The 114,554-nt window shown below is 44.1% G+C and overlaps 2 protein-coding genes across 4 annotated transcripts; both read left to right on the top strand.

The window, feature by feature from the left end:
• The first annotated feature begins 25,345 nt into the window (after positions 1-25,345).
• LOC117367487 (vicilin-like seed storage protein At2g18540) lies at positions 25,346-44,394 on the top strand. The gene is made up of 4 exons (XM_033960059.1): positions 25,346-25,921; positions 32,925-33,189; positions 38,939-39,171; positions 42,335-44,394. Exons 1-4 carry the CDS (start codon positions 25,885-25,887, stop codon positions 42,643-42,645), a joined length of 846 nt encoding a protein of 281 aa, XP_033815950.1. The 5' UTR covers positions 25,346-25,884; the 3' UTR covers positions 42,646-44,394.
• Positions 44,395-50,591: 6,197 nt separating this feature from the next.
• PRPSAP1 (phosphoribosyl pyrophosphate synthetase associated protein 1) lies at positions 50,592-114,249 on the top strand. Of its 3 annotated transcripts, none has more exons than XM_033960531.1 (11): positions 50,592-50,746; positions 51,536-51,647; positions 69,216-69,268; positions 77,210-77,276; positions 84,251-84,423; positions 85,440-85,555; positions 91,655-91,710; positions 98,714-98,859; positions 108,995-109,065; positions 110,052-110,198; positions 113,512-114,247. In XM_033960531.1, the coding sequence occupies exons 2-11, from the start codon at positions 51,565-51,567 to the stop codon at positions 113,668-113,670; spliced, it is 1,071 nt and encodes a 356-aa protein (XP_033816422.1). In that variant the 5' UTR covers positions 50,592-50,746; positions 51,536-51,564; the 3' UTR covers positions 113,671-114,247. The 3 variants fall into 3 exon arrangements, with proteins under 3 accessions (XP_033816422.1, XP_033816421.1, XP_033816424.1); XM_033960530.1 differs by having other exon boundaries at positions 50,657-50,746; positions 51,450-51,647; positions 113,512-114,249; XM_033960533.1 differs by lacking the exon at positions 50,592-50,746 and adding an exon at positions 60,139-60,364 and having other exon boundaries at positions 51,552-51,647.
• Positions 114,250-114,554: the final 305 nt, after the last annotated feature.

The raw sequence follows: 114,554 nt of genomic DNA, 5'->3' as shown, positions 1-114,554 counted from the left end.
CTTGTTCTTTATCAGCAATGTCCTTCACTCTCAGCCTACAAGAATTGCAAGTTTCAGGGCAGGATCAAAATACCACAAAAGGCACAGTTTCAAGGTTTTATTAAAATTTGATTTGATTGCTTATCCAATTTCTAAGCGAGTTTACAATATAAAAAGAAAAGAACGGAGCATGAAAACAAAAATGCAATTAACAATACCATTAACACATACAGAAAGAAAACAGTTACAAAGAAACATCAACTAATATTAAAAGGGGACAAATGAGACAGACAGACGGGAGACAAAAGGAAATAGGGTTAAAAATACAATTTGGATAGGAACGAAAGCCAAATAAGGAAAAAAAACATATGCGCAAGCGCGGGCAAAGAAAAAGCAGATACTTAGCTCATGCCTGATCCCCGAATCTCTCAAATTGCATACACAGGACCAGCAATGGACTAAGCAGGCATCTTCAGCAAAGGACCCGGCAGGGAACTTCCTTGTTTCACCGAAGTTGTGTCAAGGGTCTTGCTTTGCCTCCTTGAGCTGAAGTCACTGCTAACTGATAAAGGGTGTGGAAAACTTTTCATATGCTGAAAGATTAGAGAGACTGGGGCTCTTCTTCCTGGAGAAATGGAGGCTTAGAGGGAACATGATAGAGACTTACAAGATCATGAAGGGCATAGAGAAAGTGGAGAGGGACAGATCGCACAAATCACAGCCAGGTTTCCAAGAAGTCTGCAATAGAGTCTGCAATAGATTCAGGCAGCCCCACTAACCTCAGATTGCCGTGGCGGGAACGATTTTCAAGATCGCCCATCTTATTCTTGAGGCTACGGAGTTGTTTATGGAGGTCCTGATTTGGGGTGGTAAGGTGCTGCACACTGTCTTCCATGTCGGAGACTCGCTGACAACAAGCTGAGAACTCTCCTTTGAGTGATTCAAGTCTGCCGTCCATAATATCCAACTTGTCTGTAATTGTCTGCAAATTTTTATCCAGGGAGACCTGAATTGCGCTGGTCACTTCCGTGACAAACTTTGATGTCCAAGTCGCGCATACCGAGGGTTCTGCCGCGTCTGCCACCACCATCATGAGGTCTCCGTGTTTTGGGCACTCCTTCTCTTTGCGCAAGGCCCTCGCAGAAATACTAACAAAACCAAGCTCCTCACCAAAGGCAGCAGGCTATCAAAAAGTTCCCCACGGGCGATTTCCAGAGAAATTTGATGCCGAAAATAGCAAAATCGTGCAAAAAGAGTGTGCGGGGTTTAGGAACAGAAAGTGTGCATGTCTACTTGTTAGCACCACATCACGTGACTCCTCTTGTATACAATATTCTAAATGAGATCTCACTAAAGTCTTATACTGGGGCATCAATACCTCCTTTTTCCTACTGGCCATACCTCTCCTTATGCAACCTAGCATCCTTCTAGCTTTCGCCGTCACCTTTTCAACCTGTTTGGCCACTTTTTTTTTTTTATTCTTTATTTTATCAATTTTCCAAATCAAATTTACAAGAAAATACACTTTTTGTTAAAGAAATACAGGAGAATAAAATAAATATATTCTGTCAAAATTATACACAATTAAGATAATTACTTATCCTTCCTTAGACCCCAATATCATAAAGGGAGTTACCACCAATATAATGAGAAGTACATTTCTTATAAAAAAAACAAAAAAAACAAAAGAAAAACTTTAACAAAGTAAAGCTTAGCGCAAGTTTGCTATTGGCCAGAGGAGGGCAACGAAAATGATAGGAGGCTTGCGCCAGAAGACGTATGAGGAGAGACTGGAAGTCCTGAATATGTATACCCTAGAGGAAAGGAGAGACAGAGGAGATATGATTCAGACGTTCAAATACTTGAAGGGTATTAACGTAGAACAAAATCTTTTCCAGAGAAAGGAAAATGGTAAAACCAAAGGACATAATTTGAGGTTGAGGGGTGGTAGATTCAGGGGCAATGTTAGAAAATTCCACTTTAAGGAGAGGGTGGTGGATGCCTGGAATGCGCTCCCGAGAGAGGTGGTGGAGAATAAAACTGTGACTGAGTTCAAAGAAGCGTGGGATGAACACAGAAGATTTAGAATCAGAAAATAAGATTAAATATTGAACTAAGGCCAGTACCAGGTTGGGCAGATTGGATGGACCATTCGGGTCTTTATCTGCAGTCATCTACTATGTTACTATGTTAAGATCATCACATACAATCACACCAAGTCCTGCTCTTCTATCATGCACATAAGTTCTTCACCCCCTAAACTGTACCGTTCCCTCCTCAGGTTTTTGCAGCCCATATGCATTTCTTCGCATTAAATTTTAGCTGCCAAATTTCAGACCCATTCTTCAAGCTTCGCCAGGTCTTTCTTCATGCTATTCACACCATCCGGGATGTCTACTCTATTGCAGATTTTGGTATCATCTGCAAAGAGGCAAATCTGACCCGACAACCCTTCAGCAATATCGTTTATAAAAATGTTTTTAAAAATGTGAATGACCCAATAAAGATCTACACATTGAATAACATCTTGGTTGGTGAAATCTCTGCCTCGGGACTAAGAATATAAGAACATAAGAATTGCCGCCGCTGGGTCAGACCAGTGGTCCATCGTGCCCAGCAGTCTGCTCACGCGGCGGCCCTCACGGTGGCCCTCTGATCTGACTCTTGTGTTTGGATTTTCTTCATTGTCTTAGAGGTTTTGATTTGGTTTCAGACGTATAAGGAAACAGTGCACACTCTTCTAAAATAGAAAAACATAGAAAAAAAAAGCGGCAGAAAAGGGCTATAGCCCACCAAGTCTGCCCATTCCAGGTATCCCCCCCCTGAATTTACTCCCTTAAAGATCCCACGTGAGTATCCCATTTTTTCTTAAAATCCGTCACGCTGCTGGCCTTTATCACCTGGAGTGGGAGTCTGTTCCAGTGATCCACCACTCTTTCAGTGAAGAAGTACTTCCTGGAGTCGCCATGAAACTTCCCTCCCCTGATTTTCAGCGGATGCCCTCTGGTGGTCGAGGGTCCCACTAGCCCGAAGATATCATCTTCTGACTCGATGCATCCCGTGATGTACTTATACGTTTCAATCATATCTCCCCGTTCTCTTCTTTCCTCAAGTGAGTACAGCTGCAATTTCTTTAGTCTTTCTTCATACGTGAGATCCTTGAGCCCCATTACCATCCTGGTGGCCATTCTCTGAACCGACTCGATCCTCAGCACGTCCTTTCGGTAGTGTGGTCTCCAAAACTGAACACAGTACTCTAAGTGAGGCCTCACCAAGGCTCTGTACAACGGCATCATAACTTCAGGTCTCCTGCTGACGAAACTTCTGCGGATACACCCCATCATTTGTCTTGCCCTGGAGGAAGCCTTCTCCACTTGAATGGCAACTTTCATGTCCTCGCTAATGATCACTCCTAGATCGCGTTCCTCCATGGTCCTAACCAAGGTCTCACCATTTAGTACATAAGTTCTACACGGGTTTCTCTTGCCCAGGTGCATTATCTTGCATTTTTTAGCATTGAAGCCTAGCTGCCAAGTGTTTGACCATTGTTCCAGTAGCAGTAGGTCGTGTGTCATATTATCAGGTAATAAGCATCTGCCTACTATGTTGCAAAGTTTGGCGTCGTCGGCGAACAGTGATACCCTTCCTCTAAGTCCTTGCGTCATATCTCTTATGAATAAGTTGAATAGAATCGGGCCCAGGACCGATCCCTGCGGCACTCCACTGATCACGTCCGACGCTTCGGATGGGGTACCGTTTACCACCACCTTCTGAAGTCTGCCGCTCAGCCAATCCCCAACCCATGTAGTTAGAATGTCTCCTAATCCTATCGATTTCAGTTTGTTCAGTAATCTTCGATGAGGGACGCTATCAAATGCTTTACTGAAGTCCAAATATACCACGTCCAGTGACTCTCCGGCGTCCAGTTGTCTAGTAACCCAGTCAAAAAAGCTAATCAGATTAGATTGGCAGGATCTACCCCGGGTGAACCTGTGTTGGTGTGGATCACGGAGATTTTCTTCGTCCAGGATTGTGTCAATATGCTGTTTGATCAGTGTTTCCATGAGTTTACACACTATAGACGTGAGACTCACTGGTCTGTAGTTTGCTGTCTCTGTCCTGCAGCCCTTTTTGTGGAGTGGGATTACGTTGGCGGTTTTCCAGTCCAAGGGGACCCTTCCTGTGCTTAGGGAAAGATTGAAAAGAACAGATAATGGTTCCCTTAACTCCCTGAGCATTCTGGGGTGTAGGTTATCCGGTCCCATGGCTTTGTTTACTTTGAGTCTTGATAGTTCGTTGTAGACACTACTGGGCGTAAATTCGAAATCATGAAACGGGTCTTTCCGGTTATCTCCCGTCTGAAGCTGTGGACCAGCTCCCGGCGCTTCGCGGGTGAACACTGAGCAGAAGTATTGGTTTAGTAATTCTGCCTTCTCAGAGTCTGATTCAGCAAAGTTACCGTCCGATTGCTTCAAGCGTACTATCCCATCTTTGTTTCTTTTCCTGCCCCTGATATAGCTGAAGAGAGATTTATAAATAGTGCATGTTATCAGGAAAAAGCGCACATTCTTCTGAAAGCGTGAACACTTTCAGGAAACAGTACACACTCTCTATGAAGAGTGTGCATTAGATCCCAGTAGCATGCACTCTCTGTGAAAAAGGCACACTTTATTTGACGAGTGCACACTTTTAATGATATTAGTCCTTAAAAAAATTTTAAAAGCAAGCATTTCTACTAATTGCTCCTTACTTTGCTCTATCTCAGGCCCCAAATGCACATCGGACACATCACGTCTAATGCTGAAACCACAGAGGACCCACACAGAATTTCATGGCCTATTAGACCTAAACTACTAGAACCAACTGAAGGCAGTGACAGAATCCGTTTTTAACATTTTTTTAATTAATTTATTCAGGTACTCAAGCATTTTTAACTGTTAGAAAATTATCAGGAAAATAAAGATGAATAGAAACATAGAAATAGACGGCAGATAAGGGCCACGGCCCATCTAGTCTGCCCACCCCAATGACCCTCCCCTACCTTTCTCTGTGAATAGATCCCACGTGTCTATCCCATTTGGCCTTAAAATCAGGCACGCTGCTGGCCTCAATAACCTGAAGTGGAAGACTATTCCAGCGATCAACCACCCTTTCAGTGAAAAAAAAATTTCCTGGTGTCCCCGTGCAGTTTCCCGCCCCTGATTTTCCACGGATGCCCCCTTGTTGCCGCGGGACCCTTGAAAAAGAAGATATCTTCTTCCACCTCGATGCGGCCCGTGAGATACTTGAATGTCTCGATCATGTCACCCCTCTCTCTGCGTTCCTCGAGTGAGTACAGCTGCAACTTATCCAGCCGCTCCTTGCATCGCTCTATGGTATGGCCGCACCTCAAACACTGTGTATAATGCTGGTTGCCATTATCTCAAAAAAGATATGCAGAATTACAGAAAGGTACAGAAAAGGGCTACAAAAATGATAAAAGGGATGGGTCAGCTTCCCTGTGATGAGAGGCTAAAGCGGCTAAGGCTCTTCAGCTTGGAGAAGAGACAGCTCAGGGGTGATATGATAGAGGTCTATAAAATACTGAGTGGAGCGGAAAAAGGAGATGTGAATTGCTTGTTTACTCTTTCCAAAGATACTAGGACTAGGGGGCATGCGATGAAGCTACTAAGTAGTAGATTTAAAATAAAACAGAGAAAATATTTCTTCACACAACGTGCAATTAAACTCTGGAATTCGTTGCTGGAGAATGTGGTGAAATCAGTTAGCTTAGCGGGGTTTATAAAAGGTTTTGATAAATTCCTAAAAAGGTCACTATTGAGATGGCTTGGGGAAATCCACTGCTTATTCTTAAGATAAGCAGCATAAAATCTGTTTTATTACTTGGGATCTAGCTAGGTACTTAGGATGGCAACAGGATACTGAGCTTGATGGACCTTCAGTCTGTCCCAGTATGCTCTCAATCTATCTAATGTACCTGGGGCAATGGGGGGTGGGGGGTGGGGGGGGACTTGCCCAAGATCACATGGAGCAGCATGGGGGTGAATCCACATCAGGGTGCTGAGGCTGTAGCTTTAACCACTGTGCCACATACTCCATTAATCAGAGAAATCTGAGGGCAGAGCTCATATTTCATGCAAGGCTAAGAGGTTTAGTGGAATTGTTTTCTTTTTTTTTTTTTTTGAAATAATGTTTATTAGAAGCAGTTGCAACACAGAGGACACAGATACCCAGCAGTACAATTTCACCAGGTCCAAATAGAGAAAATACAAAGTCCAACAATACAGGGTCTGGTAAACTCAGAATAAGAAGATAAAAATGGCCAAGCTCTGAGCCAGTCAGTCACAATCTGCAAATTTTTAAAGTATTCAAAGAAGAAGAACAGAAGCAACCCATCAGCCATACCAGACACACACCCCCCTCCAACACTCCATACAAAACACAACAGGCACTCCACAACCACACACACCCCCACAACCACCCACTCCCCCACACATCCACCAGCAAGCCCCCCCGGAAGGATGAACGAGATACAGAGAGTAAGAAAGAAAAAGAGAAAAAGAAAAAGAACTGTAGCTTCAAGAACGGGTTTCCAGCTGTGCCCCCAAATCCCCGGGACACAGCGACAAAGCCGTCTTCCATAGCCCCACATAGCAGCGCTGATCAATGCGTCCCCCCCGCGGAGAAAGGTGAATTTCAAATTGTGCTACCTGGGCCATCCGATGGAGCCAATGATTAAAAGAGGCCACCTGATCAGACACCCAATATTGCAAGAGAAGCTTTTTCACCAAAAGGAAGGCTAAATAAAGAAATTTCTGTTGAGGGGTCGAAAAACCAGCTTCCTCCAAAACTCTCAAGTCGCCTAACAAGAGCATGCCATAATCACGTGGGACAGGACGGTGCACTATGCGCTCCAGAAAAGGGATAACCTGCAGCCACAAATCAGTGGACGGGCATTCCAAAAAATGATGGGTCAAAGTCCCAGCAGCACGGCAACACTTGATGCAGACATCCCCCTCCCAAAGGCCCATACGAGCCCCATGCTTCCTGGAGATATATGCCCTATGTAATATCTTAAATTGCATTTCCCGAAGATCGGACGAGCCCCCCATGGTTCTAAGAGGACCAAACAATGCAAGGAACGCGCTCCGATCCCCCAGGAAGCCCAGTTCCCTCCGCCATACAGCGGCCACATCATCAAGGGCGCCCACAGGCAATTGTGCCCGCAACAGCCGACCCCAAGTGGACAGACTGTTCTGTGCCGGCGGAACCAGAAAGAATAAAGCGTCCAAGGGACCACAGAGCCAAGCATCCCCCCACTTCTGAGTTAGTGTAGTATAATAGTGGCGTATCTGAAGGTATACCCAAAAGTGAGTGTGGGGCAGATTCCATCTCTTCTGAAGTTGAGCATAAGAAGGAAATACTACCCCATCTCCTCCATCCCAAACATCCCTTAAGGTCCGACACCCCCGCTCCTCCCACGCCCTAAGGCGAGTAGGACCCATCCCCGGAACAAAAGCAAGGTTACCACATAAAGGCAGAAGTATCGACGCAGCAGGCGTTTTCCGCTGCTGTCGCCTCCACCATCTCCATGCCAACCGAATCGGCTGGAGTAGAGCCATTGTCGAGGAACCCCCTGGAACCGCCGAGGGTGGCAGATGTAGAAGAGCCAAGAAGGAGTGCGGCGCACACCAAGAAGCGAGCCATCCCCCCGGAGCATACCTACAATGGCCAGTCCAACCCTCATGAATGAAACGAAACAGAGCCGCTACATTGTAATGTCGAACATCAGGGAGATTCAGGCCCCCCTGCGATCTATCCAGCATCAATTTAGCATAACTAATACGAGCCCTCTTGCGCCTCCAAATAAAAGTAGAAATAGTGGAACGAAAAAACCGCACATCCCGGGCAGAGAGCCACAAGGGGATAGTCTGTAAGGGGTATAAGATTTTTGGCAGAAGAACCATTTTTGTAAGGGCAACTCTGCCCCACAAGCCCAACGGTAACTCCCTCCAACGTTCACACTGGGCTGCGATGTGCTCAAGAGGTCGACGAACATTGTGCTGATACAGAAGGGTTAAGTCAGGCGTCAAATACACCCCTAGATACCGCAACGGCCCTCTAACCGGCGGAATGGAAAGAGCAGAGTGCCACGCCTCCCTGTGAGTGGAATCCAGAGGCAACAATTCGGACTTGGCACAGTTAACCCGCAAGCCCGAGAAATTACCGAAAGTACGAACCATCCCGAGCGCACGCTCCAGATCATCGAGAGGACGATCAAGATAGAGTAAGATGTCATCTGCGAATAGGTTAATCCGACTCTCCCTGTCACCTATCCGAATTCCCCTAATGGAAGGTTCAGAGCGCAACCGGGCTGCCAAAGGTTCTAGGGCTAGCACAAAAAGCAACGGGGAAAGGGGACACCCCTGCCGAGTGCCTCTACCTAAAGGAAAAGAAGCGGTAAGACCCCCATTCACTAGCAAGCGCGCCTGCGGGCGGAGATATAGACTACGAATCCATTCATGATAGCGGCCGACCAATCCATAGCGTTGCAGAACCCAGAATAAATACTGCCACGAGATGCTGTCAAAGGCCTTTTCCATGTCTAAACCAACTATAGCCGATGTGCTCCCTGTCCCCCGTCTAGAATGGAGTGCCATCAAGGCCCGGAAAAGATTCATAGAGGCATACCTGCCCGGAATAAATCCCACCTGATCTTCATGAATCAACAAAGGAAGGACAGCATTCAGACGGCGGGCCAATATAGCAGCCAGTAATTTGACATCCTGATTAAGCAGAGATATTGGGCGGTAGGATCCCACCTGTGCTGGGTCCTTCCCCGGCTTAGGGAGCAATACTACATGGGCCATATTTCTCAGGCCCAATCCCTGTCCCGAATGCATTGCATTATAAGCTGCCCCCAACGCTGGAGGAATTAAGTCCGCCACAATCTTATAGAATTCGGGCCCAAACCCATCAGGACCCGGCGCTTTCGTGAGTTTCAACGCTTTGATACCCAACTGAATTTCCTCCCCCGCAACCGGCGCGTTCAGAAGCTCAAGTTGGGCATCGGTCACTTGAGGCAAAGCTAAATCCCGAAAAAATTCCGTTCGGTCGTGATCGAGGGAATCGCGATGGGAATAAAGAGTCTCATAGAATTTCACAAATTGGGACTGAATAGCCTCTGCTCCAGTATGACGCCGACCCTCCTGATCTTTAATGGACAAAATGACTTGTTGTTTTCGAGGAGGACGCACGAGATTAGCCAGCAACCGCCCCGCCTTCCCCCCCCAGCGGTGGAGGCGATATCGTTGGAAATAAATATCCCTATGGGCCCGTTGCGTCAGAAGGACCTCCAATTGAGAGCGGACATCTCCCATCCGACTCCTATCAGCCGCCGAGAGCGTAGCGACATGCCGTCGTCGCAAAGTCTTCAACTCCTCAGAGAGCCGCAATAAATCTGCCTCCTGACGTCGCCGAACCCCAGACACATAAGCTATAATGTGCCCCCTAAGTACTGCCTTCGAGGCTTCCCAGAATGTTATCGGGTCAATATCAGGCGTAGCATTATAGCGACAATAGTCCAGCCAGTGTTCCCTGAGATACCGGTGAAACTCCAAATCCTTGTACAAATGGCTCGGGAACCGCCACCCCCGCTGTGGAATATCATTCGTAAGTCGAACCGACAGTATCATCGGGGAATGATCGGATAATGGAACTTCTTCTATAGAAACATGTTCCACCCGCGGGAGGAAAGAGGGCGGCGCCAAAAAGTAGTCCAAGCGTGTATAAACATCATGAGGGTGAGAGTAGAAAGTGTATGTATGCTCAGTGGGATGCATAGTCCGCCACAAATCCAACAAATGCAGCTGATCCATCAGAAAATTTACCCCCTTGGCTCCATGGTCCCTCGGGCACACCCTCGCTGGCTTGCAGTCCATCACGGGATCTGCCGATATGTTAAAATCCCCCCCCAGCAAAGGTTGATATTCCGGGTACTGAGCTACTGTAGCCAACAGCCCAGAGAAGAAGCGGTGACTATAGACATTAGGGGCATAGAGATTACAAAACAGCCATTTCTGACCCCACAGTTCCCCCAACACCAACACATATCTACCCTCTTTGTCCGGGAGAGTTTTGTGGATATGCAGAGGCAATTGTTTATGAAACAGAATTGCCACCCCCCTCTGCCTGGAGTTAAAAGAAGAAGAACACACCTCGCCCACCCATTCCCTCCGCAACTTGGCATGCTCGGCATTAGATAGGTGAGTCTCCTGCAAATATGCTATATCAATATGATTACGCTTAAACCAATTTAGTAATTTCTTTCTCTTCACGGGGGAGTGAATACCATCTACATTATAAGTAGAAAAGCGAAGATTAACCATTATCAAAGGAAGTGCGAGTTGACAAAGTAGGAAGAAATGAGAAAAAAGAAGAGAGAAGGCCTCCCCAGCTAAGAACCCCCCCTCTCTGCAAATAGGGCCCTGTTTGTAGGACAATAGCCCCCAACGTCCTCCAGCCCCGCCTGGAGAACCGGGACCACCAGAAAAAAGCTATAGGTGCAGATCTACCACTCAACTCCCCTCCCCCCCTCCACACGCATACCCATACATCCCACCACTCACCCCCCCCCTCCCCTCCAGACTCATCCCCATTCATACGACCCTGTCCCCCCTCCCCACCCCAGAGAAAGCTCCCCCAGGTCTCCCCCTGAACTTCCACCAAACCCCCAAAAAATAAAACAGCAAAACAAAATCCCCTAAGGGACAGCATAAACAGAAAACAACAGAGGGGTCATGGATCTGGGCAATCCACAATCCGATATTAGCAGTGCAAAACATGTTTCATATAGTATAACACGGTAATAAAACAACAGTATAGAACAATATCATGCTCCCCCCCCTCCCCCAGCACATACAACCCAGCTGGATGATAATACTAGGCATTCTATAGCAAGAACAGGCGAGTGTAAAGAAGGCAGAACCACAGCAGGACCCCTGCCTGTAGCACTCTCCGCTCGAGAAGTGAATGCCAACACCAGCAAGACCTTCATGAGCGCATACTCGAATCTCAGGTACTGCTGAAGCACAAGAGCTGGGAGAAAGGAAGGGGAGAGTCCAGCAGCATCAGGCCAAACAAACAGCCAGGCAGAGAGAAGAGCAAACCACCATGATGGCAGCACGACAGGCACCCCGCAGCTGCATGGACATGCCATCACCCAGTTCAAGAGGCCGGCTCTCTACCACTCTCCCCATCGGGACCGGCAACATTGAGGGCGTCGAGGAATTGCTGTGCCTCCCCTTTGGTCAGCATAGTGTGCACCTTGCCCTCTCTCCAGATCCGCAAGCTGGCAGGGTAAACCAAAGCAAAGCGGACCCCTTTGCGATGTAGGGAAGTGCAGATGGGCGCCATTTCCCGCCTCTGGGATGAAACACGTGCTGAGTAGTCATTGAAGAGTAGCAGCCGGCTTCCTTCATACATCAGAGTGCCAGCTGCCCGATAAGCTTTTAGCAATTGTTCTTTCTCTCGCCAGTTCGCATATTTGGCAATAGCCGCTCTAGGCTTGGAGTTGGACCCCGCAGCCGGTCCCAGCCGATGCACTCGCTCGCACACAAACGTGGCCGCCGATGCCTCCAGGCCGAGATGCTCCGGCAGCCAGGAGTGAAAGAAATTATAGAGGTCATCCGACGACTTCAGCTCCGGGAGCCCCACAACCCTCAGGTTATTTCGCCGATGGCGGTTTTCCAGGTCGTCCACCTTGTCCTGGAGGGCCGACACCTGGGATTGCAGGCCATCAGCTCGCCTCCGTTCCTCAAGGGCCTCATCCTCCCGGTTGGAAACACGCTGCTCCACCGCCCCCAACCTTTGAGCCTGGGCTTCAAACTTTTCGTGGATGCTCTCCACCGCCGACTGTAATTTATTTAGTCGGTCCTCCAAAGCGGTCGTGACCAGGCGAGAGATCTCCTGGGCCCAGTCTCCCACCACTGGCGGTGCAGCCTCGGGAGCCGACGCCATTTTCGGGTCCGGCGTGCAGGGTTTGCTCTTAGCAACTTTAGCCGCTTTAATGGGCATACCGGGGCTCAACCGGATCGGCAAACTCCCCCCGATGTTCCTGGCGGGAGTCCAAGTGCACTGGCCGTAGAAGGGGCGCTAAAGAAGAACGAAGAAATGCAGGTATTTGCTGTTATACAGTAATCGGAGCGCGGAGCCCAGCGGCACACGACCGATCACCACGCTCGCATCACGTGACCCCCCTGAGCGATCTTCCTATGCTCCTGCCCCATGCAGAGCCATCATCCGGAATTGTTTTCTATATTTATACTCTAGGCTTCTTAAACACTGAATATCTGGCGGGGTTCCGCTGTGATTACTTCATTACGGGATGGCCGGGGGGGGGGGGGGGGCGGTTGGTAACAGATCAGTCTCGGATGGAACAACTTTTTGTAGCTTTTTATCGCTCGCTTTATTCGGCGGAGGTGGTGGATCGAGACTCTCGGATCCAAGCATATATAGACCAGTTGTCCTTGCCTCGGCTCTCGGAAGCGGACGGCGAGCTATTAGCCTCCCCTATTACTAGGGAAGAGGTGTTGGGGGTTATAAAACACTTCCCTCTTTGTAAATCTCCGGGACCGGATGGGTTTAGTGGGGAGTTTTATCGCCTTCTTCAGGGATTTGTGGCGGACCCGCTAAGTCGGTATTTTGAGACGGCTGTGGCTATTGGTCATTTTCCTTCTGGTTCTAATCAAGCGATGATTACGGTGTTACCTAAACCGGGCAAGGACCCCCCTGTTGGTGGAATCGTACAGGCCTATTTCGCTTATTAACGTTGATCTCAAGATTCTAGCCCGGGTTCTTGCTAACAGACTGGCCCCGCTCGTTCCTTTTTTGGTGGGGATGGATCAGGTGGGCTTTGTGAAGGGTCGCCAGGCGGGACACAATGTTCGGAAGCTTCTGCTTGCTCTGGCTAATTGCGCCTCTCGGCGCCAGCCCGCATTGGCTATTAGTTTTGACTCAGAAAAGGCCTTTGACAGGGTGGAATGGGCTTTTCTCTTTCCATTTTTGAATCGGTATGGGATGGCTGGGTTCTTTATGGGGGCCCTCCGTGCCCTATATTCCCGCCCCGAGGCTGCGGTACTGGTTAACGGGATTGCATCGCAGGTTTTTTCTTTACGACAGGGTACACGACAGGGATGCCCTTTGTCTCCCCTGCTTTATATCCTATTCTTGGAACCTTTATTACTCTGTATCCGTAACCATCCTGCGCTGGTTGGAGTGGAGGTAGGCACTTCGTCCTTGCGCTGTATGGCCTTCGCAGATGACATCATGGTCCTTTTAACTGATCCAGTTTCCGGCCTCCCGATCTTATTGGACCTGTTTCGGCAGTTTGGGGAGCTTTCGGGTCTCAAACTTAATGTATCTAAGTTGGAGGCGTTGCCGCTTCACCTGAGTGTCTCTCATTTGTGGTCTGACTTTCCACTGAAGGAGGCCGCCCAACAGGTGAAATATTTGGGTGTTTTGATTCTGTCCTCCCTGGACCGCCTCTATGAGCTCAATGTACGGCCCTTGCTTCGGAGCTCTGTTGAGAGCCTACGCCTCTGGGGTGCTTTGCCGGTTTCTCTTGCGGGCCGCATCTTTTTGTATAATATGATGATTGTGCCCCGATGTCTTTATATGCTTCAGACCTTGCCAATTTGGCTCCGACGTAGGGACCTGGAGGCGCTGTATGCTGCTTTGCAGAACTTCTTGTGGAAAGGAAGGAGACCGCAGTTGTCCCTTAGTACATTGATGTTACCGGTGGAGCAGGGGGGCTTTGGATTACTGGATCTCCGAGCGTATAATATAGCGTGTGGTCTGCGGCTGATTCGTGACTGGTGCCTGGAGAGTTCTTCTTTCTTGATGTTTCCGGTGGACCGAGACTTCCTATACCCTCTGTCTGGTCTGTTTCTGTTGCATGCTTCCTCTGCACAGCTGGACTCTGGCACGCGGGAGCATGTTGTATGGTCTTATATGAGACTCCTGTGGAAACAGCTGTGCCGCCATTTGGGTATTAATTATAATATCTCTCCCATGTTGCCCCTTGTGGGGAATTTACAATTTAGTCCGGGCACTGACAATCGGATGTTCCATCTATGGCACGCCCGTGGGATTCGTAGAGTGGGAGACGTTCTCACTGAGGGGGGGACTCTCTTACCACCAGCTGCTTTGGCGTCTTTGTATGGATTGGATCGGATAGATGCTTTTGGCTATTTACAACTTCGCCATTATGTTTCCAGTCTGGGAGGGACTCATCTGCACGTCTCTGTGGCAAAGGCTCTTGGTCAGAGCTTGGCTTTGTGGGAGGATCCGGCTCCGTGTCTTCGCTACTATGTTTGTGAGCTGTCTATTTCCCCGACGTTTGGGAGGGCCGAATGGTTGGCGGGGGCGTGGAGTGCCGACTTGGGTTCCCCTATCTCCTCTCCTTTGATTTCTCACTGCTTTGTTATGTTGCGTTCTCTCTCTGTTAATATGCTCCATAGGGAGCAGGAGTATAAGTTTTTGCACAGAGCGTTTATTTCCCCACAGCGAGCTTCTAGAGCGGGCTTTGCAGAGGATGATGGTTGCCCCAAATGTTCCCTAGCACCTGCCACCTTGGGGCATATGTTTTGGGCTTGCCCTGTGACTCAGACGTTTTGGCAGTGGGTATGGACTTTTCTGCTATCCTTGGTCCCTTCGTTGCCTCTATGTATTCCCTCTTTAGCTCTTTTTTACGGAGGGGACTGTTTGTCTTTAAGGCTCTTCTCTTGGCAAAGCGGGCCATTTTGGTCTTTTTGTGTTTTTTTGCGTGCTCCCTCCTTCTCTTTGTGGCATATGTCTCTTTATGACCTGGCTCTACTAGAGCGGAGGGCGGCGGGGGCGCGTGATGAGCGCCTTTGGACCCGGTTTCAGGATGTCTGGGAGGGGTTCTGGCTTTCTCTTCCCCATCGGGAACGTAGTTTGTTGCTCAATTGTTAGTAGGCTCCTTTCTCTCTTTTTCTTTCTTTCCTTTTCTTATTGCATTACCTCTATTGCTTTCTTTCTTGGTTTCTTTGTTTACTACCCTGAGATCTGAGATACACTACATCGCATGGGTTGGGGGGGTTTGGGGTGGATAGGGAGGTTGTTGGGTTCATGGTTTTTTCCCTGATGTTCTGTTTTGGGTCCCTTTGTTCTCTTTGGGGAGGGGTTTGGGTCCTGGGTGTTCTCATTTGCTAAACACGAAAAATTTAGTATTGAGCATGTCTCTTTTCTCTGCCAGTTCTTATGCTTGGCTTCATGACTATTATTTCTCACCATTATGATGGGGGCGACTGTATTAGACCTGTGGTTGTGTATATTATTTTGTATTGCCTTGTATGTCGTCGACTTGCTCAATAAAGAAATATTATATACAAAAAAATACACTGAATATCTTTAAAGCAAAGCTGAAGATGAATAGTCAGGTCACAAAGATACTGCTCCAGCTTGTTTTCCGATTTCAAAACTCTCTTTCTATCTTGCCCATCTGTGAGAGAAGGGTTCAAGCAGAACTCAGCAGAAACGTAAAATCTGATATTCCTCTATCAGAAGAATCGGTACTGCCAGGGAATGCACCTAAGACATGTTCCCACGGCCACACTGTTCTGTAAGCACCTGCAACCTTGATGAAAGGGAGCTTGTAAAGGCAACATCATAGGTTCATTTACTAATTAAAATAATTGTGATCTGATTCCAGTGCCAGTTGCAGAGGGTACAAAGATTGCACCTTATCAGACATTGCTGTCAAAGGAAAATGAAGAAGGGAATTATTAAGTTATTTTACAACTAGGTCTCATCGCATAAAATGAGACCTGTCCTAAAATAACCCATGCTGCTGACAGTAGAATAACCTGACTTAATGGTAGTCCACGTTGATAACTTTCTCCCTAAGACTGGCCAAAGCAAAACATGCTGCACACAACAAGAGGAGACTGAGAGGGGACATGATCAACACATTCAAAATATTGAAGGGAATTGACTTAGTAGAGAAAGAGAGATTGTTCACCCTCTCCAAGGTGGAGAGAACAAGAGGGCACTCGCTAAAGTTAGAAGGGGATATATTTCGTACAAACGTAAGGAAGTTCTTCTTCACCCAGAGCAGGGGTGTCAAAGTCCCTCCTCGAGGGCCACAATCCAGTCGGGTTTTCAGGATTTCCCCAATGAATTTGCATGAGATCTATTTGCATGCACTGCTTTCATTGTATGCTAACAGATCTCATGGATATTCATTGGGGAAAACTTGAAAACCCGACTGGATTGCGGCCCTCAAGGACAATCAAGAGGCTAGAGAAACTTGAAAAGAGGAGACATGATCGAAACATTCAAGATATTGAAGATGTGCAACCATTTCTCCAGAAGCTGGCTTGTGGAATTTGGTATACGTAACAAACCGTGAATCTCAGGATACTTCATTAGGGGGGGTGGAGGCTAGTAAAGGCTAGAAACTTATCTTGGTTTAGAGCAGGAGTGTCAAAGTCGGTCCTAGAGGGCTGCAATTCAGTTGGGTTTTCAAGATTTCCCCAATGAATATGCATGAGATCTATTTGCATGCACTGTTTTCATTGTATGCTAATAGATCTCATGCATATTCATTGGGGAAATCCTGAAAACCTGGCTGGATTGCAGCCCTCGAGGACCGACTTTGACACCTGTGGTTTAGAATGTAGGCTGGAATCTTATCTTGGCTTAATGAATGTCCAAGCCTGCTGTTTGCTGCAGAAGCACAGAGTGAGGCATGATAGTCAGACACGTAGCAAGTAATGTGAAGACAGTATAAAAAAAGCAAGTGCAAGACTGTTCTCGGAATCCATCTGCGCGCAGAAAAGGGAGAGTTCCGTGATTGACCCGGTCCATCGGCAGCCTGAAAAGGGGGATTTCCAGGCTGTGAGGGGTGGTGTTGCTATGATCATGAAAAGTTGTTCTAAATCATTTGTTTTGTATATTACTGCTATGCAATTTATGTAATGATTAAATTAGTATAATAAGCGTTACCTTAAGTATATCTGTTTTGTTGGGGGGGTCATTGAGGGGGGTCCATCAGGAGGGGTTGGGTACCCTTCTGCCAGCAATCTTTGGGGGCGGGGCCTACCAGCAGGAAGGTTTGATCACTTTCCTTCCGGCAATAGTGGGATTCTGTGGGCAGGAGGGGTTGGGCACCCTCCTACTGTGATTGTTGGTGGTGGGGTGGGGGAGTCTATCATCAGGAAGGGTTGAGCACCTTCCTGCCGGCAATGGTGGGGTTCTGTGGGCAGGAGGGGTTGGGTACCTTCCTACCAGTGATGATGGGGTTCTGTGGGCAGGAGGGGTTGGGCACCCTCCTGCTGCGATCATCGGGGGGAGGGGAGACTGGTGGCCATAGCCACGGCCGCTATACTAATCACGGCAAGGAGATTAAGTATAGCGGCTGTGTCTATTTATCATGTAGGCCAGCATTTTGCTGTCTGTCTGGGGTTTTTTTTTTCCTCTCTCTCTTCTTGGACACTGTCTGTATGTTTTTCTTTGCCTCTCTCTCTGCTTGGCTGCTGGCTGTCTGTCTTTTTTGTCTGTCTCTCTGGCCCTGTCTGTTTGTCTTTCTTTCTCTCTGTCTCTCTCCCTGGCCTCCCGTCTTTCTTTCTGTATGTCTCTCTGTCTTTCTCCCTGGCCCCCTGCCTGTATTTTTCTATTGTGCTATGCCTGACTGTCTTTCCGTGGCCCCCTTATGTCTCCCCCCCCCCAGAGCAAATTGTTGGTTGGGTTTTCGAATCTGGGGATCCTAGGTCATGTATTCCTCCCTCCTGCCCAGGTGTTCTTGCTTAGGTTTTGGGGTGGATTTTTTTTGTTTGGTTTGGTTTTTTTTACACATGGTAAATCCTGCGACAGGTAAAAATACCTCGGCCTGCTTAAGAGATGTAAAAAGCACTCACCTTTAATTTGGGTTGTCATCTCTCTCTAGCACTGCACCTTCTGAAACTTTTTATTATTATTATTAATTGGAGCTGTGGAGGCGGAAGGCCCAATGAGTGAGGCCATATCTGTTGTTGTTGTCAGGGCTCAGTGTCGTCTCTCCTCCCCGCGCCGTTGCCGTGGTGTCTGCAAATCCAGCGAGTTGGCAAAAGCCGGGGACTGGCTCGAGCGCTGTGTTGTGGGGGGGTAGGCAAACGCGGGGACTGAGTTGCGCGCTTTCACACTCAGTAGGATTATGCTGCCCCTGCCACGGCTTGTGTGGTGTCTGAGCTGCAGGTGCAAGGGGCTGGCTTGCGCTACCGGGTCATGCATGGCTGGTGTAGCTCGTGCAGTACAGATCTGCAAGTTCCGCTGAAAGAGACAGCTGCTTTAAGGCTAACAGCTCCCTTAGTGATTTTGAGAATTTTATTTTTTAGTTCAAAGCCGCCATCGCGGCTCCTCTCCTGATCCCTAATTGAGTCGGAAGTCTTCTCTGACACTGGTGCAGTTAAGAGAGGAGCCGCGGCGGCGGCTTTGAGCTAAAAATTAAACTTTGTCGGGTAATTTCAAGTGTTCCGGAGCGAGAGAGAGATGCATGATAAGCACGCATGCACACTCTTGCCAGCCACAGCCCGACAGATCAGGGATCAGGGAACACGCAGTAAGAGTGCGCATGCATGCTTAGCATTTATTATAGTAGATAAGAACATAAGCAATGCCTCTGCTGGATCAGACGAGAGGTCCATTGCGCCCAGCAGTCCACTCACGTGGCGGCCCATCAGGTCCAGGACCTGTATAGTAGTTTTCTATCTATACCCTTCAATCCCCTTTTCCTTCAGAAAATCATCCAATCCCTTCTTGAACCCCAATACCGTACTCTGTCCTATCACACCCTCTGGAAGCGCGTTCCAGGTGTCCACCAACCTTTGGGTGAAGAACTTCCTAGAATTGGTTCTGAATCTGTCCCCTCTTAATTTTTCCAAATGCCCTCTCGTTCTTATAGTTTTCGAAAGTTTGAAGAATCTGTCCCTCTCCACTTTCTCTATGCCCTTCATGATCTTGTAAGTCTCTATCATGTCCCCTCTAAGCCTCCATTTCTCCAGGGAGAAGAGCCCCAGTCTCTATAATCTTTCAGCATATGAAAGGTTTTCCATACCCTTTATCAGTCGTGTCGCTCTCCTCTGCACCCTCTCAAGTATCGCCATATCCTTCTTTATGTACGGCGACCAGTATTGGACGCAGTACTCCAGATGCGGGCGCACCATCGCCTGATACAACTGCAGGATAACATCCTTCGTTCTGGTTGTTATACCTTTCTTGATAATACCTAGCATTCTGTTCGCCTTCTTTGAGGCCGCTGCGCACTGTGCCGATGGTTTCATCGTTTTATTAACCAGTACCCCCAAGTCCTTCTCTAGGCTACTTTCACCCATTACCAGCCCTCCCATTGTATAGCTGTACATCGGGTTTCTGTTTCCTACATGCAAGACTTTACATTTCTCTACATTAAAATTCATCTGCCATTTTTTTGCCCCTCTCCCAGTTTGTTCAGGTCCCTTTGTAGATCTTCACAGTCCTTTCTAGTCCTAACCCCACTAAAGTTTTGTGTCATCTGCGAATTTTATAACCTCACACTTCGTCCCTGTTTCTAGGTCATTGATAAATACATTGAACAACAGCGGTCTGAGTACCGACCCCTGCGGTACACCACTCGTGACCCTTCTCCAGTCTGAGTAGTGTCCCTTCACTCCTACACTTTGCTTCTTACCCGCCAACCAATTTTTGATCCATCTATGTACATCTCCTTCCACCCTATGGTTCTTCAGTTTCCGTAGTAGCCTTATCAAAGGCTGTTTGGACATCCAAATATACGATGTCTATGGGGGCTCCTTCGTCCATTTGTTTGTTAATTCCTTCAAAGAAGTGCAGTAAGTTCGTTAGGCACCATCTTCCCTTGCAGAAGCCATGTTGGCTTGTTTTCATCAGTTTCTTCCTTTCTAGATGCTCGTCGATGCTGTCTTTTATCAGTGCTTCCGCCATCTTCCCCGGAACCAAAGCCAAACTTACCGGTCTGTAGTTCTCCGGGTCACCTCTCGATCCTTTTTTAAAGATGGGCGTAACATTTACTATCATCCAGTCCTCCGGGATCATGCCTGTTTTTAGGGATAGATTATAAACCAGCTGTGGAAGTTCCGCTATTTCCTCCTTTAGTTCTTTCGTACCCTAGGGTGGATTCTGTCCGGGCTCGGAGATTTGTCAGTTTTTAATCTATCTATCTGCTTGAGTACATCTTCGAGGCTTACCTCTATGGATGTTAGTTTTTCTGCTTGATCACCTTTGAAGATTTTTTCAGGTTCCAGCACATTGGATGTGTCCTCTCTTGTAAATACTGATGAAAAGAACATATTTAGTCTATCTGCCACTTCTTTTTCCTCCTTCACCACTCCCTTCCTATCTCCCTCATCCAGCGGTCCCACCTCCTCCCTTGCCAGCTGCTTCCCTTTAACATATCTGAAGAATGAAATTTCGTGCTTCCCTGGCTAGTCTCTCTTCATATTCTCTTTTTGCTCTTCTAACCACTCGGTGATATTCTTTTTGATGCTTCCTGTGCTCTTTCCAGTTTTCCCCGGTTTTGTCCTTTTTCCACATCCAGAATGATTTTTTCTTATCTCCTATTGCTTTCTTCACTTCTTTAGTTATCCACGCCGGGTCTTTTGTTCTGTTCTTTTTGCATCCCTTTCTAAATCTGGGGATATACTGATTTTGAACTTCACTCACCATGTCCTTAAATAAAGACCAGGCATGTTCCAGAGTCTGTGATTTCTTTGAGCTGTTTCTAAGTTTCTTTCTTACCATTACTCTCATCTCTTCGTAGTTTCCTTTCTTGAAGTTAAAAGTTGTCGCTGTGGTTTTCTTCCCCTTTGATATTCCTACTTCAACTTTGAACTTGATCATATTGTGATCGCTGTTTCCCAATGGTTCCACTACTTCCACCTCCTTTGCAGGTCCTCTTAGCTGATTGAGGATAAGGTCCAGAGTGGCATTTCCTCTCATCGATTCTCTGACAAGCTGCTCCATGAAGCAGTCTTGTATAGCCTCCAGGAATCCGGTTTCCCTGGCGCAATTTGAATTTCCAAGACTCTAGTCTATCCCTGGATAGTTGAAGTCTCCCATAACAATGGTGTTACCGTTTTTGCATTCCTGCCTCATTATATTTTTAATGTTTTGATATCATATTGACGTCATATTTACATGATAAGATGTGGTGTTTATTCAAATCCTGTGCAGATTATCTGGTTTATATTCCTGCTTTCATATCAGGCTGCCAGTTGGGACAAAGAATTCAAACAATTCTCTCTTAAGTCTTATGTCTTTCTCATATCTGGAATTTAGAAAGCATTTGAAAACTTATTTATTCTCTAGATTTTTGGGTAATTAAATTCCGTGATGATCGCTCAATTGTAAGTTGATGTAATTGTAAGGATTGTTAGTCAGGCCCCCACAATGTATGGTTGGTGGGGTTATGTTAGAGGCGCCCTTACACACGCCAGGTCCCAGGTTCAGTTCTCTCACAGAAGATTCACCAGGAGTAGAATCCAATAAGAAACACAGCCAGAGGTGGTTGCATAAAGAATATATTATAGAAATAGGCTTACAGAAAAGCAATATTTATAAGCATTACAATTAAGCATTACAATTAAGTAGAGAGCAAAGCAGTTTCCCTGCCTTACAGAGTTCAGAGGCAAAGAGACAGAGAGTCTGAAGTTCTAAGGAGAGCCAGAGAGAGAGAGAGAGAGAGAGAGAGAGAAAGGGGGATGGGGTGATGGTCTAAGTTTCGGGTTCCATAGATAAAGAGGATAGACAGAGAGATAGACAGAGAAAGAGAGATAGATGTGTGTTGCAGAAGGAGGCTTTTATAGCTTGGAAGCTTATTCTAAATATAGAAACTATTGAGCTTCAATAGAAGTTAAACTTCCCCCCTCCTTTGTAGACAGGAGAAAAATAGGCAGTAGTCATATATGTATTTCCAGTATGTCTCTGACAATAGTTTCTGATTAACTTTAGTTATCTGTGCACCTGGACCCATTGTCCTAAGCACCCTCTTAATCAGACATTAACACATTAACACCTTTTAGCTAATCATGATTTAATAGGGCTACTTGAAACCGTCTTCCTGGATGCTTTCTGTGAATAAGCATTCAGGATCTATTTGCATCTACATTCCAGAGTGAGATTGATATAATTTCCCATATGCCTTCGCTGATATTAGTTATGCCAACTGAAAATGCTGATTGCTAGCAATAGCTATGCTGACAGTAATCTTTTGTAAACTCGCATAGAACTGCAAGGTTATGCGGTCTAGAAGCTGATTTTTATGTTATGTACCATCTACCTAACAAATAATTTGGTTCTTTCTAATTGAACAAAGCGCACTCATTTGGACCATAGTTGCAGAAGGTCGCAAAAGGTACCATTAAATGGAGCAATTCTGCATTTGTGTGTGGGTTTCTCTGAAAGAAGCAGGAAAAATAAAATAAATCATTTCGGCCTAACATTTCAATCTGCACAAGCTGTGACTTGCCATCATCTGTGCTCCAAAGCACTGGCCCGTGCCTGGTGAGTAGAGTGTGCTTTCACATCTTTTGTTCACAGCTGTCACTGGTGAAAGGTCATCACACATATTACCCTGGAAAGGTCATGACAGCCACCGTTTAGAAGCCCACACACTAGATATAACAGAGGAGTACGAAGAGGGCAGTAAGGTAGATGCTTGGGTGTGTAGTGAGTGGAATGGCTAGCTGGAAAATAGAGATGAAAGTACCTCTGTGTAAGTCTCATTTGGAATGTTATGTGCAATTTGGCTGTCAAACCTTCAAAAGATATAAACAGGATGCTCCAGAGAGCAGCCATTAAACGGTCAATAGTATCCATCATAAACCAGATAAGGGTCAAATCAAGAATAATTTCCCTAAAGTTTGGCACCTAAATTTTATATGCTGTGTGAATTCTATAAAGGCAATTAAATGCATAATTTGCTAATTTAAGTTGGCATTATGGACCAACCAGGGGTGTACCCATTTTTGGTAGGGTGTCCACCCATTCATCTCTTCCCCCCATTAAAAAATGTTGCCTTTGCTGGCACAGTTGCCCAAGTTCTGCCAGCTGAAGAGCTCCACGGCCTGAATCTTCTCCAGTGCACAGAAATTTGCAACATAGTTTCCATCCACTGACGCCAGCGCTCCTTGCACTTTCTCGGTTCATGCGCATGAACTGAGCACGTGCGAGGAGTGGTGGCGTTGGTGATGAGAAAGCATGGCGCTGACTTCTTCACATTAGGGGAGGTTTAGGCGCAGAGCTCTTTGGCTGGAGGGGCTTGGGCATCTCAACCAGCCATTCAGGGTACTGCCATTTGGGGGGAGGCCTCGAGCACAAAGTGTGTGTGTGTGTGGGGGGGGGGGGGGTCAGACCCCCATGGGCCCTCCTTCCGTGACTATGGCCCAACATTTAGGCATAATCACTTACACTATGTCTATTCCAAGGTGTAAACATGATTCCCAAAAAGCAACTTGCGTGCATCACCAATAGTATTTAATGAAATGTGCACTAGAACAGAATACACATGACCTGGCCATGCCCTTCTCACATGAACTCTCCCTTGCAGTTACACACCCACTTTGTAGAATAGGATCATAACTCACACATGTAATTAGTGCTAGTTAAGGCCAATTATTAATCATTATCACCAACTATAGGTCAATCAAGTTACGTCCATAAGTGGTACTGTTTTATAACTATACATAATAATAATAATAATAATTTATTTTCTTATATACCGCCCCCACCAACGGTTCTGGATGGTTTACAACAAGAATAAAATTGAGCAGTTCAGCGAATAATATACAATTCCACAATGATAATACATCATAAGAAAACAATGTAGTGGCTAATATTCAATTTTAAATCCTAAAATCTAATTTAAAAAAGATGCATTATATAAAAAACAGCTTACATCAAATTCTGCTAAAAACTGGATCAACTCTAGTTAAAATGCAATTTAAAAAAATTTTAAAATTAGAGGTAAAGAGAAAATAATAATTAACACATCGCAATTAAAATCATCATTCTAGTTTATCAAATAGATACTTTTAAATAAAAGTGAAAATAAAATCAATTTCTGGGGGAAATGTAAGTGTAAACTTGGCATGCCACACCTAAGTATGTCCACGCTTTGCCTACCACATGTCCGGTAGTTTATCTGGAACAGTTTATGGTATGGCATAGCATGGGGTATAGTATTACCAGTAGTTAGGCCTGTTTTTATAGTAACTCTCAAGCAACCAGAAACTACATTTATCCGGCATCTATTAATCCCCAAAAGTGCCATTTAACTGAGAGTCTACTCTTTTTTATTAGTGAAAGGGAGGTGGTCACATGGAACACGGAGAAAAGGACAGTGTCCGCATTCTAGAATGCATGGGACAAGCAAAGAGGATCTCTGAGGCAGGGAAAGGGATTATAAAGAAAATGTGGATTTTATTTGCCACAAAATTTGCTTTATCATATTGCAAACCATGCTTTGTACCTGAAATGTTCTAATTGCACATGTAAAAACATGTAGAGGTCAACATTAAGCTGGAGCAGCCAGTGGGTTGTTTTTTTTTTTTTTTTTTGGGGGGGGGTTAATGTCTAGAACTACAGCCAAAATAAATTGAGATATTCTAGTGCTGGCATCCAGATAGTGGCTGGCACAGAGTATCTGGATTCAAGGTGACCACTGATGCCATCCTGATAATGGCAATATTCAGCTCTTCAGAACCAGATGAAGTTCTGACAGCCTTTTTGCAGTCCTAACTTTATCTGGAGAGTTTTCCCATTAGTGGACTGAAATACTGTATCATCAGTACCTGGCTAACTCCAGGGATAGTTCTCGCTCTTCCTGTGGACCGCCCCATCATTATCCAGATAGGTCCAGGGCAGTCTACAATGATGTTTAACTGTATTAGCCTGTCAGAAAGTGCTAAGCCCAGATTATACTGCATTTTAGTACAGGGACCCCTTGGTGTCTCTTTTTACTGGGTTCCCTCCCCACACACACAACATCAAGTTTCATGTCAGTTAAGTTTTGTGCTCTACAGAAATACATTGGTTAATGGTGATGGTGGGAGCTTATAGAATTACCATATTGCTCAAGAAAAAGGAGGACCCATTGAGACATCCGACTTTTACTTCCAATCCTTTCAGTAGAAGTAAAACCCGGATGTCTCAATCCGTCCCCTTTTTTTCTGGAGCCCTTAGGCAACCCTTAAATCTCTGGAACCTTGCAATCCCAACTTGGTCCGTTTTCAAAATCTTTGCCCTTTCACCGGTTTCCCCCTCCTGCCAAGTTTGGAACCTTATTTTGCCCCCAAACAGAGACAGTAGGACAGACATTTCCGGCCCCTTTTGTCTATAATTCTTTCCAACTTCGCTTAGGTTGGAAAGAAAGCAAAAGAACCCATGAATCCTTCCAATCTAGCCAGCTTTCCTCCCCCTCTGCAGATTTTTTTCTTAAAAAGAATTTCACACGGGGACCCGGAACGCTTTCGTCACAACGCCTAGGGACGTCTTTCCCGATCCGTGAGAGCTCGCCTCGCTCCTTTGAAGCCCGTCGTTAGATGAGGTCTACGCGTGCGAGTCGCCGCGGGCCGGTTACACAGCCCCGCATCCTTCCCATCGAAACGTGTGCGTGGCGGCGCTTGACCGCTGCTTCAGCACCTACAGCCCCGCTGCATTCAGCTGCGCGAAAAGGGAGGAGCGGCTTTCTTTTCCAAGGACTACTACTGCCCCCTGGTGCACGTTCACGAGAACTGCTTCCTACATGTCAGCAGCTGAGCAAAAACCTGTACTGGTAAGGGAACGTGTGACCTCGGCATTTCCGGTGCACCAGCCGGGGCCTGAACTGGAAGAATGGAGCCTCCCGTACAAGTGCAGACAACCAGCCATGGTAAGGCAGCTGCAGCAGTGCGGGCCTCTCCCGGCTTGCAAGCACCTTCGCGATGGGCAAAAAAGGGAAGGGGGAGGACTGGTAAATCTGGCAAAGCTTTCCTTCAGACAAGATTCCCTGCATCCTCTTTCAGGGCTCAGACTAAACAGTCTTTCATTGTTTACATTTAGTGATTTTACAAAGCACTCTCTCACTCCCTTCTGCCCTTAGGGATCTTCTTTACAAGGTCAAAAATAACGAGAGCAATTGTTTTAATTATAGGACTGGCTGCTTGGGAGGAACTCCTGGGTTTCAGTGAAATGAAGTTGGTTCTAATATGCCAGGGGGCAGAATGCAATGTTTAATGTGGGTTTCATGTGCTCCCCTGATTTTAGGGGATGGGATTCAGCATACATAGTAAAAATGTAGGAAAGGATAGGTTGATTTCTGAGATGGACATATAGACAATGATGAATCTCAGGACTGCCTACTGACAAACAGAGATTGGACTGGTACTATCTCACTGAGCTTTTAAAAACATATCCTGGACATTCTGATGTCACTTGTTTAAATAAGTCTTATTGGTACACCTGTCTCCTTTGAAATCGGGTGGGGCAGGGCTGAGAACCTTATCTTACCCAACATTGATGTGTAGTAGATTGCAGGGTCTTGGTTGGACTCTAAAATCTTTGCAGGGATTGAGAATACCATAATGGCCAAATTGGCATTTGAGGAATAGGTTTTAATGTGGGGTTTGGTTTTTTTTTTTTTTTTTTTTGGTTTGTAGGGTTTCAGAGTGTCTAGTTTGGAAGGAGATGTGCAGTATTTCCATGCATGTAAAAGTATTGATAGGCACTCTATTGCATATTTAAACTAGAGTCCCGTAGGGTTACCATATGGCTCCAGAAAACAAAAGAGGATGACTTCAGACATCCAGGTTTTACTTCCGGATATCTCAGTCGTCCCTCTTTTTTTCTGGAGTCACATGTATCCCTAACCAGGAGGACATAGTTGGACAATGAAATGTGAAATTCGGAGGATGGTATTCCACTTTTGATCTTCCATTACAAACACCATACAACTGTCATCCTATTTTTCATATCTCTTCTTGGAGAACAGTGACATTTGTAAGTTGCTGTGGAAAGCCCTTCCTGTAGGCCTGCCCTGTTTCTTACAATTTAAAAAAAAAAAAGTTCTGGTTTGGTGGAACAATACAACTCCTTTGGAACTAATTAGTGGCCTAGGAAACTGTTTATCTGCTGCTGGTCTCCCATTTTCCTCTTCTTTGGTTCTCAGACCAAGTAATCATGCATGTAAGAAAATGGGAAGGGTGAGAAACCACAGTCCTCTCTGTTCGTAGTTGTTGTAATGAGATAATTTAAGAAAACATAGCATAGCGGTTCTTCATCCTAACTGTAATAAGTCATCCTGTTATAGAGAAGGGCCACATTTCGGATTTGTAGGTACTTGGAGAACCTCAGAAAAAAATAGTTAATGTCTTATTAAAGAAATGACAATTTTGCTTGAAGTAAAACTCTTTATAGTTTATAAATCTTTCCTTTTGGCTAATAAAACGCTAAGCGCGCATGCGCACTCCTACCTGCGTGTTCCGTGATCCGTATGTCCGTGGCAGGTAGGAGTGCGCATGCATGCCTAGGGTTCTGTTTTCCCGTAACGCAGTTCATCGTCGTCGCCTCCCCCCACCCTGCACACGAACCCCCGTTGACCCTCCAACCCAACCGTCCCACCGCGAGACGACCACAAACCTCCCGCTTCCAGCAGCGTCTGCAGCACTCCAAATACGCTGCCTCGCGGCCCTCCACCGCCCCGATTTCCTCTGCCGCGTCCCTAATGACATCATCAGAGACACAGCAGAGGAAATCAGGGCAGCAGAAGGCTGCGAAGCAGCGCGCCCAGAGTGCTGCAGACGCTGCCGGAGCTGGGAGGCCCGTCAGTCGACTCGCAATGGGAAGGTCAGTGGAGTCGGCTGCACTGCGGCGGTAGTGGCGGGGGCAGGGGGGGGAAGATGGAGTTAGGACTAAAGAGGACTGTGAAGATTTACAAAGGGACCTGAGCAAACTAGGAGAGTGGGCAACAAGATGACAGATGAAGTTTAATGTAGAGAAATGTAAAGTCTTGCATATAGGAAGCAGAAACCCGAAGTACAGCTATACGATGGGAGGGCTGGTAATGGGTGAAAGTACCCTAGAAAAGGACTTAGGGGTAATAGTGGACAGGACAATGAAGCCATCGGCACAGTGCGCAGAGGCCTCTAAGAAGGCAAATAGAATGCTAGGTATTATCAAGAAAGGTATTACAACCAGAACGAAAGAAGTTATCCTGCCGTTGTATCGGGCGATGGTGCGCCCACATCTGGAGTACTGCGTCCAATATTGGTCGCCGTACCTTAAGAAGTATATGGCGATACTCGAGAGGGTCCAGAAAAGAGCGACACGATTGATAAAGGGTATGGAAAACCTTTCATATGCTGAAAGATTAGAGAAACTGGGGCTCTTTTCCCTGGAGAAGCGGAGACTTAGAGGGGACATGATAGAGACTTACAAGATCATGAAGGGCATAGAGAAAGTGGAGAGGGACAGATTCTTCAAACTTTCAAAAACTACAAGAACGAGAGGGCATTCAGAAAAATTAAGAGGGGACGGATTCAGAACCAATGGTAGGAAGTTCTTCACCCAGAGGGTGGTGGACACCTGGAATGCGCTTCCAGAGGGTGTGATAGGACAGAGTACGGTATTGGGGTTCAAGAAGGGATTATATAATTTCCTGAAGGAAAAGGGGATATAAGGGTATAGATAGAGGATTACTATACAGGTCCTGGACCTGATGGGCCGCCGCGTGAGCGGACTGCTGGGCATGATGGACCTCTGGTCTGACCCAGTAGAGGCACTGCTTATGTTCTTATGTTTCTCAAGGATTATACTGCAAAGGGGGGAGGGAGGCAGGCAGGCTGACTTCGGAGGATGGGGGTGAGACAAAGTCTGGAAGGTAGTGAGGGGAACATAGGAAAGAGGCACTGGGGGGCACTAAGGACACAGGACAGAGGCACGGGGGGCACTAAGGATACATGAAGGAGACACTGGGGGCACTAAGGATACAGGAAGGGGGCACTAAGGATACAGGAAGGAGACACTGGGGGGCACTAAGGATACAGGAAGGAGACACTGGGGGCACTAAGGACATGGGAAGGAGGCACTGGGGGCACTAAGGACACAGGACGGAGACAATGGGGCACTAATGCGCCTCTTGTTCAGCAAGAGCCTCAATTACCTGATCATGCAATTTGATATGAACTCTGCCTTTGACCTAGTGGAAAATGCTACAATGCCTGGACGCAATTGTCATTAGGGAAGAGGTGTTGGACTGGTTCCGAAGCTTCCTTATGTCCCGTACCTATCAAGTACGTTTCAATTACGATCTCTCCAATACCTGGAGCAATCCATCTGGCGTACCACAAGGGTCACCACTATCCCTATTGCTTTTCAATGTCTACATATCCTCACTAGGTGCGCAATTGACCCAGCTGGGGATAAAACTATTTAGTTATGCAGATGACTTTACGATCATCATCCCATTTGCAAATTCTCTCTCAGAAGTTACTCCCAAAGCATCAGAAGCACTAAATTTGGTGGAGCAATGGATGTCTGAATTCAAACTGAAACTTAATTCAGAAAAAATAAAATTTTTTGTAGCTTCGCCACACCCGATTAACACCAAAACACCACTATGCATCAATAAACTTAGTTATCCTATTCAGACTACTGTGAAGGTATTGGGTGTAACACTAGACCAGTGCTTAACCATGAAGGACCAGGTAGACTCCTTAATCAGAAAGGGTCTTTTCACTCTCTGGAAACTTCGATCCATTCGAGCATATTTTGATATGTCAGCATTTAGAATTCTGGTACAATCCCTTATGCTGAGTCAACTTGATTACTGTAACATCGCCTATTTAGCAATTTCCCAAAAGAATATGCGATGATTACAACTTATACAAAATGCAACGGATTTTCAGACTGAGGAAATTTGATCACGTGACACCTTACTACCGACAGCTGCATTGGCTACCGATGGAGGCACGCGTAAAGTTTAAGTTCACCTGTTTCTGCTTTAAAGCACTATATGGTCTAGCCCCCAAATACATAACTGACCTTTTTTCCTTCTCAGCCAACAGACATAAGAGAAGCTCACACTTGAACTTCGTTTCCCTCCCCTCCCCCCCCAGTTAGAGGATGTAAACTCAAAAGACACCACCAATACCTTCTCTCACACCAAGCAGCATTATGGGGTAAAGATCTAGAACAATTGCTTACGCCTTCCACTTATGGGGAATTTAGGAAACGCCTAAAAACATATCTGTTCCTGAAGTATCTAGACAGCTGACCCATTCAATTCTTTCTCTTCAATAACGATTCCCTTGAACTGTTAACCACTATCTTTCACCTCTGTTAAGTTCATTCAATTTGTACCATCTTTTAATCTATGCAAACCGCAGAGAACTTCACGGTCCTGCGGTATATTAAAAAAAACTGTTGTTATTATTATTATTATTATTATTAAGGACAGAGGCACTGGGGGCAATAAGGACATAGGAAGGGATACTAAGGACATAGGAAGGGGCACTAAGGACATAGGAAGGGGGCACTGAGGGCACTAAGGAGATAGGAGGCACTGAGGGCACTAAGGACATAGGAAGGAGGCACTGTGGGCACTAAGGACATAGGAAGGCGGAACTGGGGGCACTAAGGACATAGGAAGGAGGCACTGAGGGCACTAAGGACATAGGATGGGACACTATGGACATAGGAAGAGGACCACGGAGAGACAGGCAGGCATGGTGCAACAGAGAAATACAGGCAGGCAGGGGGACAGGGAGACAGAGACAGAAAGAAAGTCAGACAGACAGGGGGCCAGAGAGAGACACAGACAGAAAGAATGACAGACAGCGTCCAAGAAGAGAGAGAGACAAATAAAACCCCAGACAGATATCTACTCTAGCACCCGTTAATGTAACGGGCTTAAACACTAGTTTATAGCTAAAGAGACATATAATCAAGAAACTGTTTTATTTTACTTTTGTGATTGTGATAAACATACCGAGGGTCTCAAAATAGTACCTGGCGGGCCGCATGTGGCCCCCGGGCTGCGAGTTTGAGACCACTGCTGTAGATGTTTCTTTCCTTGGGATTTATTAACCGCATTTTCATGAAGAGATTCACCCAAAGCGGAAATATGTTCCCTCTGTGTCCCGGCAGGCTCACAATTAGAGAATGACACGGGAAGCGATCCCCGCAGGGAGCCGCGGCGTGGCTGCGGTTTGGCTGCGGGTTATGGAGACTCCAAAGCCAAATCGCCGCAGACACGGGGACAAAAGTTTTCACCGCCCGCAAAAACGGTGAAAAGATTTGTCCCCGCAGGCCAATGTACCCCCTTCTAGGAACCGCTATTTACCTGTGTTTCACCGTGTTCGTGACCGGGTGTTTGATGTCTCCGCCATGTTGTCTGTCTCCTCCAACTCTCGATCCAACTTGCACGTTGCCGCATTGACTCCGCCCCCCAATATACTGGCTCCTCATTTGTCAGATCAAAGTAGGGGACCAATCGCTACTGCCGCACATGATATTTAATGGCTTGTAGTGCAGCAGTAGCGATTGTGATTTCGGAGCCGAGCAGAGGATTTGGATTTCGCAGCTTCTTGAAAACCTGAAAACTTCGTCGGTTACAAGCTGAGGTAAGGAAAGGAATGTTTGTGTAAAAAAAAAAAACCAGCTCCGTGCTGAGGTCTGGCTGATATTTAACTAAGTTTTAAAGTTTTAAAGTTTTAAAGAATGTTTCCTTTATACGTAAATAAAGAAAAGTATATAAAATCGTACCCGTTTGAGGCTTTTATGTATGCAGCAGTGACGGTGACGGGGCGGTGAATGGGGTTGCAGTGGCGGTGACGGGGCGGTGAATGGGGTGGCAGTGGCGGTGACGGGGCGGTGAAGGGAATGGCGGTGACGGGGCGGTGCAGAGGATGGTGAGACGGGGACGGGGTGGTGACGGGGACCAATTTTTTCACCGTGTCATTCTCTACTCACAATCTAAGTGTGGTATCTGGGGCAACGGAGGGTTAGGTGACTTGTCCCAGAGTCAAAGGGAGCAGGCTGGGATTGAACTCGCAACCTCGGGGTGCTGAGGCAGCAGCTCTAACCACTGTGCTACTCCTTGGTGCCACCAGGGGCATAGCTATGGCCCCTCTACTCGGAATCAGGCCCTACCCAGTCAGTGGCGAGAGCACAGCCAAAGTCAGAAAACCTAAAATCTGTCAGTAGCCGCACTGCCTGGATGTCCACCTTTGGCCCACCAAAGAATCTGTCCTGGCTATGCCAGCAGATGGGACGTGAGTTGACGGCCTTCCATATCCTTGGACTCGCTTCTGGTGTAAACATAGAAACATAGAAGATGACGGCAGAAAAGGGCTACAGCCCATCAAGTCTGCTTACCCACCCCCTGCCTATGCCCTAATGACCCAATTTCCTTATCTTGACCCTCGTAGGGATCCCATTTATTCTTAAAGTCTGGCACGCTGTCTGCCTCGATCACCTGCACTGGAAGCTTGTTCCAATGATCAACCACTCTCTCTGTGAAGAAATACTTTCTGGTGTCTGCAGCAGCCACTCTCTCCTCCTCTCCCTATTGGCTAAGGCTCTTAACATTTGCATCTCCTCTTCCTATAGGCTAAGGCTCTTTACACCTGCATTGTGATGTCATAGAACTTTCTGATTATAGAAACATGATGGCAGATAAAGGCCAAATGACCCATCATAGAAACATAGAAGATGACGGCAGAAAAGGGCTACAGCCCATCAAGTCTGCCCACTCTGCTTACCCACCCCCTGCCTATGCCCTAATGACCCAATTTCCTTATCTTGACCCTCGTAGGGATCCCACATGGGTATCCCATTTATTCTTAAAGTCTGGCACGCTGTCTGCCTCGATCATCTGTGTGTTGTTTTCTCTTTAGGCTTGGGAACGTATTGCACGCCGGGGTCTACACGGAAGAGGCAAGTACGATTCTCAGCCCGTCATGACATAATGCTGCTGAGGGAAGTAATTCATCAGAACCCCTTTGCCCTGAAAGAATCGGGCCGCGTCTGGGCCAAAATCGGGGAAGAACTAACCGCCGCACTGCAAGGCGAATACTTTGAAGTGGATGGTCGGAGGTGCCGAGAGAGGACTGCGCTTCTCCTGGACTACTATAAGAGGCAAAACTTTGCAGGGCTCAGAAGGTGAGTGCAGGGCTAATCCCAATTTCTTTATATACCATTTATAGCCTAAGGGATTTACATTCAGGCACTCAGGCATTTTTTTTCCCCTATCTGTCCTGGTGGGCTCAACACTCTATCTAAAGCAGAGTTTCTAAACTAAACTAAACTAAACTAAATCTTAGGTTTGTATACCGCGCCATCTCCACAAGCGTAGAGCTCGGCACGGTTTACAGGGTTAGGTTGAAAAGGAGCTACAATGAAGGGTTATAGGAAAGGAGCTAGGAAGATAAAGAACCAAAGAGCGGGAAGTGTTAGATTTTTGAAAAGAGCCAAGTTTTCAGGTGTTTGCGGAAGGATTGGAGGGAACTTGAAACTCTGAGCAGGGATGTGAGGTTATTCCAGAGTTCTGTGGTTCTAAAGGGGAGGGATGTTCCTAATTTTCCTACGTGGGATATACCTTTTGTAGAGGGGAATGATAGTTTCAGTTTTTGGGAGGATCTAGTGGAATTAGGGTTAGAGGAATTCCAGAAGAGTGGGATAACGGGAGGGAGGATGCCATGTAGGATCTTGAATTAGGGAACAAGTGAATATATCCCCTAGGTGTTTGGAGTATTGAATTGTTGGTTTCCTTGAGGTTGTGTGATTGTGGAGTGGTTCACTTAGTAATTAGGATTAAGTGGCTTGCCCAGGGTCACAAGGAGCAGCATGGGATTTGAACCCACACTCTCAGGGTGCTGAGGCTGTAGCTCGAACCAGTACGGCACACACTCCCCAATTCTTGGGGGCGTGCCAATTACTCTTCTGTCACTATGATTCAGAGCTCATTGAACCTTATACATTATGGCATTTGTAATGTTCCAAGAATATAGAATCTGTTGTTTGCTCTCCATAGAATATAGACCATATCTATGTGTCCCAGAAGCCTGAAGCAGACAGCCAGAACTAAAGAACTGAGCTTAGTATTTTTGGAGCCGGGAGACATATAATTAAATTAGGGCTGCATTTCGATTAACATTTTTAATCGTAAAAAAAAAAAAGTAATAATAATTAATCAATCGTGATTAATCGCATGTTTTAAAATTTTAATCTTGCAATTAATCACATGATTAAAGATGGGACATAGCCAGCTGTCCATTGGTTGAGGGCACAGGAGTATATTTGGAGGCTGTGCATTTCTTCCCTTCCTCCCCACATTAGGTATCATAACTTTGCTGGATGGGATACTAATGCCCCGCCAATCAAAGAAATCCACTGCCAAAGCTGCCTCCTTCCTCCTTGTGTTGCCTCAAGAGCGAGGAAGCCAGTGAGGTGCCTTCATCCGCCAATGCCGGCACTCCCTGAGCATACTCAATTCACGTAAGAATAGCCTGACTAGATCAGATCAAATGGCCCATCTAGCACAGTATCCTTTCTTCATGGTGGCCAAACCAGGTCATCAGTATCTGGCAAAAACCACAAATAGTGGCAACATTTCACGCTATCCATCCAGGGCAAGCAGTGACTTCCCCCATGTCTGTCTCAATAGTGAACTAAGGACTTTTCCTCCAGGAACTTATACAAATCTTTTTTAAAACCAGCTACATTAACTGCTTTTACCACATCCTCTGGTAATGCGTTCCAGAGCTTAACTATTCTCCGAGTGAAAAAATGTTTCCTCCTATTGGTTTGAAAAGTATCTCCCTCTAGCTTCGTTGAGTGTCCCCCTAGTCTTTGTCATTTTTGACGGAGTAAAAAAATCAGTCCACTTGTATCCATTCTACACCACTCAGGATTTTGCAGACTTCACAAGCTGCAGAGCCCTAATATCTTTAGTCTTACTTTATCTGAGAGGAGGTCCATCCCCTTTATCATCTTGGTTGCTCTTCTTTGAACCTTTTCTAGTTCTGCTATATCTTTTTCAAGATAAGGCGACCAGAACTGAACGCAATACTCAAGCTGAGGTTGCACCACAGAGCGATACAAAGGTACATAAGAACATAAGAATTGCCGCTGCCGGGTCAGACCAGTGGTCCGTCGTGCCCAACAATCTGCTTACATGGCGGCCCTTAGGTCAAAGACCAGCACCCTAACTGAGACTAGCCTTACCTGCGTAAGTTCTGGTTCAGCAGGAACTTGTCTAACTTTGTCTTGAATCCCTGGAGGGTGTTTTCCCCTATAACAGCCTCTGGAAGAGCGTTCCAGATTTCTACCACTCTCTGGGTGAAGAAGAACTTCCTTATATTTGTACAGAATCTATCCCCTTTTAACTTTAGAGAGTGCCCTCTCATTCTCGTCACCTTGGAGAGGGTGAACAATCTCTTTTTCTCTACTAAGTCTATTCCCTTCAGTATCTTGAATGTTTCGATCACGTCCCCTCTCAGTCTCCTCTTCTCAAGGGAGAAGAGTCCCAGTTTCTCTGATTTCTCACTGTACGGCAACTCTCTAATCTTTCACTGTACATATTATAACATTCTTAGTCTTGTTAACCATCCATTTTTAAAATAATTCCTACCATCTTGTTTGCTTTTTTGGCTGTGACTGCACATTGAAGAGAATGTTTCAGCATATTACCTGTAATGACATATTACCTATAATGGATCTTTTTCTTGGGCACTGAAGGTGGACCCTAGCATCTGGTAACTACGATTTGGGTTATTCTTCCCAATGTGCATCACTTTGCATTTCTCCACTTTAAATTTCATCTACCATTTGGACACCCAGTCTTCGAATTTTCTAAGGTTTGCCTGTAATTTTCCACAGTCCGCTAAGTATGCTCAGGGCATGCTGGCATTGGTGGTTGAAGGTAGAGAATGACACGGTGAAAAAATTCATCACCGTTCCCATCCCCGCAGATAACCGCGGGAAACCATCTTCATGTCATTCTTTAAGGAGAGAGGAAAGAATCAGAGTATAATTGGGCACAATCACTGACCCGCAAGCTTTGCTTTGAAGAATGCTGGTGTAGAAGGACCGAGGTTGAAATAGACACTAGAAAATGACATGGGATTATTTCCCGCGGTTATCCGTGGGGACGGGAATGGTGATGAATTTTGTCACTGTGTCATTCTCTAGTTGAAGGCACCTTGCTGACATCTTCGCTCTTGAAGCAGTACAAGGAAGAAGGAGGTGCTTTGGCAGAGAAATTCAAATCACCTCAAGCCCCAGCCAATCAGGTTTGAGGAGCCCACACAATATCAAGATAAACCTGTAGATCTCCCAGTACACCCTGAAGAAAGCCACAGAATGATGGCCAAAACGTCGGTTCTACCTATCCAGACATGGCAAGACCCGGACAACTGAAACAATAATGACACCAGCCGTGGAAGCCTAAGAGAACGTACAAGCTAGATGTTTTGAAATGATAGCATGCGACTTAACCCTCAAACTCACACCTTTCATGAGGCACCTTCTTCTACTGATCCTGTAGGCAATCGGCCGGTGCCAGCACCTCTCCTCCTCTCTGCGCGCCTTCCCTTCCGACACCCCCAACTGGCAGCTCAGGGCCCATACATAGGACCTTCGCGCATGCGTGGATATCAACACGATGTTACGCACGTGTGTGATGTCATCACAGCGACGTTCGCGCACTTCTGGATGCCTTGAGCTGCGGCCACTACGTTTAGTGTGCCGCGGCTTGACAACGTTTGTGAGATACTGATGTAAGAGATGATCCCTGAAATCAATTTGAGACAAACAGGACAAATAAGAGATTAGGGAGTAACAGTTACTGTGGGAATGATTAAAACAACATGGGTCCTGAACAGGGCAATAAGAGGTTAAAATTGACCTCAAAGGGATTATGAAGAAAGCGGGGTTGAACGATGAACTTCGAAAAGAGAAGTTGGAACTCCTTAAAAAAATCAATAAACACAAACAGGAAAACTAATCAACATGTGTTTATTAATTTTTTATGGGGTCCATCTCAAGGTATTTTTTGACCCCAGAAGCAGGCATGCAAGGAGAATGAATAAAATTTGATATGTAAGAACTAAAAAAATCCTGTTTTTCTACAACTGGGCCGGCCCTATGGTAATTTAAGATTTTGCAAAAACTTGCTGCAATTCAGAAAACTCCTTAAAACGTACCTCTTTGCACAGGCGTTTTTAATCTAATGCTATTAGTTTGATTTGCAAAATTTGTTTTCTTAAAGGCCAACTCGCCCTCCATCCCTTTCTAGTTAGCTTGGAGGTCACCCATCAGTGAGAATACGCTGCCTGCTTGTCCTTGGATAAAGCACAGTTACTTACCGTAACAGGTGTTATCCAGGACAGCAGGCAGATATTCTCACAACCCACCCACCTCCCCAGGTTGGCTTCTTAGCTGGCTTACCTTAACTGAGGGACCGCATGCCTACGTCGGGCGGGAAGGCACTCGCGCATGCGCGGTGTGGGCTAATCGCAAACTTTCTAAACTTAAAGTTGCGATTCACTTTTGAAATGTCTGTACCGGGGCTCCGTCGGTGACGTCGCCCATCAGTGAGAATATTACATTACATTAGAGACTTTTATTCCGCCTGCACCTTGCAGTTCTAAGCGGATTACAATTGAAAATGGCTGGACATTTCCAGGAAGTTACAAATTTTAAGGAAAGATACATAGAGATGCTAGAATAAGAGATAGGGTTAGATACATAGTGGAGGCTAAGAGGGTAAATTTAAGGAAGGGGGGACATTTGAGGAAACTTGTAGGGAGGGAGGAGATTAGGGTTGGTTATATGGTGGAATATCTGCCTGCTGTCCCTGGATAACACCTGTTATGGTAAGTAACTGTGCTGTTTGCGAACATAATTTGTTCCAGAAACATGCTTGTAATCCAAAGCACTCAAATATATCAAAGCGAATTTCCCTATAAGAAATAATGGAAACTCAGATGATTCATTCCACAACCCAAAAACTTTAATACAAAATACTATTGAGCAGTCACTACACTCCTGCAGCGTCAGAGAAAGAGCAGAAACAAAGGCTCAGTTGTTATGACGTGACGCGCGTATAGACTGCTTACTTGTGATGCACGTATACAGTGCGTACTTGTATTGCAAGACCTCGCAGCATCAGAGAGAGAAGAACCATCAGCTCAGTTGCGATGACGTGACACACATATACATACTCATATTGCAAGACCGTGCTCGTTTAGAACAGTCCGCAGCGTCGGAGAGAGAAGAACCATCGGCTCGGTTGTCATGCGCGTATACTGTACGTACTCGTATTGCAAGACAACGCTAGTTTATCAAGTTAAAATTTAATAAAACGTTTTGCTCGTCTTGCAAAACACTCGCACACAAAGTTACTCGCAATCCAAGGTTTTCCTTTATATGCCCCTTTCTATGATGAATATGGTAAGAGCGTTTTTAAACTTTGCCCCGCCTTTGTCAGTTTTATATTTTGTTTTGTTTTAACTGTATATGATTAAAACTGTGCATGTAAATTTCTGAGCCGCTTTGGTCGAAAGCGGGTTATAAAATGTTTTAAATAAATTTATGCCAAAACACTGTGCCGTGTCAGGTCTTAAATTTCTGTGGACTTACGCAATAAACTTATTGTTTGCCTCTTTCTCCCAGCTCATCTTTTGGAAGTCCATTACTCAACCCCCACGTTCTTCATTGGGTTTTCCTTTTGTTGGACATCTTTGAATTTGACTCAAAAAGATTATGATCAGAAACTGTGGGACACTTTGTAAACCTTCTCAGGTTATTATGTCATGACAGTGTCATATGTCCTTGTGTTGTCGTTTTTTTTTTTAAATTCCTTACTATTGTTGTCTTTGCTGCACCTTGGATGCTTGGCTAACTCAAGATGTGGGACGGAGTCGCTTTATATGGAAAAGGAGGACCTGCTCCATGAAGTCTTAGAACTGGAGTCAGAGAAGCGTTTGATGATGACGACAGAAAATCGGTACAAGGAGCCACAGGAGGAAGCTGTAGCAGTGACTATCACTGAGGAAACCTTGAGGAAGGCCCAAGAAGACAGCCTTGGGCAACAACCTGAAATAGACAACACTGCACCATCCCAGTGCAGACCACATCGAGGTATCTCCTGACTGACCAGAATTGTAACACAACCCTCCCTATCCTAACCTCTACCCAAAACACTCACCACCCTCTATGAAAGAGATTTGCCTCCACCCTAAAAGATCTTAAGTCCCCTCCCCCCACACTATCTCTTCCAACATCCCAGAACAGTTGTCTCAAACATCCAACATTTCAGTCCACATCCAGAAAAAGCCAGATCTTTATTTCTTCAGCTCTTAATTGCATAAGCAACACTGCTTAAAGACAGGACTGACTTTTATGCAGTCCAATTTGATCACTGAACTTAAGTGGTTAAGTGCTGAATATTGGCACTTAATCAGATGATCATATAACACCTGAATCACCTGGAAAAAGCTCAATGGCTGCCAGCAAGTCCCGCGAGAACTGACAGCAGCCAGTCAGGAACCGGTACGGGGCCAGGCTGGATGTCGAAAAGATTGCTCCTGCCCTGCAGCATTGGCCACGAGATTAGAGGAAGCAGCCGTGGAGGTATTTAAGGGGGATTAAAAAACGGCTAGTAACATGGGCCAGCTTATCTAGCAGGTGTAAAACAAAATGCGGCTTTTTCTGCGGCCTGTACACTGGGGCGGCCTATACATGGGGAAATACAGTATATAAAAAGTCCTATGGAAGTAATGTCCTTAGAGGGATTCAGTCAATGACCCAACACATGTATAAAAAGTCCTATGGATGTAATGTCCTTTTCTTGAAAGGATTCAATCAATGACCCAACACAGTCAGTGTTTCGGCCTCCAGGTGGAGGCCTGCCTCAGGGGTGTGTATTAGTTGGTCTGAAAAGAATACACTAAACATGAATAAAAAGATATCATTGAAAGTACATTCTCAAATGGCATCTATAATAATAAAACGCTAAGCGCGCATGCGCACTCTTAATGCCGTGTTGCCTGATCTGTAGTTCCATGGCTGGCAGAGTGCGCATGCGCCCTTACAATGACCCCACGCTCACGGCAGCAGAAACCAAATAGCGGCCTGGGAAGAGAAGCGACCGAACAAAAACACTCCTTTGCCGGCTCCCCACTCACTCGGTACGTTTTTTTGCGGTCTGACCCTCCCATCCCTTCCCGATGTCTGACAGGCTCCCGTAGTCCCTTACTACCCACCCCCCTTCCCTTCCCACGGTCCCGACAAACCTGCCGATTCCAGCAGCGTCTGTAGCACTCTACACAGCTGCTTCGGGGCCTTCTACTGCCCTGATTTGCTCTGCCGCATCTCTGATGATGTCATCAGGGACGTGCCAGAGTAAATCAGGCCAGTAGAAGGACCCGAAGCAGCGTGTGTACAGTGCTACAGACACTGCTGGAATTGGTAGGTTTGTCGGGACCGCGGGAAGGGAAGGGGGGGCGGTAAGGGAATAAGGGAGCAGGCCAGACCGCATGAAGGGAAAGGGGGGGTAGGGGAAATGCTGCTGCTGCACAGGGAAGTGGTGCGGGGGGAGGGAAATGGAGGGGCAAGGAATGCTGCTGCTGTGGCTGCTGATAAAGATTTATGCCAAGATCACAGCAGAGAGACTGAGTGGAACTTTGGGATAGTTATGGACATAATTGTACTTAGAAGAGCTTGGCTAATATAACAAAAGAAGTATGTCTCATACATAGACTTCAAAGTACAGGTTCACAAAGACAGACAGACAAAGGGGGCCAGGGAGAGAGACAGACAGAAAGAAAGACAACGGGAGGGAACAGACATATTCTAGCACCCATTAATGTAATGGGCTAAAATACTAGTTAGATTATAATAACAGAACAGAACAGCAAACAATATCAACCAGGACTCCTTTTGGTACCACGCAATCACAGGTCTAGAGAGTTGCATGGTGACAGAAATTTCACTCAACCTAGGGTTACCATATGTCTCTAGATAAAGGAGGATGGGTTGAGACATCCAGGTTTTACTTCCATTGAAAGCAATGGAAGTAAGTAGGACAGACTGAAACATCTGGGTTTTACTTCCATTTAAAACAATGGAAGTAAAACTCAGATGTCTTACTCTGTCCTCCTTTTTCTGGAGCTATATGGTAAACTTAACCCAACCCCACTGGAATCTAATCCATACCTACCCATCCCTGCTAAGATCCATTCAATCCCCACCCGTCCCCACAATCTCCACCATCCCCACCCATACCTAAAGGAATCAATGCTACTATTTATTGTTCACAGCCCTCTTTTTCCTCCCACCCCAACAGCTTCCCGTGGCTTTTTGAATGACATTCAAGCCTCAGTCTAGAGTTCCAGCTGCCTATCCATACATTCCAAGCCTCATTCGGTTGCCTCTTGCAGTGCATGCCAAGCCTCATTCTGGAGTCACCAGAGATTTTAACTACACTTCTGCAGGAATCCAGTAGCAACTTTTTCCATCCTTGTAGGATTCCCGCAATCCCAATTCCCATGCAGGTTCTGAAGCTGGCCATTATGTGTCACCTTTAAGTAATGGATTCCCAATATAACAACTGGGTAATAATTCAAACAAAATGTCCCAAAAGTGTTCAGAACCAAAAACAAAACAAAAAAAGGAACCAAACATATAAAAACCTTTGAACCAAAAAGGTGCTCAGATCCAATATATGTAAAGAAAATCTCCAAACCGTGGACAAACCCCTGTAGGGACTTTCACAGAGTCTATCGTTGCACCATCCTCAGAAGGTAGAAAGGTGATTTAATATTTGTTCATTACATCATTGTGTCATTTGTAGTGTCCTTGTAAATATCCAATGTTAAAAAAAAACCTGTGTTCTTCTAAATAATAAACTTATGTGCAAAAGGCCACTTAACTTAGGCTGTATTGAGACTTCTTCCTAATCACTCTAAGTTAAGTGGCCTTTTGCACATAAGTTTATTATTTAGAAGAACACAGGGTTTTTTTCTACCTTTAAGTAATGGCCATGAACACTTGGAGATCAAACTGGGGAACTTTCAGAGGCAGTTCATAGCACTGCTATTGAGCCAGCAGACTAGCCCTGCATGAATGATTCTGATGTTCTCCTGATCATGAACCATCTTGCTTTGATATAAGATATTGTATAAATTATTAATATAACATCTACTATATTAGAATAAAACAAGACATCAAGAAATAAGTAATTAAAATGGGTTGTTTATTATGGTAGGAGCTCCATTAAAAAGGTGGCTTTGTTTCCTTGCAGTTCAAGAAACCAAGGAGGAGATAGAGGACCCCGAGGAGGCTCCCGTTCCCAAGAGAACCTGCCAAGGATGCTGCCAGGCTTATCCAGAAATCTTGCTTCTTCTGGAGAGGCGGGCAGAAATGGAGCAGCGGCTGCGGGAGGAGGAACTGGCTGTCCGCCGTGAAGAACTGGAAGTGCAGAAGGAGAAAATTGCCCTGGACCGGGAGCGGATGGAGGCAGAGAGGAGAGAACGGGAGAAGCGGTTTGAGCTGGAAAGCCAGGAGAGGCAGGTGATCTTGGACATCCTGAAGGAGAAGATGATGAAAAAGTGACCTTGCAAAGTAAACTGGACAAAGAAGATGGCATTCTTTAAAAAGATAAAAATGAAAGGGGACAAGGAAAAGAAAAATAACAATAAAGGAAATGCTACAACAAGAAGCAGAAGATGCAGCAAGCATTTCTGAGTGAAAATTATCCCCAGAACTCATACTGTAGTTGAAAACAAGTTGGATGTTACAATCTTTACATATATGTGCTTGGAAAAGGTTGTGTTGAGATTTTGTAAAAACTCCTCATACACATGCATTATTTTTTCATCCCCAACCTTTTAAAAGGAGGCTTGTGTCCCTCTTTCCCCTCTCAAAGACCACTAGGGATGCTGACTGTGCAGGGGTGACAGGAACTTGTACACATTTTACGCAGGAACTGTGCAGTCTGATGCAGAAGGAGAACTGCATTGCATCCTGGTCTCTCAAAACTGCAAACTGAATGTTGCCATCATTGCAGCAAATCATACAGCCAGCTGCCTTGCACCTTTGAAGGGGGGCAGTGCCACGTTGCGGTTAAAGAGATTGCTATTTTTTAAAATTGAGTCTTCAAAGTCAGTGCATTTCATTGAGGCTTGAAGAGCGCTCTCTCGTTTACAGTGCACCTGTCCCAAAATGTCCATCAGAAACACTAAACTGACCCTTTGAATTTCTTGTAGAGCTTCTTGACTACTTTTAGAAGCAGTATGTGAACTCCCCAAAAGTCTTGAGTTTGACATTTCTATTTGAAAGAATGCTCAGTGCACTGAATAAAAAGGTAGTTTGGTAGATGGTGTCAGATGTGGCTTGAAAAAGGGCTTGGACTGGATTGTTTCCTACTTTACTGATAGATCATCTAAGGTCATTTTTATTGGTACATTGTCTGAACCTTTTTCCACCAAACATGGAATACCACAGGGTTCCATTTTGTCACCATTGCTCTTCAATATCTTTATGACGCCCCTTCTGACGGTGGGCCAATCTATTGGCTTTACCACGTTTGCTTACGCCAACGATGTACAATTAATCCATCCAATTGATCTCAACAATACAGAAGATGTAGCATCCATTAACCATAAATTAGGAAAAATTAAATCATGGTTAGACTCAAATAAACTGTCTCTTAACATCAACAAATCGAAACTCATGATTTTTCCTTTTAAAGAAGGAACAACACTTCAGGCCCCCCTGAACCTTGAATCGCTCCCCATCTAAAACTATTAGGAGTTACTTTTGACAGTAAATTTTCTTATCATTTTCACATTAGCACGGTCGTTCAGAAATGCTTCTATCGACTCAGGATGATACATTCCCTTGCAAAGTTACTTGAACCACCCTTCTTGAACACATTGATCCACTCCCTAGTAATTTATTGTATAGACTACTGTAATGCCCTGTATAAGGGCATTACAAAAAAGGAAACTAGACGGCTTCAGATTGTACAAAACACAGCTATTAAGATCATTTGTGGCGCAAAGAAATACGAACACGTTTCACCTCTTCGAACATAGAATCGGTTATAAAATCTTACTTTTAACATTTACAACAAATTTAAACAATCAACCAGAGTTCATTAACAGACTTTTAATTCCTTATAGCACTTTAAAATCTCTTCGTTCAATGTCTCAGAATCTTTTCGTCATACCTTCTTTAAAATAAAACGTTGCGCTCCAATAATTTTGCCGTTATTGCCCCTACTCTCTGGAATTCGCTACCTAACCATTTGCGTAGTGAATCCGATATAAAACAATTTAAAGCAAAACTAAAAACATTCTTGTTACAGGATGCTTTTGGACAACCGTCCTCTTAAGGACAAAAATTAAATCAAAATTATTACTTTTTACCCTAACCTATTGTATTTTCCCTTTTTTGATGCACTTTTCTTTTACGATTGTAGTTCTCCCCCATTTTCCTATTGTTTGAAGTAGGTCTATATGTCTTATCAGTGCTTTATTATGATACTTAGATTTATCCAGTATCCCCAGTTTTAATATATTTTTATGTAAATTTTATATTCTACACCGCTTAGAAACCTGATTAAGCGGTTTAAAAAATCTTTTAATAAATTTGAAACTTGTAGTAGCCTCAAGAGCACGCCTCTCAAAATGTTTAAGTAGCCCAAACAAGGAGCCAACTACCTAGCCACACCACAGGGCTGGCATTAGGGTTGTGCAAACAGGGTAGCTGCCCTGGGCCCACAAGTTATAGGGGAGCCCCAAGCCTGCTTAAATCTGAAGGAGACGTAGCCTGGGGTGGTTTTGAGGTCCTTTTCCGATTTCTGCCCTTGGCCCCAGAATGTTTAACATTGGACCTGCCACTCCAATGCTCTGAACTAATTTACAGCTAGAGTGTCTAACCTAGGGGTGGGCAACTCTGGTCCTTGAGGGCCGGAATCCAGTTGGGTTTTCAGGATTTCCCCAATGGATATACATTGAAAGCAGTGCGTGCAAATAGATCTCATGCATACTCATTGGGGAAATCCTGAAAATCCGACTGGATTCTGGCCCTCGAGGACCAGAGTTGCCCACTCCTGGTTTAACCAGTGGTGTAGCAAGGGTGAGAGGCGAACGGGGTGGTGGCGCTCCCCCCCTCCTTCCCCAATCCCGCCTGCCACACGCACTCCCTTCCCTTCCCCCATACCTTTAGTTGAAGTTGTTGATTGCGGTGGTCAACAACTTGCTCCTCGCGACCCCGTCAGCTCTCCCTGGAAGTGACAGCAGGAGAGCCGAAGGGGACGCGAAGAGTACGTTGTTGACCGCTGCAAACAACCTCAACAAGAGGTACGGGGAAGGGAAGGGGGTTGCATATGTGGAGGGGAGAAATGGGAAGAGGCGGAGGGGGTCGGCGCCCAGGGTGGACAGCCCCCCTCTTACTATGCCACTGTGTGCTACCTCTTTAGCATGCACTAATGCATTCCACTTGTACCTGTTCTACACCACTCAGGATTTTGTAGACTTCAGTCATATCTCCTCTCAGCTGTCTCTTTTCCAAGCTGAAGTGCCCTAACCTCTCTAGTCTTTCCTTATACTAGAGGAGTTCCATCCCCTTTATCATCTTGGTCGCTCTTCTTCTTTTTTTTTTTTATTATTTCTTTATTCGATTTTCAAAAATACAATTCAAGATTAACTTGTACAGAAAGCTGTTAAGTCAAGAAAAAAAAAATCACAATAATACTATAAATTCAAAGATACTTAATTAAACTTAATTCAGCTCAAGTCCACATAGGATCCAAAATGTTATTATGAACGGAGAGAAACAAGAAATTATTATTAAGGAAAATAATGCTAGTCAGCTAGTGAGGACATCTAATTTTCTATACTCCTTCTTTCTTTTCCTTCTCGAGCCGAGAAAGAGATAGGAAGGATGTCAGCTGGTAAGGCTCAAAGAAAACATATTTTTTGAGAATTATATTGTATAACGCATTTACAAGGATATCGTAGGAAAAATGTTGCTCCAAGAGCTATAATTCCCGGTTTTAACATAAGAAACTCTTTTCTTCGCCTTTGTGTGTCCCTAGCTAAGTCTGGAAACATTTGTATTTTAAGTCCCATAAATTATTTCGCTCTATTTTTAAAGAAAAGTCTCAAAATCCAATTTTTGTCCATTGTTAGAGCTAAAGTTGCCACTAATGTTGCAGGAGTAGCCATTTCTCTATCTGATAATTCCAATAATGCCGATACATCCATTGGTCCTTGGCTTTCTTCCTGTTACTGAATTTGATTTTTCTTGGGAAGATAGTACACCTGTGTAAATGGAGGTAATGAACCCTCAGGAACATCTAATATTTCCGTTAGGTATCGTTTTAACATCTCACGCGGAGTGATGGTTGTAATTCGTGGAAAATTAATCAATCTGATATTGTTGGCTCTTGAAAAATTTTCAAATGACTCAATCTTCCTTCTCAAATTTACATTGTCCTTAATGTCTAGATGTCTTGAAGCTGTTTGGAAGATTTTAATTCACTTTTGATAGTATCCAAAGATATATTAGAGTCAGCAATGTCTTGTTTTATTGAGGAAATTTCTTTTTCTTGATCTTTCATTTTCCCCTCCACTTGCACTTGTTGAATATTAGTTGTTTTTACCATATTAGCCACCAAGTCCCACAAGGCATCTAGAGTAACTTCTTGGGGCTTAACTATAGTAGGAAATTGTAAATGAGTAATCAAAAGTTTTTGCTCACCAGTCGACCGCTCTCCTCCACTTCCCTCCGCCAGAGTAGGTCCAGTTTCAGTTGTTACTGCAGCCCCGTCCGTATTCAGGCTCTCCTGCAGAGCTTGTGAGCCTGAAACGGCTTCCTCAACACTGCTCCGCGCAGCCTCCGGGGGAGAGCCCATCCCGACTTCCGGTAGGCTCTCGACCCCTGGGGAGCTGGTTGCACGGGGGTGCATAGGAGGAGGTCTTACATCGGGACTCAACGTGGTCTCAAAACTTCGGTGAGACACCTCTATTCCGTTCGCATGAGGTGTCTCTAACCGCAAATCTCCCGACGTCGTCATGGTGCCCTGGAATCGCCGAAACAGCGCTTCAATATTTCCGGAGGTAGGTGTTCCGGAGCGCAGGGAGGCCCCACCAGTGCTCTTTCCCCTTCTTTTCGGCATGTTAAAGAACAAATTAAAGCTCAAAAAGGAGCTCAGAAATCTTCAATTTGGCGTCTGTTCGGCGACCTGCTTTAGCGACTTGCATCCGCGGCCATCTTGGATCAGCAGTCCGCTCTTCTTTGAACCTTTTCTAGTGCCACTATATCTTTCTTGAGGTAAGGAGACCTGAATTGGATAAAGACAGGTTGTTTACCCTCTCCAAGGTAGAGAGAACAATAAGGCACTCTCTGAAGTTAAAAGGGGATAGATTCCATATGAACATAAGGAAGTTCTTCTTCACCCAGAGAGCGGTAGAGAACTGGAATGCTCTTCCGGAGTCTGTTATAAGGGAAAACATGCTCCAGGGATTCAAGACAAGGTTGGACAAGTTCCTGCTGAACAGGAACGAACGCAGGTAGGGCTGGTCTCGGTTAGGGCACAGGTCTTTGACCTGTGGGCCGCCGCGTGAGCAGATTGCTGTGCGCGATGGACCACTGGTCTGACCCAGCAGCGGTAATTCTTATGTTCTTATGCAATACTCCAGATGAGGTCGCACCAGAGCAATACAGAGGTATTATAACATTCTTAGCCTTTCTCCTTTCCCCAATGTATCTGAAAGAGGTCTTGTCACCTCTACATCTTCAGCCATTTTTCTTCCACCTGCATTTTTGCCACCCGTATTTCCTTCTTTGCTTTGAGTTTAATCTGTTAATCTTTTTCTGTGATTCTCTTGTGTTCTGTATTTCTTTAATGTTGTACTGCCTCTTTTACCATTATGTTTTCAGCCACTTATTTGAAGAACCATATCATCTTCCTAGTTCTCGTTTTTGTTCACTTTTATCTGTTGCCATATTTATTGTCAAATATATTTTATTGAGCTCAACAAGAATACAACTGTATAGAACAAATGCGAGAAAAGCAAGCTCAAATTATTGCCATATTTATAATAGTTTTCTGCTTGGACCACTGCCCTTCCACTTCTTTTATACCTACCCATGTGGTCAGCTCTTATTTTGGTACTACCTCATTTTACCAAAATAAGCATGTCTTTATACTTTTGAGTTTTGTGTGTCTGCACTCCACTTTTGCTCTTAAATCATACTGTGCGATGATCATTATTGCCTAGGTGGGCACCCACCCAGACGCTGGAAACACTTCCTTCATTTGCGAACACTAGATCTGGCATCGTCCCATCGCTTGTGCATTCTGTCACCATTTTCCAAGCAAAATACTTTGACACACTTCTGATCTGATCTGCTTCTTTCCGATTGTGCCAATGGGTCATTCCAATTCACTTCAGTAAAACTTAAATCTCCCAGCAACACCACCTCCCCTTTCATTCCAAGCTTATGGATATCTTCAACCAGATCCTTGTCTGCCAGAGGTATGTAGATAGCACCCGTGTCAATACAGGTTCCAACTTTTTTTTCCCAAGATTTTCTGCATTTCAGCTGCTGTGATATTGTACATATATATCCATACAATTTTATAAAAGTCTTTTCCACATGTAGAATTTGACTCGCACGGAAAATGGTCTAGGGAAAAATCTCTTTTCAAAATTGCAGTAAGGTAAAATAAAGCTATAGGGCACAGAAATGTTTTGCATTTACATATTCTAAGGAAGTAAATGTGGGAACCTACAGAACAAGTACAAATGCATGTATGCAGGGAGAGAGTAAAACAAGGATCCCACATATCTAAAGCACATGGCTTTAAAAAGAGAGCAGCCGTGACGTGGGCTCCACAGGGATCCTCGTTTTAACTCCCGTAGACTTCATGGATCTCATTCACTCCATGGATCATTTTACCCCCTCCTGAAGACACAGTTACCGATCTGCTGGATCCATGGGTTCTGCAGAAGGGGAGTAAGACGAGGAACCATGAGGTGAGCAGGATCCTGAGGTCCCCGGGGTTAAAACGAGGATCCAAGGAATGGCATAAGTAAATGAGAGCAATGCAGGAGTCCAGAAAATGCTTCTCAGATTCCTGATTACCTTTACCAGCCACATGCAAGGCCTATGGCAAACTATGCCTCAGGATGAGAACTCTTTCTTCAGATTTCCATTTCCAATATGTATTAAATGTTAAGTAGTTGCATTGTAAAAGATTCAGAAACAGGGAGGTAACAATGAACATACACGTTTGCATATAATAAAGTATAAATTACAGAATAAAGAATATTGTTCCTGAGTTCTGAAAGATAATTGTCTTCTAAGGACTTCCACTTTCTAATTCTTAGAGTAATTTGAAGAGTTGTAAGAAAGGTTAGGGTTACCATATTTGTGAAACAAAAAAAAAAAAAAAAAGAGGACAAATAACCCCCCCCCCCCACTCAAAGCTAGTTTAGCAGCACCAGCTTACACAGAATCCAATACCCCCTTACCTCCTTGGCCCTGGAATTCAATTTTCTTTGGGCTGCCGGCAGCTCAGCGAGGTGAGCCTGCTGCTGTCGGCCTGCCCCAGAAGCCATGTCTTTGTAGCGACTTCCTGTACCCACTTAGGCAGCTTCCAGGCCAACCCAAAGAAAATTCCAGCACTGAGGAGCTCAGAGGGGAGAGCCACCAGATTCTGTGTAAGCCAGCCCTGTCAAGCCAGGGATGGACTCATACAATTTAAAAAACCCATTCGGACACCCAAACAGTCCTCTAAAACAATGGTTTCCAACCCTGTCCTGGAGGACCACCAGCCAGTCAGGTTTTTAGGATAGCCCTAATGAATATGCTTTCATTATATGCAAATCTCTCATACATATTCATTAAGGCTATCCTGAAAATCCAACTGGCTGGTGGTCCTCCAGGACAGGATTGAGAACCACTGCTCTAAAAAGAGAACATGTCTAGATTTTCCCATTCAAATAATAACCCTAAGAAAGGTTATCTTCATATTATTTTATTTAACAGAACTTAATTCTACCACATGTGCAATGCTGCCGCTATTATTTATAATTTCTACAGCTTGAAAAGCGTAGGTAGCGCAGTACATTCAATATGCAACAGACATTCCCTGCTCAGAAGAGCTTACAATCTAATTTGGACAGACAGATCAAATGTTAGATGACAATTATCTTTCCAGATGCTAATTAACTAGTTTTTAAAGCTATGGAAATAAATAAGTCAAAAAAGGCTTTCTCTTCTTCCGAGAGATGTGGTTTGTAAGTGCCAATGACCCATCGATTTTACGACCTTAAATTTGAGAATAGTTTGCATTTTGGTCCGGGAAATTGCCACAGTAATAAACTGGACGCATAAAAGTAGCAACTTCTTCGGAAGGGGGGCCCAGAACGGCCTCAAGGACGAAGGTCTCCGAGCGCAGCTGAGACGCGGACGCTCAACGGCTCAGACACGACCCCTCCCCCACCCGTTCGAATCCACGACCAAACCCCCTCATTCTCCTCCGGCGTCCCGCCCTCCTCCCTTCTCTGACGCAACTTCCCGTCTCCCGCAGGGCGGCACGCGGCGGAGGGAGAGAAGTTACGTCACGAGAGGCGGGGACGCCGGAGAAGGAAAACTGCGGGATCGGCGGGGAGCGACTTCAGGCATGAGTTTGAAGGTAGGACGGGGAGGGAGGGGGAAGCGCAGGCTCTCCGGGAGGGAAGCGGACAGGGCAAGCAGAGGCGTGCGACTCGGTGGATCTGCGTCGCCGTGAATTCGGTTGGAGCTGGAGGAGGGGGGGAGAGGAGGGCTCGCCTTTGGCGTTCTTGCGCTTAGTTTTGCACCCGAGCTGCTCGCCTGGATCGTCTCCCTCGCGACTTTGGCGCCTGAGTTCTTCTGAAGTTTGTAGCTCCTTTGCTGTAAATGAATGCCCCCCCCCCCGTCTCCCAGATAATTATTGCATTTGAGATGCTTGTGCTTTAGACAAATGCATTGGCATGTTATTGTAACTTTTTTGATTGTTGCATTTTCTTCCCCCCCCCCCCCTTTTTTGTCCTCAGCTGCTGCCTTTTTGTTCTCCCCCTCCCCCCCTCCTTGCTTATCTAAGTGATTGTAGCTATCCCTCTCCTCCAGGCCCTGCATCTCCTGTTACAGTCGAGTCCCAGAGTTCAGAAAGCGTCTGTCTCCTTCCCTCCAGGTTCTCGGTGTTAAAAAAAAACAAAAACCAAAACCTTGAAGCTTTTCATTTCAGTGTGTTAGTCAGCTTGGGAGGAGGCCCTGGCGGCGGCTGCCTTCTTAGTAGGGGGAAGAGCTCTTCTTTTCGTAGTAGCCCCGGGTTGATCATACCTGCCTTTTTTTTTATTCCTCATTTTTATATCCAGCAGAGGCAGGAACACTGTTTACACCTGTAAGAGGATGCCAAGAAAGCTGTTAGTGCCTCACAAATCTGTTTTTTCTCACTCTCGAGCTCCAAGGGGGTTGAATGCTTACTCAGCGATGAATGCGGCCAGAAGTGGCTACCGGGTCTTTTCCGCCAACTCCACATCAGCTTGCACAGAACTGGCCAAGAAGATCACAGAGTAAGATCTCTATTCTACTTTTTATTATTATTTCTGGGTCATTTTTACAGAAAAGGTGGTTTTATTTAAAGCAGGATCCAAAAATCCTGCCTCTCCTCCCTCTGAACATCTAATTTGACCTGTGACCAAAAGTGATAGCCAGCAAATGTTGGCAAGCACCCCCCTCCCCCCAGGCTTCCTATTAGACTGGAAACCTATGCAGAATTCCAGGATTTGGGAATGAATGCTGATATGTAAGCTTCCGGTGTTGACAGCTGCTGCCTTTATGCAGACTTTGGGCTGTTCTCCTGTGGGTCCACCAACTTGAAATCTTGGTGTGAATGTGATCTCTGTTCCATAGATATGTTGGAGTTCCTCTCTCTACTTAGTTTTAGTTTGTAAACCGCTTAGTTCTGCATGTCTGATTTTAGCAGTATAGTAAATTTCAAATAAATAAATACTGTACGTTGGATACATGGAGAAAGGAGTAAATGGGTGAGAGAGGGGAGGGGCCTGCTGTTTCCTTATCTGGGATCATGTGTGTTTAAAGTGGTAAAATGGGGTTATATCCAGTAAAAGTTTGAGAAGCACTGACCCAAACTGTTTCATGAGTAATAATTGTGCTTTCATTCTTAAGAAGTAGAGATGATACAGTGTACTTTATTAACAAGAGCCTGGTTTTCAGACTCAAAGGTCACTCGCTCAAACCATTGCTGTCTTCCTTGCAAGATAATGAACTTTCTTTTGTCTTGGAAGAGGTTATGTGATTCTGATTATTATATGATTTCTAGAGCTTCCAGACTAAAGCAGGCACTGTACATAGTCACAAAGGAGTGTGTAGCCAAAACATTTCTAAGACTGACTGACTGAAATCTGAGATGAGGTTTTCGAGAGGGGGTAGGGGAAGATGATGGGATCCACAAGGTTCCTTTAATTACTATTTCATTTAATATAGAATGTGCTGAGGATAAATTATGATGCTCTGATTTTCTCTTCAGACTCAGTTTTGCTTCCCACCTCCTTTTGGCTAACATTTCAGTGCAGGATACTAACTGTACGCAGGGGTCTTTTGACTGAGATCAAGAACCTGTACAATAACTCGCTGTTGCCTGACCTCTTCTCGCATCCCTTCTCCCCTCCTGTTTGGGAGCTTCCTGCCAAAGCAGGAAGATTAAATCATCTGTCAATACTATATTATTTCCCACACTACATTATAGGCATTAAAATAATTTGTTAATAAACAGTGTTTTCAGAAAGTCTTATATGACAAAATGATGTCATATTGTTCTGGTTTTTAAAAATGTGGTTTTTAAAAATGTGGGTTTTGCAATACATATGACAAGCATTTGCAAGGACCTGGGGGGAGGAATGCTGCAAGAAGACCTTTGGCACACAAGACTGAGGATCCAAATGACAGATGAAATTTAGGCCCCATTTATCAAGCTGTGTTAGAGTATTTTATCGCTGGCTGCTATGGTAAAAGCTCTGACGCTCATAGGAATTCTGTGAATGTCAGAGCTTTTACCAAAGCGGCTGGCAATTTAAAAAAAAACCCTAACACGGTTTGATAACAGAGGGCCTTAATGTGGAAAGAATAGCCTAAATTATAGCTAAATGATGTCATCACTTGGGAAAAAGATCTACATGTCATCATAGAAATGTCGAAATTCTTTGGTTAGCGTGCAGTGGCAGCCAAAAAGCAAGGATTTTAGGAAAGAAATAGAGAATGAAACAATATTATAATGCCTCTATAATTCCATGGTGCGATCCTATTTTTTTTTTTTTGAGTCTTGTGTGCCATTCTGATTACTACACATCACAAGAAAGAGTACTATTACTATAGTGCTACCAGACGCACGCAGCGCTGCACAGAGTCACAAAGAAGAAGAAAACAGTTCCTGCTCGAAAGAGCTTATAATCTAAATAAACAGGATGTCATGGATACAGTTAAGGCAGGGGTGTCCAATGTCGGCCCTCAAGGGCCGCAGTCCAGTCGGGTTTTCAGGATTTCCCCAATGAATATACATGAGGTCTATTTGCATGCACTGCTTTCATTGTATGCTAATAGATCTCATGCATATTCACTGGGGAAATCCTGAAAACCCGACTGGACTGTGGCCCTCGAGGACCGGCAATGGACACCCCTGGGTTAAGGGGAATGGTTAATCAGTGAATTAGAAAATGATCAATGGGTGAAATAGCTCTCGTATGAGGAAAGGACTCTTCAGCTTGGAAAAGGAATGGCTGAGGCTGAATATGTTAGAGATTACAGACCCCTGAGTGGAGGGGAATGGGTCAATATGAATCAATTGTTCACTCTTTACAAAGACTAGAGCAGGGGTAGACAATTCCGGTCCTTGAGAGCCAGAGCCAGGTCAGGTTTTCAAGATAACCACAATGAATATGTATGAGATGGATTTGCATGCATTGCCTCCTTGAGATGTAAATCTATCTCATGCATATTTATTGTGGATATCCTGAAAATCTGACCTGGTTCCGGCTCTCAAGGACCGGAATTGCCTATCCCTGGACTAGAGGATATGCTTTGAAGCTACTTAATACTTATAAAATAGGAGAAATTTTCATTCAACACATAGTTAAGCTGTGGAACGTGTTGCCAGAGAATTCGATAAAAGCATTTACCATTAAAAAAAGGTTTGGGCAAATTCTTTGATGTAGAAGTCTGTAAACTGTTGAGGTAGACCTGGAAAAGGCAACCACCTTTCCCTGGGGTTAAGTAGTGTGCAGTCTTGATATTTTTTGGGATTCTGCCAAGATACATTTGACCTGAATTGGCCACTGTTAAAAACAGGATACTGGGCTAGATGGACCTTTGGTCTGACAGTGACTCAGAGTTTACTGTTTTACCATACTTAACTACTGGGGTGAGAGACTAGACTGGTACAGTATTCTGAAATCCTGCTATTTGTGTGCATTTATATGGCATGTATCTAATAATTTAAGAAGAACAAAAGGAGATTCGTGGAAAGCAGGAAAGCTTTTTTTTTGTTCTTGCATTAGAACTAGGCTTTGGGACAAAGTTGAAAGGAAATTTGAGTAGAGTCGGGATTAGTAAAAACGCTCCGTGTCTTGACTCCAGCTTCAAAATGAAAATTTAGATATCTATTTAAGAACATAAGAACAACCATATTGGATCAGACCAATGGTCCAGGAGGAGGTGCTCTTGAAGGCGACCAGAGGTGAAGAGGGTTTATTTCTGCCTGTCATCTCAGCAATTTGGCTCCTGATTATCCATCAGTGGTTTGACTGCTTCAGGGCTTGCCTTTGATATCTGGCACTGGTGTGGATGGGCTGGTGACGTCATTGAAGGCCTTATCCTACTTTTGAAATCGGCCGATGCTACAGCTGGTTTCAAAAGTGGGATAAAGAAGTGATTGCAGGGCATGCCCTAAGGGACACACTGGCCCCTTGGAGCCACGAGGAGCAACAGGGTTCTTTCTTTGTTTTAAGCCATGGGGAAATGTAAGGCCAAAGCTAAAGTCTCCACCCCTGTTATTTCTGGTCTGATGGACAGACATGGTTCCGCCTGCTACATTATCCACAAGCACTTAGATATGACTCTATTTCTGGAGCCTCTTTGCTCTCTTGACTCCTCTACTCCCTCCAAATTTGTCCAGTGGACTAGGGTCCAAAGTTGTCTACCCTGGATTCTATGGAACTTCACTCTACTTCTAAAAAATTTTTTGAAAATGCCTCGTGTTTTCTTCTCAGAGAAGTATGTCTGAAGAACTGGGCTGGGGGATACTATACAAGAAATTTCTTAGAAGGGTGTTTGGCAGATTAATTATAGAATGTTGGGATTGTTAAAACCAGTAATTTTTTCGCAAGAAGTTGTTAAAAAATTTGGAAAATGTGGACTCAGCTTTACAGATACTTGATAAACGTCTGTCAGTAGTTGAAACCCAGATTTCTACCTTGCGAATGCCGTCTACTTCTGCTATTAAATATTCTCATAATTTGCATTTAAAGGTTGAAGTGATGGAGAATGCAGCAAGATCTAGAAACCTCTGTTAGCTTAATTTTCTTATTACTCCTTTGTTGTCACTTGGGATTCATTTTAGGCAGTACCTGAGATACAAAATGCTGACACAATGACAATCAAATTGTTATATTCCTACAAAAAAGCAGCTTGCAATAATCATTTCTTAATAGGAGAAAAAAAAATGACTTGATTTGTTTAGAGGAGTTAATAAGTAGATTATGAGCCTTAATGATTGGATTTATTATAATTTTTTTTTAATATTTTCTTTATTTTTGAGCACCTTCCTCTCATAATGTGAGCTTGATGGAAACTACATTTTCTGTATTCTTATTGGAATGTATGTTTTTTCCTTATTTCAGTCCAAAAAAAGAAGAGCAGACCAGGTATTCAAAGCAAAGGGCATTTAATGAAACCTTACACAAAAAACAATGTTGTGACTCGACACGGGTCGTGTTTCGACTAAGAAGCCTGCTTCAGAAGTCCTAGAGTCTCAAAATGAAATTGGCTCAAATGTAGAAACAAAGCATGTGCAATCTTGTATTTTCAAAGGATAAAGATAAAAGCGTATCCTTTTGAAAATACAAGACTGCACATGTTTTGTTTCTACAGGTGAGTTGTTTCCATTTTAAGACTCTAGGCCTCCTGAGGCAAGCTTCTTAAGAGAATGACATGGTGACAAAATTCATCACTGTTCCCAACCCCACGGATAACCGCGGGAAACAATCCTGTGTCATTCTTTAGTGTCTATCTCAACCTCAGTCCTACACTACCATTCTTCAATGCAAGGCTTGGGGGGACAGTGGCTGTGCACATTCATACTTTGATTCTTATGTGACCATATAAAGGACAATAAACCCATTGTGAGATCACTGATGAAGTTGACTCTTAGCATTGGTGGAATGAGGCATTATGACATCACAATATCTGCTCTGGATATCAGAGACAATCTTGACCTCAGTCCTTCTATACCAGCATTCTTCAATGCAAGACTTGAGGGTCAGTGACTGCAATTCATACTCTGATTCTTCCCTCTCTCCTTAAAGAATGACATGGAGATGGTTTCCCACAGTTATCTGCAGGAATGGGAACGGTGATGAATTTTGTCACTATGTTATTCTCTACTTCTTAACTAAAACACAGCCTGTTTTATGTACACTTTCTATGTTGTTGGAATTTTCTCATTGTAGTTCTCGCCATATAACAGTTCTCACTTTTAATAAAAAAAAGTGTATAAAAGAATTACAGTGCTACTGCATTCATATTAATGCACCCAAGCATTGGATCTGCAGGAGATATCAGCCCATTATCAACACTACCAGCTGTGTGGCCAAGACTCCTGAAGGTGTACGGCTATACCGAAATGCTTGCAGCGTAGAGTTGTTCTCTGCAGAATTGTACCTCATCTTTCCATCAATCAAGATTTCATTTGGAAACATCCCGATTGCTCCACTTATTCTTCTTTGATCTACTGCATTCATGGGACTACCATGTTGCTTTGTATTGAGATGGGGGGCCAAATTTTTCCCCTTCCCCGCAGGATCTCAATTTTCCTGTCCCCCTGAGTTCTTTTCCTGTCCTTGCCCCATTCCTGCAAACTCTGCCTTAACCACATTATGATTTTAAAGTGTTTGAGGCTTATGCAGACGAGGGCAGAGCTTGCAGGAATGGGGCAAGGACAGGAAAAGAACTCACCGGAACGGGAAATTGAGTTCCCGCGGGGATGTGGAAAAATTTGTACCCAAATATCTCGACTTCATGTATACGGCTGTCATTAAATTCCCTTTGTTTGAAGACCTGGACTGCTCTTTCTTTCTTTTTTTCTTTTTTTTTTTTTGGACTGATTTGTATATGTGCAGAAGCTGACATTCCCTATGGTTTAGTGGAGTGTTTCCTTATTATTTTCCATATCCTGTATCTTTTGTAGGTATGTAATGAAAAAGTGTATAAATAAAAGCAAAAAACCCCCACAAAAAATAAAATGGTCCATCTAGCCTAGCATCCTGTTTCCTACAGTGGCAAATCCAGGTCCTAAGTATGTAGCTGAAACTCAAATAGCGTAGTTGCCATAAATTATAATAAAAGTATAAAATGTTTTTGTTTTATATCGCTAGGAGTTGGCATTGGCATAGAAGGTTTGGTGTACTGACTCCATAGCTCCGATTAGAACTTTTCCTCACTGATAGGTGGAATTGAACATGAGACCACTATAGGTCATGGAAGGGGGTACTAAAAAGGCTTAGAACAACCACAGGCAATTTAATATAATACAGAGATTCTACGCTGGATCTGATGCACCTTTTAAACCAGGGGTTCTCATGGGCCGCAATCCAGTCGGGTTTTCAGGATTTCCCCAATGAATATGCATGAGATCTATGTGTATGCGCTGCTTTCAATGCATATTCATTGAAATCCTGAAAACCCCACTGGATTGCGGCCCTCAAGGAGGGACTTTGAGATCCCTGTTTTAAACCATCTGTGGCTTCTAAAAGCTGACTACTGCAGGTGCCTTGCTTCCTCTAAGGCAGGGGTTTTTAACCTCTATGGGGTGCAACGAAGGGCCTTGAAATTGGAGGCAATTAATTGAAAATTTCTAGACAGAATGAAGATAGGTTATTGGTGGTATAACTGTAACTTCACGGTATAGCGGTATATAAGAAATAAATTATTATTATTACTACTATAATTTTAGAAGTTAGCTGTTAGGCCTGGATCTTCTAATCCAGTGTACTGGAGGACAATTAGCCAGTTGGGTTTTTGGGAAAGCCCTAATGAATATGCATGAGAGAGATTTGCAAATAATAGAGGTGACAGGCATGCAGATCTACTCCATGCATATTCATTAGGGCTATCCTGAAAGCCTGACTGTCTGGTGGTCCTCCAGGACAAGGTTGGGAGCCATTGCTCTAAATAGTGCCGTTGTTGGCAGCCACCTCGAACGCGGCTGCTGATCACGTGTCGGTCGCACAACTCTGCCATTTAGAGAATCACGCTTCCTGGAAAGGTAGGCGCTGGAAATGTAGGCCAGGATCTTCAAGGCCTACGTTTCGGGCGCCTACCTTTTGAAGTGAATCGCGACTAGGGAGGCATAATGCCGATGCTGGGGTTTTTTTTAAGCACCTTAAAAATTAGTTTAAAAACATTTAACAGTTTAAACTGCGTTTTTCCACTTAGTTTGGGCGGCTACCGGCACCATTTAGAGCACAGGTGTCAAAGTCCAGCAGTCGGGTTTTCAGGATTTCCCCAATGAATATGCATGAGATCTATTAGCATATAATGAAAGCAGTGCATGCAAATAGATTTCATGCATATTCATTGGGGAAAACCTGACTGGACTACGGCCCTCGAGGACTGACTTTGACACCCCTGATTTAGAGAATCTGGGCCTTAGTGACGTAGGGAGCTATCAGTAGTCACTAGTGGACATAGTTTTTTTTAAGCAATGGGTGTGACAGTTTCGCTGTTAAAAACCCCTGCTCTAAGGGAATTTTTTAAAATTAGGATTTAACTTATATTTTCGGATACGGTAGATATTTTCTTGTGCCTAGAGGGCTCACAGTCCCTTTTACAGACCTGTGGTAGCGCTTCCATACAGGAAATGCATTGCAACCTTCGGGCTGTGTCCCATTTTCTTTGCTGGGACTTGCCAACGTACCTTTGTAAAAGGGGCCCTATAATTTGTTCCTGAGGTAATGGAGGGATAGATAAGTGACTGCCCAAGGTCAAAAGGAGTGTCAGTGGGATGTGAACTGGGCTTTCTTGGGTCTTAGCCCGCTGCTTCAGCCATTCAGCTACTCCTTCACTCCACTCTTAAAGCACCCAGTGCTTGAATCTCTTGGGAGGCAGGATGCTGGGTTACTTGAGTCTTTTGCAGACCTGGTAGTTTTTATGTTCTAGGTAGCTCTAGGAACACAACCGTCCAAAATATTTGTGATATTCAGGAATTGATCCTCTAAGCCAGTGGTTCCCAACCCTGTCCTGGAGGACCACCAGGCCAATCGGGTTTTCAGGTTACCCCTAATGAATATGCATGAGAGAGATTTGCATATAATGGATGTGACAGGCATGCAAATCTGCTCTGTGCATATTAATTAGGGCTAGCCTGAAAACCCGATTGGCCTGGTGGTCCTCCAGGACAGGGTTGGGAACCACTGCTCTAAGCAGCTTTAGGAACAAACTCCTCTTCAGTAATCATGTTATTTTTAAGTTTGGATTTGGAATTATATTTTAGATTTTATTCACATGTTCAAACTCTGAATTCATTGTGTTACACTCGTACACGAGCTTACTGTTCCTGAGCAAATGGAGGATGGAAGTAATCTGCCCAGGGTTAGAGCAAGTGTTAGTGGGAGAAGCAGGATTTGAACACACTTCTCTAAGACCTGGGTTTAGATAATTTCCTAAAAGAAAAGTTCATAAGCCATAATTAAGATTAGATAGACTTGGGGGAAATCCACTGCTTATTCCTAGTATAAGTAGCATAAAATCTGTTTTTCTTTGGGATCATGCCAGGTACTTGTAACGTGGATTGGCCACTGTTGAAAACAGGACACTGGGCTTAATGAACCTTCAGTCTGTCCCACTATGGCAACACTTATGGTCTTATGTGAACCAATTATAGACAATCAAGCCATTGTGACATCACTTATGATGATGGCTATGAAGCACTGGTGGAATGAAGCTTTATGACATCACAATCTGAGCTCTGCAATGCTGCTATTCATTGGACTTCTGCCAGGTACTTGGGACTTGGGTTGGCCACTGTTGGGAACAGGATACTGGGCTTGATGGACCTTCGGTCTGTCCCCGTTTGGCAGTTCTTATTCTGTTTCTGTGCAAGGCGAATGAATGTTTCTTTCTGTAGGCACAACATGATGGAAAGCCTGTGGCAGATCAGGTGCTGTGTGTGGGCTGCTGTATTTTAAGATAAAAGGCTCAGCTTATTTAGGGATGACAGTAATAAACTGTGAGTTCTCCCTCCCCCCTTAAAATAGCCTTGACGTTCACATTAGATCTTTGTTAATCCCATCCCTTTCTCTGCCAGAACGTGATTCATAGACAACAAAGTGCAAAGAGGTGAATAGATCACTATTTATCTCACATCAAATTTTAATTGAGAAACTCATCAAGAATAAAGATCAAGCAATTTCCAGATCTCTGAAACTCAAAATATTTGATAACATATCAAGCTTTTCTAGGTAATGGCTCTCTTCGTTTTTAAGCTTCCTGTTATTACATAAGGAAAGGAAAATGGTTTTGAGACTTATATACTACCTTTTTGAAGTTTTTCAATCACATTCAAAGTGGTCAGAGTTTGGCGGCATTTATATGGAGGGGTTCCTTGATAAAGCTTGAATGCGAAACATGTCGGTGTTAACCCCCTGCCAGAGACCACAGAATTAAGCTAAGTAACATGCTTAAAAATTATCTTTAAAATGTGAATAGTTTCAAAAAAAAGGAAAAAAGATAAAAAGAAAAAGTCTATAACGTAAACGATCCAGTGACGATTTGACACGTAAAGCTTGGAGCAATGAGATTGGTTTGAGCTCCAAGTGGTGCCGCTGAGGATCGGGGTAACAGTTTACCAATATTCCAGGGTATTAAGGGTTGACTTAGGCTTACGTCTCCCTTTGACTTGGGTTATATAGATTAGTTTACCTTGGTGTAAAGTGAAAAAGTGCTATTGCATAATTAATATAAAGTTATATAGTCATAACACATAGCATTAAAACAAAAACAATCACCTTAAAATACAAAGCATGAATATTGTCAACGTGTCCCACTCCACCACAGGACAAAAACAACCAACCATTAAAAAGTAAGCAGCCTAAAATTATGTAAAATAATTTTTGAAAAAGCTAGGTTTTCTTTGTTATATGATAACACAAGCATTTCTGTTCGATTTTCAATGTATTCCTTGCTATAGGCCCATAATATCTGAACTGTCCACCTAGAACACAACAATCTTATTTCTGAAAGGCAGGGGACATCTTTGGTAACATTTGCCTGAGGAATTCAGGCTTCTGTGTGCGGTTCGTAGGACTCCTGTAACTGCCAAATATACAGGCTGGCAAATTAACAAGCATTTAAAAACTGCCATCAGGAAAGGGATATGTGTCACAAAGCAAAGATAGTGAACTCATTAGCTCACTCTGTGACACACTGATTAGACCTAGAGCCTTCCATCCTGATATTGCTGGTTCAAATCCCACTCACTCTCTGTGACAGAAGAGAAAGTTAAAAACAAAATTAAAAAAATATCTGATTAAAAAAAATAAACTATAGTGGTGACAGCATTTTGCTGCTTACAATTGGAGTAGAACGGGTACGAGTGGATCGATTTTTCACTTTATCAAAAATTACAAAGACTAGGGGACACTTGAAGTTTCAGGGAAATACTTTTAAAACCAATAGGAGGAAATATTTTTTCACTCGGAGAATAGTTAGGCTCTGAAACACGTTGCCAGAGGTTGTTATAAAAGCGGATAACGTAGCTGGTTTTAAGAAAGGTTTGGACTAATTCCTGGAGGAAAAGTCCGTAGTCTGTTATTAAGACAGGGGGGAAGCCTCTGCTTGCCCTGGATCAGTAGCATGGAATGTTGCTACTCAGGGTTTTGGCCAGATACTAGTGACCTGCCTTGGCCACCGTGAGAACGGGCTACTGGGCTTGATGGACCATTGGTTTGACCCAGTAAGGCTATTCTTATGTTCTTATGAAAGAATATCCATCACACAGATCATCCCTGCAGTTAAAGAGCAGAAAACATCTAGAGGCAACTTGTAAAACAACCTGAAATGCATCTGTGGTGTACGCATCACAGTTTTCCATAGATAGTGGCGCCCCTGGTCAGGAATTACAACAGCTTGCCATTCTAAAGTCAAGAAAAGCCTATGGTGCTAGGATTCAAAGATGATACACTTAATATCCAACTTTCTAAAGCAGCACAGTCATTGGAGCAACTCACAATTCGTTTCACAGTCTCTACTTGGGTTAAGTATTTCCCTATCTGTCCCAGCAGGCTCACAGTCAAAGACTATGGTACCTGGGGCAATGGAGGATTAAGTGACTTGGCCAGGGTTACAAGGAGCGGCACTGTGCTTGAACCCACTACTTTAGTGTGCTGAGGCAACTGCTGTAACCACTAGGCCACACTTCCACTTCTTAGTTTTATCTCTCTTTATAAACGTGTAGGAAGTCTGTGCAAATGATAATTGATTTAATGCTGCTACTTTTTGGGATTCTACTAGGTATGTGTAACTTGCTTTCAACAGTGGACAATCCAGGATACCAAGCTAGATTGCACTAATTTTTCTAAGTAACATAGTAGATGACGGCAGATAAAGACCCGAATGGTCCATCCAGTCTGCCCAACCTGATTCAATTTAAATTTTTTTTTTTTTTCTTCTTAGCTATTTCTGGGCGAGAATCCAAAGCTTTACCCGGTACTGTGCTTGGGTTCCAACTGCCGAAATCTCTGTTAAGACTTACTCCAGCCCATCTATACCCTCCCAGCCATTGAAGCCCTCCCCTGCCCATCCTCCTCCAAACGGCCATGCACAGACACAGACCGTACAAGTCTGCCCAGTAACTGGCCTAGTTCAATCTTTAATATTATTTTCTGATTCTAAATCTTCTGTGTTCATCCCACGCTTCTTTGAACTCAGTCACAGTTTTACTCTCCACCACCTCTCTCTAAGGCACAATAGCAAACCAACTGGGCACCGACAAATGCACATCCTTAATTCTTTACCATAAACTAGCTTCTAAATCCTGCTCCTTCTCAACCTTGGGGAGCATTCATCTCACGCTTGTGGTGGCAGAGCCCCTGACGCATGGTTGTGTTGCTGAAGATGAAGCTTTCAGCAGCTGAGGGGCTTAATTTTTAAAAGGGGATTGTCTTCCTTTATTTAAAGCTAGTATCCAACCAGGATGGTATGTGCACTTGCTGCAGTACAGAAGCTACCCTCTTGGGAGATCTAGAAAGTTATTCCACAATTTGATATATACTGCTCATTAGCCTCGATGTAAGCAACATGGTGGTTTGCAATAAAGTGAAGGGCTTTAGAGGTAGAAAGGTACTAGACAGAATGGGGACAATGGAGGGGAAAGACTCTAGCTCAAGATAGGTCTTGAGTAGTTTCTTTAAGGAGATGATGGTCGGTCAGTCATTCCAGAGTTGGGGGTCCAATGTACCCAGAAGCAGAATTCCTTGAGACTTTGAGATGAAGGACAGAGGATGGGGGGGAGAGTTGGCATATTCTGATCCAGCAGCGTGGAGACAGCGAACTGGGGTGCAGGGAATAATGAGAGAAATGAGCTAAAAGGGGGGTTGATGGTTGACGAGATTTGAAGTTTTAAAATTGCAAGTGTTGGGCAGGTATTGTGGCATAGGAGACGCTTGGGAAAGGAATGATAGCTCCTACCCAAGCGAATGTCTTGACTGGCCACAAATACTATTGGCAGACTGGACAAACCATGCAGGTCTTTATCTGCTGTCATATACTATGTCCCCCACTCCAGCTCATCAATTGAAGTTTATTACACTTTCTGTCCAAGATTTGCTACGTTTGGCTGATAAATCCATACTGGGACTATCTATTGGCTATATTGAGTTGCAGTGGGATTCTTCATTGGATATAGCATTTGGGACTCTTTCATATTTTAGAGCCTATGCTTATTTCTGATTTGATTTTATAGCCGCATTCATTTTATTTATATATTTTTATTTCTCCGTGTATTCGTTTTATGATAACTTTTTTTTAATTTTTAATTTATTTTTCACTTTTTATGTTAAGAAACCATGTTTCTATGACTTGCTAGTTCAGCTATTCCACTGTTCCGGTTTTCTTTGAATACTGGATTCTGTTGTTGCTCTTTTGTCCAGTGGATTTTTGAGATTTTGGTTTCTACTATATTTCTGCTTCCTGGGCAAGTTGTGAGCAGATGGACATTAAAAAATTTTGTTTTTCATCTAGGTACCTTTTTTGGATAACGATCCAGTCTTCTGTATTTCAGGTGATACTTATTGTAATATGGATTTGCAGCAAACTCATCTTTGCCCATCAAAAATATGACTTTTAACCTACCGTGCAGCCAGCAAATCTGCAGTTGTGTCACCCAGTGAATGGAATACCATGAGAATAACGTAGTGAACTCCATTTTTGGCAGTGTAACCTGACCTGGCACAGGCTGCTACACATTCCACTCTCCTAGCAGTGGAATGAAGACTCTACATTGATGAGGGACAGAGGAGACTAATTTGCTACGTTCATCAAAACTCCAAGAGATCTTCCATTTTGAGATGCCTGAAAAGGGGAAAAAACTAGGTGGTTTTGACAGATCATGCATGATGCCTGCTCTACCAGACTGTAATCGCGCCTTGAACTCTGCTTTGCACTTTTAGATTGAAAGACAGGAATGCCAATCCTCAAAACCAATGTACAAAAAACACTTTTTATATAACTGTTGACCTCGCACTCAAGGCCCCTTTTACAAAGCCACGGTAGCGAGTCCTGGCGCGGCAAATGCTACGCAGCCCATAGGCATTGAATGGGCTGCATCACATTTGCTGCACGGGAATCACTACTGTGGCTTTGTATAAAAACCCCTTAGTTTTTCTTTTGCTCCTTTGCACTACTGTATTTGATCAGAACCAGGCCTGGGACTTGGAGCAGCTGCTTAGGGATTTTCTACCTGTTTTATATGCTCTCTGCAGACCAAGCTGACTTGAGGATTGATTCTTGGACCGTCTGCATTTTGACTGCACACAGCACTCGCCTCCTGAGCTGCTTCATCAGCTCTCCTACTCAGTGGTATAGCGAGGGTAATTGTCACCCAAGATGGTGGTGCCCACCACTCACATGCCCCCTTCGCTTCCTCTGTAACTTTTTAATTTTTCAGGTTAGAGCAACAGCACAAACATGCTGCCCACATTGTTGGCTACCCCTTTGATGTCACTTCCTAGGCGTGGGACCAGGAAGTGATGTCAGAGAGAGGCAACACCGACCCAGGCAGCAAGTTCGTAATGCTGCTCGTGCAGGAAAAATTAAGGCGTTACGAGAGGGGCGCTTGTGCGTGGCAGGGGGGTTCGGGAAGGAAGGGGGTGGAGAGGCGGACGGGTGCCTGCGCCCTTTACAAAGACCATTCCCGGGGCAGACCATCCTCCCCCCCCCCCCGCCACCTCTCTTATTACACTAGCGCTCTTACCCTTTTAACTGGGAGGAGGGGAGCACAGACTGTGGCTATTTCTGTGCTCTTGAATTCAAGGAGAGGATAAAAGCAAAAAGGTTGAACAGAAATGAAAATAAAGAAACCCAACAAACGAAGCTTTGGGGAAAAAACCCAAACCTTTGAGCATCAGCCAAAATTTAAACTGTCCACCTCTGATAATTGAAAAATTATCTGAACATCCCTCAATCTGACTCGGATTTCCAAACTGAAATGGTTAGACAGAGCTGTGTTGTTGCATTGTCAGTCTGTAAGTCAATAGGCCAACCTTTAATCCAGCTCTACTGCTTTAGGTTTCAAGCCGAAATACTCCAAGCTTTGCGAGTGTCACAAAGGTTTGGGTTTGCTCCGAACAAGCATGGATGCAGCCCAGCAAGGTCTGCTTGTAATGAACCAAGATCATGACTACGGTGGTGATTTTTGGCTTATTTGTTTTCGTTGGTCCTAATGAGTTTCCGTCTGCTGGAAGAAAGTAATCCAAGACGAGCAACTCAATATGGTTGGCTTAGAAACCTTACAGTTGACCGACCAAACTAGTAAACGAGCTCTCCAGAGTGCTGTGAAGAGGGGAAAAGATGAACATAAGAATAGCCATAGTGAGTCAGATACACCATAGGCACTTTGAGAGTGTTTATGGTGCATCAAGCAGGGTCAATATGGAATTCTATTTCTAAATCTGTTAAGGTCTATTTTAAATTTTTTTTTTTTATTTAGAAATATGTTGACTTTTCTTTTTCAAAAATTTATATTGTGGTGGTTGATTATTTTTATAGATCCTGGAGAAGTCTTTACTTTCTTTGTTTTGTACCTCACATTGAACTAATTGGTACTTGTGGGTAATAAGTCACAATATATTCTAGCTTGGTATCCTGGACTGTCCACTGTTGAAAACAGGTCACACAAACCTGGCAGAATCCCAAAGAGTAGATTTCAAGCTACCAATCCCAGGAAAAAGTACCGTAGTGGCTTTTCCCATGTCTATTTTAATAGCAGATTATGAACTTTTTCTTCCAGGAACATGTCCAAACTTTTTTTTTTTTTTTTTTAAACCCAGATACTCTAACTGCTATTAACACATCCTCAATCAATAAGTTCCAGGTGGTTATTCCTTAATTTTTTTTGTCGGTTGCCCTACTGTAGCAAGAGGAGAGGGAAGAAGAGGAAAGGGAGGAAGAGTTAATTAAAAGGAGTTTGTGCTTTGGATTCAACCTCTTCAGGTTTTTTGTGGTTCAGAAACTGAATTCTTAGGGGGTGGAGGGGAGAATGTTGCTGTGATCTAATAGCATGGCTCAGATTAGTGCACAGTGGGATTCGGGAGCAAAGGAGACTTGAAACAATCAGCATCTAATTTCTGAAATTAATAGTGCAAAAAAAATTATGGATTTCTTTTTTTCTGGCTGACTTGTATCGGCTGTGATAAATAGTCCCATGAATGAATAAGTCATGCTAATATTACATAAAATCATGAGTTGAATTGATGTTCCTGAAGCGACAAGGAGCTCTTGAAATTGTACAGGCACCAGGAAGCAGTTAAATAAAAGCTTGGTGGTTTTCCCAATCGTTTTAACAGAAGAAGCAACTAACTTGCGGGTCATGCACACAAGGATTGACGCTAACTACATGTACTGTAGCAGGATCTGCTTAACTGTTCCCACTCTGGCTGACTTCATGTCAAATGATCTAACGCAACATGATCGAGGAACGCAGAGAGAGGGGTGACATGATCGAGACATTCAAGTATCTCATGGGCCACATCGAGGTGGAAGAAGATATCTTCTTTTTCAAGGGTCCCGCGGCAACAAGGGGGCATCCGTGGAAAATCAGGGGCGGGAAACTGCACGGGGACACCAGGAAATTCTTTTTCACTGAAAGGGTGGTTGATCGCTGGAATAGTCTTCCACTTCAGGTCATTGAGGCCAGCAGCGTGCCTGATTTTAAGGCCAAATGGGATAGACACGTGGGATCTATTCACAGAGAAAGGTAGGGGGAGGGTCATTGGGGTGGGCAGACTAGATGGGCCGTGGCCCTTATCTGCCGTCTATTTCTATGTTTCTATGACCCTCCCCAGATCCCGACGCATACTATGGGCTCCTTTTACTAAGCCGCGTTAGGGCTTTAACGCGCGGAATAGCGCACGCTAAATTGCCACGCGCACTAGACCTTAACACCAGCATTGAGCTGGAGTTAGTTCTAGCCGTGTAGCGTGGGTTTAGCGCGCGCTAAAAACGCTAACGCAGCTTAGTAAAAGGAGCCCTATATTAATTAACCTTGCCCAGGCCAGTTCTTGTTGTAAATCGTCTAGAACTGAAAGGTATTGGCGGGATAGAAGACACCAATGTAACGTAGTATTTGCCCTTACGTTTATCTATGTTCCATGTTTTAATGCATATTGTGCTGACATTTAGAGAATGACACGGTGACAAAATTCATCACCGTTCCCGTCCCCGCGGATAACCGCGGGAAACCATCTTCATTTCATTCTTTAAGTTTCAAGTTTATTTGTATTTGATAAATCGCTTATCCATAATTTTCTAAGCGAGTTACAACCAAAATATAAAAGTAAGTCAAGGAGAGAGGGAAGAATCAGAGTATAATTGGGCACAACCACTGCCCCGCAAGCTTTGCTTTGAAGAATGCTGGTGTAGAAGGACTGAGGTTGAAACAGACACTACAGAATGACAGTCTCTGGTATCCAGAGCAGATATTGTGATGTCATAATGCCTCATTCCACCAGTGCCTAAGAACCAATCACATCAGTGATGTCACAATGGCTTCATTATCTTTGGCTCACATAAGAATTGGAGTACAAATGGCCACAACCACTGACCCGCAAGCTTTGCTTTGAAGAATGCTGGTGTAGAAGGACTGAGGTTGAAACAGACACTAGAGAATGACAGTCTCTGGTATCCAGAGCAGATATTGTGATGTCATAATGCCTCATTCCACCAGTGCCTAAGAGCCAATCAGATCAGTGATGTCACAATGGCTTCATTATCCTTGGCTCACATAAGAATGAGAGTATGAATGGCCACAACCACTGACCCGCAAGCTTTGCTTTGAAGAATGCTGGTGTAGAAGGACCGAGGTTGAAATAGACACTAGAAAATGACATGGGATTATTTCCCGCGGTTATCCGCGGGGACGGGAACGGTGATGAATTTTGTCACCATGTCATTCTCTACTGACATTATAAGCATATTATGCTACTTATAATATTTAATACTAATAAATATATATCACTTCCCCAGCCAAATTAGTTTTAGTAGACAGCAGATCTGTTAGGCTGGCTTAAAATGCATCAAGTTTGTTTATGTTTCCAGTTGTTTCTTAACACTTCTTAAAATTCTTCTCCCTCTTCCAGGCGTTTGGGCGCTGAACTGGGCAAAGCGGTGGTGTACCAGGAGACCAATGGAGGTAAAGCATTACTGTTGTACATAAAGGCACATGTTTACGAATTGCAGGTGGTGTGTGTGTTTATTTTTGAACATAAAAACCAGCCCAGGGGCTGCTGTTTGTTTGAGACACCACATTTCTGGAGCAATCCAGATTCTTCTGATCCCTCTGATTTGGTTGTAGCAGGGTTTGTTCTCCGTAAGAAGGGGAAAGGGGGTGACTATCCTAGGGTTTGAGAGCTGTAGACATGTAGCTGTCAGATGAACAGGCTAATGTTGATTTACAGCAGTGGCCTCAAACTCAAACCCTTTGCAGGGCCACATTTTGGATTTGTAGGTTCTTGGAGGGCCTCAGAAAAAAATAGTTAATGTCTTATTAAAGAAATGACAATTTTGCATGAGGTAAAACTCTTTATAGTTTATAAATCTTTCCTTTTGGCTAAGTCTTAATAATAATATTGTAATTTATAGCTAAAGAGACATATGATCAAGAAACTGTTTTATTTTACTTTTGTGATTATGTTAAACATTCTGAGGGCTTCAAAATAGTACTTGGTGGGCTGCATGTGGTCCCCGGGCCGCGAGTTTGAGACCCCTGATTTATGAGGGACCACAAGATTGTACTGCTGTGTTTATTCTAATCTAATATACAATTTATTAATCGCATTATACCAAAATGTTCAAGGTGATTTATATCCAAAGAAGCCGTAAAATCTATGGGAGAATACAAAAGCAATCAATAATTAAAAAACATCACAGAAACGCTCAAACACTGTTGCCATTATCATATAAACCATTCTGAATTGACTCCCCCGTCATTAGTAGCGGCATAGAAGCCGTCAATAAACAATATTGAAGACAGTGAGTGGATAATGCTACCAGCGATATCGCGAATGCCCCTGCTGTGTATGTCCAAGAAGTCATTTGAGTAAAATGCTCATTAGCTTTCTTCCTTTTTACCTTAACTTTGCTGTTTGATAGTATACCGAAGGGAAGGTGAAGAGTCTTTATGCCCAAAACCTATCGCCCTGATGCTTACCTCAAGTTAGCATTTCTGCTAAAGTCATAGTCCACCTTAGAGGGGGACGTGTTGCTCGGTCCGCAGGAACTTAACTCCTTTCTAGGAGAGCAGGGGAAGTGCAAGCTGAGGATGGAATCCCTGCCTGGTCTGGAGGTAGGACTTTCTCCTGTCCTTGCTCAGGATACCTCACTAAGGATCTTCACCCCAGAAATGGGATCTCCCAAGCAGTCTTTGGCTTCTTCTTCAGCTGTTCAGCATGCCCAAGTGTTCATGCAGCAGCTGCCAGAGTTGAGTACAGAGGTGGAAGCAGTGGCAGTGAGGCCCAGCTTTGGAGATCATGTTTGGATCGATGTGGACTGCCATTGAATTGAAGCTCTACATAAGGTCTGTTCTAATTTTGTGTCTGCCACTATGGAAAATTCACTTGAGCTTACAGAGTTGGAAAAAAACATTTCATCTCAAAGACGAGAAATCCTCTTTATTTGTATAATCTATTTCCCCTTTTAAAAGAGTACAAGAAACATCATTGCAAAATAAATACTTATACTCATAAGAGAGAGAACTTGGAGAATAATGCTAAATCCTTGAATTTGCGTTTATTACATGTTCCAGTTCTGAAAATAGGATCATCTTGTGAAACCATCTTTAAATTTTTAAGGGTGGGTTTCATATATCCAGAATCAGGTCTTTACCTGGTCAGCAAATTTTATTGTTTGCCAATTGTTTCTAAGACATCTTAGGATGAGGTTCAAGAAGACCTGATGAGGGTGGAATTATCCTCGGATAGCTCAAATTTAACTGCTATTTAAGAAACATCTCAAGAAGGTATCCTAAAGGGTGAATTTATTAGTCTCCTTGTGTTTCTGCAAGACAGAGGTTTTGTTGAGACTTTATTTTAGAGCTACTAAGATGAGATTCTTAGGTGACAGAGTACAAATATTTCCTGATACATCATGCTGATGCAGAAGAGCAGGAAGACATTTTTATATGAAACAAGAAGTCGTGTCTCTCTAGAGAGGCTCTCCACTTGTGATTTCCACATAAATGTACAGTAAACCCCCGCTTAATGGCGTTTCAGATTTCACGCCCCCAGTCATTCGCATTTTTTTCTGACCGTCACTTCCTTATACTAAAATCATGGTTACACCAATCAGGAGCTGCTTTGACACGCTATCTGGCGTGTCAAACCAGCTCCTGATTGGTGTAGCCTGACTTTAGTAACAGGACGAAGTGGTCGGAACATACCGTGAGTGATTTTCTGCACCCGCCAGCGCCCCAGCTGCCCTCGCCTGCCTCTTAACAGGTGAAAAACCATATTCGCGGTTTTTTGAAATTCGCGGGGATTCCTGGAATGGAACCCCTGTGAATTTCGGGGGAGTACTGTATTCTTAAGTTAAATAACACTACTTATCATTTTTTAAGCCTTCTTAACTGTATTTCTTTTTGTATCAGAGAGCTCCAAGTAATATAGATTCATGCTAGGAATAGTACATAATTGATACTATTTACTTATTTTTCTATGTAGTATTTTCTTTTGTGGTAACAGCTTCTGTTTAATGATGGCCTGCCCCTCCTCCCTTATTAATGGACTTAAAATCTATGGGGCTCATAATCGAAACAGAAATACATCTAAAATCTGGCCTAAATTGGCACTTAGACCAGTGTTCTTCAACTTTTTTACACCTATGGACCGTCGGAAATAAAATAGTTATTTCGTGGACCGGCAAACTAATAAGACTGAAATTTTTAAAAACCCCATTGCTGCCCCGTCCCCGCGAGCTCGGTTCCATTAACCATCTGATCCCATCCACACAAGCCTCAAATAGTTATGATTTTATATTGAACATATTTTATTAAAGTATAAAAGAAACAATATTCTGTACAATTGTCATTTTATAAATATAAATAATACAGGGCAAGGATCAACAAAACCCCCGTCTCCCCTCCCCTTCACATATATCCCCTCTACTATCAAGAAAACTGAATAAGCCAAATTATTACAGAACTAGTATTTTAGCCCGTTACATTAACGGGTGCTAGAATATATGTCTGTGTGTCTTTATTTCTGTCTCTCTCCCTCCCGCTGTCTGTCTCTCTCCCTGGCCCCCTTTGTCTGTCTGTCTTTCTGTGTCTCTCCCTGCCCCTGTGCCTTTCTTCTTTTCTTTCTATCTGTCTCTCTCTCCCTGCCTCCTATGCAGCAGCATTTCTCTCCCACCACTTCCCTGTGCAGCAGCCACAGCAGTATTCCCTCCCTCTCCCCACACCACTTCCCTGTGCAGCAGCAGCGTTTCCCCTACCCCTCCCCCTTTCCCTTCCCGCGGTCTGGCCGGCTCCCTTAGTCCCTTCTCCCCCCTTCCCTTCCCGCGGTCCCGACAAACCTTCCGATTCCAGCAGCGTCTGCAGCACTCTACACACGCTGCTTCGGGGCCTTCTACTGGCCAGCAAATCAGAGCAGTAGAAGGCCCTGAAGCAGCGTATGTAGAGTGCTGCAGACGCTGCTTGAATCGGAAGGTTTTCAGGACCGGCAGCCCTTGCTGGACCCGAAGCGAGCTTTGGGAGTTTTTGGGTTTTTATCCTTCAGACGGCAAGAGCCGCTGCGGCCGACAGGCTCCGCACCACCGTGCACATGCGCACTCCTACCTGCGGGTCCCTACAGCGCACAGAAAACGAGAGCACGCAGGTGGGAGTGCGCATGCGCGCTTAGGGCTTTATTATATTAGATATGACATATGATGTGATTACAATATTCTCTCTATCCCTTCCTCTGTATCTTAATTTCCCTTCTTATCCTTCAGTTCAGTCTCTTTTTTTCTTTCTCTCTTATCCTCTGTATCGTCGGTTCTCACCCCCCCCCCACACCTTTCTTTCTGGCTCCCTGGCTTCTCCATCAGCTAGAGGGAGCAGTTTCCTCAGCAGTTGAGTTACTTGCCGGATCAGGTGCTTCTCTTTGCTCTTCTAGCCCTGTCCTCAGCCCATCCTTTCCCAGCACAGGCCGGAAACAGAGAAGCAGGAACATGGTCGCTGGAGACACTGTGGCTCGCTGCCACTTTCCTTTGCGTCATCTTCCATCGTGGCCTGCAGCCGTCGACAGCTGCTGCGTCCTGCAGCCGCTGACAGCCTCCATGGCCATCAGCCGCCGTGGCCGACATCCACCTCGGGGATTCTCACGCATGCGCACTCCTACCTACGGTGCCCTACAGCACACGGAAAACAGGAGCACGCAGGTGGGAGTGCGCATGCACGCTTAGGGCTTTATTATATTAGATGCTGCACAAATATCATGCTAACAGAATACCGCAGTCACACATGGCAGGAATGGTATTAGGGGGAGTGCAACTAGGGCAACTGCCTCCTGGTCAGAGAGAGCCCTAAGCCAGCTGGAAGCTAAAGACGCATTGCCTGAGCTTTGCACTCCCCAGTTATGTCTAATATCAGCTCTAGCAGGATACATATTTTAAATCTGATATATTCTAATCACAAGATAGAAATAAAATTATTTTTTTCTACCTTTTGTCGTCTCTGGTTTCTGCTTTCGTTGTCTTTTCACTCTTTTCCATCCAGCGTCTGCCCTCTGTCTCTTCAATCCAGCATCTGCCCCTTCCATCCACTGTCTGCCCTCTCCCCCTCCCATATGGTATCTGCTTTCTTTCTATGCCCCTCTCTCCTACACCAGATCTAGCATCTTTGTCCCTCTTTCCTTACTTCTCATCTGACCCCCCTTCCCAGCATCAATCTCTCTCTACTTTGTCAATCCTCTGTCTCTCCCCTTTCCCTCATCTGATCTCTCCATTCCATCCTGACTCCTTCCCCTCCTCTAATCTCCCTGCCAGCTGTTTCCTTCCAATGTTCCTCCTCCCCTGTCCAGCAGTACCTTCTCCCTTTCTTCCTCCCCTTATCCAACAGTAACTCTCTTCCCTTCCCTTTCCCTTCTCCCCTGTCAGCAGTATCCCCTTCCCCTCCCTTGTCCAGGAGTACCTTTCTCCCTTCCCTCCTTCCCTCTCCAGCAAATGTTTCTTCTATGTAGGCTAGCGGCAGCTCTGTGTGCTTTTAACTTTGGCACAGAGCTGCCCCTAAGCAGTATTTTAGCCGCAGTTTCATGAGGCAGCCTCGGGGCCTTTGGTAGGCCGGCCCACATTGCATCATCGAAGTGGGCCGGCCTAGCAAAAGCCCCGAGGCTGTCTCCTGAAACCGCGGCTAAAATACTGCTTAGGGGCAGCTGTGTGCCGAAGTTAAAAGTACACAGAGCTGCCCCTGCTTGTCTGGGGGTGTGGAGACAAAGGCTGGAGCAGGAGACATATGCGGCAGGAGACGGTGGTGGAAGGCAGGAGTGCCAGCAAAGCGACGGCAACAGGAAGTTGCATGTCAGCTGACGCCGGCACCTTTTGTTGCGGCGGGGACCCAAATCCTTCACGGACTGGCAAGATTTTTTTGCGGACCTGCACTGGTTCGCGTACTGGCGGTTGAAGAACTGTGACTTAGACGATCAGTGAGACAAGTCGTCCAAGTGCCGATAATTGAACCAGGTTTTAGACGTATTTAAAAACGATCTAAGCCTTCACAGTGTTGCTGAACGACCAGAGCTAAAAGGGGCGTTTCAGGAGGAGTGTCAAGGGCGGGATTTGGGCGGGACGTAGGCCGTCCTAGACTTAGTCATATTGCATGTATAACCGAATTTTACAACACTGCCTACACGGAACTTGGATGTTGTAACTTAGGCCATCTAAAAAAAGGTCTAAGTCACAAGAAGGTATCCAAAGTGACCAGATAAGCACTGCAGGAACAAAGTATAGACCCCCACACACTGCCCCAGTGATCATTGACCCCACCCCCATAAAAATCGTAATAACAACTTTACAAATCTGCCTACAGAACATCAGTGCCTTGCATAGGAAAGCCTAGTAGAGCTGCACAGAGGTGGCTTAAGTGGTCTTGGGGATGGGTTAGTGAACCATGGAGAGGAAGACCCAGGCCCATAAGCCACTCTAATCACTGCATTCATGGTGAAAAATGTGCACCCCCAAAACCCTTTTGTACTGCCATATAAGTGGCTCCTGTAGCTATAAGCACTATTGGGGTGGTAGATAGGTGGGTCTAGTAGATTCTGGGGGTGCTTTGGGGGCTCACCATGACCTATAAGGGAGCTGTAATGAGATGTTTATGTGGGACCCTTTTAGTGAAGTTCACAGCAGTGCCCTGTAAGGTACCCCACTACTCTGGTGCCATGTCAGAGTGTCCAGTCCATCACTTTTCTGGCCCCTTCCGCGCTCTAAAGGTCTTTTTCTAAGCGTTTGTGACTTGGACGAATTTTTGGAAGAAAATGGTGTATAAAGATGGACGACTTAGCGGACTGGGCGATCAGACGGCTGGATGTACAGTTGGTCGATATTCGAAAAAAAATATGTTGGATGTATTTTTCGAAAATGGACCTGTTCCCGTGTCTGACTTTGGGCGACTTGCGACTTAGGCCCAAAACGAACTTAGACGTTTCTTTTGATTATGCACCTCTGTGTGCTTCATCCTATGTCTGACCATGCCATGCTTTCTCATACAATATTCTTCCACACACTGTCATGCGATTCTCCACCTTTGTCCTAGTATACTATATGCTTATTTACCATATTATGTTTGCCAGTTTGTCTACCATGCTTCAATCACTCATGCTATGTCTGCCGCCCAGTATTTGCCGTTCCATGTCTTCTGTGCTATATTTCATCACGCATGCTTGCCTTACCAAGTTTGCCAAATCATGTCGTACTATGTTACCTATGCTTTGTAATACTAGGCTCACCATACTTTGCTTGTCATATTATGTTTTACTATGCTTTGTTAACTATGTCTGACAGGGATGGCAAAACAATGTTTGCCATGCTATCTCCTACCATACTATGTCTTGAGAGTGTGGCGCAGGGGTTAGAACTGACACGTGCTGCTGCTTGTGACTTTGGACAGGTCACTTGGTTCCCCAACGCCCCAGGTATATTAGATAGATTGCGAGTCCAGTGGGACAGACAGGGAAAATGCTTGAAATAGTTGGAACCTAGGACAATACAAGGTGGACTTTAGTCTATGGCCCAGAAATATCAAAGAAGAGACAAGTTAATTTAATCATGTATTTTTAATGAGAATAACTAAGGCGCAGACTGGATGGACCGTTCAGCTTTATCTGCCGTCAGTTACTATGTTAGGTGAATAAATTTATGTAAACTGTTCTGAGCTCCCCTGGGAGAACAGTATAGAAAATTGAATAAATAAATGTACGAAAGCTTAAGTGTGGATTTCCCATTCTCTTTTTTTTTTTTCCCCCAATAATTTTGAATACAGATTTCATAAAAAATGAAATGCAAGAAATATTATCCCACATTAATGAGAGACTTCTACACATATTTAAATTAAACCAACCACAAAACAGAATTTAGAGCCTCCTTTTACAGAGCCGCACAGTCCTTATGGGTGTCGGAGTATTTACCGCATCGGCCCACGCTATCGGGCTTGTAAAAGAGGGGGTTAGTTAATAACACTAACGGGCACTTTTACTAAGGCACGCTAACGGATTTAGCGCACGCTAAATGCTAACGCGTCCATAGACTCTAACGGACGTGTTAGCGTTTAGCGTGTGCTAAATCGGCTAGCGCACCTTGGTAAAAGGACTAGAAAAATCCACTATTTTGCTGCATATCAGACTAATGCCTCAAAACTCACCCTTCACCAGAGGTTTCTTTTTCAACCAGTAATGTTTCTAGCTGGATAATATTAAAGTAAACATATCAAGTAGAATTAACAATTACCAAGCATTTACAGGGAAACTGCAGGAAGAGTTTTCCCATTCTTAACATTTATGGGATGTTGAATGCAGCTTTTTATTTCTGTTGAGGATTTGTGGCTGATGCATTTCTTCCTTTCTCCCTCCCCCATTGTTCTTTATTTTTCTTCATTTGCCTCCAGAAACCAGGGTTGAAATTAAAGAATCTGTTCGTGGTCAAGACATCTTCATCATACAGACTATTCCCAGGTAATGTAGTCTCTTTGCTTCTGAATTTCTTGGCAGCTGGGAGTGATTTATTTGGATATGTTTTCTTCCTCCTAAGTCTTCCATAGAAGAGCTGGTACAGGAATTGAACCCGGGTCCTTTCGCACTGTCAGTGAACATACGAGGTGGCAGGTGGCTCTCAACCTAGTCCCCAGGAGCCCACTGATCACTCCAGGTTTCAAGCTGTCCATAAAAAAATATTGCAGGGGTTTTGTATTTGCATGCATTAGCTTCGCCCTTGGACCCAGCGTTCGCAAAGGTATCATGAGAGCTCTACAGCTCACCTTTGGATGATGGCTGTTGCAAACTGTGTGGTAGGACAGGTTAGAAATGTTTTTAAATAACTTAAATATCAGACCGGCCTTCGGTTGTAAGACTACTACTACTTATTTAGTGCCGAAAGGCGTACTGCAGTGCTGTACATTTTGACATTTACAGACAGTCCCTGCTCAGAAGAGCTTACAATCTAACTTGGACAGACAGACGTGACATAGAGGGAAGGGGATGCAGAACAAGAGGAGAGAGGCGTCGGGAGTCAAAGGCACTCTCGAAGAGGTGGGCTTTTAACTGGGCCTTGGACAGAGACGGAGAGCGCCGTAGGGATTCAGGCAGCTTGGTCCAAGCATACGGTGCAGCACGACAGAAAGCACCTAATTACAGAATCATGCCCGACTTAAAACTTAGGGGTCTGCAATGTAAGCCAGGGTTTTAAAGGCCTATATTAGAGGCGCCTAAGTTTTGTAGAATGACACCTAAGAAGATAGGCACCTGTCATCCAATCCGTTTTTATTTTCTTCAATAATGAGCTTATTTAAAGCAAACAACAAAACAAAAATTGCAGACCAATATGTACAAGATGCAGGCAATGTTTATTATACCAATAATTGAATGCAGTAAAAAATACCACCTTATTACCAACCAAGAGACCCGACACGGTCCGTGTTTCGAATAACACGCCTTCCTCGGGTCCATACTCGGTTTGAGGATTTGGCTTACACAGGCGCTTGTTTTATACCTTTTTACTGCGGTTTGTTTCATACCTTATCCACCATGGCGGTAGTTTTTCGGCTAGCGTGCACTAAAAACGCTAGCGCACCTTAGTAAAAGGGACAGATTCTGTAAAGGACATCGTTTAGACCAGTGATTCCCAACCCTGTCCTGGAGGAACACCAGGCCAATCGGGTTTTCAGGCTAGCCCTAATGAATATGCATGAGAGAGATTTGCATATGATGGAAGTGATAGGCATGCAAATTTGCTTCATGCATATTCATTAGGGCTAGCCTGAAAACCCAATTGGCCTGGTGTTCCTCCAGGACAGGGTTGGGAACCACTGGTTTAGACGTTCAGGAGCAGAATGCTGAGCACGAGTCTATAATGCATAAACACACTAGAGAATCACGCTCGGTGGTGCTGAGCGAATCTAAGCACCTCTATATTGTTTAGATGTTGCATAAACATCGTGTGTTAGCGTTATGACGTCATTAGAACGGCAATTTTATGCTGTTTTTTTTACATGCAGTAAAATGCGGGCACCATTGTCATATTTAATTTGTCTTTTAATTATTTATATACCTCTTATTTCCTATGTGGTATTTAAATTTGGCTCCTTTGTCATATTTCTCTTCTGTTCCGGTTGCCCATGGTCACAAGGGGCAGTGGGGGATTTGAACCAACAACGTCAGGGTGCTAAGGCTGTAGCTCTAACCATTGCACCACACCCTCTCAGATAGTAAACCATCTGTCAATTCCAAAGCCAAGTTTATATCCTCTTGATTTACAAGCAGTCATTTCTCTAGAATAAATATCAAACATGTACCTTCAACACTTGTCCAGTTCCTCTTTTGGCCTCTGTTCCTCAATCAAAGCATATGAAAAAAAAAAAAATATATATATATATTTAGTCTTTAAGCCCGTTACATTAACAGGTGCTAGAATATATGTCTGTCTGTCTTTCTTTCTTTCTGTCTCTCTCCCTCCCGCTGTCTTTCTTTTTGTCTTGTCTCTCTCCCTGCCCCTGTGTCTTTATTTTCTTTCTGTCTCCCTCTCTCCCACTGTCTTTCTTTCTATCTGTCTCTCTCCCTGCCCCCTATGCAGCAGCATCTCTCTCCCCCCCACTTCCCTGTGCAGCAGCCACAGCAGCATCCCCTCCCCCTCCATTTCCCTGTGCAGCAGCATTTCCCTCCCTCCACCCCACTTCCCTATGCACCAGCATTCCTTCCCCCTCCATGTGCAGCAGCGTTTCCCTCCGCAACTTAAGTGCAAAAGTCTTCCCCTATAATTAGGCCTGCCATTAATCTACAGGGTCTTGGCCAGGAGAGGGAAGAAACGCATGCACATGTACCTGTTGCCAGCTCCGCAGCTTTGCCATCCTGCAACCCAGACACCTTCCACCAAGCCCCACACTCCATTCTCTTCCGCAGCCATGAAGGAGAGGGGTGGGGACAGGGGGGAGGAGCCATGGCTTGGAGGCGTACCGGAAAGCGCAGCAGCAAAGGCACCGTCCACAGCCAGCGAGGTCGTACGTCGGGGTGAAGCACGCTCTGCGCTTGCACCTTTCACGGAAGTTTTTTGCTGACAAAGTTTATTTTTTAGTTCAAAGTCGCTGCCACGGCTCCTCTCTCAAGCCGCACCTGCGTTGGAGAAGGCTTCTGATGCAGGCAGGGATTGAGAGAGGAGCCGCGGCGGCGGCTTTGAATTAAAAAATAAACTTCGCAAAACAACTAAGTCGTTTTTGGTTTTTTTTAAAAACGTGCATTTTAGGTTGTTGCTTTATCGAGGCATTACCAGGCGTCTTCCACAAATTGCCAGTTTTGCAGGCTAGGAACACAGACCCTAGATTATGAGTGACAGGAAGACTCGAAGAGGGGGAAGAAACCCAAGGCACGGATAATTCGAAGATAAGGCGAATGTATTTCACAAACCAACTGGCCAAAGTTTATTTTTAAGTTTAAAGGTGCCATGGTAGCTCCTCTCACGATCGCTGCCTGTGTCGCGCCGCGCAGGTCATGAGAGGAGCCGCCGCAGCGGCTTTTAACTTAAAAATAAACTTTGGCTAGTAGTGCTGTTTTTCTTGGATGGAGATCAGCTCGAGATGGAGAGCAGGGAGGCCAGCGGTTTCCAATTTGTCTAGCGGCCACTGGCAAAACTAAGCATGCATGCGCACTCCTGCCGGCCACAGACCTTGGGATCAGGGAACACGCCGGTAAGAGTGCGCATGCGCGCTTAGCGTTTTATTATAGTAGATATATATATATTGCATACTGTGTACCTAATTGTGTAAACTGTTATGAACTGCTGATTAGGTGGTATATAAAAATAAATTATTATTATTTTTTTGATGGAAAGAGGACTCCGTGCAAAAGCAAGTCTACTTTTGAGCATGAGTTGTGTGCTAGATAGGCTTGAGTTAGGTGGACGCAACTTGGGCATCACTTAGGCGTGCTTGAGGCGTCTGCGTATAGATGAACGGGGCTTCTATTTTAGGAGGTATAGAGGACTTTAGTTTGATATTAAGGTCAAAAGATGTTTATTAATGCATTACATAAGCGTTACCTAGCGCCCAACTCACGCTCAAAAGTAGACCTGCTTTTGTAACGCCTACATTTTAGGTGTTAAGTAGACATGTTGGAACACTGAGTGGCATGCAAGTCTAAATGGACGTCAATTTCGAAGCTACGTCCATGTCACTCCCACACCTATACAATAAAACAGGGGAACCAATTCCACAGAAATCAAAAAAGCAAGGGCAAAGTGGAAAAGTCCAATCGAGATGGTGCACAAAAACAGTGTCTTTCAACTCATCTGATAAATCCAATGGTCTTTATTAATCCAAAACAAAATCGTACATCCAAAGCAACTCAATGACTCGACATGATCACGTTTCGGCCATCCGGCCTGCAACAGGAGTCTTAGAAGTCTTTGGATAGCAAGTAGTCTTTAAATGGCAAATGGTTTTGCAGCATTTACAGACTTGGAGCAATGGTATGATTGTTTCACTTTTGACCATTTGCCATTTAAAGACTACTTGCTACCCAAAGACTTCTAAGACTCCTGTTGCAGGCCGGATGGCCGAAACGTGATCATGTCGAGTCATTGAGTTGCTTTGGATGTACGATTTTGTTTTGGATTAATAAAGACCATTGGATTTATCAGATGAGTTGAAAGACACTGTTTTTGTGCACCATCTCAATTGGACTTTTCCACTTTGCCCTTGCTTACTCCCACACCTATACCATTAGGCGCAGCTTTTTCTGATGGCCGTCACCGTAATTGTGGTCGTCTATTTTGTGAATCGTGCACAGCCCAATTATTGCTTGATAAAGTCGTTAATTGGGCTTATTATCCACTTTATTTGGATGTCTAATTCGATGGACGTCCTTTACAGAATTTGCCCCTAAGGAAACAAGACAGAAATAAGATTGACTCATTTGAGGTTTGGTGCTGGAGAAGGATTTTAGGCATGCTGTGGATCACCAGAAGAACTAACAAATCAATTCTGGAAGAGATCAAACCAGTTATGTCCCTCGAAGCCCAAATGATGAAGTTACGACTGTCTTATTTTGGTCACACCATCACAAGAGAGAAATCACTGGAGAAATACATCATGTTTGGGAAGATCGAAGGAACCAGGCGAAGGGGATGACTTGCAATCAGATGGCTGGACACGTTGAAAGCAACCATGGGGATGACGCTAGAGGAACTTTCCGGACTAGCACAAAACCGATTTCATTTTAGATCTGCAATTCATCGTCGCTAGGACTCAAGCACGAGTCAGTGGCACATAACAACAACAACAATATGCTCATAGGATGATCATTCACAAAGCAACCATGTGGTAAACCAAAATTTCACCAGTGGTGCATGTAATTTCTAATTGCAGCATATAAGCGTATGCTAGATCAAATGTGTCAAATATATCAGTTTTAAACTTTTTCAATGCAAAGGACGTTTTATAGTTTAAACCACTTATCTTAATACAAGTGAATCTCGGCCTCAACACAAAACAGGATTTCTTTGTGAATGATCATCCAATAAGCCTATTAAGCTTACTCAAAAAAACCTTTTCAACACATATTGTGAGGTTATTAGATCTGTGGGGACTATTTGTGGTTGAGGTCATCATTGGTGCCCTTGCGATATTTACTTTTCTAGTAAAAATCCCCTTTTGGTTTTGGGATATACCCGATTAATATAAGGCAACAAGGAGAAGTGAAGACTTTTTTAAAAGAGTTACAACATAAATACTGTTTTAACAAATGAAGTAAGGGAGCTGAAAAATCATTTTATGCTAATAGTGGAAGAATGGTTTTTGTGATGGAGATAAGATGTATGTGTTTGTCTGATTTTGTACGGATGTTTCTCATACAGATTGTGTATGTAATTTTGTGATCCGCTTTGCAAAAAGCGGACAATAAATACATAAACTAAAAACTATACACTTCCCCCTCCCCATTCGTGGTTTCCATACTCATGGTTTCACATATTCACAATTTTGGGGGGGGAGCATAGTTTACCACGTTCCCACCTCTCTCCAGCCTTCCTCCCAACATCCCTGCCTTACCTGGTGGTCTAGCAGACTTTCGGGGCAGGAGCGATCTTCCTACGCTCCTGCCCCATGTAGATCACCAATAGGAAATGGCTACCATGAGCTCCCATCATAGTCTCGAGAGACTATGAGAACTCACGGCAGTCATTTCCTATTGGCGATCTGCACGGGGCGTAGGAAGATCGATCCTGCCCCGAAAACCTGCTAGACCACCAGGTAAGGCCGGGATGCTGGGGGGAAGGCGGGAGGGAAGTGGAGGTGGGTCAGAGCCGGACGAAAAGATATTCGCGGTTTTTCTCAATTCGCGGTCCGGCTCTGCCCCTATCCCTCACGAGTACCGAGGGAGAAGTGTATTACCTTTTTAAAAGTGGACTAACATGGTTACTACCCCATTTTACTCAGTTATAACATTGAAACTTTTCTGATTGCTCATTAGCCACTTTTCCCTTCTTTCTGATGTGTGAAGCAGCACAGGGATAATCGATGACGCACGGCAGGATAAAATGATGATGCAATTGAGGGGAGGAGTAACCCGATGATTGATTGATTGATTTTAGGTGTTTGTAAAGCGCTTAGATAACCTTGATAAGCGGTATATAATCAGGCATTCGGGCATTTTCCCTGTCTTTCCCGGTGGGCTCACAATCACCTGTGGCAGTGGAGGATTGAGTGACTTGCCCAGGGTCACAAGGCGCAGTGCAGGATTTGATCCCATGATCTCATGGAGAAGTAGGCTAGAAACCAGGGTTCAAGGTCTGCTGTTGCTCCTTGTGATATTTACAAATCCCTTCACCTTCCATTGCCTCAGCTACAAACTTAGATTATAAGCCTTTTGGTAATGGTGCAATACCTGGAAGGTATAGTCTTCTCCAGTGGCGTGGGGGGTGAGGATCGCCCCTGGTGCCAAGTCGGTGGGGGCGCTGGAACTCCTGATGCACCTTGCCACCCTCCCCCCGTCCCTCCATATTATCTTTGCTAGCAAGAGCAACTTCTGCCTGTTGCTCACGCCAGCCTGGTTCCCCTCTGAATCACTTCTGGGTCACGGGGCCAAGAAGTGATGTCAGAGGGAATCCAATGCTGGCACGAGGAGCGTGCTTTCAGAAGCCACTCGTGCTGGCGAAGCTTAAGAGGTACGGGGGGGGAGGGAGAGCACTAGTGTGGAATGGGGAACAGAAAGGATCAGTGGGGAGGGGGTGTAGAGGAGGGCAGGGGGGGGCGCCACCACTCAGGACGCCTCCTACCCTTACTAAGCCACTGGTCTTCTCTGCTCCTTTTGGTACTGTACTTGAATATAACGCATCTTGAGCAACCAATGAAAAAGCATGAGCTAAATTAATAATCTTGCATTATATGAGGAAAAAAGCATGGCAACTTTTTTTTGACTACTTACCTGTGTCCTGTATTCTGTAGGGATGTGAACACAGCAGTAATGGAACTTCTGATCATGGCTTATGCTCTGAAAACATCCTGTGCAAAGAATATTATAGGGGTGATCCCTTACTTCCCCTACAGCAAGCAAAGCAAGATGAGGAAGAGAGGCTCCATCGTATGTAAATTACTGGCTTCCATGCTGGCAAAAGCAGGTAAACATGAGGGTATGAACCTTGCACCACCAGTCTGGGAAGGTGTCCAGCCTATAGCATCATGGCCTGCAATATATTTAAATTACTTATTACCTACTAATCCAGAAAGATTACTTGCATCAAAATACACCATAAAACATGAAATTTAAATAACTGATTAAACAAGATGAATGATGGTCATGGTCTGAGTACGGGCATAGTTTTCTGTTCGGTTGACTTGTAGAGATCTAAGCAACGTCAGACCGAGCTACATGTCAACTCTAGCATGGGAGGGTAGAAGAGATGTAGGCCTGCTACCTAAAAGTAGGAACGATGAGGATGATGGCTGTGGTTCAATTAGTCTTCAGCAGTGGGCAATACTATGGGAATTCTACCTTTTTAGAACAATTGTGGCATCTTGAGAGAAATAGATAATAGGACACCAAACACGATGACGTCCAATGGGACAAACTTGGTTGTGTTCTAGGTGATAAGTGGTAGATCGAAGTGTCTATTTGGATTTCAGTAAGAGCTTTGCATGCTTTTTTAAGTAGAAGGCTGGGAATTGCACGAAGAAATGGCTGAACGGCAGAATGCAAAGAATTGTAGGAAATTATTGTCCACTTGAATGAAGACGTAACAACTAGGCTATCCTTTTGCTCGATACTAGGACCAGGTCTATCTTTATTAGCAGCATTACAGACAGAAGAGGAGGAAAAACATACTTGATAACAAGCCCTGAGGCACAGTGGAAAGCATGGAAAAGAAAGGAAAGGAGAATTTAAAATCTTAGAAGAATGTGTAAATTTTACAAATCATTAACCATACTGTTTGAGATTTATGCATAATCCTGGTTCATTTGAAAATTTAAAATAAGGAGGTGTGCGTGAAGAGGGGTCCACATCTTCTCTAAAGACACAACCATGGAGACACTCGCAGTGCATTTCCTGAGAGAGTCGGGATCCTGAGATTTATTTTAAAATCTGTATGTATGTTCCAATATTAAAAATATTTATATAAGCATCTTTTTTTTTAAGGTTTGACCCACATTATCACTATGGATCTGCACCAGAAAGAAATTCAAGGGTTCTTCAGTTTCCCTGTGGATAACCTGAGGGCTTCACCTTTCCTGCTGCAATATATTCAGGAAGAAGTGAGCATACTGAAGTATTTTGTGTGTGTGTTGATTTTTATTTTTCTTCATAGGACCAGAGCTTTTTCTGGCTCACATCTCCCCTCACTTCATACAACAGCCTTAGAAAAAAAAATCCTGTATTTGATCCAACTATAAAATCTTAGGGCTATGGTGGCCTCCAGTTCCTCTTCTGTGGTGGTAACCAGTAGAAGGAGCATCTCATTTTTAAAGAAGCTGCATCACCTGCTATTTCTGCCCAAGTTGTTCCCCAAGCCATATCTAAATTTTACAGGTTTTGATATTGTGTATTTTTCTGCCATTGTAAAAGTGCTGAAGTGCCTGAGTCACGATGGAGCTGCAAGAAATGGTGGCATGACGCATGGTTTAAGTTGTGGCCCTTGTATGTATAAATGAAAAAATAATTTTAACATTTGGAATACTTAGGGCTCCTTTTACGAAGGTGCACTAGGGGCTTAACACGTGGAATAGCGCGCGTGCACGCTATCCGCTACGCCTCCTTTTAAGAAGGCAGTAGATTTTCAGCTAGCGCGCGCTAATCTGGTATGTGCGATAAAAACATTAGCGCACCTTCGTAAAAGGAGCCCTTAATGATCAAAGGAGGGTATGGTGAATTTTTAGGTGAATCTTTAGGAACAAACATTTTTGGGGTACATCAGAGCAATGAGAAATCCAGCACCAGAGGCAGTATCGATTGTGCTTCAGCATATACAAGTCTCTGTTCATTTTTTGTTCAGTAGTGGGTCCACTTGACAGCAGTCTTTGGGTTGTTCCTTTGGTGTTTTTTTTAGTGTGTGCAATTCTAACCACACAAAAAATAGATTTTCAAACACTCCTGTAACTTTACACTGATTGAGAAGGGGTAAAAATGAAAGTTGCTTGCATTATTGGCACATCAATTAGATTTGTAGTTGTTTTGAAAATCAAGTTCCTTATGGAAGTTGATAACACAGCCCCCTCCTCCCTTTTCAAACTGTACTTTTTCCTGGTTTTGGCTGAGAACCCCAGAAGCCAGAGTTAAATTCTACTGATGCTCCTTGTAAGAACATAAGAGTTGCCATACTGGAACACACTAAAAGGCAGGGCTGTGGAGTCGGAGTCGAGGAGTCAGAGTTGGAGGAAATTTCGGGTGCCTGGAGTCGGAGTCAGAAGTACAAAAAACTGAGGAGTCGGAGTCGGAACATTTATCTACCGACTCCATTTTTGAACTTGGCATACCAATCACGAGCGATTCTTTCAGCTATAGCACCCACTATATACACAGCACAAATGTTGCGAGCAGCTTCTGCGGCCTTAGAACCTTGATTAAAAGCAAAAAGAAGGTGGTGTCGAAAATGCTCATTTCTCTCAACTTGACATTCCATTTTAACGATCTGAAAATTAACCAGTGCTGTGGAGTCGGAGTCGAGGAGTCGGAGTCAGAGGAAATTTCGGGTACCTGGAGTCGGAGTCGGCATCTGAAGTACAAAAAACTGAGGAGTCGGAGTCAAAACATTTATCTACCGACTCCACAGCCCTGCTGAAAGGTCCATTAAGCCCAATATCCTGTTTCCAACAATGGCCAACCCAGATCACAAGTATCTGGCAAGATTCCAAAAGAGTAAAACAAATTTTATGCTGCTTGTCCTAGAAATAAAGCAGTGGATTTTCTCAAGTCTGTCTTAATAATGGGTCATGGAATTTTCTTTTAGGAAATTATCCATTTTTTTTAGATCCTGCTAAGTAACTGCTTTCACCACATTCTCTGGCAACCATTTCCAGAGTTTAATTACCTGTTGAGAGAAGAAATATTTTCTCTGGCTTGTTTAACCCTTTCAGGACCATAAGGATCGTAGGCCAATTTTTGTGGTTTTGACGACATTTTTATGGTAAAAAGGGCTTGCAGATGCCAAAAAATTGATTTTTTTTGTGAAATATCATTATTTTTTTTTAAAAAAATCACACTTCTGGCTTATGGACAGTGTGGCAAGTGAATCTTCTCGTCAATCTGGCAACGACGCTAATGAATGAATGTCGGAACCAGTTTGTTTACATAAAGGCAGTATCATATGGAATCCGTACATATCAAATTTAGAACTGTAGACTATCCCAATCAAAATTTATAGGATTTTAAAGTTATGGGACAAATATGTCCCTTGGTCCTGAAAGGGTTAAAATTTACTATTTAGAAGCTTCATTGCATGCCCCCTAGTCTTTGTACTTTTGGAAAGAATAAACAAACGACGCACATCTGCCCATTCCACTCAGTGTTCTATAGACCTCTGTCATATCTTCTCCAAGCTGAACAGCCCTAGACACTTTAGCCTTTCCTCAGGAAAGTCATCCTATCCCCTTTATCGTTTCCTTGGCCTTTCTACATACCTTTTCTAATTCTGCTATATATTTTTTGAGATACGGTGATCAGAATCGCTTACAATATCGAGTCAGAAGATGATATCTTCTGGCTCATGGGACCCTCGACCACCAGAGGGCATCCGTTGAAAATCAGGGGAGGGAAGTTTCATGGCGACTCCAGGAAGTACTTCTTCACCGAAAGAGTGGTGGATCATTGGAACAGACTCCCACTACAGGTGATTGAAGCCAGCAGCGTGACGGATTTTAAGAGGAAATGGGATACTCAAATGGGATCTTTAAGGGAGTGAATTCAGGGGGGGGGGATACTTGGAATGGGCAGACTTGGTGGGCTATAGCCCTTTTCTGCCGCTTTTTTCTATGTTTCTATTTGAGGTGCAGTTGTACCGTGGAGCGATGCAAAGGCATTATATAACATTCTCATTTGCTTTCTTAAAATTTGCTCAGTGTACAGTGGCGGTTTTCACCCTCTATTGCCTCAGATTCAAACTTAGACCGTGCCCCTCTGGAGACATGGGAATTCCTACTGTACCTGAATGTAATTCACCAGGAGCTAAATACCAATAAGTAACATAATGCCATAACATGCAAGGTACATTTGGCTAAATATGTTTAAGAAGGAGCTGCTCAGTGTATGTAGTCTGTTAAAATTTTGATCTATGGTTGATTGTCTTTACTGGCACATGTAGGCTCCTTTCCTGTCTCATGGCTCTTGGCTCCTGCAAAATCCAGCGCCATGTGGATTTCTTGACACCTCTTCCAGATATGCAACTACAGATTATTAACATCCCTAGACCTCTTTCCAATTCCAGGTCATAACTTTGATTCTCTCCTCCTTTTGACTCCCAAATTTCTTTCACAATCAATTCTTCTTTTCTGGCTATTTGCGTTCAGTGAAACCTTTTGTCTCTTTAGAGCATCTGAAAATACTTGCCTTTATTTTAAACCATATTGGCTACTTGCAACTCCTTAAACCAGTCCACTATTCACAAATTACAACTTGTATAGCACACATAAGAACTGCCATACTAGGACAGACTGAAGGTCCATCAAGCCCAGTATCCTGTTTCCAATAGTGGCCAGCCCAGGTCCCAAGTACCTAGCTAGATCCCAAGTAATAAAACAGATTTTATACTGCTTATCCCAGGAATAAGCAGTGGTTTTCCCCAAGCCATCTCAATAATAATCTATGGACTTCTTTTTTAGGAATTATCCAAACCTATTTTAAAACCCTGCTAATCTAACTGATTTCATCACATTCTCCGGCAATGAATTCCAGATGTCCATGTTCTAAAAAAATACAAACAGGTTTGATTGTACGAGCCCTGCATGTCTTGTCTTATCTTTATTAAAATTTGATATACTGCAGAATGGCCAAAATGGCATCACAGCAGTTTAATTCCTAATATGAAAAGGTTAAAACAGTAGTTTACATTTAAAAGCAACAGTATGCTTAAAAAAAACAACCATAAATAACATTGGTGCCTGATCAACTGGGAAGTACAAATTACATGAAAGAATTAACAAGCAAAAGACTGCGTAAAACAAATGTGTTTCGAGTGATTTCTTGAATTCTGACAAAGTGGAAAGGTTCCTGATGTGAGATTATTCCAGAGTTTTGGCCCTATATAGCAGAAGAGACTGTTGTGAGGTAGATGAATTTCTGACAGAGGTGAAAGACAAAAGGTTAAAGAAGCTTCTCAGGCTCCCGATTCTTCATTGATAATTCTCTACAAGATTTTATTTGAAAATACATCAAGCCTTTTTCAAAAGTGTTCCTGCCTATTCAGAAGATCTCTTCATTCCCTCTTCTTACTCATACCCGGTATTTAAATCAGTTCTCTTCCACTGCATTCGTTATACCATCTTGAATAGTAGAAGACACGGCCAAGTGGTCCCTTGCAGAAGTGGCTAAGTGGTCCCTTGCAGAAGTGGCTCGCTGGGAACTTTACAGAGCCCGGGGAGGGGGGTATCCCCTTCCCCTTCCCACCAACTATACCGGTCTCTTTGGGAGGTGACATTGTTGGAGGTCAGCTCCTTATGATTCTTTTCTTTTGACTCTAGATCACTCAGTTGGGGGGGAGGTGGGGGAGGGGTTTTGGGGGGGTGGTATGAGTGGGGGATAGTGTGAGTGTGGATTGTTGTATGGCTGGGCTCCCTGGGGAGCCACTCTTTTCTTATGTTAAAAAGTGGAACTTATTGAATGATCTATCTCTTTTTTTTTTTTTTTTTTTTTACCCACTACGCTGGGTTTGTTGTTCCTGTGACCCTGGGGACTGGTGACTGAGGGGGTTAGTGTGGGCTTTGGCCCCCCTCTCTATAGCGTGTACGGGTTTCGCCTTGTTATTGTGTCTCCATATGTTGCCAGTGTATTGCTTTCTTTCCTTTGTCGGTTCAATAATCTTTCTGTTTAATAAAAATATTTCAAACAAAAAAAAAAAAAAAGAAGGCACGGCCATTTCTTAGTTTGGTCCTGCAACTTTAACACTATAAGGCTGCCTTGAAATTCTACTTATTTTCTGAACCTTTTGGGGGAAGTATGAGACGTTGGCCAAAGGTGCACAAATTAATTAGTGTATTTTTTCCCTCTCCTCTTTTGTTTCTTTTACTTAGAAAACTACTGTATTTTTCGCACTATAAGATGCACTTTTTCCACGCCCAAAAATGGGGTGGATATGTAAGTGCGTCTTATGAAGCGAAGATACAAATTTAAGCCCGCTGCCGCTGTATATTTTTAACCCCCCCTCTGCCACATATTTTTTTTAAAAAAGATCGCTACTGCTGCAAACTTTAATCCCTCCCTCCCGCCCCCTTGCTGCAGTCATAGCTGGTGGTCTAGTGAATTTCCCGGCCAGAAGCGCAGAGATCAGGAGCAAGCCCTCCGCGCTCCTGCCTGGGCCTGCGCCAATCTCCGAATAGCTGCATTCAGCTCTCGCGAGACTCACAAGAACTGACTGCAGTCATTCGGAGATCGACGCGGGTCCAGGCAGGAGCAAGGAGGAATTGCTCCTGATCTCTGTGCTTCTGACCTGTGCGCCGCTGTCTGGGAAAGATGAGAGCCGTCTAAGGAGGGAGGAATTTTAAAAAGTACTGAGGGGGTATGATTAAGGGTACGGAGGGGGGGGATGATTAAAAAAGGTACTGGGGAGTAAGTGGGGGGATGATTTAAGGTACTGGGGGCACAAGGGGGTATGGGGGGATGATTTAAGATACTAGGGGGGAGTGGGGCCTGCCTACCTGCCACTAGGCCTGCCTGCTCTGTGCCCTGCCCTGGCCTACCACTAGACCATCAGAGGAGGGGACAGGGTACAGAGCCTGGTAGGGAGGGGACAGGATGCAGAGCCTGGCAGGGAGAATTTGGTTCAGAATGTTTTTTTCTTGTTTTCCTCCTCTAAATCTAGGGTGCATCTTATGGTCAGGTGAGTCTTATGGAGCAAAAAATACGGTAACTTTTCTCTCTCCTTTTTTATAATTATAATTGTAAGCTACTTTATTTTTCCTCTAACAAATGATGTGAAACAGGATACTAACTGCCTTTTTTATCAAGCTGTGGTAGCAAGTACACCGGAGCCCATTAATTCCCTATGGACTTTGGTGCATTTATGATGCCGATGCGTGCTATTCAGCTTGATGAGAGGCCCTAAGTTCTCAAACTAAACTAAACTAAACTCTGTTCATACTGTTGTTCAGCGTGTTTTAATAGTCTTCTGTTGTGTTTCCTCCCCACCCGACCCCATTTGAATTCAGATTCCTGATTATAGAAATGCAGTTATCGTTGCCAAGTCCCCTGACGCTGCTAAAAGGTAAATTGAAGCTACACTAGTTCTGATTTTGTCTAATCTTTTTGAAGCCATGCTCTCTAAAGTGAAGATGTGTGCATAGTTTTATTTCATTATTCGCATAATGGAGATTGTATGTTTTATAGAGACGTGGATATGAACTGAGGAAGAAGCTTATTTATATCGGGCACTTCCTTCAGATTTTGAACTTCTTTCTCGTTCGAGATCATATAAGAGAGGGAGAGGGATAGCCGATGGCTATAAATCCTCTTTACAGTTGTTTGAACTGAAATCAGTGTCTTTCCTATATAAAGAATTTATTATTGGTTCAGGTTGGGAGGAAGTGTCCAATTTATTTGGCAGTGTTTTACTGCCCTTCGGGATTACCAGTGAAAGCATGGAATAATAAATATATCAGACTATAGCAGATTTAACGGTGCAGTATTCCAGGCTGATAATTGTAGAAGATTTTAATATGCAGATTGATATGGTAAGTGCGTGTAGAACGAAATCTTTCTTATCTTTATTAGCTGATCTAAAATTGAAACAATGGGTTAATGTGGCAACTCACCGAAAGGGACATAACTTGCATCAGTTTGAATTAATTTGTATTTATATAATTTTATACTTTATATATATATATAGTTTTGTTTTGGTTTTTTTGGAGTAATTAATTAATTTTAGCTGTAATATGATATGTACTAGAGATGTTAATATTCTTTTTCTTTTCCTTTTTTAATGGAGTTCTTTTCATGAATTTGATTGAGTTGTGATGTGAACCGCTTTGATCCTTTTGGACTATATAGGCGGTATATAAAGATTTTAATAAACATGAACATAATGCCACTTTCAAAATGACACAGAACGATTCACCACAAAGATAAAACCATGCATGAAACTATTTCAATGGATATCTGTTGGAGTTGGTTTGTGCAGAGTTATCCATGCTGCTCAAAATGTCCATTTTTAAAATTTAAAATCTATTATTAAATATTGAACTATACTGTTAACATAGGATCGTCTGAAATATAACTTCATTTCCCCCATCACTTTTAGTAAATAGTGTTCATAATCCCTTACATAGTAACACTGATGTGCAATGCCTGCCCCCCAACATCCCCACCCCCATCCAGCCAAACCTATTCCAAATTCTTGATCTCTCACAGACAGTGGTGTAGCGAAGAAGAGAGGCACCCAGGGCGGTGCCCTCCCCCCCAACTCCTACCCTGTCTCCCCGCTGCTTGCAAGCACCCCTTCACTTCCTGTATTTCTTTTAATTTCCCTGGCGTGTGCAGCGACTCCAACCTGCTGCTCGTACTAGCGTTGGCTCTCCCTCTCTGGGTACGGGTCCCAGAAGTGACATCGAATGGAATGCTGATGCTAGGGCGGCAGCAAAGAGATAGAGGTATGATTGGGGGGAGGTAAAGGTACTTGCATGCGGCGGGGGTAGGAATGAGGAGGAAGGGTGCCAGCACCCAGGGCGGACTGCACCCCCCTTTTACTTACGCCACTGCTCACAGAGAGGGTCTCTCCTCTTATAGCTCCCTCTGAATGAAACTACAGATTCAAACCTCTTCCTTTCATCTACAGCTCCCCCCTCCCGATTCACGGTTTCCCCAATCACGAATTCAGTTAGTCGTGATTTTTTTTTTAGCTTTGATTTTTAATTGAGAAACGCTGCCCCGGACATCCCCCAGACCTTACCTGGTGTTCTAGCGATGACGTGGGTAGGAGTGATCTTCCTACGCTCCTGCCCCATGCAGAGCCGTGCTGTGAGTCTCATGGTCTCGTGCAGAGCCGTCTCGTGAGACTACAACGGAAACTCCCGTTATAGTCTCGTGAGACCACAGGAACTCACAGCACGGGTGCACAGCACAGCTCTGCATGGGGCAAGAGCGTAGGAAGAACACTCCTGCTCCGTGTCGCCGCTACACCACTAGGTATGGTCGAAGACGAGGAGGGAAGCGGGGGTGGGTCAGAGCCGGCCCAAAAAATTATTCACGATTTTCCCTATTTGCGGGCAGGCTCTGCCCCTAACCCCGTGAATATTGAGGGTCTGCTGTATTTTATTTTTAGTTGATATGAGATGTAAGAATAATCTAGTCTTTGCCTTGTCTGCACTGTACACAGCAGTGTGTGTTTTTCTTCCTTATAAAAACATTTCATGGAGAGACATCCTCATTTTGCTAACTCGATTTGTCCTCATAAGCTGATTGACATGATGTTTGCCACGGCCCTTATGCGCCCTCTCTAGAATTCTAGCCTTTGGACAGACCTTATCCCTCTTTTTATACTTCTAGTCTTTCTTACCTGTTTTTATCCCTTTCTCCAGATTTCCCTTTGAAGGCTGACTTTTTCCTTCTGTCCAGATTTCTAAACTTTGGCTCAGATGTTCTTCCTTCTTTCCATATTTCTATGCTTTGGATCAGATGTTTTTCTTCTCTTAAGGATTTTAGCCTTTAGGATTTACTTTTTTCCTTTTTCCAGATTTCTATCCTTTGAAGACAGTATTTCTCTTTCTCTCTCTTGATTTCTAGCCTTTAAAAAAAAAATCCCCTTTCTTCAAGCTTCTACCTATTATTGTAAGTAAATGTGTTGTCTGATCTGTAGGGACAGACTTTTACCTGCTTTCCAGAATGTTAGCTTTTGGCGACAGTTGTTTCTTATCTGCATATATGTTACCTTTGGTAGTCTCTTTTTATACTCCACATATATCTATCCTTTGGGGCCTACCCTTTTCTTCTTTCTTGAATTTAGCTCTATTGATAAATTTGTTCTCTCTATCCATAATTCTAGCCCTTTGGGCAGACCTTTTCTCTATCTCCATACTTGAAGCCTTAGTTACGTACATTTTCCCTTTCTCAAGATTTCTTCTCTTTGAAGACAGAAATCTGAAGAGAAGGAAATAATCTCAACCCAGTTTAAAAATCTGGACCAAAAAAAAACAACTGGAAATCAGCCTCTCTTCTGGATTACACTTTTTGGTGGAACTCACTGTGCCTCTATCACCGATATGAACAATTTGCTTCTGAAAAATTACGTATATCAAGACTGACAACTTCCACTCAAAAATCTCCTTGGCAATATTTGGACACCTTTATGCAATCTCAATCTCTTCCTTGACTGCTCCGACCTCTGCTTTTCTATACTCACTTTCTTCATTTCGCTCCCTTTCCTTTTTCTTCTTTTCTTTCCTCCTCCTTTCACCCTTTACTGATGCTGGGATATTTGCGTCTATTTTTATAGTATAGTAGAGTTTTATTGTCTTCTAGATGCATATGCTTAGTTTCTTTGCATCTCCTTGTTTCATTTTGTATCTTATTTTCATCACTTTTTGTATTTTGTATTTTCAAAAATTTAATAAAAAATTTGAACTAACAAAAAACATTCCATGGAATCTTCACCCTGTTGATCATGGCTTAGTTCCAATTTCTTAGCACAGTGTTTCTCAACTTGGTCCTGGGGTACCCCCTTGCCTGTCAGATTTTCAGGATATCCACAATGAATATGCATAAACTTGATTTGCATACACTGCCTCCATTGTATGCAAATTTCTTTCATGCATATTCATTGTGAATATCATAAAAAACCTGACTGGCAAGAGGGTAATCCAAGACAGAGTTGAGAAACACTGTCTTAGCATATCGGGTTGAATGTAATAGTCTTATATGATGCTCTCCAAGTCTGTCACAATTTTGCCAAAGTCTTTGACACCTGAAAGTCTTTATTATAGCTGAATCAGTGGAAGATCCCTGGGAAATTTGCAGGGTGACTCTGGAAGGATGTCTAAGTTTTCTTTAAAATTTGATTAAACGCTTATACAGGTTACTTTCTCCCTCAGTTTTAGGAGCCTGGGTGCATATCCCAGTGCTTGCTCCTAAAATATAAGCCCTTGTGGCATTAAATCCTCCTGTGTCTGTTCCATGCTTTCTTGAAAGCAGTGCAGTGGATAGTTCGCACTGTTTCTCTAAACTGTGTGGAAATCCTCCAACTGCATTGATGCCAGTGGGGGGTGGGGGCGATGCTTCAATATTATGCTAGGGAGAGGCAGGTTTCCTGTAGTCCTGCAGAGCTTGCCTGTCCCTCACTACTGAAAATGTGATGGTGAAACAGCACCACCTACTGGCAGGACTGCCATTCAGCTTAGAGGGCAGAGTTGGTGGTCAGGGTTTCATGATGATTAAAGTATACATTTGCATGCATCGCCTCTTGCATGATATGGAGGAGTGGTTAGAGCAGCAGACTAGGAATCGGGGAGGCCAGTACTCGGATACTGCTTCTCGCACTGATGCTTTTGACCCACAGGCTAGTCACTTTCCCCTTCCTTGCCCCAGGTACCAAATTTTAGATTGTAAATCCTCTCTGATAACAGGGACCCATCTGCTGACCTACCTGAATTATAACTTGCTTTGATCACGGGTTTGTAAGGGTGAGTAAACCAATCCAAATCTCTTTTTTTTTTTTTTTTTTTTCGCTGCTACCATTAACCTTTGGAAAACTGTGCCTTTTTTCTCTTTTGCTCTTGAACAAAAGGCTTCTTTTATGTTAATTCTAAATCAATCTATGTCCAGTCTTATGATGAAGAGAAGCAGCTAGCTAGGTGCATTTTGTCACTGATCAAGCTAATAAAGGAGTTGTAGGGCTAAATAGTCATTTCTTTAGTATTATTACTACCACACTTCTCCCTCTGTATTCACGGTTTCTGTATCTACGGATTCTCTTATTCTCGATTTTAAACCTAAAGAGCGCTGGTCTTTGACCAGAGGGCCGCCGCGTGAGCGGACTGCTGGGCATGATGGACCACTGGTCTGACCCAGCAGCGGCAATTATTATGTTCTTTTTTGGGCTATTTTAAGCCCTGTAAGCCCCCCCCCTTAAGCCTTACCTGGTAGTCTAGCGGGTTTTCGGGGCAGGAGCTTTCTTCCCAAGCTCCTGCCCTGTGCAGATCGCTCACAGGAAATGGCTCGAGAGACTACGAGAGCTCAAGGCAGCCATTTCCTGTGAGCGATCTGCACGGGGCAGGAGTGGGGAGAAGATCGCTCCTGCCTGAAAACCCGCTAGACCACCAGCTAAGGCTTAAGGGGGGGGGCTTTCAGGGCTTAAAATAGCTGGAGAAAGCGGGAGTTAGGGGCAGAACCGGCCCAAATATTATTCGCGGGCCGGCTCTGCCCCTAACCACCGCATATATGGAGGGGGAAGTGTACTATTAATTATTTCTAGAGCTCTACAAGTCTAGGGTTACCAGATGATCAGGAAAACCCAGACATGTCCTCCTTTTAGAGGACTGTCCAGGCTCCTGGACGGACTTTCCAAAACCCAGCATTTGTCGGGGTTTTGGAAAAACCTGACCAGTTCTGGCCGCATCTAGAGGACCTCTGAGCATGCACGGATGACATCACACAAATCCGCACATGCTCCAGGCCCTCCAGATGCATCCGGAACTGGTTGTAGAACGGAAGAGGCTTGCCAGGGGCGGGGCGGGGGCGGAATGGGGGTGGAGCCGGAAGCAGAAGGGCAGGGCTGGAGGCGGAACAGGGCGGGGTTATGTGTCTGGGGTTTTCTTTTTCAAAATATGGTAACCCTATTCAAGACATACGCAGGGCTGTACAGCATCAGGAAGGACATGGTCCTTGCTCAAGAGCTTACAATCTAAACAGACAAGACAGACAAACAAACAGGATGCCAGGATTTCATGATGATTAAAGTATACAGTATAGGGGGGGTTAATCTGCTGGCTAGGGTGGTGAGCAGTGAAGAGTAAGATTATGGATTGAAGGCTATATCAAAAAGGTGGGTGTTCAGTCTGCTTTTGAACAAGGGAAGGGGCATGGCGGACAAACTCAGGTAGTTTATTCCAAGCATAAGGGGCATCTGGATGAAAGGAACGAAGTCTGGACTTGGCAGTTGAGGAGAAGGGTACAGATTAGAGAATGACACGGTGACAAAATTCATCACCGTTACCGTCCCCGCGGATAACCGCAGGAAACCATCTTCATGTCATTCTTTAAAGAGAGAGGGAAGAATCAGAGTATGAATGGCCATAACCTCTGACCTACAAGCTTTACTTTGAAGAATGCTGGTGTAGGAGGACTGAGGTTGAAACAGACACTACAGAATGACAGTCTCTGGTATCCAGAGCAGGTATTGTGATGTCATAATGCCTCAATCCACCAGTGCCTAAGAGCCAATCTCATCAGTGATGTCACAATGGCTTCATTATCCTTGGCTCACATAAGAATCAGAGCATGAATGGCTACAACCACTGACCCGCTTTGACCCGCTTTGCTTTGAAGAATACTGGTGTAGAAGGACTGAGGTTGAAATAGACACTAGAAAATGACATGGGATTATTTCCTGCGGTTATCTGCGGGGACGGGAACGGTGATGAATTTTGTCACCGTGTCATTCTCTAGTACAGATAAAAGCAGCTCATTTGAGGAACGGAGTTCTCAGGAAGGCATATAGGGAGAGATAAGAGAGGAGAGATCCTGAGGGGCTGCGGCATGAACACACTTGTAGGTTAGTAATAGGAATATGAGCTGTGTGTGGAGCTGGATAGGGAACCAGTGAAGTGATTTGAGGAGAGGGGTGAATAGATAAGTTGTGCAGCTGAGTTTTGTACCAATTGCAGGGGGGGAGAGACGGTTCAGTGGGGGACCTGTTAGAAATAAATTGCAGAAATCTGAGCGCGAGGTTACGGGAGTGTGCTCAGAGAGGAAGGGACGAATTTTGGTGATGCTGTAGAGAGAGATGTAGCAGGCTTTAGCATTCTGTTGGTTGTGCGTAGAAAATGAGAGGTCAGAGTCGAAGGTCCGTCATTTAATCCATTTAAAAGCAAAATAGTTGTTCTTTAAAAACCTGCTGTATTTTGAGGTCTTTGCAATTTAATCTTTAGGGAAACTGATCTTGCTGCTTTTTCTTGCAAATGGTAGCGGTCAGGTTTCATTCTTCTGCTTTATTAATTACGGACACTGCACTATTAATTACTGACTTAGTAACATTCTTCCTGATGCTAATATCTATGCAGGGCACAGTCTTATGCGGAGAGACTGCGGTTGGGCTTAGCAGTGATCCATGGAGAGGCCCAGTGTGCAGAGGTGGACATGGACGACGGACGCTACTCTCCACCCACTTTGAAGAACACCACGGTGCATCCTGGCCTGGAGCTGCCCTGTAAGATCAGCCCTGTTGAGCTTGTTTTACCTGTAGTTTGTACTGTATGGAGAACCTTGTGGAGGACATGCAGAGTGTGGTGACCTCTCTTCTGTGTTCCCCTCAGAAAGTAAAAAACTATTCAGCTATAGGGAGACCTCTAACTCAGTGTTTTTCAACCGCTGTTTGCGAGATGTTGCCTGGTGTGCCGTACGGTCAGGGCCGCCATCAGGGCAGTACCACCAGTCTAGGGAGAGGGGCGGTCCGCCCCACATGGACAGGAGAGAGCTGGACGGGGGACCCGCGGAGTTCAATACATCTCGAGCCGCGAGGCTCGTCTTCTGTTCCTGCTGCCCTGCAGCTAACATATAGCCGATCGCAAGCGTTCCCCGATGTCAGCGCTGACGTCGGAGAATACTTCCGTTCGGCTATTTGTGTGCGGCAGGGCAGACAGGAAGCAGAAGACAAGTCTCGCGGCTTGAGCTTCGTTTTGCTGAGAAAGTTGCAAAGATGGGCTGGTAGGCAAACACGGAACACAAAAGGGGGGAGGGAGTGCGTTTTGGACACAAGGCATGAACTTGGGAGAGAGGAAGGGAGGGAAAGAGATGCTGAGGTGGGGGAGGGAATGCGTTTTTGGACACAGAAGAAATGGACTTGGGAGAGAGGAAGGGAGGGAGAGAGGAAGGGAGGGAAAGAGATGCTGAGGTGGGGGAGGGAATGCGTTTTTGGACACAGAAGAAATGGACTTGGGAGAGAGGAAGGGAGGGAAAGAGATGCTGAGGTGGGGGAGGGAATGAGTGTTTGGACACAGAAGGCATGGACTTTGGAGAGAGGAAGGAAGGGAAAGAGATGGTTGTGTACACGGGGAATAGAAGAAAGGAGAATTTTTGGTCATAGGGAGGGAGTGAGGTACAGATAGTGGCATACCAGGGTGGGGGGGGGGCGGTCTGCCCCACCCCGGGTTTACGTCCCAAGGGGGTGCACAGCTGGCCACCCTCCAGTGTTGTCCCTAGGCCGGCAAACTGCGGCTCTTTAGCCACTTGAGTGCCACCGCCGCCAACGGTGTTGTTGGCGGTGGCAGCATTATAAAATACTTTCTTTGTGTTTATTTGATTCCTATTCAAGAGAATTACTTTATATATAGTCAATATAGGCACAGAGTTAAATTTTTAAACATTTTCTAATGGTGGTGTGCCTCGTGATTTTTTTCATGAAACAAGTGTGCCTTTGTCCAAAAAAGGTTGAAAAACACTGCTCTAACTGATGTTTTTGAGTGCAGCTGCCCTAGAACGTTTTTGTAAAAATCAATGGTGCTTTTATGGAGGTTTATTAGGTGTCAACTAGTAAAAGATGAAACATAATGTGAGCCCAGGATTGTATAACTGTGCCAATGAGTTGGGTTGGGGAAGGTATGGACTGCTGGGGCGGGAAGCTTTTAGAAGTGTGCCTAACTTTTTAGGGGAGTGGGAGAGACTTAAGCATTCTTCCTATGACATGTAGAGATTCAATGAGGGATCTTCAAAACATTTCTGTGTTTTTGGGTTTTTTTTAAAAACGATATGTATTAAATATCTCAAAAGCCAATTATATTGCTACCTGCAAGGTGAGCCGGCTTGCCTGATTGACTAGTCACATGACGTTGTATGACACGCCCTCTTACCACTTTTCCGGCCCCCAACCATTTCCCATAAAAAATATGAAAATGCGGAAACTTTTTGAAGAACCCTCGTAAAAGGGGGCACTTATTTTCAGGTGCTAAGAGCAAATTTATTTAGAGCTTATTCTGTAAAGAAAAGTGTGTTTGAGTTTGTAAAAATGCCTGTTATAAGCCCTGAATCCAGCAACTAAGTATCACTACCTCTCCTGCCCTACCGACCAAATGCCATCTCTAGAGCAGGGGAACAGGGGACCTGACTTGGGCAACAGAATGCAGGTACCACCACGTTTCACTGCACTGCCACTGAGTCCAACCTAATTGGTTTCTTTTTGGTGTGAATAAACAATGCATAAAAACTGGAATTATTTATATTTTGCATATTCTACCAAGGTTGGCTTGGGGGGGTTTTCTTTTGCTTATGCGCTTCTTATGCTTTTGCTGTTAGGCAAGTGGCGGTCTCCATTTCCTGGTTTAGCGTTACCAAGTACGAGATGTGTAAACTTTTTTCTTTTCCTTTTTTGTTTTGCTTCTCTGTTTTAGCTTTATTCCTTCTGTTTTGCATGCCATAGAATGCTTGCTGTGAAACTTTTTAATACTCTTTTGCTTGCTGCTGTGTGTTATGCTTTGCATGTGACTAAACCATGTGCCCAGCCAGATCCTGTGTGCTCATTTTCATACCAAACTAAGATAATAGCAAGATAACAACAGTTCATCAGAGCAACAGAGCTCTAAGGAAGTTGATTCGTTACTATGTGGGTGTGATAATGTGAATGAGAGCAGAGCCAGAGCCACAGATTGGGTTAAGGCAGTGACTTACCAAGAGCAGGGGCAAGGGGTAGGCAGTCTTCCCTGGATGCAGGGAGCTTGAAAGTGCAGGATCTGTCGTCCACCTGCATGCAGCTGTTGGCTCCGCTGACACCCCCCCCCCCCCCCCGATAGCTGCTCGCAATCCACCGACCAGTCTAAGGGAGGTGCTCTACCCCGGGTTCCTGCCCTTCCAGGTACACTACTGGGTTAGGGTACACAGAAAATATTTTATTAAAAGGTGCTATAAGGGGGTGGGAGGGGAGAAAATAACATAAGATAGTCTTTAGGTGTATAAACATCTCATGGACTGCTCTTGTAGGGCCATGGTATGCACTGCTGTCTCTCAGCAAGACAGCACACTCCGCTTGACCGTGGTCTGGAGTTACTAGTACAATTTTTAGCAAATAACATATGTCAGCTAGCGACCAGCTGTATCAAAGATACAGTTGTGAAGATCCCAAGATGAACTTGGCTTACCTGCAGTTGTAGTTCACACATACATAGTAGAAGCATATGCAGTGGGTCTCCACTGCTTCCCTCTGGGCCTCCTCAACTTAGTTATGCCCTGAGTTTTATACTTCCTGGACCGTGCTCACCTGGCTCCGCCCCTCCCGTGTAACTTCCTCCTTGGGTGAAGTTTAAGCTGGTTCTGCTACTGTGAGGGAGCATCATGGAGGAGTGGTAGCTTCCCAAGAACTCCCTCACATGGTACCACCTATTCACACAAATTTGATCGAGTTTGAGTGTGGTGGTTTACCATGGAATTTTTTTCAATCTTCAGTGCTCATGTTAACATTTTGCCAGGCCTCATTGTCCATGCTCTTTAGCCTTTGGTGCAAAAAGGATCTGGTGATATTGGAGACCCACTGGAATTAGCATCATTCGACCTTGACTGGACTGGCCAGGAAGAAAACTCAAATTTTAAATAACATTAAAAAAAACCCCTGAAATGTACCCAAATTGTGTTTCCAGTTGAAGAGATGAGAAGAGCAGTTTGGAACTTTTTGGTAGGGAGGAGGAAGTCTCTTGCTTTACGATAAGCTAAATGGGTGAAGGACTGTGCTTATGGGAGCTTTATTAGAGCTAAACAGTACCATGTAGAGCTCAAAAGTCATTTGACTATTTTAGGCTTTTGCTTTCTGAGTGTCTTGGAGGTGGCAGTGCTGCAAAGACCATGCTTACAGCCTCTGGCAAGAATAGCAGGGGAACAGTTGCTTGGCTGGAGATTTTTATCTACCTAACTTAACAGCTAAATAGCACGGAACAGGAAAAAAATCCTAATATAGAAAGAAAAGAAATAGGGATGAATTTTTGAATCTTCCCCGCAACCATCCTGTACCCCGACCGTCTATTCCTTGTGCCCTGTATGGGATGAGCTTACAGGACAGACAATCTCCTGTGCCATGGGCTTAGTACTCTCTTGGGTCTGGAAGATGGGAGGAAGAAATATGTCGTCGTCAGGAATTAGAGAGGGAAGCATGAAGGTAGACTTTTCTGTTAATGCATTCCCTTTATTGAACTCTAAAAGGAGTGTTAGGCTATTGAAGAAATCTGTTCTAGGTGTGGTCTTGGCGGCTTTAGCAGTTCTGTATTTTATATCTATGCTTTACACAGATTTATATGGTTGGATTTATTTAAGGTCCCTTTTATAAATCATGCTCTGTGCGTATGTGTGTGTCTTTGTGTATAGGTATGTACAGTGGCATAGTAAAGGGGGAGGCAGACTGCTCCAGGCGCTGTGTCAGTGGGGGCACCGGCACCTCTGTGCCCTGCCACATCACGCCACGCTCGCACCGTCCCTTTCCCCCACCCCGCATGTCTACAACTTCTCCTGCCTGTTACTCGCTCCAGGCTGGTTCCCCTCTGAATCACATCTAGGTCACGGGGCCAGGAAGTGGCATCAAAGGGAAATCCCAGCGCTGGCGCAGGGAGCATGCTGGAGAAGCCACTCGCACTGGTGAAGATTTAGAGGTATGGGGGGACGGGAAGGAGCGTGGGGGGGTGCCACCGCCCCTGGCGCCTCCTACTTTTATTACTGGGTATCTGTAAATTGGTTGAGAGGGTTTGTCAAATTTTCAGCAGCAGTTGAAGAGAAATAGCAAGTAGGTGGAGGAGTGGCCTAGTGGTTAGGGCTGCAGCCTTAGCACTCTGAGGTTGCACGTAGAGAATGACATGGGGACAAATTTTACCCCGGCCCCACAAGAACTCATTTTCCCGTCCTGGCCCGGTGAATTATTTTCCTGCCCCTGCCCCTGCCCCATTCCTGCAAGCTCTGTCCTCATTTGCACAAGCCTCAAACACTTTAAAATCATAAGTGTTCGAGGCTTATGCAGTTAAGATTGAGACAGGGACATCGACAAAACGTGCAGGGACGGAACGGGGGAAATCGAGTTCTGCGGGGACGGGAACAAAGTTGTCCTCGTGTCATTCTCCAGTTGCAGGTTCAAGCCCAGCAATGCTCCTTGTGACTCTGGGCAAGTCATTTTAACACTCCATTGCCCCAGGTCAGATTGTAAGCCCACTGGGACAGATAGAACATAAGAATTGCCATCTCTGGATCAGACCCTGGGTCCATCAAGTCCGGTGATCCCCCCACCAGGTGTACCCTGGCCTAGTTTTAGTCCCCATATCACCGTATGCTTCTCAAGGGAGATGTGCATCTAATTCACCCTTACCCGTATCACTCTATGCCACTCTTAAGGAGATGTGCATCTAATTCACCCTTACCCGTATCACTCTATGCCACTCTTAAGGAGATGTGCATCTAATTCACCCTTACCCGTATCACTCTATGCCATTCTTAAGGAGATGTGCATCTAATTCACCCTTACCCGTATCACTCTATGCCATTCTTAAGGAGATGTGCATCTAGTTTACCCTTACCCGTATCACTCTATGCCATTCTTAAGGAGATGTGCATCTAATTCACCCTTACCCGTATCACTCTATGCCATTCTTAAGGAGATGTGCATCTAGTTTACCCTTACCCGTATCACTCTATGCCACTCTTAAGGAGATGTGCATCTAATTCACCCTTACCCGTATCATTTTATGCCATTCTTAAGGAGATGTGCATCTAGTTTACCCTTACCCGTATCACTCTATGCCACTCTTAAGGAGATGTGCATCTAATTCACCCTTACCCGTATCATTTTATGCCATTCTTAAGGAGATGTGCATCTAGTTTACCCTTACCCGTATCACTCTATGCCATTCTTAAGGAGATGTGCATCTAGTTTACCCTTACCCGTATCACTCTATGCCACTCTTAAGGAGATGTGCATCTAATTCACCCTTACCCGTATCATTTTATGCCATTCTTAAGGAGATGTGCATCTAGTTTACCCTTACCCGTATCACTCTATGCCATTCTTAAGGAGATGTGCATCTAATTCACCCTTACCCGTATCACTCTATGCCATTCTTAAGGAGATGTGCATCTAGTTTACCCTTACCCGTATCACTCTATGCCACTCTTAAGGAGATGTGCATCTAGTTTACCCTTACCCGTATCACTCTATGCCACTCTTAAGGAGATGTGCATCTAATTCACCATTACCCGTATCACTCTATGCCACTCTTAAGGAGATGTGCATCTAATTCACCCTTACCCGTATCACTCTATGCCACTCTTAAGGAGATGTGCATCTAGTTTACCCTTACCCGTATCACTCTATGCCACTCTTAAGGAGATGTGCATCTAGTTTACCCTTACCCGTATCACTCTATGCCACTCTTAAGGAGATGTGCATCTAATTCACCCTTACCCGTATCACTCTATGCCACTCTTAAGGAGATGTGCATCTAGTTTACCCTTACCCGTATCACTCTATGCCACTCTTAAGGAGATGTGCATCTAGTTTACCCTTACCCGTATCACTCTTTGCCACTCTTAAGGAGATGTGCATCTAATTTACCCTTACCTGTATCACTCTATGGCACTCTTAAGGAGATATGCATCTAGTTTACCCTTGGATTCTGCAATTATTTCCTATGGGAGAGCATTCCAGGTGTCCACCACTCGCTGCGTGAAACAGAACTTCCTGATATTCGTCCTGTACCTGTCCCCCCTCAGCTTCAGTAGGGAGAAATACTTGAGTACCTGAATGTAAACCGCTTAGGTTAAAAGCGGTGTATAAATACTTAAATAAATAATTAAGCAGTTAGTTGGGTTGTGATGCCAGCAGAAGACTGTGACATCTCTAGCTCCTTCTAGGGCCCCTCAGCAGATTGCTTATGGGGCACCCCCACTCACTTAGTATCTTGCCCCGTTGACGGTTGTGCCAGTCACTTTTCACTGTGTACCAGAAACATCACTTGAATTTCCTGTTACCTGTGGAGTGGGGAGGGATCAGGGTACTTGCAGAGAACTGTCTTGTGCACTGACTTAACACCTAAGAAAAGCCCTGTTAGGTCAGACCAAGGTCCACTGAGTTGGGCCATCCTGTCCCTGACACTGGCTAGTTCAGAACTCAAGTGCTTGGCAGATCCCCAAAAGAAGATGAAATCTCTTATAGCTCATTAGAACAGGTAAGCAATATCTTTCAAGTCAACCTGGCTATTTTTTCAATGCAAATTTTCTACAAATTTGTCCAAACCTCTGATTTAGTGGGATTTGAAACATAGAAATATGATGGCAGATAAAGGTCCAAATAGCCCATCCAGTCTGCTGCTGCATTTACTATCTTCTCCTCTCCTTATAGGCTAAGGCTCTTTACACTTGCGTTGTGAGGTCATAGAGCATTATTGTTATAGGCTAAGGCTCTTAATACTCACATTGTGAGGTCATAGAGCTTTATAGTTATAGAAACATGATACTATCAATCTGATCACAGATGATTGTTTGAATGGAACAGACATCGGATTGCTAGTCCTTCGTGGATATAGGGCTGATTTGAGCGTCTCCTCCCAATGAAGTGTGTAAAGGGTGAAACTCGAGTTGGGGGGGGCAGTTTGAAGGGATCAGCTTCAGGGGTGTGAATATATTTTATTGTCGCATTGGATTGCCATCTGAAGATCATTCAAGATAAGTGATATTTTAATAGTTTACCGTAAGAACATTTATATTGTTGGATTGGTGCTGTGATGGTCCCAAGGGCAACCTTACTTTTGTTCGCTCAAGCACTTAGGTTGAGGGTCTGAGCACATTATATGATTTAATTTCTTTAGGCAGTTAAGTAATTTATATTGAGCATCTGTGATCAGATTGATAATGTGAATTATTCACAGATTTTACAATTGGTCTCCCGGTATTATATCAGTATAGAAACATAATGGCAGATAAAGGCCAGATGGTCCACCTGCAGCATCCACTATCTCCTCCAGGCTCTTTGCACTTCCATTGTGAGGTCATAGAGCTTTATGGCTTTAGAAACATGATGGCAGATAAAGGCCAAATAGCCCATTCAGTCTAATAGAGAAATAAAATCACATTGGAAAGTGCCTACATATAAATGTAAACTCCTTGACTCTGTCACAGAAAGACGGTATATCAAATCCCTTTACCCTTACATACGAACAGCATATGAACTTTGAATTAGAGAATGACACGGTGACAAAATTCATCACCGTTCTTGTCCCCGCGGATAACCGCGGGAAATAATTCCATGTCATTTTCTAGTGTCTATTTCAACCTCGGTCCTTCTACACCAGCATTCTTCAAAGCAAAGCTTGCGGGTCAGTGGTTGTGGCCATTCATGCTCTCATTCTTATGTGAGCCAAGGATAATGAAGCCATTGTGACATCACTGATGTGATTGGCTCTTAGGCACTGGTGGAATGAGGCATTATGACATCACAATCTCAGCTCTGGAATGTTGCTGCTCAATCTCAGCTTTTTTCAATGCAAGGCTTGAGGGTCAGTGGTTGTGGCCATTCATACTCTGATTCTTCCCTCTCTCCTTAAAGAATGACATGAAGATGGTTTCCCACGGTTATCCGCAGGGAAGGGAACGGTGATGAATTTTGTCACCGTGTCATTCTCTACTTTGAATGTCTTCCAGTAGTAGATTCCTCAGCTTACTTAAGCTCTGCATTAAAAATACATTTGAAACAAGCAGATTGAAAAAAACCTGTCTTTAGAAAGTGCATCTGCTAACAAAGAGGCAGTTTGACTCGGGGAAGGAGAAAGTAGGAAGGCTTCAGTAACTAACAAATTCAACAGATCCTGGCAATGCAGGATACTTTTCAATAAAAAAAAAAAGATGTTGATTTGGGTTGGATTACAAACATTTCACTCATTTAAAATGTATAACTTTTACATACTCATTTTTTATTCACATAAAGGTAGCACTTAAAGTTATCAGGAAGCTAGTTCTGAACTTGCAGAAGGTACATTTTGTCCTTGTTCTTTTTCACTTGGCAGAAGCTGGAAAGAATTATATGTCGGGGGTATTACCTTTTGGTAAAATAACTCAAATATAAGGGAAGAGGATGAAATTTGACATGGGGCAAAAAAAAAAAAAAAATAGTGAAAAGATACATTGAATTTGAAGATGTGCCAAATTGGACTGGGGTTCCAGCAATATAAGGCTCCCCCCAAATGATCTAATGCAATTTTTTAAGGGAGAAGTTACAGCATTTTGCAGTGTAGGATCTTAGATTCCCCAAAGGATACCTCCTCTAAACCATAGAACTCTAAATGAGACACACACAGATGAGACAGCTAAACAAAATGCATGCATACATGGAAGGGTTGTAAAGAATTCCATGAGTCGTGCTCCTCCTGCTTACCCTGTTTCAGTAACATTAAACTTTCTGTACTATTAAACTTGAATTTTATTTTGATGTGAGAGTCCCAGCCAGCTTACAAAGACAAAATCGCGTCCTAGGGTGACTTAAACATCTTGCTATTCCAGAAATACATCCTGGTATTATCTTCAAGTTTCAAGTTTATAAGGTTTTTATATACCGCCTATCAAGGTTATCTAAGCGGTTTTACAATCAGGTACTTGAGCATTTTCCCTATCTGTCCCGGTGGGCTCACAATCTATCTAACGTACCTGGGGTTATTGAGGACTGAGTGACTTGCCCAGGGTCACAAGGAGCAGCGTGGGGTTTGAACCCACGACCCCTGGGTGCTGAGACTATAGCTCCAACCACTGCGCCACACACATGCATTTCTAGCTGTGAAGTGTGGGTTTGTTTTTTTTAAATTAACTTTGTTCACCAGTGTGTTTTAATCCAGAAACTCTTCCCAGAGTAAAGCACTAGTGTCAACATAAGATTCTGAAATACTAAATTAAGTGAAGAGAGTCCATAAGTTGAGAGCTTTACTCTGAATGTGTTTAAATAAAACTTGAACACACAAAATAATGGATACTCTCTTCACTTAAATACATTTTAAGTTAGAGCACTTCCAGTGCCTATAGTAACTATATAAAAATGGCACAGAGGAGTTTGAATAGTGGACTAAGGGGTTGGAATAAACATTTTGGTTTTTAATGTGTGATGGAAGATAGTTTGTCTTTTTACATTTTGTTTTATGGATGCCCCACTTTGTGAAAATCCCTTTTTCCTAAAAACAGCCCCTCCCCACCCCACACTAAATATTTCCATGAACTAGTATGTCAATGAAAATAAGACCTTACCCTCTGCTGTTTTCTGAATTGGTCTTGTTTTAACCGGCATGTGTGTGTAGACTGAGGGAAGGGCTCCGTTTCGATTCTGACCCAGGTTTCTCTTGTTTTTCAAGTGATGATGGCTAAAGAGAAGCCTCCCATCAGTGTTGTCGGGGATGTTGGGGGAAGAATTGCCATTATTGTGGTAAGAGCCTGACAATGAGATTCTTTTTGATGGGAGCAGCTCTTAGCTGTTTGTCTCAGTAACATATAGAAAATGTGCAAATGTCTTGAGAGTAGCAGCATTTTAGAATATATGTTAGTCATCACCCGTGTTCTTGCACAGATAACTTGTATGCCTCACCTACCTTTCCATAGACAAGGGAGCAATTGTGTTTCCTACCCAGATGGTTAAATCTTGATATACAGGGAGTAGTGGGTTGCGCCAGCAGTCAGGAGCACACTCTTTCTAGAACAGCTTTCGGATGTCGATCCACGCTTAATTTTTGGGTGCTAAAAGCAGGTGTAAATGCCAGTGCCCAACTTGGGTGCGCCTCGGGCAAATTCTGTAATTCTGCGCACAACTTTTAGAAACGCCCCTGACACGCATTTCAGATACGTGCTACGAGAAGCCTGGAGCCTTGTGGAATAGTCCTCAGCCAGTTGCATGCCCAAATTCTAATTCATGCCATTTAACTTCAGTAATTAGTTAGTGCCCAATTATCCCTAGTTAAGGGCCCATTGATCAATTCATTTGAATGCGCAGTTTGGGGTGTTTGCTCAAATTTTGACGCACGTATATAGAAAAAGGTAGTTAATGGATATCTAGGCAAGGGAGGCGTCTTTTTAACCAATGATCAAGTCTTTATTTAAACCATACTTGATCATTGGTTGAAAAGACACCTCCTTTGCTTTTTGTTAGACTTTCTATGTCCCAAAGCGAGGTGTTCTTCTGTCTGCCTGTCTAATGCAAGACACTTTCATATAAAACACTGTCCAAACACCCCAATATGTTCTGCAGCCCAAAGCACTGGGATCTCACCCCTATAACCTTATGAAATCTTATTTAGCTTGTATTATTATTTTTTTTTTATTTGTTAAGTTAACGATTACGCGGTATGGAAATAACTTATTTTGTTATGACACATTTGTATTTTCCCTTTGCTTATTTGCCTATGGGTTAAATCTCAGGATGACATCATAGATGATGTGGAAAGCTTTATAGCTGCCGCAAACACACTGAAAGAGCGAGGTGCATATAAGATCTTCGTGATGGCCACCCATGGCATCCTGTCGGCGGAAGCGCCCCGTTTGATTGAGGAGTCTTCCATTGATGAGGTAATGGGCCATTTTGCTGAGAAACTAAAGGGAATGAAAATAAAGAATTTTTTTTTTTACCTTTCAATGATTGTCTCATAGTTAATTTTACACTATTTTGATCTGTCTGGTCAGTAAACACAGTATATGAAATTTTGAAATAAACCATCATTTGAACAGTTTCAGACAATATATTGAGTAAGGAGGAATTTATTCAAGAAAACATTTATTAATTGCCACTTAGCCCATAAAACAGTGAGAATTTAAAAAATGCAGCGCAAGATGTCTGGAATCGTGGTGTGAAAAAAGGAATGCGTGGGGGAGGCGGTCTGCCCCAGGTGCAGTCTTCCTAAGGGTGCAGCTCCCCTCCTCCTCTTCACCCCCACCCCGCCCACTCCTCTCCTTGCCATACGCACTCCTTGCCTTCCCCCATACCTTTTTTACTTCTCTGATGCGAGGTTCCTGCCCATGTCCGCATCAGGGCTCTCTCTGTTGTCACTTCCAGGACCCGCACCTAGGAAGTGACATCAGAGGGCGAGCCAGCACCGACGTGGGCATGCTGAGATGTTAAAAAGGTATGGGGAAAGGGAAGGGGGTGCACTGGCGGGGGGGCAGGGAAGAGGTGCCACTGCTCACCCTTACCACGCCACTGTCTGGAATCTAAGATATTGACATTTATGTGCACTAATGTGATGATAGAGCGCTGTGTTTACATATGTAGATTATCTGTTTACATTTTTTTATTCATGCAAATTTTAACAATACATGCCAAGAATCCAGCCTTCTTGATCAGGAAATATGAACTACAAAAAAAAAAGAAATATACAATATTCGAACTGTTTGAAAGCCCACTTTTTTAGTTTTCTTTTTTTTAAAAAAAAATCTTTATTCATTTTCAAGTTTCAAGTTTATAAGGTTTTTATAAATCAAACAATAAGTGCATAAAAATATATCATAAAAATAATTTCAATATAGCACTATATTATCTAATATATGAACTATAATAGTTCATATAGATAATATTAGATAATAAAACTCCCACCCTCCTCCCCTTCATCCCATTCTCAATTAAAATAGAATATGCAATGTTATACAACATATTATAACATCTCGTATTTAATAACATCCCAAATCCCCCCTCCCCCCTTGAGTGTGCTAGATAAAACTAAGAAAGAAAGCCCACTAATATGGGAAAAGACTTCAGCAATAGGGTAAGAGCTTCCAAACTAATAAAGGTAAATTACCTGAGTCTGTCCATCATACCCCTCCCCTTGTTCAAAAGTAGACTGAAAATCCACCTTTGTGAAAGAGCCTTCAGCTCGTAACCCTACTCCCCTCTACTCTCCACCCTAGCCAGCAGCTTCAACCATCCCCTCTAACTGTAACCCCTACCCTGTCATGATTGTAGATAGTCCCTGCTGAAACGAGTTTACAGTCTCCTTTGTGACTCTGTACTGCGCTGCGTACATCTGGTAGCGCTCTAGAAATAATCATTAGTAGTAATAGTAGTAAAAAGAAAAGTTTAAGCCAGGCATATAGTAAGCATATACAAATAAATCGCCATCCGTTTAACCCACCTCCCTTCCAAAATTGTAGAAATAACAGGAACAAGCAGTTTATGATCAAGGGAATTCTTCAACTGAAAGGGTCATAAATATACAGGACTGATATGCAAAAGAGTTGTTGTGCTCATAAATTGGCCTCTTTGATAATTTATTAGGGCTGAGTTTTGCTCAGAATTTCACTAAACTCTTCAGAGCATAAAAAGTGGGTGGTAACTGGGGACAGATTTAGGCTGGAAAAAAAGCAGTTAGGAGCTTGGCACCGATTTTCAGCACTAGGATCATAAATTAAGCTCATAAATCTAGACAAACATGGCAGGCCTAAATTTATGGACAAAAAAACCAGTTCGACAGAAAATGGAAAAAAACAAAAGAAACTGTGGAGAAGATGATCTTGATGCAGGCTTTTATTCAATCAACTGGAAAAATCCACATATGCATAAAGTATGCATAAAGGAGGACACAACATGGTCCGTGTTTCGACGAACTCGCCTTCCTCAGGGGACTATATTGTCAACATTTGCATGATTTATACTTCCCCTGAGGAAGGCGAGTTCGTCGAAACGTGGACCATGTCGTGTCCTCCTCACTCTACTTTATGCATATGTGGATTTTTCCAGTTGATTGAATAAAAAGCCTGCATCAAGAGCACCTTCTCCACAGCTTCTTTTGTGTTTAGGCCTAAATTTATCTCAACAAAAACCACACAACTCTCTGGGACAAAAACGTTCTTTAAATACACTTTAAAAATCAACCACCAATCTTTCTCCACAGAACAGAGGGAGAGAGGCATCAGAGCTTATGTTGACTAATAGATCACAGGGCCTCCTATAATGCACAGTTATTCCAGTTCACAAAATCGCGGTGTAGTAGAACGGGTACAAGTGGATCAATTTTTCACTGTCAAAAATTACAAACACTAGGGAACACTCGATAAAGTTACAGGGAAATACTTTTAAAACCAATAGGAGGAAATATTTTTTCACTCAGAGAATAGTTAAGCTCTGGCACACGATAAGAGTGGATAGCGTAGCTGGTTTTGAGAAAGGTTTGGACAATTTCCTGGAGGAAAAGTCCATAGTCTGTTATTGAGCAAGACATGGGGGAAGCCACTGCTTGCCCTGGATCAGTAGCATGGAATGTTGCTACTCCTTGGGTTTTGGCCAGGTACTAGGGACCTGGATTGGCCACCGTGAGAACGGGCTACTGGGTTTGATGGACCATTGGTATGACCCAGTAAGGCTATTCTTATGTTCTTCAATCATGTGACTATCACCCTCATATGTACTTAAGCACTTTATCAAAAACTACTATTTAAATTCAAAAATAGAAGTCCCATTCCTCCTCTTGACAACTGATCCTAAAATGTTCACTCATTCACCATGCTGCAGTAAGTGATAGACTGGCCAATAACTTATCTCGCCCTTGAGGACTCCAGCGCTGAACTTCTCATCATTTATAAGCATAACTTTTAACTACCTAAGATGTATTTTCAGCTGATAACTTATGCTGTTAAGTTTGGATGAAAATAGGGCACAAATTTAGGAGCTCAGCTTTTTCAGAATATCAGGTCCACATATTTTAAGTGCATTTGGAACAGTGGGGTAGGAAACTGCCACCACCAGGGAAGTACATTTTTTTAAAATATAAAACTGAATTTACATACACACAAACTGTATTTATTTGCACAAATGAAATGAATACAAATTTGCCTGTGTGCACATCTGTTTTCCATACTAGATTTTTTTTTTTCCCCCTGTTGTTCTTTACAGGTGGTGGTGACCAACACGGTCCCTCATGAAGTGCAGAAGCTCCAGTGCCCCAAGATAAAAACTGTGGATGTGAGCTTGATACTTTCTGAGGCCATCCGACGGATCCACAATGGCGAGTCTATGGCCTACCTCTTCCGCAACATTACCGTGGATGACTAATTTTCTCTTAGTGCCTCCAAAGTCCTAAGGCCCTCTAGTGGGGAAAAGGAGGAAGTGTGCATGATGAAGCGATGCCGTATGTTCTGTACAGATCACACACTATTTTTTCATGTTTTTGAGAGATGGTGAGAAGAGAGAAGAAATGCAGAGGGGAAAGGCCATTTTTGGAGTGTCCAAGCACAGGGAAAACAAGAGTAGCACAAGCAATGCCTGAGCTCCTTAGAGCAACTTAAGATGCTGGGAGGTGCTTGGGTATGAAGGATGACATATGAGAGATTACAGGCATCAGTAATGGAGGGGGGAAAATGAACATGTCAACTTCAAAAACAAGTCTCCTTGCTGTGGCCACATGGTAGAGGAGGCTGGAAGCCACAGTGTACAACGCTTAATGGTATCAAGACAATGGTTCTCTACCCAGTTCTTGGGACACACCCAGCCAACCGGGTTTTCAAAATCTCCATGATGAACAGGCAGGAGAGAGATTTGCATATAATGGAAATATTGTATGCATGGGCAGGGCTCTGGGTTTCTGGCCCAGAAATATCTAAGAAAAAAGACCATTTAAACTAAATTAATTTATGGAGCAAGTATGGTTGGGCAGACTGGATGGACCACTCAGGTCTTTATCTGCCATCATTTACTATGTTATGTTACTATCTCTGTCTCATGCATAGGTTTTCAGGATATCTCTAATGAATATGCATGAGATGGAGATGCCTATTCTACGTCCTTCATATGCAGATCTCGCTCCTATCTGTTTATCATGGAGATCTTGAAAACCCAATTTGTCTGGGTATATTCAAAGGACTGAGTTGAGAACCTCTGCATTAGAGACATCGGACATAGGTTTTACCCTGTCAGGGCCAGTTTAACCTATGGGACAG

The sequence above is a fragment of the Geotrypetes seraphini genome, chromosome 10 (assembly GCF_902459505.1).
Source record: "Geotrypetes seraphini chromosome 10, aGeoSer1.1, whole genome shotgun sequence".
Taxonomy (NCBI): Eukaryota; Metazoa; Chordata; class Amphibia; order Gymnophiona; family Dermophiidae; genus Geotrypetes; species Geotrypetes seraphini.
This window is presented reverse-complemented; position numbering and strand designations above follow the sequence as displayed.

What these genes read in the sequence shown, in the direction of transcription:
- LOC117367487 (XM_033960059.1), top strand. Translation starts at nt 25,885, where the DNA reads ATGGAGCCTCCCGTACAAGTGCAGACAACCAGCCATG. An exon ending in AACTTTGCAGGGCTCAGAAG is followed by an intron (nt 33,190 to 38,938) that starts GTGAGTGCAGGG and finishes GGCTAACTCAAG; the next exon opens with ATGTGGGACGGAGTCGCTTT. An exon ending in CCAGTGCAGACCACATCGAG is followed by an intron (nt 39,172 to 42,334) that starts GTATCTCCTGAC and finishes GTTTCCTTGCAG; the next exon opens with TTCAAGAAACCAAGGAGGAG.
- PRPSAP1 (XM_033960530.1), top strand. Translation starts at nt 51,484, where the DNA reads ATGCCAAGAAAGCTGTTAGTGCCTCACAAATCTGTTTTTTCTCACTCT. An exon ending in TCCCCTGACGCTGCTAAAAG is followed by an intron (nt 91,711 to 98,713) that starts GTAAATTGAAGC and finishes ATATCTATGCAG; the next exon opens with GGCACAGTCTTATGCGGAGA. An exon ending in AGGAGTCTTCCATTGATGAG is followed by an intron (nt 110,199 to 113,511) that starts GTAATGGGCCAT and finishes TGTTCTTTACAG; the next exon opens with GTGGTGGTGACCAACACGGT.